Genomic DNA, 121,896 nt, shown 5'->3' on the forward strand with positions numbered 1-121,896 from the left:
TTTTATGCAGTTTTTTATGCAGTTTCAACCACATTCGCTCGGGACATGTCGCTCGGGACATTTTTTCCGACTGTTTTGTAAAGCGAATTTCTTTACCTCTATCTCTCAATTGCTGGATGTTTTGCTTTTAACTTAATAGTTTAGCATGTGAATGAAGCATTCAGTACAGAAAAATGTCACATATTAGCATTCCTATAGGATAAATTAACAACAGAAGACAGGTCCAAAAAATAACAAAAAAATAGCCAAAAACTGATTTTTGCGTATATTGGTGGGGTTTGTCATAAAAATAATCAAACTATACTCCAAATTTGTAGTTAAGCTCAGTATCCAACTAATTAGAAACTAATATCGGGGCAAAATCATGTGGAAATATGTTTTATTCAAGTTTCAAGGTTTTTGGCTTGGTGGACTTTTTTTGTGGAAGTGCCCATATGCTTTTTTGGCATTTGTTTGGATAAGATGGCATGGGCACTTCGAATTTAAACGTTAAATTTCAACTTTTTAATTTTTTATAATTTCCAGCAGTAATTTTAAAAAGGCCATTTCTATACCATTAATGTCTTAATTTTGAAGTGTGAGCGTTATTTTTAGTTCGCAACGGAGTAATAAGGCCGATGAAATAATAACACTGTGCAGCATTTTTACTGTTTTTTAAATTTACCTCGACGGATGCTATATTTTTGCATTCGTTACGAATTCCCAAATTAAACTGCGTTTTCCAAAAAGTTCCCCGACGCAAGGATTCTTAGCAAAAGGACCTCAAATTTAAAAAAATGCTGAAATTGGCCAACTTTGCGGAGCTCTCAGAGGCAAATGGATGCATGGTTTGATTCGATGTTAAAGTTTTTTAAAAGATACACCCTTTATCTTTTAAACCCCATACTTAAAATAATTTTAGGATTTTTTTTATGGCAGAAATAAATTCCAGAAAGCACAGTCAAAAACATAAAAACATACAACTGCGGTCAAAATAGTAGTAGTGTTGCCGCCTTGTGTTTTTAAAAGTTTGATGTAACTTTTTTTTATCCAATTAGTCTAATAGTAAAATTATAATTAATTCAATATTACCAGGAAGAGATCAATTACAACAACAAACTTTTAAATACACAGGGCGGCCACACTACTACTATTTTGACCGCAGCTGTTTACTTTAATGTTTTTTGACTATGTTTTCTAGAATTTGTTTCTGCCTTAAAAAAAAATCCCAAAATTATTCTAGGTATGGGGTTTGAAAGATAAAGAGTGTATCCTTTAAAAAACTTTAACATCGATTCAAACCATGCATCCATTTGCCTCTAAGAGCTTCGCAAAGTTTGCCAATTTCAGCAATTTTCGAACTTTAAGGTCCTTTTGCTAAGAATCCTTGCGTCGGGGAACTTTTTGGAAAACGCAGTTTAACTTGGGAATTCGTAACGAATTTAAAAATATAGCATCCATCGAGGTAAATTTTAAAGATACAAATCTACAATTTTTGTTATATACTTTTAAAGCTAAGATGTAATTTCCGTTTTTGTTGCTTTTTGAATCGGACCACATCTTCATCCTACGCCCACGCCGCATATATACATTTGAAGGCAAGGATTTAAAGAAAATGTTATTTGTGTTGGTAACTGTAATACAATTTCTGTTTTTGTTAAATTTTGAATTGGACCAAGTCTCCATCAACCGCCCACGCCGCATATTTACTTTTAAAGGCAAGGATCTAAAAAAATGTATTTGTTAATAAATATTTCATATTTAACGCCTTTCGCAACAAAACTGCAGTATCATCTTGTTTCATATTTTTTGCCAAATAGAAGCACCATGCAAAAGCAATGGCATCGAATTTTCTTTTTCTTTCGTTAATTGAGATGCATCCTTACGCTTAAATCGTGGTCCTTCCTCATTATAAGTTACCAGGTTTGTCGCTTGGCAAGCCCTTTTCCAAAAATGAAATTTTCATGTTCGACGAAAGCCACAGGGAATGTTTTTCCTTGAATCGGTCTATTATTCTATGACATTTTGGCAAATTACGATCAAGAAAGGCAAAAATCTGCTTCATTTTCTTTTTGACTATTGTATGCTGACTATCGCTTTATTCGATTCCGTTCATAGTTTGCAATACAAATTCCATCACAGCGGATTGTTGCCGGTTGTTTTCGATCCAAACATAAAGCAATGTGTAGTAATAGAACTCGAATGCAACTACAACATGGAGGTTTTACGTAAAACGTGCAAAAAGTATTGATAGGGTTCGATTAACAATTGTTTTTTTTATAACTTCCAATTTTTAACTTGCCTATACTCTCCTATACTCACAACTTATACTTCACAGAAAGCAAAAATACATTTCTTATTTGTCATCTAAAAACTAAGCGACAACACACTGAACAAATGGACACAAAAACACATATGTATAATAAACATTCAGTGTTTATAAATTATTTAACAATCCTTTACTCTTTGTATCCATATTTAAACTTTTTTGGTTGGCTTACAATAGCCAAAGAAATCGAGGTGCGAAAACTACAAAGTTTTTCGTCCCTTTTTGTAAACGTGTGACCCTATTTCAAACTTTTGAATTTCTTAAGGAAAAAAAATGACGAAAAACGCCAAACAAAATTTTTTGAAAATGGATTTTGGGTTCCTTTAAGTATTGTAAATAACCACAGAAGGTCATTTATGTAATACTGAAGAACAAAAAAATGTAAAAATGCCTCACTTTCGAATTTTTTGCCCATAGTGCATTGCTCATCAGTCAGGTAGTACCGTATTGAGGCATTTTAAAATAACAAAAAAATAACCAAAAGATTGAAGGTATTACATTTTTCAAAAAGTATAGTATTAAAATCTATGTATTCCAAACAAATGAAGTGGCTTAGAAAAACGTAGTCGGAAAGGTCTTTGTTTGTTGTTGAACAGTTGAACATATTCATCAAATGTACCCGACAACGTATGTTGTATAAGACCATTTATTCAAATAAAAATTTTCGGGTTTGAAGAAGATAGAGGAGATATTTATGTTTTGAAAACGAGGTTTTTGAATATAAGAAGATAGAGGAGATATTTATGTTTTGAAAACGAGGTATTTGAATATAAAAGCTTTTATAATAAGTCAGTTGATTCAATAAAATTAGGTATCAGCACAGTAAATACAATTACAGATCTAAACGAATCTCCCATTGGAGGACAGTAAAAACCAATTTTGGATCGCTAATTGAATTATTCAGTATATATAATGAATAAATATAAATAATATAATATTAAATAGACTCAAAAACAAAAAAGGAAGCTAGCTTCGGCCAGCCGAAGCTTGCAGATCATTCCTATCAACTTACAAATCGCAAAAATTTTAAATTTCGTATTATTTTGACCTTATTTTTTCTAACCTTCCCTATGCACACTGGTTGGGCTTGTATGGAACCGCGGCCATAAATATTTCCCGTTGAGATATCGTTATGAATCTTTCCTCAAAAATCTAAAAAAATATTGAGAATATGGAGTACAAAAATTGGCTACATCGGAAGACTCTATCCTATAGCTCACATAGCACCTTAATATGGCTTATATGGCGATAGTGCACAAAGATACTTCCAGTGAAGTTACAGTGCTAAAATTTCATTATTAGCATCCAAGATATGTATATTTAAATATGTATATAAAATTAATTCAGTATAAATTTGTGAAAGTGTAACTCTTCTCCCCCTCTCTACAAGCTTTTCGAAATGTAAAAAAATTGGGTTCTCTAGTTCTTTCAATGTATTTAAATCATAAAAAAACAAAAACAAAATCATTCAGATTTTAATTTCAGTACAAAAAACAAAAATTTACAAATATCTTCTAATAAATGAAATGTAGAAAAAACAAACAAAGATGTACATACATGTGTGAAACTTCGCAGTTACAAGAAGCGCCTATAGAAAATGATAACATAAAAATGAGCGAAAAAAATAATATCCAAAATTGTCTACAAACACAACTAACGAACACAAAAGAAACATCACAAAAGCACGGGAAGAGCAGCAGACTGCGTCGCAAATTTGACCCTGAAAACAGTAAGACAGCATAAGTTTATTAATGAATACACACAAATTAGCAAATATTAGCATCTACACTTAACGTGTTTATTACCTTCAAGCATTGACAAATACACTGATAACACTCCTAAAGGGGGGATCGGGGCGTAACATATCTAAAAGTCTATTTAAAAATGAAAATGACGTTCACATAATACATAAATAAAGGATTAATAAACAAAAATACACAGCAAGTAACAAATCAAGCAGATTAATTTCACAAAAAATACTTATTAAAATAAAGACCTGAAACTTTAAGGTTCATTTTAAATAAACTAATTTGGCCCTCTCTTGTGAAAGTTTGACCAATGCAATTTTGTTTTGACGAAATGCTAACGTAACGCCGCTGCGCTGCAAAATTGAACACTTTGTGTTCTGTTTTTAGAAAGTCCCGTTAGATTTCCAGAAAATTCCGGTTTGCCATTAAGAAGCTTGGTTATTTTTGAGACAATTTGTTCACTTATCAATAATTTTTTGAACTGGCGATTTTTTGAATTTTGGCCTATGGGCGCAACCACTGTGCTAATTTAATTCCAAATTCGGAAATATTAAAAGAAATCATATCCTAGACTAGAAGAGAATACAATTAAAACCAACGAATTTGTTTCAAATTAATTTCCCATTAATTTTTCGATCTTTTCTATGGAATTTTGATAAAATTGAAATTCGCAAATATCTAAAAACAGTCATACAATAAAAGCCAAAGAAGCTAAAGTTTATTTCCTATTACTTTCCCATTAATTTTCCGATCGTTCCTATGGCAGCTATATGATCGGTGGAAATGGTAAATGCATACAACCTCTTAAATAAATAACCACCATTAAACAATTTTTGTTCTATTCTTATTGGGGCAGGAAAAACATGAATGTGAGAACTGCAAGACATTGGAAGGTAAATTAGACGAATTGAATGGTGAACTTGATATATAATATAATTCGAATACAAGAATTATTTAACACAATTTTAAATTTTAAATTGAGAGCTAAGCCCTTTTGAAAAATAATAATAATTATATATATAACATATAACATATTTCCAGCGAAATATAATGAAGGCTCTGGCCGAGTTAAAAGTAGTCAGCTCGAAATTAATTCACCAAGGCGACACTATAACCGCTTTAGAAACATCATTCCCGATAGATTCAGAGGAGTCTTTGTTTAAAGCAGAGTCGTTAATTTCGGATCTCAATATGAAGCTTTAGGTATTGTAGTGGCGCTTGTCACTTCAGGTTTCCAAAGCCTAGAGTAAGAAACTATATAGAGTAGAGGTGGAGAAACATCGATGCTCGCAAACATCGATGTTTTCAATAAGAACATCGAGTGAAACATCGATGTTTTACAAAAATTATTATTATTTTGTTTTTAAATAAATCAGTAGAATAATATAGCCCAACTGTAGTTCATTTATAAACAAAGGCTTTATTCGGCAAAAAAAATTTAAAAAAACTGATCAACAATATTTAATTGATCAGCATATTTCCATTATAGTATTACCGGATAGTATTATAAAAAGCTTAATCCACCGCCGCTTCCATCCTACACCACCAGTTGAATATCTAAAATCATGTCAATACAGTAAACTTAAATTAAAAACACATTTTCCGCCTTTTTCTTTAAAATTGATAATGTTACAAAAACATCGATTGTCGCCAAAAAACATCGATGTTTCTAAAAAATTTTAAAACATCGATGCATCGATGTTTCCATCCATGTTTCTCCACCTCTAATATAGAGGCACCATTTGCTCTGCCCGAAACTCTGCCCAAGCTCTGCTGAGAGCCAATTCAAGGCCAAGTTCGAAGCGAACATTGATTTCTCACCGCATCCAACATGTGCGAAGCAACAGCAATAGTGGTGAGAGTCCACATACAAAAACGAAACAGTGAGTGAGAGCGGTGTAGATATATAAAATCAAATAAAAAAACCTCTTAACGAGGTAAAAAACTAGTGACGATCGCACCTTCAACATACAAAACTTCTGATATCAACATTTTTGACGAAAAATTATTACACTCGTCATTAAATAGACTTTCTAATATTTTCTCATTCGGCCCGCCCTATCAAACTATTCCAGCCTTTTTCCCTTCACAGGCATTTTCTATTGCAGCGTGCCGAATGAGAAAATATTAGAAAGTCTATTTAATGACGAGTGTAATAATTTTTCGTCACAAATGTTGATATCAGAAGTTTTGTATGTTGAATGCGCGATCTTCACTAGTTTTTTACCTCGTTAAGAGGTTTTTTTATTTGATATCAGAAGTTTTTGCTTGTATACATTTGCTCTCATAGGAGCTAATATATACTTTTAAATTTAAATTGGTCAATCATAATTTGTTATCCATTGTATTTAAACAAATTAAGTTAAAAAGGCGTTTAAGTATTTCAAAATACCTTTTAAACGAGGTATAGTACATGTCTGTAGCTTCAGTAGTGTAGAACTTACAAATTAACGAATTTTAGCTATTTCTAGCTTTTTTCCGCTAAAGCAGCGGGTTTTTCCAAAAGTCGTAAAACAAAAGTTTCCTATTTGTAACTCCTTAAAACAATTAAAATGATTCTATGAGCCTAAAATACAGTTTGGATACCCACGCACAAAATTAAACACTCAGGAAGCGTTAGTTGTTCTGAGCTGGCAAAAGTGGCTATTTTCGTTTTTAAACGCGATTTTTTACATAAACATGATATATACCAAAATTTAAGGAATCTCAAGGGCTATACAGTTTAAAGTTGTAAGGAAAATCGTTAGAGCCGTTTTTGAGAAAATTAAAAAAAAAGCTAAAAAAAAAGTTTAAACAAATTTTCTTTTGTTCATATCTTTTTAACTATTACATTTACACAAATTGCATATAGAAGGCGTTTATAGCATTTAAAAATACCTTTCAAACGAGATGCAGCACAAGTCTGTAGCTTTAGTAGTATAGAAGTTACGGCTTTCCGAATTTTAGCTATTTATAGCTGTTTTCCCGCTAAACTAGCGAGTTTTTCCAAAAGTGGTAGAACAAAAGTTTTTTATATCGATGTGATGAACGTTATATCAAATTTTCAGAACTTAAAAAACATATTAGTGATCCCATAAAACTTACCATGGGCCCAAAAGGCATGTTTGAATCGAACATATGAAAAATTAGGGAAATTTTCGTTTTTCGCCTAGGTGGCATCATTGGCGAACCTGGTGAAAAAACATCATGATGTCTACACCAAAATCTTTGGTAATTTCAAGCCAAAGCACCATGTTATACATAGTTAGGCCACTCAAACATTTGTGTTGTATAAGATTTGAGGCCAAACATAATGAATCGAAAGTTTATTTTCACAACATAACTTCAAGAATCAATCCACCATATACACTAGCGATTAAATGCAGTTTAAAATTCGCGAAATTTTTAATCAACCATGCGAAATCGGTTGAGCCAATACTAATGCTTACATCAAAAGATTAATTACCCATAAACCGTTCTATTACTTTGAAAATCAGTGCAATAAATTGTAAATTTTAAAACAGTTTAGAACATAAAAGTACAACTTAAAAAATAAATTATTATTTCGGATTAGATAAATATTAGAGCCCTGCATGGGTATACAAAATGGGTTATTTGGGTACCCAAACCAAATTTCAGGTCAAGTAGTTCGGTCTGTCATTGAAAACAGTTCAAGTAAGTCAGGCTTTTTTTTAAATATTACCTACCCAACCCGACCCCAAAATTTTCAGGTCATTTGGGTTTGGGTAAAATGTTACCCATTTACCCAAACCCAAACTACCCAGGTCAAATGGGTTTCAAGTGGGACAGTTGGGTTTCGGGTTTACCCAAACACTTTTTGCTGGGGCTAATAATTTCTATTAATTTTATAAAAAATATATTTAATAAATAAGTCGATATTATGTGAGCATTATTTTCTTAACTCATCGGCTAGTCCATTTTTTATATCCCATTTTTAATATTGTATGTAAATAATTAAAAATTCGAGAATTACTCAATTATTGGCTGCGACTTCTTGCGGCCCAAAAGGTCAATAACATTTAACACTTATAATTTTAAAATAAAGATTAACCTATCCTCGATGTTCAGAAGACGCAACATATTGGGAAATGTTAAGAAGGGAGGGACGTTCAATATCTTGCGCCCTCATTAAAATGTCTGTCCTTCCGATTTTCGAATCTTAGGAATGGCCTGTGGATTAGGGAGCCCAATCTTTAAGGACCTTTTTTCCATGTCAGCTGTTTCTAACAAACCAATGTAGATAACATTAGACAATAACACATAATTGGTCAATTTTATTGTAAATGTATTTAACAAATTATAGTCAGTCTTTTTTGTAATATTGTTATTAAAGGATAATAATTTAGCAAATTATAATCAGTCTTTTTTTGTAATGTTGTTATGTAAAAACATAATTTTCTTGACCATTCGATCGCTTTTTATCAATGCCGACCTTTTCTCTGTTATTAAATTGCTGACTTGGGAAAATGAACGCTCGGAAGATGCGCTGCTCGCCGTAGTTTCCAAAATTTGGCAGCTTGCTGCGAGGAAATCTCTCTTTATTTGCGCCCCACCATTTTAGAACGTTGAAATCATCTGTCAGCTTTACAACGGTATTATGATACTCCTTCACCTCACTCTCGACAATATTATGATTTGAATCGTCCCTTAATTGGCCAACCCAATCACTGAATAGCGCGTTGCTACTTAATGATCCGACAGCATTTTGAGGGGGGTTGGTGTCCGTTTCCTCACTGACATATTTGTTGATGTAAAGTTTACAGTCTTCCATAATGCTTTGCCTTTCGTCAGAATCAATTAATATTAGTTTGTTGGCAGGAGGAAACAAAAATACCGCTAATATGTGAAAATGTGTTATAAATGGATCTACAATACTGACTAGATGATGGGTAAGGGAACTTTTAAATTTTGATAGAAGGTCCGAATCCATTTCGCTAAAACTACACTTTTTTTTTAAATTTTGGAGATGTGGGATAACCAAATGTAAAGTGGGGTATGAATCTCCTTCCAACTCCTTAGACGACCGCTCAAATTCGGCCAGCAATTTTGTCACTTCCTTTAAATTCCTTAAGGGGTTATATACCTTTTTTAAAAAAAAAAAAAACGATTTTTTTTTTGCTGAATCCTAAAGTATATCCGCCTAAAATAAATAATTGTTATTTTGTAAACTTAAATAATGTTAATTTCATACCGGTTGATGGGTCAGCATCCATTGACTCTATTCCATGAACCCTGCTTATAAAGCTAGCATCACGAATATAATGCATTGTGACCGAAACGTACGATGCCTGCGTACAATTTTCTGTCCAAGCATCAGTGGTGACACTATAAGCCATATTATTGGTTCGAATAGATTGGATTTCGATTTTGACCCTAGAAAATTCTGCTTTATACAGGTCGGACACATTCCTCGATATTGTGGTTGGGTGAGGAAGAACGTGTTTCGCTTTCAACCCATTTCCATAATTTGCTCCTAAATGGATTAGGAAATCTGCAAATTTTTCCAAGCCTTCATCAGCTATTGTTTGGAATGGTCTACAATTTCTTATTGTCCACTCCGTTGCTATTTTGGTCAGTCGTTGCTTACTATCACGATTCAGATGAACAGTATTAGCATCTCGTTCTTTTTCCGATGCAGTGTAGCATTTATGACGCTTTAGGTTAGACGTACCGGGAGAGGCGGATTGGACTTTGTAGCACTTTTTGCAAGCTACTAAATTTTTAACGATTTCGTCCTTTTCATTTATAATACTTGCAAAAATATTCCACACATTACTTCGTCCGCGCTTCTTACTCATCGAGTACTGTCCGGATCTTATCTTATTACTTATTACTTATCGCCAGAAGAAGAACTTGAGTCCTACATTTATCCATAAAAGTTACCACACTTATGAATAAATACCGTGGAATACTTACACTTGTGGATTCCTCCATTTTTCTAAGTTGCTGCTCACTGAACGTACAAATATTTCGATTCAATATGAAAATGTAATAGAACTGAAGTAGAAAGGGTTACTTGAAACCCAACCCAAACCGACCTTACCTGTAATATTTTTTGACCTGACCTACTTGACCTGTTTTTGTTTTGGGAATTTGGGTTTGGGTAAAAATTGACCCGTTTACCCAAATACCCAACGACCCAGGTCAAATGGGTTTCAAGTAGGTCAGTTGGTTTTAAGGTTTGACAAACAAGTCAGGTTGCTTGTGCAGGGCTCTAATAAATATAAACATGAGTTTTTTTAAAATCAAGCAACTTATAATTGACGATAATGATTTAAATAAAGTGTACGTTTTTTCTGAAAACATAGAAATTGAGGAATATAATAACCATTTACGATCGTACATAATTAAAAATGCAAACGTACATTTTATTATAAATAAGCTTTCAGGATTTTGTACCGCACTCATACATTCAAACTTACCTAATAATGATAAGACCGCTGTTAGATTTAAATATGTTTAGTAAAACGTAATTTGTGATTATGTTATATCTATATAAATAGTAAAATATAAAGAAAGTGAATATAAAAATGTTTAATTTTTCTGAAAAATTCTTTTTGGGATCAAGAGTGAAATCAAGCACACTTTATAATAAAATCAAGAAGAATCGCTCTTGAAATTAAGGAGAGTTTCGTCTTGGTAGGGACTATATTACTAAAATCAAGAGCGCCTAATCTTGAATCCAAAAATTTTTCTTCTTGAAACCAAGAATACTTTTTTCTTGGTAAGAAAGACATTAATAAAACCGAGAACGATTTACTCTTGGAACCAAGAACGCCTATTCTTGGAACCGAAAACGCCTATGCTTGAATCCAAGAATTTTTCTTCTTGAAACTAAGAAGACTGAAATCAAGAATACTTATTTTTAAAATGTACTCTTATATCAAGAATACTCGTCTTGATTTTTGTAAAACTGTTCTTGGCTCACTTTTGAGCACGGAAATTATAAAATCCAGAACGTAAAGAACGGTTTTTTTTTATCGGTTTGATTAGTTCGGCCCAGGTAGTACCGTTTTAAGGTATTTTAAAATACTTATAAAAAAAAACCAGAAGTGCCTATCGGTTTGTACAATTTGGCTCATTAATTGCTCATTTCATCTGACCTACGTCAAATCGTATATGCTGAGAATGAATTGCTCTAATGAATAAACCGAACAATGTCGTATCATGTCAAATTTCCAAATTAAACTCAGTTCTCTTAAAAGTTTCCCATTGCAATGGGGAAAAATGCTAACAATGCAAACAAATTTTTGGTTGAATTTCACATATCTTCGAATATAATTGTTATACAAAGTCTATAATTAAGTACGGGATACAGTAACCTATTAGTCATGGCCTTGCCAATGGAAATCTTGATTTAAATATAGTAAAGCATTTTTTGCCACAAAGTATTTAATCAGTACTTTTGTATGTCAGGAGCTGTCCATAATGGTGCGATCGTCACAACCCTTTACCTCGGTAAGAGGTGTTTTATCTTTCCAAATCGTATTTTTAATGATCAGGGTAAAATCGTGTTTCGATCGCACGTCTACATCCTATAGCTACCATAGAAACAATTTGGTGGTTTCAAATTTAATTTTGTCCATCTATTAAATATTTTGTTGTTTATTATTTCAAGTTTTGTATTTATGCTATTCTACACACAAAAAAATTAGCTTGACCAATGAAGATAATTCAGTAACTATAAAAAGTAGTAGTAGTAATAGTAAAAATATTAGTATTAAATAGTTAAACTACTATTAAAATAGTTATGCTTACGGGATGTGTGTATTTTGTTTTTGAACCTTGAAACTATTTTAAATAGTTTGTTTGTTTTTGTTTTTTGTTTGTTTTTGTATCTGGAAACTATTTTAAATTGTTGTTTAACTATGATTAATAGTTACCCTAACTGAACTTCTTTAGTATAAAAGTATGCAACAGTAATTTTACAAATCTTCTGCGATGCCTTATTTATAATTCCCAACTGGGGCTAGCCCTTCATGAACCAAACCCAAGTCAGATTCTAAGTCATTAAGACTTATTTTCTGTTTTAAGTCTTTAATATACTTCCACACAAGCTGGAAGTCAAGTGCAACCCGCACCTTTAAAGGGTGTAGGATAAAATCAATTTTGGAAAAGGTAATTGGACAACTACCTTTTAAATCGAGTATTACTATAAAAGAGTAAATGTCGATTTGTGTCATGTTCCCCCAGCCCAAACCATAAGACCTAAAATTCTGGAAAAAATTGGGTCTGAATCGTGTGTTAGAGGAGGAGTGCGCTAAGAAAGGATTTTTTAAAATTCGGCTCCTGAGGACTCCCATGACTCTCGAAAAATACGAAATTGCGGGATTAAAGCATGAACCATTCCCACAGTTTTCAACCAAACAAGTTGATGTTTTTATTTTAAGCTTTATTTGTAAAATCTTTGAAAGCCCAGAAGATGAGCCCCAACTGACTTCCGGTCGGGGGCACTTAATTATTTTTTCCGCACCGATTATGCGATCGGATCCGTTTTTGGTTTAAAGTGTGGAGCTATGCCGTACGATTAGTAAGCTTTTTTATACCCTTGTAGAGGGTATTATAATTTCAGTCAGATGTTTGCAACGCAGTGAAGGAGACGTTTCCGACCACATAAAGTATATGTGATCAGCACCAATAGCCGAGTCTATCTAGCCATGTCCGTCAGTCCGTTTCTATGCGAACTAGTCTCTCAGTTTTAAAGCTATCGCGATGAAACTTTCCCGAAGGCCTTCTTTCTATTGCAGGTAGTACATATGTCGGAGCCAGCCGGATCGGACCACTATATCTTAAGGCTCCCAAACAAATATAAGAAAATTCATTGTAACTTTGTAGGAAGTAGGCGTTTTGATTCTTGACTACTTAAAAACAAAATTGAAATAAATCGAAACGCTGAATCTGGAATCCCTGGAACTGCACCGAGTGAGTATTCTTTTATCTACAAGGGTATATAAGCTTCGGCTGGCCGAAGGTAGCTTCCTTTCTCGTTTTTTTTGACCCACGGTTGATTTTATATGATTTTTTTGTAAGATTGCGGGGGTTGCTGGGGGCCTTTTTGGCAGCACGTTGTTTTTGTTTTTTGTATGCTTCGGCTGTTCGCAGCACTCACGAACGAATTCCGAACACATCTTTCACAAAAACAACCCAGCGGCGGAAATTGCCATTACAAAATGGATTACGAATGCATTACTTCTCCTCCAGTAATAGGGAAACAATGGATTACAACATGGATTACTTTGCCATAGGCCGCCTTGTAATGTGGTCGGGACACAATTTGCATTACTAGTAATGGGAAAAGTATGCTAGGGCCGAGACACCTTCGGGTCTCCATTACGAATTCACTATACTTTCCCAAAATTGTAATGCAAAATGTAGACAGACTAGAGAAAATTCAACATACATTTTGAAAAACGTCCCAGCGGCGAAAATTGCCATTACAAAATGGATTACGAATGCATTACTTCTCTATACTTTCACTATACTTTTCCAAAATTGTAATGCAAAATGTAGACAGACTAGAGAAAATTCAACATACATTTTGAAAAACGTATGCTGAGTTGTAATGCTGTTCATTTATGAAAACAAAAAATATTCTTTCCTCATGTAGGAATTGAACATGGGTATTATTGTATAATGGATGGAAAGGCTAACCGCTCGGCCATTGTCTGTGCTTTTTTTAGTTCGTTAAACTATACTTAGAATGCATCCTGTTATTATTCAAGTTCCGAAGCTCAAACGTGACGGAGGGGAAACGAAAAACGAACACATAGGCAATAATTTTTAGGTGTGTTTGTGATTTTGGACAAAAGGAAATCGTTAACGAACAAAAATACGAAGTCATAGAAGCTTTGATTACAACTTCACTGTCGAAAAACAGCGATCGTAATCGATTACAATGTCTACACTTGTAATGCATTTTTTCTCCAGACCCCATTCACATGTTCGCCGCTGGGAACGTGAGCAGAAGCAGAGCAAGCAAAAAAGGAGGCGGCCAATGTTTATACCCGTTACTCGTAGAGTAAAAGGGTATATTGTATTCGTGCAAAAGTATGTAACAGCTAGAAGGAAGCGTTTCCGACCCCATAAAGTATATATATTCTTGATCAGGGTCACTAGCCGAGTCGATCTAGCCATGTCCGTCTGTCCGTCTGTCCGTCTGTCTGTCCGTCTGTCCGTCTGTCCGTCTGTCTGTCTGTATGAACGCTGAGATCTCAGAAACTATAAAAGCTAGAAGGTTGAGATTTCCCACACATATTCTTTGGCTTCCTACGCAGCGGAACGATTTTAAAATGGGTCCTGCGCCCACATCTTTAAAGATTTTCGAGAAGTATAAATGAAATTTGGTTGTCTATATTTATACTTATCGAAATGTCGAAGACATTTTTCAAATCGGACCATTCATTAAAAAGTTATACGCATTCAAAATTTATATATCTATCTCCCTCGCACTCCCTTTAGCTGAGTGACGGGTATTAGATAGTCGGGACACCAACCCGACTATAGCGTTCTCTCTTGTTTTTTTTATGGTAATGGAAACACCTGATCAAAATTTTACTATTTGGATACCAGAACGAATAATTTAATAGATTCATTTCTGTGGCAAAGTGTGAAGCTAGCCCGTAAAATGCAAAAGGAGTTTTTGTTTTGATTAAAAAAAAATTTTTGATTGGTTTCACATTTGAATGTAAGAAACGCAATGACACACACACATCAAAAATTGGCATGTACATAAGTATGTGATGATTAAATTAGGATAAAAATGTGTATGTTTCCCGTAAAATATTCAGGAGTTTTAGTTTCTGAACTCTACTCTAAAACTGTAAGGAAATTAGAAAAACTATTGAGAACATATATTGGACTTATGCATTTATGTACTTTAAAAACATAAAATTAAATATGTACATATATGCGTGCACAAATAACATTCCAATTTAAGAAAAGGTCGTATTCGCACAACGTTGATAATCTAAAAATTGTACCAGCCAAAACGTACCTACAAAACTTTTTAAAAAATTGGTTTTAAATTGTGTTAAAGGCGAGGGGCGTACGAAGAAAATTGTTGTAGAATTTCTTTTCCAAAAGACTCAGAAAAGGCTCAAAAGAACTACACCCGCAGTTTTCACCCAAAAGGGTTGGAGCTTTAGTTTCGTTTTTTTTTTTTGTAAATTTTATTATTTCCGGAAATATTTAACAGCAGCTGTTGATCCCCAGCCGACTTTGGGGCACTTTTTTTTTTTTGTTTACCAACCGATCATGCGAGCGGATTCCATTTTCGCTAAACCATTTTGGCCTTACAAAGGTATTTGTGTGTTATTTTTAATATATTATTTTTTAAGTTTTTAAGGTTTTTGGGCTTTAGAAAAACGGTAAAAAAAATAGTAATAGTCGCTAAGCTAACCAAAATGATATATTTAGGCCACCAGAACGGTGGAGTTACAGTGGGAATGAGGTCAGGTTGGTACGGGGTTAAGTCGCGATTAAGGAGGTATTAGATAGATAAGGGAAAAGGTAATGTAAAGAAAGGGTGAAGGTAAGAAAGGTAAGGTTCGTTTGGGTCAAGGTGACAAACAAGTTTAAATAAGTAAAAGTAAAGTTAAAGTAATAAAGGATAGTAAGGAAACATTTTTTTTTCAGTTGGGACTAAAGTTAGGTTAGCTAAGAAGAGGAAAAACTGGTGTTAAGGTGGGTAAAGACACGGAAATAGTGAAAACAGCATTAAGGTGCTAAAAAAGTATGCAAAGGGTGAGAATAAAATAGGTGGGGTTAAGGTAAGGTATGTTATGGCTAGAAGAATATGGATAGAATGTTAGTGCGCTTTAGGTGGGTTTACTGTTTAGCTAAGGTTAGGGCTAGTATTCAACCCAACAAAAAGTCGTCCAAAAAAAAAACTTCATATGAAACCAAATTTTTTGACGTTGTTTTTCATATGAAGTTTTTTGTTTTGGACGACCTTTTGTTGGGTTGAGTACTAAGCCTTAGGCGGCATTTTACTCGGATATTAATTTAAATTTGGAAATATGAAAAAATCAGAAATAAATTCTTTGCTTATAGTAGCGGACAACGTCGCTTCGGGTATTGCTAGTTTACTATAAAACCACAATTTATGGTTCGGGCACATTCTACCCTTTTCTACAGTTGCATAACTATTTTTTATAGTAACCCTTACGTTTAGGAATTAGGTAAGAGTAACAATTTACTTAGTAGAATTGACAATTTGTATGGTTGGGGCCTGTTTGACATTTATTACAGTTGATTTTACCAAGTTTTTTTTGTGTGTAGTGAAATTATTATTTGTAAAACCTGCAAGGGTATTAAAACTTCGGCTTGCTGAAGCTAGCTTTCGTCCTCATTATACTCTTTACTCGTAGAGTAAAAGGGTATCAAATAAAACAAGAGAGAACGCTATAGTCGGGTTGTTGTCCCGACTATCTAATACCCGTCACTCAGCTAAAGGGAGTGCGAACGCTGTGTCGGGTTGGTGTCCCGACTAATAATCGTAACTCAGCTAAAGGGAGTGCGAGGGAGATAGATATATAATTTTTGATTGCGTATAACTTTTTAATGAATGGTCCGATTTGAAAAATGTCTTCTACATTTCGATAGGTATAAATATACACAACAAAATTGCATTTATACTTCTCGGAAATCTTTAAAGATGTGGGCGCAGGACCCATTTTAAAATCGTTAGTGGGCGATTGTGGGCGTTAGAGGGGGCGTGGCGCTCGGCTAAAATAAACTTGCGCTGCGTAGGAAGCCAAAGAATATGTGTGGGAAATCTCAACCTTCTAGCTTTTGTAGTTTCTGAGATCTCAGCGTTCATACAGACAGACAGACGGACAGACGGACATGGCTAGATCGACTCGGCTAGTGACCCTGATCAAGAATATATATACTTTATGGGGTCGGAAACGCTTCCTTCTAGCAGTTACATACTTTTGCACGAATCTAGTATACCCTTTTACTCTACGAGTAACGGGTATAAAAACCTCTTCACGAGATAAAAAAATAGTGACGATCGCACTTTCAACATACAAAGGTTCTTGTGGAAATATCACATTATTTGAGGCAAAATCAGTATACATATATCAAATATCGATAGGTTTTGGGCATTTCTGGATTATGCAGCCTTACTGTTCCTTTTATACTTTTCTTCCTCTTTCTACTTGGCTCCTTGTTCAATAAACACGTGGTGTCTGCTATCAGCTAAAATATCTGCAACTCCTTCTCGTTTTGGCAGCGGGCGCGGACGGACGTGCCTTAGATAGTGCTCTAATTAAGTGAAGATTTAAATCAGTGTGTTTAGTGAGAATACTACCATTGAGTAGGTAAAGTATTGTTTATTTGTGATTTTTTCTTTTTAAATCCCGATTACTCTTTATAAAGGAGATTTTTAAAAATTTTTTTCTGAATTAGGTGAGTTTTTGTAAATGGTATCAGGCGATGACGCCATCCACGTCGCTCAGTAGATCGGCGACCTCCGTGTTGGTGGCCGTGCTCATGACCTGCAGGATCACATCCTTCGAAGCTGAACCACCCATGGCAGCCATGGATTCAATGACTAGACGCGCAACATTATTATCAGAGAACGACATAATCCGTTGCCAAAGTTTGAATAGGAGCTGCAGTCTTTTTAGCTCCTTTTTTCCGGTCATTGGTGTTAACGTTTTCGAGAGCCGTATATGGTTGAGCACTATCCATTTTTTTCTAGCTCAAGAACTCTTTTGTTGAGTTCCTCAATTTTAGACTGCGAGTCATGGCCGACAACACAGTAATAACATTGCCAAATAATATTTGGCAAATTCGTAAGCAAATTAATCGCATCTGGCTGCAAATCAATACAGGCAATATGAAAAACACGGCGGCAAACAGACGAACAGCGAATGGCATCAAAGCAACGCAGCTGTGTAGCGGTAACCTCGGAATTGCATTCGGCACAAAGAGTCATAGCAGAATGAAGACTGAAGACTTTACGCAGACATCAAAACGAAGTACAACTACAACACACAAGCATCTATAAAAAAGTACAAAGCCACATCAAGCAGAATGACAAGGCTTTGGGGTAACGTTAAGTTTTTGTTAAAGTGTAGAAAATCCAAGATAGTACCCAAGTTTATCCAAAATTCAATCAGACCAAATATTATTTTTAAGAAAGAATATAATATTCCTTTAGGGTTGCAAAAAGAAATCAAAAAACATACTGATTTATATCATGCAATTACTCAACGTTCTAATAACATTAAATCACCATTGTATAAAGAAAGAAACTAAACAGTTAAATAATACAACAAAAAAACTATACAGACTGATGGACAAACAAGACGCGACAGCATTTTTTGAGAGTGAGAAAACCCTTACCGAAGTAACAGTCAAGAAGCTAAAACAACAACAGATAAACAAACATGACAAACTCAGAAGAGAACAGACACAGGCGATTGAAAGAAAGGACAACAACAAAGATTGGTTCGTGAACAAAACAACATCAGAGTTTCCGACAAACGTTAGACAGCTGCTAGCGAGAGGTCCAAAATTCGCTATCCCAACGCCAACAACAAACTTTCCGCTTTTCAACTGTATTGCGGATGGCGAGGAACTTGTACAAACAGTTAGGTGTAAGGAGAAGCAAGAGGCAGCAAGAACACAACTTTCTCTTATTTATTAAAGAGAGCATCTCAAAGAGACAAGAAAGTGCAATAGATCGGTACACAAACAAGACAGTGGAACAAACGAAGGAATTCTTAAACAAAAACAAGGATATACTTATTTTAAATTCTGACAAAGGAAATGTCACCGTGGCTGTTAGCAAAGGAGATTACAAAGAGAAAATGTTAAAAATACTTGACGAACCGAAAACATATAGAATAATAAGACAGGATCCACCACTGAGACTACAAACGAAGAACAACATTTTTGTGGAAAAACTACTTAAGTTAGGTATTATTACATAGAGGGAAAAATTTATGTTAACAATTAATACAGCCATAGCCCCTAGAATATACGGCCTTCCCAAAATTCACAAAGAAAACACACCATTACGTCCAATTTGCTCAATGATAAACTCACCGTCGTACAATTTATGTAGATATTTGTCCAACATTTTAAAAAACTTGACCAACAATTCAATGTTCAATGTAAAAATGGCAATAGATAATATTTTCGAAGATGAAAAACTTGTATCGTTTGATGTAGTGTCCCTGTTGCCAAGCGTCCCTACACAATTACAGCTAGAAATCATCCAGAAAAGATGGCCCGAGTTGGAAAAGCACACCACTATTCCGAAAAAACTCTTCATGGAAATGCTACGGTTTGTTACAACAGAAAACAGATACTTTACATACGAAAACAAGACTTTTATACAGCTAAAAGGACTTCCAATGGGATCCCCAGCATCTCCTATCATTGCTGACATCTTAATGGAAGAAATTTTAAAGACGATCAACAAAACGAGATTAATGACAAAGTATGTGGACGACTTATTTGCAATAGTAAAAGAAAAAGATGTCGACGGAGTCTTAAAAACATTAAACTCCTTCCAAAAGGACATAACATTCACTTATGAACTAGAAAGCGATCATAAGTTACCATTTTTAGATTCAATAGTACACCGGGTAGACGACAAGCTAAAGCTGAATTGGTACCAAAAACCTATGGCGTCAGGCAGACTAATAGGGTCTTCCCACAGAGCTCTATCCACCATCTACCATCCGTTGAACGGATGGTCCGTAAGGTTTTGCCGTTCCGAAAATTTCCCAGTTAGTCCGCCATCCAATTTTAACGGACTTTGATTTTTCGGTGCAGTTCTGAATTCTTCTTCTTGACAATGAGAATTGGAACATTCACAGCGAAAATGTAAACAAGAATGGCAGGGAACATTTGAAAAATGGATGGCGTTGAACAAACAAGTATTCACAATAAAAGCTATTTTAATTTATAATTATTCATTGTTATTCATTTTGAAGTTGAAATTACGCGAACCAACACCGGCAAGCTGAGGTGGACTGTGGAGATGGAGCTCCTGCTGATCGACGTTTGGCAGGAGAACGTCGAGCAGTTGCGAAGCAACCGCAAAAATGTCCATATTTATATGGAGATGGCCCAGTCTATGATGAAGGCTGGGTTCGACATAGATTACAAAGACGTACGGACAAAAATTGAGAACCTGACCAAGTAGTACAGGTAACTTTTATTTGCAACCGTCGTTAATATATTCTAAAATAATACCAATATGTTAATCCTTGCAGGCAGGAGAAAAATAAGTGGTGGCGCTCCTTCTTCGTGGCAGCACTACGAGTTGCTTCACTCGTTCCTGGGTGCATTCCGCATCCACAACACGGAGAAGTCCAACTTGGAGAACGAGAGTATGTCCCCAGACTTAATTTCTAGTTTATTATTAACTAACATTATGTATTTACTGCAGACTGGAATGAATACTTTGTGGAGACATTGGATGAGGACCCCGAGGACAATGTAGCCTCTATCTGCAGCGGAAGCCAACGCTCAGGAATCAATGGGCCCCCGCAAAGCGCGCCAAATTAGACCACAAGGCCGAGCGTGTAGAGACAGCCAGGGACAGGCTGGATGAGCAGCGAGCGCAGACTGAAGTAATGTCTAGAATGGCAGACAGCCAAGCTCAGTTCCAAACTGATTTGTTGGAGCTCTTGAGGCGTCAGAACAACTAGAAACAATAAGAAGTAGCTAATCAAATTAACATGAAGTTAGAATAAAACAAAATCAAACATATTTGTATTTAATAAACTTAATTTATTTATATTTTGGCAATATTGGGCGATAGCTAATCGCACTCTTTCAGCAGGCTAGCTGAAATCTGCAGACATATTAGTACGCAACGGTTGTTCGCGTAGGTCACTTGCACTCGGTTGCCAATTGTCATTAATTGTGCTGTTGTGCTCATTTAAAATATTATGCAAAATGCAGCAGGCAAGAATCACTCCATTATTGTTTTTATAATGGCTGTCTAAACCTTTTCCGATAAACCGGAATCTTGCCTTTAAATGGCCGAATGCATTCTCTACAACTCGCCTGGCTTTAGAGATATTGTAGTTAAAATTAGGGTTGTTAAAAAAATCGATAGCACTATCGATACTATCGATGGTTTTAATATTTAGGAAACATCGATGGTTTGAACCCACAATCGATACTATCGCTCCAAAAAAATAATTTTATTTTACATGCAACTTTTGGTATATTTTAAGGAAAAACAAGAAAGGAAGCTAGCTTCGGCCAGCCGAAGCTTATATCATTCCTATTAATTAACAAATCGCAAAAATGTTCAATTTTCTAATATTTCTCATTAATTTTCCGATCGTTCCTATGGCAGCTATATGATATAGTCGTCCGATTTTGATTAAATTAAAATTGAAATTTGGAAATATTTAAAAAAAGTCATATCCTAGAGTAGAAGATAATACAGTAAAAACCAAAGAAGCTAGAATTTATTTCCTATTACTTTTCCATTAATTTTCCGATCGTTCCTATGGCAGCTATAAGATATAGTAGTCCGATTTTTTATATAATTTATTCGAAATTCAGAAATATTTAAAAAATAACATCCCCAAAAGTAGAAGGTAATATTTCAAAAAACACCGAAGCTAGAATTTTTTAAAGTTATTTTTTTCCGATTGTTCCTATGGGAGCTATAAGATATAGTTGTCCGATCCGGTCGGCTCCGACATATATAGAAAGAAGACTTTTTCGAAAGTTGTGTCCCGATAGCTCAAAAACTGAGAGACTAGTTTGCGTAGAAACAGACAGACGGACAGACGGACGGACAGACGGACAGACGGACATGGCTAGATCGACTCGTCTTGTGATGCTGATCAAGAATATATATACTTTATGGGGTCGGAAACGTCTCCTTCACTGCGTTGCAAACTTCTGACTGAAATCATAATACCCTTTGCAAGGGTATAACAAGAGAGAACGCTATAGTCGGGTTCGTGGCCCTACTATCTAATACCCGTCACTCGGCTAAAGGAAGTGCGAGGGAGATGGATATATAACCTTTTTTTGATTGCGTATAACTTTTTTTAATGAATGGTCCGATTCTACATTTCGATAGGTATAAGTATGCACAACAAAATTGCATTTATACTTCTCGGAAATCTTTAAAGATGTGGGCGCAGGACACATTTTAAAATCGTTAGTGGGCGATTGTGGGCGTTAGAAGGGGCGTGGCGCTCGGTTGAAATAAACTTGCGCTGCGTAGGAGGCCCAAGAATATGTGTGGAAAATCTCAACCTTCTAGCTTTTGTAGTTTCCGAGATCTCAGCGTTCATACAGACGGACAGACGGACAGACGGACAGACGGACATGGCTAGATCGACTCGGCTAGTGCCCCTGATCAAGAATATATATACTTTATAGGGTCGGAAATGCTTCCTTCTCCCTGTTACATACTTTTGCACGAATACAATATACCCTTTTACTCTACGAGTAACGGGTATAAAAAGTATTTTAAAGTATATACTTAAGAACACGACGGTATTTTATTTGTTAAAGCCTAGTACTCAGTACGACGAAAACTGCTAGCTAAGCATAGGAGTAAGCGAGAGGCAAATAGGTAGCTAAAGCCTTTAGCCGGGGACTTTTTTCACCGCGGTACTCAGTAAGGAAATACCAAAAAATACTAGATTTAGCGGATGAATTCCGATGAACGCCTTTAGCCGCGGCCCAAAGAATAAAAAATTTGATCTTTGGCTGAGTTTGTGCAGAAGCGGTTTGCCAATAACAATGTATATATGGAAGGAAAACCACAAAAACCATTGGAAAACTGCCTGTAGGAGTTGCTGCAATACATATCGCCATTCCAACAGGGAATTTAAAGCTTGCGACCCAGGTCGGCTCAACGTTTTGTAATATTTTAAAATTGGCGCCAGTTGATTTGTTTGCTGAGAGTAAGACCATGCTACATGCATTGCGGATGAACTCCGAAAACTTCGGTCTCACTAAAAGATTAATATTTTTCGACTAGTAAAACTCTTAGCTGAACTGAGTACTAGGCTTAAGGCTCAAAGTTAGACCGTTTCTTTCCCAACCACACATTTTCCATAATTTGTTTTTCATAATTTTCCTTTATTTTAACATTTTGTTTTTTATTTTCTTTAATTGTTGATACTATCGATAGTATCGATAGTGACCACCATCGATAGCTAAAAACATCGATGGTGTCCACTATCGATTTTTTAACAACCCTAGTTAAAATTCCGCTGCTTTGCGGATGCAGTTGTAGAAATGGGATACGGTTTCATCAGTGTTCGCGAGAACTGAAAGGCCGAGTCCCCAATAAGCAGCACTGGAAATTCTACGCCGCAAATTTCTCTGATTTTCTCCTGAAGAAAAAGAGTAGAGACCATTTTTCTGGCCAGGCTAGACCTTTGGAAAATTGCAGAGTCGTGGCATCGTCCTGCAGATCCGATGTAAACGTAAGTGAATCTATATCTGTAGTACATATAAAATATAAGAAGACTGTTGAGCACTTAGAAAAAGGTAATTTACCTGTAATCCACGAGAGCGAATAGTACAATTGAGTACCAACCCTTGTAATTGTGATGGTCTATTGCTTCTGCTGCTGTCGGTTTAATTTCAATGTGGCACCCAACTAAAAAATGTATATTGTTATAGCCATGAACTAAATTGTTGAAGTGATGTCTTACCAATTGCTCCTAGACACTGTGGAATCCCAATTGCTTCGAACCCCTTGACACATTCGTCAACTTTTTCTGGAGTTAGGTAGTCGGGAGACATAAACTCACTTCCGAGCTCCAATATGAGAGCCGGCAAAATTCTTGGAGAATTTTGCACACCGTGTTTTGTGCCACTCCGAAAAGCCTTCCAACGGATCGATATTCCGAGGATGATCCCAAGGTATATAGGGCAATAGCAATCCGCTTTTCCAGAGGAATTGCAGCTCGCCAGTTTGTGTCCTTTTTAGCCAGAACTCCAAGCCGATCCACCAAGAACGAAAAGGTCTTCTTCTCCATCCGAAAGCTCTCTTTGAAAAATTCCTCGTTATTTTCGGGTTTATCCTTTTCTCAAAATGTCCCGTATCGCTTCTGTTTAACTTTGTTTTTAATAGAATTTGACAAAACTTACCACCATCCACACACGTCTTGGAATTTGATCCTTTCCTGAAAAAATGGCTTCATACAGCTCCAATTCGTCATCACTCCACTCCTCTGCATTGACTGCCTTAAAAAGCTGTAGCAAGTTAAGGTTTTGCTGTTGAACAACAGCCAAAATAGTTGAGAAATTGTTTATTTTAATTTTAATCTCGCTCTTCAACAACGTTTATGTTTTGATGAGCCACAGCTGTTCAGATCAGCTGTCATCGGATGGTAGATGGTGGATGGAGTTCTGTGGGAACACGAGTTTCACATTCGTCAAAAATCCTAACCGTTTCACACGGATGGACTGTATGGGAAGAGGCTATAATAAATTTTCACTCAAAACACCCCAAGAATATGATCACTAACACAGCCAAAAACTTCATCAGAAGAGTAGACGAGTGACGAAATGTTTCATAGGGGCAACAAACGCAAAATCTTTTGTCAAAGTTAGCTCTCACATTGGTGCTCGAGAAAGCCAAAATGACTTAGCAGGGACTTTATCTGTTCGAGAAATGTTAGTGCCACGCCCACTCTAACGCCCACAAACCCAATAAACGCTTAAACCTGGCCAGCGCCTCCTACATTTCCGCCTTTCATGACCAGTAGTACCAATATCTGGCGGTAGATGGCGCAATACAATATACACTAGCGCCATCTAGGAAATGGCATTGGAAAAAATCTGCCTTTTTTTCTGTGGTCACTCTAGTTCACATTATGTTAATGCAAATTTTAAATTATTTGAAATGGGGCGCGCATTTCGTCTCTTTTTGCTCGTATACGTTTTTCACAAGTGCATTCACCTGCGCTAGAGAGAGACGGAAGATGTGCTAGGCAGAATTGAAAGTTCTAGAAAGCCTCTTCTGGAAAGAGATCCCTGGGTAAAAATCGAGCGGCGAAAAACATATAAGAAGGCATATTTCTATTAAGTTGTTTAGCTGAGTAACGGGTATCTAATAGTCGAGGCACTCGACTATAGCATTCTCTCTTGTTTTTTTTTTATTTTATGATTTGAAATCAGAGCTCGTAAATAACTGTCGACACTTTCAATATGTTCGACAAATAACACTTATTTAGTGACACATTGGGAAAATTGTCAGAACGAAACAGTTTAATTTCTGTTTTCAGTTTTTTCTGTCTTTGCAAAACAGAAAACAGTTTGTTTTGTGTCAAATGTGTTTCTGTTTTCCAGAGACAGTTATTCTGGGACAGTTATTCATATGTGTCTCAGTGACAAACAGTAAAAGTTGAAAACAAAAATTTGGTGGCACAAGTAAATCATCTTCCTCTGAGATCGATTTCAATAAGCATCGTGAATTGCCGTCGACAAGTCACCCATGCGCTGCTGCGGAATTTACCTTTTCTCTGAATTTTTAGATGGTGTCCAGTCATTATGTAACGATTCGCTACGTTGACACTCACAAATCTAGGCGAGTTGTTGTCCCGAGCCATCGGCGCACGCGAAAAAATCTATCCGGCTCTGGCTCTCGGCTATGGGTGTGATGGTCTTGCCGATGACTCGTGATGCCTTTTACTAATAATAAGGAGATACTCGCGTGCATCACCGAACTAGAAACCGGGTTAAGAAAGACACACACATTAAAATACTACCGTAAGTTCCCTACTAATTCCACATTCGCCTGATTTCACCTTTTCACCTCCTTGGATGTCGTGGAGGTCATGGTTCGCCCGCCCTACCTTTGGTCGCTCGTCCCTTTCTTCCCTAGACAGCCTGAGCGACCCCTTTATAAAGTGCTACCCTACATCGCAAACAACGCTAGCCGCGGCCACTTTTTCTCCTTAGCAAATCATTATAAAATTTATTTACCGACTAAGAACATAAACCATTACTTAAACTAAGCAAAATAAAATGCAATAAATGAATAAATATAGGCAATAAATATATAAACAGGTTAAAATATGATAAATAATTGTAAGAGCAATTCAAGATTTAAACAAACTTTTTGTAGCTATAAAAATGGTTAGTTGAAGCATGGGCATTCTTATCGTTCGACTAGAAAAATTTGTATTTAATATTTAATTAATTTATTTTTTTCATCCAATTTAATTAAAACTTTTTACTTTTGAATATTTAATCATTTAAACGGGGCAATGCCACAAGCCACTCATACTCAACTTTAACTCAACTTAACTTTTCACTTTACTTTTTTTTTCTGAGTGTGGCAGTTTTATTTTCTTTAGTTCCTCATGTTCGTTCTTTTTTTCGAGATTAAATTATGGACTTTTGTTTTATTTCGAATATCGCCTATTAAAAGGGGTTTTAAATAAATGTTTTTAGACACTCACCACACTTTTTCCATCCTCCGACGAAAGCGCTTTGGTCGTAACGATGAAGGCTAAATAGGGAGGAATAAAAGAACACCAACACAGAAAAAAAATAGGATTTTACAGGCCAGGAGAATATGAGACTTTTGTGGGCATCTTTTGAATCGCAGCACTTAAATTGAGGTTCAAATCGAAGTGAATCCCCAAACGACACTACCACAGAACAAAAATAAAACTAACCTTTTTTTCCCTTCCGACGAACTAAAAATTATTACATAACCTTAAACCGACACTTAAAACTAATCTCTCCGCCTTTCCGTGGCGGCTGTTCCCGGACGACTCCCAGATCGGGATTTGGCCGGAACGACGAGTATTTACGGCCCAAATGAATATCTTTTTAAACTCCCGAAAATAACTTTTTAACCGCAGATCGTGGCGGCGACGTTGTGTAGGCCTTTAGCGTACGGCGAAACTGGCGACTGTGTTCGATCGAACCTGGGTTCTTCTTTCGCCTCAAATGATCGCTCGATGGTAGTTCGTCGCCTAACCTCTGCTCTAGATTCACTGGATGCAATTCTCTTTGGGCCGGGGCATGGGTTATAATGGGCAAAACTTATCTCTGATGAAAAAATAAGGCAATCATTTACGCCTTTCCTTGGGCGCTGCTGCTGCTCTTTGATGAAACGCTGGCGTTGAACTCAAACACTGGATACGCAGTCTGCGCATGCGCCCGGGCTTCTTAGCTAAATTCGCCCTCTCTCTTTTTGGTTGCCTTCGAACAAAAACGGTTGCCTATAAAAACCCAAACAAATGTACAATCTGCCTATCCAATAGCTTTTTCTTTTCCTTACCCTTTTAGTTGCGGCTAGCTGCCAATTAAAATGGAATATTTTCCGCTGGCACAGTATCTTAGCACTCGCGCGTACTTTACGAATTTCTAGCCACTGGTAAGATTTGGACTGTACTCTGCAGTTGCCGAAAACGGAAAGACCTGACCCCACGCCGGAAAAGTGGCGGTAACCCCAGATCGAATCAGGGTGAAAGCGGAGATAGTTGACACTTGCCACTGTTGCTCTCTCGCGCTATTCTATCTATACCTACCACTCTCATCCTAGCTCTAGTGGCAACGCAGTACCCACTTTCCGAACGACCAACAGATGGCGCTAGAAAAGTATCTTTTTTTCTTCGAGCAAGCGCTACAATTATCACAAACAAAGGAAGATGCTTCGCGTGAACCACTATCAAAAATGTATGCAGATGTGTAGAGTTTTGACATGACTTTCAGACGTTTACCATTGAACTCCAATATATTGCAGTTTTATGATGACCTGAAGATGCAATCGCCGTATTTAAGTGCTCTTGCCCGGGTAGTGCTGGCTACACCAGCCACACAGGTTACTGTGGAAAGGGCATTTTCCGCACTGCATCACTATGGACGGCAGTCCATGTAGTGACGAAGCGCACCAGGAGAGTGTGCGAAGGCGACTACTATATATACACGAAGAAATGAAAATCTACTGTGATGGTCCGATCATAATGAATGATACACCTATCGAAAGGTATAGCTAAAACTAACAGGATTGCATACCAAGACTTTAAAAAAATCAATTGGCTTGGGAGAGAGAGCGGTGAAAGTGAAAAAGTGAAAATTTCGAAATTTGGAGCTGTTGGGGCCGGTGGGGATAAATGCCCCCTCGCAATATTTTAGTTGTATTCCTTTTGAAAATACCCGTCGAATGAGGGGTCATTTGTCAAAATCCGACTCTCCGTTCAAAAGTTATAGCCAAAATAAGATTTTCTTCTTCTTCCCAAAATGAAAATTTAATTCTGTTTGTCCACTTGTCCAAAATATGTTTTTTAAGTTCTGAAAATTTGATATGACGTTCATCACATCGATATAAAAAACTTTTGTTCTACCACTTTTGGAAAAACTAGCTAGTTTAGCGGGAAAACAGCTATAAATAGCTAAAATTCGGAGAGCCGTAACTTCTATACTACTAAAGCTACAGACTTGTGCTGCATCTCGTTTGAAAGGTATTTTTAAATGCTATAAACGCCCTCTATATGCAATTTGTGTAAATGTAATAGTTAAAAAGATATGAACAAAAGAATTTTTTTTTAAACTTTCTTTTTAGCTTTTTTTTAATTTTCTCAAAAACGGCTCTAACGATTTTCCTTACAACTTTAAACTGTATAGCCCTTGAGATTCCTTAAATTTTGGTATACAACACATTACTGTAAAAAGTCACGTTTAAAAGTTATTTTTATACGAAAATAGCCACTTTTGCCAGCTCGAACAACTAACGCTCCCTGAGTATTGAATTTTGTGTGAGGGTATACGAACTGTATTTTAGGGTCATGGAATCAGTAAATTTGCACTTAAGAGTTCCATATAGGAATCTTTTGTTCTACGACTTTTGGAAAAAGCCGCTACTTTAGCGGGAAAAAAGCTAAAAATAGCTAAATTTCGTTAGTTTGTAAGTTCTAAACTACTACAGGTACAGACATGTGCTATAACTCGTTTAAAAGGTATTTTGATATACTTCATCGCACGCTGCAATAGAAAATGCCTGTAAAGGGAAAAAGGCTGGAATAGTTTGCTAGGGCGGGCCGAATGAGAAAATATTAGAAAGTCTATTTAATGACGAGTGTAATAATTTTTCGTCACAAATGTTGATATCAGAACTTTTGTATGTTGAAGGCGCGATCGTCACTAGTTTTTTTACCTCGTTAAGAGGTGTTTTTATTTGATTATGTATTAAATGAGAAACGAAGCTCTCTTAGTGCGCAAAACATAAATTCGCTTTTAGTTGTGAAGTTAAACGCCGAATAAAGTTTATTCGATAAATTGGTCAAACATCAAATTTTCATATACACTCAGGAACAAATTTTTACAAAATAAATTATTATTCGGCAATACGAAGTTTACATATATACGCTAAAACCATATCACGCATAAAAAGTGTATTTATATAACTACATATATGGAAAAGACTTAAAATTTTTAAGTTAGAAATAAGCACACAATCCAAAAAGACACTTATTCTGAGACAGTTATAGGTTTTGATCCAGTGCTGCCATTTTGTCCTCTTTCCGGACAGATCTGTCCCTTTTTTAACGACTTTGTCCGGAAAAAAATTCAAACATCCCCTATCCGGAAATCTGTCCTTTTTTCAAAGATAGATTTTGAGTGTTATTTTTGCTAGTCGAAAGTGTATAAACCTGCTTTTATATGCTAAAACGCCGTTTTAACCATTATTCTTATAGTTCGGCATTTTAAAAATAATTCTTTTTACAAATTATCAAAGAGATGTAATGCAGTCGATGGACTTTCTTTATAGTACGATTTTTTCTGTAGCAAAAATAGAGGACAACACTTTAAAAAGTTCTCAATTTTTACTCTCAGCCTTTTTGTCAGAAAAAAATTTCATATTTGAACGACTCTTATTCGGGTTTGACGCAGATATTGCATTTTTTTGTATTACCAATATAGTTACTTGAAATGCTTTTATTATTTTAATAATTTTAGATTATTACGTATACGCACAAAAATTGAGCATGGTAAAATGATCAAACGAAGAAGGTTGTGAGTCGGGCGCAATAGATCATTACATAATTGAATTTAATATAAAATCCATTTATATGTATTAAGTAAATATATCACCCTTTGGTAAAAACAGAAAAATGGTGGCGCATTTACTTTTGTCCTTTTTTTTGTCATTTTTAAAATTTTTTTTGTCCTCTTTTTCCCTGTTTTTTTTGGCTTTTCTGTCCGGTTTTTCAAGCTGAGTGATGGCAGCACTGTTTTGATCATTCAAAAACACTTATTCTGTGAGGTGAAAGCAAAAGTCTCCCTTTTTTTCTGTTATTGAGAGACAGAAATAAAGTTTGTTTCAGCCGAAATCAGTCAACAGAAAACACTTTAAAACAAAAAATAACTGTTTTCTGTCCGAGACTGACAGAAAAGGAGGAGGAGGTGTATGGAAATATCACATTATTTAAAGGCAATTCAATAAACACGTGTGTCTGCTATCAGCTAAAATATCTGCAACAAAGTGTGTCTTTATTTGTTCTTACTGGATATATACAAGACGAGAATACAAGACAAACCAAGGAGATACTAAGGAGTAATATCTACTAAAAGGCTCGGCGGATTAATCTGATTTTTACAGATTACTACAGTTCTGAAATCAACATTTTTGACCAAAAATGATTACACTCCTCATTAAATAAACTTTCTAAAATTTTCTTATTCGCCCCGCCCTAGAAACCGATTCCTTTTTCTTCTTCACTCTTCACAGGCATTTTCTATTGCAGCGTGCGTTCGTTAACAGGGCGTTTATAGTATTTTAAAATACCTTTAAAAAGAGGTATATTGCAAGTCTGTAGCTTTAGTAGTACAGAAGTTACAGCCTTTCAAAATTTCGCTATTTATAGCTTTTTTCCCGCTAAACTAGCGGGTTTTTCCCAAAGTGGTAGAACCAAAGTTCTACCAAATCATAACAGTTACAAATGTTGATATGAATCCGTAATATAATGAGGGTATTCCCTAAACTGTTAAATTGCTAAATTTTAGGTCAGCTGTTAACCTCTATGAGTAAAGCCCCAGACAAATTAATTTTTGGCCTTTTTTATGGGAAAAATCCGAGGTCCGAGGTAATCAAAATCTGTGGGTTTTTGATTTTGATGATTTTGATGAAACTTTCAGACAAGAAGCTTGAATTAACGTCTAATAACCTGGTTTATCGTGCATATTGGCACAACCTCTGTGAGGGGAGCAGTTAACCAAATGGTGTATACCCGATTTTTCGAATGCATTTTTAAAACACTTGTTGACCTCGGATTTGGCTCCAAACCTATACAGATCGATAGATATTTTAATCCTAAACAGTTTTGCATCAAACATTTTCTAATTCGGCTCCCAAATAGCGAGAAAATTTAAAAACGCTATTTTGACGTACATAAAATTTTGTTGAATTGCTGAAAAGCCAGAGTTGTTACCTTTTTTTATTAAAAGTCATGGCAACTCTGTAACATTTTAGTATCACCAGTACGCAGTATCATAAAAAATACAAGGAAAAATATTTTGAAAAATTTTTTTTTGCAGTTATTATTAATTTTGATTGGGGAACAACTTTGCATCAAAACATTTTTGTTTTAAGCCCCGGGGAAAAAGTTGAAAATTTGACTTTCGCAAAATTTGCTTTTTTTTCAAAGGGGTCTTAATGGGTTAAGAACATTTTTGTGTCATTTAAACGGAATTGAAGTGCTCTTTCTATAGGTGTCAAAAGCTTATATTATTAGTTCAAAATATAAGTACAGTTAACATTTACATTTGTGAAAATACTTTGGACCACACCTGTATATGGGCAATTCTCTGGGGATATCAACCAAGCCAAAAAGCTTAAAACTTAAAAAAAACATACATATTTCTATATGATTTTGCACTGATATTTGTTTCTAGTTAGATGGATCCTCAACTAAGCTAAGTAATTTAAGTATCCTTGGATAATTTTCCAGTACAATACCAGTTATATGGACAAAAAAGTTATTTTTTGGTATTTTGTTGGTATTTTTTAAAGTATCTCTTAAACGGTTTTTTCGACGTTAAAGCCTAGTACTCAGTTTGGCTAAGAGTTTTACCAGTCGAAAAATATTTATCTGTTAGTGAGACCGAAGTTTTCGGATTTCATCCGCGATGCATGTAGCATGGTCTTACTCTCAGCAAACAAATCAACTGGCGCCAATTTTAAAATATTACAAAACGTTGAGCCGACCTGGGTCGCAAGCTTTAAATTCGCTGTTGGAAAGGCGATATGTATTGCAGCAACTCCTACAGGCAGTTTTCCATTGGTTTTTGTGGTTTTCCTTGTTAAATTGTTATTTTCACACCGCTTCTGCACAAACACAGCCAAAGATCAAATTTTTTATTCTTTGGGCCGCGGCTAAAGTAGTTCATCGGAATTCATCCGCTAAATCTAGTATTTTTTCGGTATTTCCTTACTATTTCCTTAGCTCAACTGAGTACCGCGGTGGAAAAAAGTACCAGCTAAAGGCTTTAGCTACCTATTTGCCTCTCGCTTACTCCTATGCTTAGCTAGCAGTTTTCGTCGTACTGAGTACTAGGCTTATGGTTGCAGAAAAACCACCTAAGAAAATGTCGGAAAAAACTGTCGCGTGCGACATGTAGCGTGTGACAGTCACTTAGATGCCAATAAAAAATTAACCACGCAATATTTTGAATTCAAACCAAATACATTTTAAAGAAGAAAGATCAAGGAACACTATGAAATTGTAACGACCCTGTTTTGGGAGGCGGTATAGCTCGCCGTGGTCAGGGTTCGCGACAGATATTTATAGTTCCTCTATAGATCGATTTTACCTCCCTTTCTCCAATAATAACACAGAGGGATAGAGCTATAATTTAGGCGCGTATTTCGTAGTAATTGTAAAGTGAGGTTTTGTCGGGTGATGACGTATATGTGAGTTTACACTGCTTGCTTCGGTGGTTCGGTGCTACAGGAGGGCCGAAGGCTGGACTGCTTGCTGTTGATTTGGTGCTCCGGGAGGGCCGAGTGGTGAACTGCTTCCTGTCGGGATCCGATGCTACTGAAGCTGTGTGAAGAACTGCTTGCCGCCGTTGGTCCGATGCTACGTGTGAGCGTGTGTGATGAACTGCTTGCCGTCGTTGACCCGATGCTACGGGAGTGTGTGTGATGAACTGCTTGCCGTCGTTGACCCGATGCTACGGAAGCGTGTGTGATGAACTGCTTGCCGTCGTTGATCCGATGCTACGGGAGCGTGTGTGATGAACTGCTTGCCGTCGTTGATCCGATGCTGCGGAAGCGTGTGTGATGAACTGCTTCGTGGTGTGTACCATGAGGTTGCGTCGGCGCTGCGGGATGGGCCGAGTGACCGTGTTGACGTGGCAGATGGGCCGAGTGGTCGCGTTGGCGCTGCGGATGGCCGAGTGTGAACTGCTTCGTCGTGCGTACGTCGTGTACGTCGGGCTCGTAGTGTTCTGGGTCGTTGGGAACGATCTACTTGGATTTCCGGATATTTCTCCTTGTTGCTGATGTTTCCTCGAAGATCGTCGGAACGCAAGTCCCTGATCTGTGGCCTTGCCTCTGATTACACAGGTACACAGCCAAAAATTTCCAGGAACCATTTCAAGTTTTCCATGATATTTGGGTGCTCCTGAGTAAAAGTCCCATACAAAATTATTTTCCATCACCTACAGGTTCCGCGGTATACCTAAGAATACAAAGAACCGATGTTTTCCGACATTTTGAATTACCTGGCCAATATAAGTGGACTTACCTTTATTATTTTCGGTAGGACCTACTCTCAATACATCACGGCACTACTAAAAAATAGTCTCAATCGTGAAGCATTGCCCATGTCTTTGGAATTCGACGCCAAAGTTGAAACTCCCAAAATTTCCAAATTTCATCAAAAAGTAGTTTGAAAGCCTTGCTTTTGCATAAAACCAATTTACGTCCATCAATTCCAGTAGCGTATGGTCCCCATTTTAAAGAAACATACTCGGTTTTGGAAAGCATTCTCAACCACATTAAGTATAAAAGGTATAAATGGTCTATATGCGCAGATCTGAAAGTTATGGCATTGCTAACCGGCTTTTAATTGAAATAAATAATCCGCAAACATAGCAAAAATTGTTTGGAGATGACTTACACGAGTCTTTTGGGGCCACTTTTTCTTTTTGACTGAACTTAAATATGTAAGGATTATTATTATTATTCAAAATGTCGGAAAACATCGGTTTTTTGTATTCTTAGGTATACCGCGGAACCTGTAGGTGATGGAAAATAATTTTGTATGGGACTTTTACTCAGGAGCACCCAAATATCATGGAAAACATGAAATGGTTCGTGGAAATTTCACAAAGTTTAATTTTGTGTTCCTGTTCCTTATATAGCCGCTGTTTAGAGTGCGATTTCGATAATTAGTTATCGGGTCATGATTTTAGCGATGGCCTTCGTCTATCTATATCTCTGTTGTCAGTGTGACCAGTTGTCGCTTTGGGCTTTGGGCGCGCGTTTGAAAAGACGCGCGCGGGTTGCATTTAGTTGTGGCGATGGGTCGTCACAAAATTAACTGCATTAAAATATTCCTTCACGTTTCGTTATAGTGTTGTACAATTTTCGTCTGAGAAGAAAATAGTCTGCAGTAGCCACCGCCAGTTATTGATAAGATTGGAAGTCGTCGCTGCTAAATGTTCACCTACCTAAACAAATTTAGGACGATGCAGGCAGACGTCAGGCAGACGTCACACATGTGTGCACAGGCCATAAAGGAATCCCACGATCGGTCACGTCCTGACACCATCTGCACGCGTACTTCGCGGGAATTCGCTATCTTAAGTAGTTATCATGTCTGTAGCCACCTGGTATTGTTTTGATAGGATAAACCATGTATCTGATAAATGTAACCCAAAGTAGACCTAAGTAAATACCCTTTGACCCAAGAACATGTATATAAACCCCATGCAATATTCAATAAAATCACTACGACAAAAACTCCTTGCGTATTCACTTCTCCGCAGCCCAATTTGTATTGAACTTATTGCGGCGACTATTGCCACTGGTATTGTACTTGAGGCACGCAACAAAAACTACTTCAGCATTTTAAGATTTAATTTTGATCCATACATGTGTGTTTAGACTGGGCCGCATCATTGACATGCGACGAAAATGGAATGTTCAGTAAATTTTTCCATAGGAACCCTGTGGATAGAAGAAGAGACAAGTTTTTTGAATGTTCGACGAAGGTTCAGAAATGGCCAGTATATTTATAGTATTTTGTTAAAAAATTTAGTATTTTTGGCGAATTTCTTTAAGTAACTGATGATTTTAATGTCAATTTTCTGTAACGACGAAAATATTCAAGACAAGCGGGCAAAATGAATTCTCTTGCTAAGCAAAAAAAAAAGAAATGGTCAGACAGGGAGGAAAACATGTTACTTGAGTTGTGGTCAGACAAGATTGAGGAGCTACGTGGGCCAAGAAAAAATGCACATGTGTACATAGAGATGATGGAGGAGTTGGCATCGCAAGGCTTTCCCGTGACTCCTCAAGAAAAAAAAACAAAGCTTGAAAATTTCTTCTTCTTCTTCACAGCCAGCGTTTTACCTGGCAAAAATAGGACATTTTTTTACGACAGTGATGCCAACTTTTTGCAAAGGCGGCCTGTTTTTATTAATTTCTCAATAACTACAACTTCTTTTACCATAACATTTTTACCAGAAATAAGTTTAATTTTTAACTACAATACTATGTACCTTTGAATAAATAATTCGTTAACAAAACATTTCGATAACTAACTCCGAAATTTGGACAAATTTGGTATTTTAAAGTGCTAGCTAATTGGTAATACTGCTGATTTTTTTAGCTAATTTTTTCGAGTGGTTTTATAAAAAGCATATTTTTAAATATAAACCGAAGTAGGTATAAAAATCGTAGTATGCAGGTAGTTCATAAAATTCGGGTGAACTTCCGTTTAGCTCCTACCCCCAATTTTGTTCAAACTTTCCATATCGCCGTGTTTTTGGGTCCTGATTACGGGAAAATTAGTCAAAGTTTGCGCAAATAACGGGATCATGGAAAATAACGGTAAAAACAGTTTTGCGTAAATATCTTCGAATATATTAACTAAATCAACAAGTTAGCTAAAGAGAAATGAAAGATATTAAAAAAATGAAAAAACTAATAGTTTTCGTAAGAAACTCTAAATAAAAAACTCTAATAACATGTAAACGGCATTAAATTAATTAAATTTTTAAAAACACGAAATTAAAATAAAGCATAAATGAAAAGTATAAGCTAAATATAAAAGTTGGATCGACCATTTCAGTTGTCGTAGTTAAAAATAAAGGTAACAAAACAAAATAAAATTCAAAGTATAAAAAGGTAACAAAACAAAATAAAATTCAAATTATAAAAGGGAAATAATAATGATAAAAAAGGCGTTTCTAATATCGCAAGTAAAATTTTTTTTTTACAAAAATCGCTGCGATTTTTGTTAAAAAAATTTTTTCTGCGGCGTTTTACTTCTTTGGCTTTTTGTAAATTTGTCTTTTTTTTAATAAATTTTTTGTTAATTTTGTTTTTTTTTTTTTACTTTTTGTAAATTTGGTTTTTTTTTAACTTTTTGTAAATTTTGTTTTTTTTTGTCCTTTTTCTAAATTTTGTGTCTATTTTTGGATTTTATTCTTTTTTAATACAAATGAAGTTACATTCCGGGATATAATTTTTTTATGTCTTTTAGTAATAATAAAAAGGGGTCAATTTTTAGCTTTGTAGCCCGTCGTCGCCACAAAAATTCACAAAGGTGCTCGTCCAACTTTCCTTTGTGAACGCCCCCACGAGACAAATTCCGTCGCATCGACCGCCAGGAAGACTCAATATTTTGAGTATGAGCACCGGTTATGGAATCCACAAGTTCTTCTGAGTGGTTTACGGTCTTGTGGATGTATCCCTCGGCTTCTAACCCAATATACCCCTTCCAGCAATCTGTATGGATCTCGGTCCCTGGTTTAACATGTTTTTTTATTAAGGTTGACAATGTGTGTTTGTCCCTTTTATTGTCCGGACAGATTTCCAACCTATAATTTTTGGAACATCCTCGCTCTATGAGTCCCAAAATCCATGAACCTTCTACCACGCGACCTCTTTCAAACTTTCGCCTACCAATTTTACATTCGTCTATCTCTACGACTGTTTTTTCACCTCCAATAAATCCCTGATCCTCAAAATCTGCGTCCAAAGCTGCCATACAAACTTCACGGCAAAAAGAAAATCTGTCTGCCACAGTTTCTGAGGAAACAGTTTGGTCCTCTTTTACGCTACATTCCCGAATAGTTTGGGCAAACGTATACGAATTTGAAAAGCAATATATGATTATGATGCATGATGCTGGCGATACATGGCACCTTTCTAGCCAAGTGTTCTTCGCAACACTTTTGGAATGATCATGCTTTCCCTTTTTTATGCATCTAAACTCCCCACATATTGATTTATGCTCTAGCAAAATCATGCTCTGCTTATGCCTATTGTAATAGCGGTCTTTGGGTATTAACCCGACATCCCGCAGCCATTGCAAAGCACTCTCCCGGGTGCTCAGAATGGGGACCAATATGAAAAAATTTAGATTTTCCATTTTGAGGTCTTTTCAGTTCAAGCTCTGAATTCATTGTGATTGTATATTTCACTAAATGGGAAAAAGTAACATGAACACTAGGGTGGTTTTTTTTTGTATGAAAAATTCTAAGGTCCTACTCTCACCCCCTTATACTTTGCGCATTGGTGCATTTAAGGCATACCAAAAAGAAAAAGTATAAAAAAATGCGATTTAGTGCTTGCGCATTGACCTTTAAGTTTATCACTCATACGAACTGTTGCCCTTGATCAAATATTTTAATTTCATATAGATGGCGTAGACTTGTCATTACTTATTGAGTCTAAACATAAAGGTAACCTTGTCACCTTTACAAACGGCTAAACAAAAATAAAATCGCTATGGCAATATAAGTTCCAATATTTAAGGGAGTCGCACTACAAATCAAACATTTTTTTTATTTATCGCCCCCAAACTATATGCAGAATAGGTGGATAAAAAGCTATTTAGATATTTTTAAAAATCTTAATGTACGTATCGTGGCAAAAAAAACACTTGCTAGGGTTTTATAACAAGATCCCGAGTCGAAACCTAAATTTTTACTTTAGTTTGTTTTCGTAGTCTATTGAATTACGTGGACTATTATTCAACAAAATCGTCTAGATCTACATTTATTGAATCCTTCATACAAACAGACAAACAAAGCAATATAATTATACCGAAAATTCATAAATTTATTTATTTTGTTATATCCCTGCATTATAGGGCACAGGGTATTATAATTTCAGTCAAAAGTTTGCAACGCAATGAAGGAATGATATCCGACTATATATTCTTGATCAGCATCACCAGGAGAGTCGATCAAGCCATGTCCGTCTGTCTTTTCTTGTTAAGTCGCGTTATTCGTCAAAGGACGTACTCGAATTTCCTTGCTCTCCCATACGCTAACCAGCATTTTTGCAACAAGCTGAGCACTTTCAGATAAGAAACTTTGTTTCAGAGGAACTGTCCTGTAGAGCAAAGTACGGTCCTCTTTAACGGCAAAGTTTCTTCTTCATCAAAATTGAAATTTAGCTTTCCAACCAAAAAAAGGTGCTCTCCATTTTGTTAACGATTATGCACGAAATCAAATATTTGACAAGTGTAGATATGGGAAAAGATTTGCCTACCCAAAACTCATACTGGCTTACGTGCCGTATGAGTAACTTTGAGACCATTGCGCAAGCCCTTAGACTTAATTTAAAATTTTTTGGATTTTAGTTTAAGTTATTTTGCACAAATATCTTGTGTTTAAAAGGGTGAGATAAAAATTCCTTATAAAAAACCGTCCTAATGAACACGATACATCGTATAAAGCAGGGATCGCAAGTAAGAGTTACTTTTTTAAAAAAATTGACAAATAAGTTTTATTTTTCAATTTTTATTATAAAAGTTGACAAATAACTCTTATGCTTCAATTTTTATTATAAAAATCAACAAATAAGAGTTATTTGTCAACTTTTATAATAAAAATTGAAAATAAATATTGAATTGATATACCTCTTGAACTGTACGGTACATTGGTTTAAAATTTATATATATATAATCTACGCTTTAATACCTTTCTGTTGATATGCCATATGTCCCCAAAATATTTTTTATAATAATAATATTTGTTACATCATAAAAAATATTTTGGGGACATATGGCATATCAACAGAAAAGTATTAAAGCGTAGATTATATATATTTAAATTTTAAACCAATGTACCCCACAGTTTAAGAGTTATTTCAATTCAATCTTTATTTTATTATAAAAGTTGACAAATAACTCTTATTTGTTGATTTTTATAATAAAAATTGAAGCATAAGAGTTATTTGTCAACTTTTATAATAAAAATTGAAGCATAAGACTTATTTGTCAACTTTTATAATAGAAATTGAAAAATAAAACTTATTTGTCAATTTTTTTAAAAAAGTAACTCTTACTTGCGATCCCTGGTATAAAGAGTCAAAATAGGTCCATCGCTAGATTAGAAGGTAAAATGCTGTTATCGGCTAATCGAAAACTATCTGACGCCATTTTTATGGCGGGATATTGCAGTATTTTAAAATGTTCACACCCAATTTAAAATACTTTTTTTTAGTTTTTCCTCGAAAACCTTTATGTTTACGAAGAAAATGATTAATACACAAAAGATCCGTTTTATAAATATCTATTTAGCTGGGACTGCTGAAAATTTGAGAATCATTACATCTGCCGGGAGCACCAACATTAATATAGGTAAATCGATATCTGTGGTCTACCAAGGCCAATAGGATTATGGAATACCAGCCTTTGTAATTATAAAAATCCACTGCATCGGTTTTTGGAGGGCTTATTTCAATGTGGCAACCATCTAAAGAATAAAATTATATTATAATAAAATATTAAATGCCAAGCCAAGTATTTTAGACCTATTGCACCAAAACATTGAGGGAATCCGAACTGTTCAAACCCTGTTACACTTTCCTCCACATTAGTTTGAGTTAGAAAGTCAGAAGAAAAACAAAGGTGAAAGAACCTTCCAGACTTCAACGCAAAACTCTTGAAGGATACAGCAAACTGAGGAACTTGCGATACCGAATAGTGTGGCCACGGTACGGAACTCTGCGGATGATCCCAAAGTGAAGAGAGCAATTGCGACTCTTTTTTCAAGTGGAATACATGGCCTAAAGTTTGTATTCTTTTTAGCCAATGATGGAAGCATTTTTACAATATCGTGAAACGCTATAGCATACTTACAACAGTCCAAATAGATCTTTGGCGATGAACGGATTGCATTTGTAAAACTTGCATTTTAAAATGACCAGCCGTATTTGCAATTTGGTCGGAAAGGTTTGCGATTACTTCATTTTCGATTGCATCATCTTTCAAAAGCTTGATGACCATATGGCTGGTCGTGATGTAGCTGCTCAAAGCCCCATGTACCACATTTAAAATATTGTAAGACATGGTTTTTGATATAGAACCAAATGTGGGTTATTATTTTCGTAGTTAAAACTAACGGCCTACTACCGTTTTTAAAGATGCGGCAGTAGTGTAAGTGCTGGCATCATTTATTGAATATCACTATGGACGGCAGTCCATGTAGTGACGAAGCGCACCAGGAGAGTGTGCGAAGGCGACTACTATTATATAGCCGCAAAATTGAAAATCTGCTGTGATAGTCCGATCGTAATGAGTAATGCACCAATCAAAAGGTATTGCAAAAACTTAAAGGATTGCATACCAAGACTTTAAGAAAATCAATTGGCTTGGGAGAGAGAGCGGTGAAAGTGAAAAAGTGAAAATTTCGAAATTTGGAGCTGTTGGGGCCGGTGGGGATAAATGCCCCCTCGCAATGTTTTAGTTGTGTTCCTATTGAAAATACCCGTCGAATGAGGGGTCATATGATATAATCCGACGCTCCCTTCAAAAGTTATAGCCAAAATACGATTTTCTTCGTCTTCCAAAAATGAAAATTTGATTCTGTTTGTCAGTTTGTCAGTTTGTCCAAAACATGTTTTTGAAGTTTTGAAAATTTGATATGACGTTCATCACATCGATATAAAAAACTTTTGTTCTACCACTTTTGGAAAAACCCGCTAGTTTGGCGGGAAAACAGCTATAAATAGCTAAAATTCGAAAAGCCGTAACTTCTATACTACTAAAGCTACAGACTTGTGCTGCATCTCGTTTGAAAGGTATTTTTAAATACTATAAACGCCTTTTATATACAATAAATGTAAATGTAATAGTTAAAAAGATATGAACAAAAGACAATTTTTTAAAACTTTTTTTTTAGTTTTTTTTTATTTTTCTCAAAAACGGCTCTAACGATTTTCTTTAAAACTTTAAACTGTATAGCCCTTGAGATTTCTTAAATTTTGGTATATAACACATTACTGTAAAAAGTCACGTTTAAAAGTTATTTTTATACGAAAATAGCCACTTTTGCCAGCTCGAACAACTACCGCTCCCTGAGTATTTCATTTTGTGTGAGGGTATCCGAACTGTATTTTAGGGTCATGGAATCAGTAAATTTGCACTTAAGAGTTCCATATAGGAATCTTTTGTTCTACGACTTTTGGAAAAAGCCGCTCCTTTAGCGGGAAAAAGCTAACTATAGCTAAATTTCGTTAGTTTGTAAGTTCTACACTACTAAAGGTACAGACATGTGCTATACCTCGTTTAAAAGGTATTTTGAAATACTTTTTTATCTTAATTCATTAAAATGCAATAGTTTAAAAATTATGATTGACTAATTTAAATTTAAATGTTTATATTAGCATCTATGAGAGCAAATATAAACAAACAAAAACTTCTGATATCAAATAAAAACACCTCTTAACGAGGTAAAAAACTAGTGACGATCGCACCTTCAACGTACAAAAGTTCTGATATCAACTTTTGTGACGAAAAATGATTTCAGATGCGACTAAATAAGTACGCTACCTAAAATTTATTCATTCGGCACGCTACAACAGAAATCTTTCGTGTAGATATTAAATATTTGCTAAAGCGGGCCGAACGAGTAAATTTTAGGTAGCGTACTTATTTAGTCGCATCTAAAATCATTTTTCGTCACAAAAGTTGATATCAGAACTTTTGTACGTTGAAGGTGCGATCGTCACTAGTTTTTTACCTCGTTAAGAGGTGTTTTTATTTGATTCGACAATGATTCTTGTAGTCTAAATACACTATTACAATCGAAAGTTAAGCAGGAAGTCAAAAAAGTAACTTCTATTGGTGTCGCGTGCGAAAGTCTTTTTTTTTTTATATATCTTGAAAACGAAAAATGTCCCAAAGTCAGCCCTAGCACACATTTTAGTGCTAATCAAGACCTTTAATTTGAGCCTAGTGCCAAAAGAAAAGAAGTACTGGAAGATAGTTGTTATACCCGTTACTTGTAGAGTTAAAGGGTATATTGTATTCGTGCAAAAGTATGTAACAGGGAGAAGGAAGCGTTTCCGAACCTATAAAGTATATATATTCTTGATCAGCGTAACTAGCCGAGTCGATATAGACATGTCCGTCTGTCCGTCCGTCTGTCCGTCCGTATGAACGCTAAGATCTTGGAAACTACAAAAGCTAGAAGGTTGGGATTTTCCACACATATTCTTGGGCTTCCTACGCAGCGCAAGTTTATTGCAGCCGACCGCCACGCCCCCTCTAACGCCCACAATCGCCCACTAACAATTTTAAAACGCCCACACCTTTAAAGATTTCCGAGAAGTATAAATGCCATTTTATTGTTTATACTTATACCTATCGAAATGTAGAAGACATTTTTCAAATCTGACCATTCAATAAAAAGTTATACGCAATCGAAAAAATTGTATATATCCATCTTTCTTGCACTCCCTTTAGCCGAGTGACGGGTATTAGATAGTCGGGACAACAACCCGACTATAGCGTTCTCTCTTGTTTTCACCTGCAAAGCGTACGAACGTCGCGTGCGACAGCAGAGAATTGTCCATATATAAAAAATTGTGCGCTGTTTATTTTATTTTGCAAATGGTTAATATGTACATATTATTTAATTCAATTTACTTGATGTTTCTTTAATTGGTATTTGTTTGTTTTTTAGAAACTGGAATGCGATCTTTGGGGTCTGTAAAGACGCCATTGACCGAATAAGGCGGACCCCCGGAACCCCCTGTCAAATGTCTTGCCAGGATGCCAAACTGGGCTAGATGTGCGGCACCCGATTAGCTGCAGCTAGTCCCATGGGACTCATCTTTGGCGATAAGCAAAACGAGATACTTGTGAAGGGCGGATTCAGAGTGATCAGTGCCCTTTTATAGCTAAGTTTTCTTAAATTATTCCAAAATTTGTAATATAAGTCATTGATTTGAGTTTACTAAGGTTTTGGACTCCATTTAATTACAATAAGCTAAAAAAATAAAATCTAAACTATTATAAAGGTCGACCCCTAAAAAACGGACATTAATTACTAAAATAATTAGGAGCCGCGTAAGAGGTACTTTGTAGAACAAACAAGAGAGAACGCTATAGTCGGGTGCCCCGACTATCAGATATCCGTTACTCATCTAAAGGGAGTGCGAAGGAGATGTGGATAAAACTTTGATCCGCCGTAACTTTTTAACGAATGGTCCAATTTACATTTCGATAGGTATTGATAAACACAATAAAACTGTAATTTTTACTTTTCCGAAATATTGAAATTTTTAAAATCGTATATTAGCGATTGTGGGCGTTAGAGGGAGCGTGACACCCTTTCGAAACAAAATTGCGCTGCGTAGAAACTCCTAGAATCTGCATGCAAATGTTAATCTTCTAGCTTTTATAGTTTCCGAGATCTCAGCGTTCATACAGACAGACAGACGGACAGACGGACATGGCTAGATCGACTCGGCTAGTGATCCTGATCAATAATATATATACTTTATAGGGTCGGAAATGCTTCCTTCTAGCTGTTATATACTTTTGCACGAATACAATATACCCTTTTACTCTACGAGTAAATATTTATATTAAAGCTGTTGAGCTGTTGTCGAGGAACTCGACTACAGCGTTCTCTCTTGTTTATAGTAAATTAGGCCAAAAGTTTCTTCAAACGTGACCAAACATAACCATTTTTTTTTAAACAATTTTTGAGATATGCACCCAAGTCCCCACCAAGGGGTTCCGTACCCCGTTCTGCCCCAAGACAGTTATTTTAACTCAAAGCAGCTTGTAGTAAAAGCGACCAGAGCGATAGCGAAGGCGAAACTGAGATAAAATCGGATATATTCTTAGATTATTTAAATCATTTATTTTCTTTAAAAATTATGGATTTCATTAATAAATTTGAAGTTATAGATATAAACTTTTTTAATTAATAGCATATTGTTTTTGGCTTATAATTACAATAAAGTATGTGAAGGGTAGCTTTTGAGTGGTTTATTGTAGGATTATTTAATAGGATAAATTGAGGTGATAATACATAGCAAAGTTGACTTATATTCTTATGCACACGTTCCGTCTGAGTGCTTGGCTAATACTTTTTTATACTCTTCGGTGAAAATACCAAATGTAGGAATTATTCGGTATATACTAAATTAGGCGCTGTTCACAAGTACAACAATTCTTAGTACTCTTAAAATATAGGGGAAAGGTCTGTAGGTTGGTACACCTTTTGTTTTAAATCTACCATTTCGACATTCACTTATGAAACTTCACGCATTTGGTATTGATCGAAAGGTTAGTCTATTAGCTTTAAAAAAACAAAAAAAAAATTTTTTTGCCTTAGGGAAAACTAAAAAAAATTTTTTTTTTGAAAAGTGTCAAAAAACGACATTTTGAAAAATGTTGGGACACTTTTAAAAATCAATAATACTCACACCAAAAGTACTCCAAACTTTTAAAAACTATTTATTTATGTTAATTTAATCAATTTTAGTTCGTCTTAAATTATTTCCCATCCATTTTTTAAGAACTTAGACCAAATAACAATTAAAACCAAAAGGCTCATTAAACATTCACTTTTCCCCTAATATCAAAGAAATTTACTAGGCAGAAAGCGATCTCTGTCGAGCTAAGTCATTTTTATATGAAAAACGGGTGTCTCAACTTACACAAAATGGGATGTTTCGGGAAAAAATTAATAACTTTTTATCTGCCTGTCACATTAAGCTGATTTTTTTTTTAATTTGTTACAGTTAAATCACTAATGTTTTAATTCTCTTACCAAGTTTATTTAAGCACGTTATTAATTTTTAATGGGATTTTGAAAAAAGTGGACAAAAACTTTTTTGGTGAAAAATGGTACACGACTCTCACAGCTTTAATCTGGCTAGAGACTGGCTTATAATGTTTTCCCCAAAAGTTTTGTCACTAAAAAGGACTACAAAAAAAAATAAAAACAATTTTTGTAATGGAAAAGTTTTGAGAAAATTAAGTGTCTCAACTTTCAGACCGCCCCAACCTACTGACCTCTCCCCTATAGTCTAAATCAGCGGTCGGCAGCGCCCTATTAAGTGAGCATAGGGTTTTGTTCTGCCGCCGCGATGCTCGCACATGTATAACGTAGAACAGCGGTCTGCACACACACATCGATGAGCTGCCCAGTGCAATCCCAGCGGGAATGTGAGAAGTTCCCACCGGGAAAGTGAGAAGGTGGTTCTTTGTGTGCTGAAAATCCTGTTCCTTTTAGCAGAAAGTGTTGGAAATCCTGTATCTTTCAGCAGGCGACGGTGTAGGGAAAATGTAAATTCCCTAGGAAAACCACATAGAAACCTCATTTCCCCCTTACTTTTTGTGTCACCCCCGTGTATTTTGAAACCAGAGACGGAAGAAATGTAAGGGGTAAATGAGGTTTAGTCCCTTCCGCTTGTATGGAGAAACCTCATGAAAATATCATATTTTCCACAGGAATGTTCCCGCTGGGTTGGTTTTTGTGTTCTTGAAATCCTGTTCCTTTTTGCAGGCGGCGGTGTAGGGATAGATCATTTCTGAGCATTAAATGAGGGTGGGTTTCTGAGTAGCATCAATATCAGGCCATTTATGCGCTGTGTGATTTCTGTGGCACTACGATTATAATATTTTTTAACAAAAAAAATCACCAACTTATAATATTAAAAAATCCTATGATTTACACCAAAACCAAAAGACTTGTTCTCACATTTAGTTTTAATTTTTAGTAATTTTAAAAGTCGTAGAAAAAATATTAATAATTGTTAATCAAAAAAATTAAACTATATAACATTATTATCATAATGTCTATAATGATAATATTAATTTATTTTACTCAACATTTTTCAAATAATAATAAGGATGAATGTGGGATTCAACCAAATTATAGAGAAAAGCCACGGTAAGACGATTAAAATATTTGATCACATTTATCAAGGAATTACATTAAATTACAAAGAAAACTATTGTTGTTTTTTACATTTTTAAACATTTTCTGTGAAATAAAATAATTTGTTCGTCAGATCGTGGCCTAAGCCATTTTTAAGTGTTGTTAAAATATAAAAATTCGTGTTGGTGGTATTGATAACACGAAAAATGCCTAATATACCTATAATATACGTAACCTTTAATGATTACGGTCCCTGAAAAGTATTGTTTAAATATTTATTCGGCGCCAAAGTGTGACCCAACTTTACAACGAAATTTACCCCACATTTATCTGCATTTTGTATGGTATTATCAAGAATATAATGCAGGGTCATATCATTTTTAAATTTGTTGAAAAAAGTGAAAAAAAGTGAAAATAGTTAATTTTAATCTAAATAACAATAAAAAGGTGAGTGATAAAATGAATTTTGTCTTTTTATAACCTTTATTTCAGCGTTACAAAGGTTAGTATCACAGATATTTTCGCCATTAAATAAATATACGCCTCCGGATGCTATCTTCAACACAAATTCTGCATTTCAGTGACACTTGAAATGTTTTTAATCTTTACCAGTGGTAAATGGTGTGAGGTGTTCATTAAATGGTTGTATAAATAGTACTTCAGTACTAACTTAGTTGTTTAACTTAATCAAAATATTACATTTATTTCAGCCAGGCCGACTGAGACTTCTTGGGACCAGAAGTGTTGCGCCTGCGTTTGTCATATTTTATTTTTTCTTCTCATAGTTTTTGATATAGATACCCGACATAAAACAACTGAACAGAGGGTAAATGATCGGCCATGGCAAACCAGGCATAATTTCTGGAGAGATCCTTTAATTTTGTGCGGAGACCTAATAATGGTAATTACTCTTATTATTATTCCTGGTCTTACATTCATATCTAAATTATGTTTGATATTTTCAGAAGACAGACAAGAAATGGATATCTAAGTACTGCATTCGGCCAAGCAAAACCCGGGAATGCTTCATTAAAAATTTGTAGTTCCAATGCTTCGATAATAAATACACAAACAAATATTACAAAAAACATGATTTTTATTGTGGAAAATCAGATACTGCAAAGCAGTGCAAAACCAAAACTGCGAGGGTCTGGAAAAACCAAAACTGGGAGGGTGTAGAAAAACAGATATTGCAAGTGGAGGAAAACCATAACTGGGTACGTGTGGAAAATCTATAATGCGGGAAGTCGAAAAACCAGTGGATTTTGTCCTGCATTCTTCTGCCAGAGATCCAGATAGAAACCTCATTTCCCCCTTACTTTTTGTGTCACCCCCGTGTATTTTGAAACCAGAGATGGAAGAAATGTAAGGGGTGAATGAGGTTTAGTCCCTTCCGCTTCTATGGAGAAACCTCTTGAAAATATGTTATTTTCCAGAGGAATTTTCCCGGTGGGCGCTGGTCTTAATAAGTACATACAGGATTCGGATACAATTCCAGCGCTATTAATGACAAATTTCGACATTTTTGGTAAAAATACCCAAATTTTCGGAAAATATAATGAAGAAAAACAATTATTAAAAAAAATAATACTGTACGGAAAGTCCAAATGTTTTTTTTTTTACTTTTATTGATCAAATACAAAATACAAAATTATAACATGTTAAAATTTTTTGTCGGCTGATTTCATCGTCACTATTGGGGTCTCTCACCCCAGTGTGTGACGTCACGGCCTCCCCATATGCACTTTGTATGTATGTATGCTGCCTGCTGTCGCACTTTAAGTGTGACCGCGCAAGGGGAAAATGATAATACCACTGTCAACACATTTAAAATGAAAATACCAGTACTAATGCCCTCTGCTCATTATGGACGCGTCGCGTTTGCATCCATTTACCGTTTAACGCGCCTAAATCCCATACAAAACTTATAGGCGAGGGGTGAAGAGGGGAGGGTGGAAATTTGTCGCGTTACAGGGCTGGAAAGTGAAATTTGTGGTATATTTAAGCAGTATTAACCAGGCATGAACATTTTTCTGGACCCGAAACTGATAAGAGGCTGATAAGAAGCGGGAAATATTAAAACCATTTATTGTTGATATTTACATGAACTTTATTTCGTATAGATTGGTATTTGATATATGATATATGCCAAATGATCTGGCAATAGTTCAGAATTCCGAGGATGATCCAAGCGCATAATGAGCAGTAGCAGTTCGTTTATCCAATTTAATGGCTCGGCTAGAAAGGATCGGAAGCGAAATATTGGTCGTTGCAGCGCAGCCACATGGGCTTTCCCGTCTCCATGATCTTGACGTTTGCCTCGCGTGCGCCTTTCGTCCATTAAGGCGACCTCCTGATTAGACCGTAGATGGCCATTCCATATTCAAATGACACACGTTGACAGGCGACTGCTGGAAAAGGGCACATCTCCCTCTTTCTTGCGCACAATGTTCTTGTAGGACTTCTGCCCCGTATCAGATTCTGTTCAGTGACGTGCCGCCGCAGAAGCTACTGCTGTCGCGGGTCGTGTCAAAGAATTATTTAAATGACTGATCAGATCTATATATGGGACGTTCCATGTCAACCCGGCCACCCCACTTTTTTATTTTTTTTGTATGTGGACAGTACCACATTGATTGCAAAGCCACTTGCTTCCAATAGTTTACCTCATACCTATTTTGTCAATGTTACCACTCTTTCGCTGTATAATCGCGTTGAAAAGAAAACACAAAATCATTTTTATCCTGCGAACGGAAGAAACAATTGGCATGGTTCAAAAGCAGAAAAATCGGTCTTTCCATAGCCGATTACGAGAAAAAAAATAGATTTTATTGGACCGTAGATGACCAAGCGATAGCGTTTTTAAAGTCTAAAAGTAGGATTTCGTCCAAAGGGCCAGTCTGCAAAAATACCATTATATTTTTCTCAGAAAGCCCCATATTTAACGGATTTTATGCCACTGATTTCATAGTGGGATCTCTCTTGAGGAATTAGCTATGAATTCTTTTCTACGTTTTTTTAGTAGTTAACTGTCAGAAAAAGCTAATAAGTAATATAAAATAATCGAATATGCTTTGGAAAAAATTAACAAATCAATGAAAAGAAATCATAGCTAATTCCTCAAGAGAGATCCCACTTAAAAACCAGTGGCATAAAATCCGTTAAATATGGGGCTTTCTGAAAAAAATATAATGGTATTTTTGCAGACTGGCCCTTTGGACGAAATCCTACTTTTAGACTTTAAAAACGCTATCGCTTGGTCATCTACGGTCCAATAAAATCTATTTTTTTCTCGTAATCGGCTATGGAAAGACCGATTTTTCTGCTTTTGAACCATGCCAATTGTTTCTTCCGTTCGCAGGATAAAAATGATTTTGTGTTTTCTTTTCAACGCGATTATACAGCGAAAGAGTGGTAACATTGACAAAATAGGTATGAGGTAAACTATTGGAAGCAAATGGCTTTGCAATCAATGTGGTACTGTCCACATACAAAAAAAATAAAAAAGTGGGGTGGCCGGGTTGACCTGGAACGTCCCATATATGAACGCCTTCTGCAGCAGATCCTTTTGCTTTCTGCCGTAATAAATGATCAAGCAGCGTAACGTGGGATGTTGTTGCTTTCATCATTGCAGCAATGTTTCCACGTTCAAATGCTGTTCTGCGATTACAATTATCAATAACAAATTATATAAATCCATTGTTTACTTCAGCTCGCAAATGACAATAGCACAACAGCTGTTTTCAGACGCGTTTGCCAATGGAAACACCTCACGTCCGCCTATCGCGTTGCCAATCGAAAATACACAAAAATACCGAAAAAACCGCATAGTGGAAAAATGCCTTAACACGTTTAAAATGCGCGTTTAAAAAATCGATTATATCGCAAATCTTTTCTTTTGCGCCTTTTTCTTAAGGCATTTTTCCACTATGCGGTTTTTTCGGTATTTTTGTGTATTTTCGATTGGCAACGCGATAGGCGGACGTGAGGTGTTTCCATTGGCAAACGCGTCTGAAAACAGCTGTTGTGCTATTGTCATTTGCGAGCTGAAGTAAACAATGGATATAAATAATTTGTTATTGATAATTGTAATCGCAGAACAGCATTTGAACGTGGAAACATTGCTGCAATGATGAAAGCAACAACATCCCACGTTACGCTGCTTGAGCATTTATTACGGCAGAAAGCAAAAGGATCTGCTGCAGAAGGCGTTGTGTGCCCTTTTCCAGCAGTCGCCTGTCAACGTGTGTCATTTGAATATGGAATGGCCATCTACGGTCTAACCAGGAGGTCGCCTTAATGGAAGAATGGCGCACGCGAAGCAAACGTCAAGATCATGGAGACGGGAAAGCCCATGTGGCTGCGCTACAACGACCAATATTTCGCTTCCGATCCTTTCTAGCCGAGTCATTCCATTGGATAAACGAACTGCTACTGCTCTTTATGCGCTTGGATCATCCTCGGAATTCTGAACTATTGCCAGATCATTTGGCATATGTCATATATCAAATACCAATCTATACGAAATAAAGTTCATGTAAATATCAACAATAAATGGTTTTAATATTTCCCGCTTCTTATCAGCCTCTTATCAGTTTCGGGTCCAGAAAAATGTTCATGCCTGGTTAATACTGCTTAAATATACCACAAATTTCACTTTCCAGCCCTGTAACGCGACAAATTTCCACCCTCCCCACCTCACCCCTCGCCTACAAGTTTTGTATGGGATTTGGGCGCGTTAAACGGTAAATGGATGCAAACGCGACGCGTCCATAATGAGCAGAGGGCATTAAGTAAACGTTAAATTTTAAAATATCGGTAGACTTACAGAAATCCCATTAGGGGCTGTCCATATATTACGTAATCATAATTTCGACGATTTCCAAACAAACACTCGTTGCATCTTTGCCTAAAGAATCCAAAACATTTTAAGTCTTAAGCCTAGTACTCAGTACGACGAAAACTGCTAGCTAAGCATAGGAGTAAGCGAGAGGCAAATACGTAGCTAACGCCATTAGCTGGGACTTTTTTCCACCGCGGTACTCAGTTGAGCTAAGGAAATGGTAAGGAAATACCAAAACATACCAGATTTAGCGGATGAATACTGATGAACGCCTTTAGCCGCGGCCCAAAGAATAAAAATTTTAATCTTTGGCTGTGTTTGTGCAAAAGCGGTGTGCCAATAACAAATTATAAATGAAAGGAAAACCCCAAAAAGCAGTGGAAAACTGTCTGTAGGAGTTGCGGCAATACATTTCGTCATTCCAACAGCGAATTTAAAGCATGCGACCCAGGTCGGCTCAACATTTTGTAACATTTCAAAATTGGCGCCAGTTGATTTGTTTGCTGAGAGTAAGACCATGCTACATGCATTGCGGATGAACTCCGAAAACTTCGGTCACACTAAAAGATTAATATTTTTCGACTAGTAAAACTCTTAGCCGAACTGAGTACTTAGGCTTAAGCCTTATTATTACAAAATGATTAGCCGACCTAGGTCGCAAGCTTTAAATTTGCTGTTGGAATGAGGATATGTATTGCTGCAACTCCTACAGGCAGTTTTCCATTGGTTTTTGGGGTTTTCATTCTATTTATAATATGTTATTGGAAATAGTAAGAAAATACCAAATAAATACTAGATGTAGCGGATGAATTCCGATGAACGCCTTTAGCCGCCGACCAAAGAATAAAAAATTTGATCTTTGGCTGTGTTTGTGCAGAAGCGGTGTGCCAATAACAATTTATAAATGGAAGGAAAACCACAAAAACCAATGGTAAACGTTAAATTTTAAAATATCGGTAGACTTACAGAAATCCCATTAGGCTGAATTTTACAGACAAAATTTTCCTTAAAATTGCTTTTATTTTTATAATGCAAAAAACTGATCAGCTAACTATTTATTAGTTTTCAAACGTTGAGATATTGACAAATTGTTGATTTGTAAAAAACATTATTTCGCTCCGTTGCACACACACATGGACGAAATATATAAAAGCCACAAAATGAGTTTTTTGTAAACACCCCAGCGGGAATGTGAGAAGTTGGTTTTTGTGTTCTTGAAATCCTGTTCCTTTTTGCAGGCGGCGGTGTAGGGATAGATAATTTCTGAGCGTTAAATGAGGGTGGGTTTCTGAGTAGCATCAATATCAGGCCACTTATGCGCTGAGTGATTTCTGTGGCACTACGATTATAATATTTTTTAACAAAAAAATCACCAACTTATAATATTCAAAAATCCTATGATTTACACCAAAACCAAAAGACTTGTTCTCACATTTATTTTTAATTTTTAGTAATTTTAAAATTCGCAGAAAAAATATTAATAATTGTTAATTAAAAAAATTAAACTATATAACTATTATCATAATGTCTATAATGATAATATTAATTTATTTTACTCAACATTTTTCAAATAATAATAAGAATGAATGTGGGATTCAACCAAATTATAGAGAAAAGTCACGGTAATACGATTAAAATATTTGATCACATTTATCAAGGAATTACATTAAATTACAAAGAAAACTATTGTTGTTGTTTACATTTTGAAACATTTTCTGTGAAATAAAATAATTTGATCGTCAGATCGTGGCGTAAGCCATTTTTAAGTGTTGTTAAAATATAAAGATTTGTGTTGGTGGTATTGATAACACGAAAAATGCCTAATATACCTATAATATACGTAACCTTTAATGATTACGGTCCCTGAAAAGTATTTTTTAAACGAAATACTTATTTGGCGCCAAAGTGTGACCGGACTTTACAACGAAATTTATACCAAATCTGCATTTAGTATTATCAAGTATATGATGCAGGGTCACATCATTTTTAAATTTGTTGGAAAAAGTGAAAAAAAAGTGAAAATAGTTTATTTTTTATCTAAAAAACAATAAAAAGGTGAGTGATAAAATGAATTTTGTCTTTTTATAACCTTTATTTCAGCGTTACAAAAGTTAGTATCACAGATATTTTCGCCATTAATAAATATACGCCTCCGGATGCTATCTTCAACACAAATTCTGCATTTCAGTGACACTTGAAATGTTTTTAATCTTTACCAGTGGTAAATGGTGTGAGGTGTTCATTAAATGGTTGTATAAATAGTACTTCAGTACTAACTTAGTTGTTTAACTTAATCAAAATATTACATTTATTTCAGCCAGGCCGACTGAGACTTCTTGGGACCAGAAGTGTTGCGCCTGCGTTTGTCATATTTTATTTTTTCTTCTCATAGTTTTTGATATAGATACCCGACATAAAACAGCTGAACAGAGGGTAAATGATCGGCCATGGCAAACCATTATTATTACTCCTGGTCTTACATTCATATCTAAATTATGTTTGATATTTTCAGAAGACAGACAAGAAATGGATATCTAAGTACTGCATTCGGCCAAGCAAAACCCGGGAATGCTTCAGGCATTAAAAATTTGTAGTTCCAATGCTTCGATTGTAAATATTATTAATAAATACACAAACAAATATTACAAAAAACATGATTTTTATTGTGGAAAATCAGATACTGCAAGCAGTGCAAAACCAAAACTGCGAGGGTCTGGAAAAACCAAAACTGGGAGGGTGTAGAAAAACAGATATTGCAAGTGGAGGAAAACCATAACTGGGTACGTGTGGAAAATCTATAATGCGGGAAGTCGAAAAACCAGTGGATTTTGTCCTGCATTCTTCTGCCAGAGATCCAGATAGAAACCTCATTTCCCCCTTACTTTTTGTGTCACCCCCGTGTATTTTGAAACCAGAGATGGAAGAAATGTAAGGGGTGAACGAGTTTTATTCCCTTCCGCTTCTATGGAGAAACCTCTTGAAAATATGTTATTTTCCAGAGGAATTTTCCCGGTGGGACAATCCCTATTTATGTGCGTGTGTGTGCATTGCAGCTGACTAAGGAAGTTAGATTCGCTTAAATTCAAATTAATGATTGTTACGTGCCAGCCACGAAACTTTAAATACTTTAATAAAACACTTCTGTTTGCGATCGGCGACTATATATATATCAAATAAAAACACCTCTTAACGAGGTAAAAACTAGTGACGATCGCACCTTCAACATACAAAAGTTCTGATATCAACATTTGTGACGAAAAATTATTACACTCGTCATTAAATACACTTTCTAATATTTTCTCATTCGGCCCGCCCTAGCATACTATTTTAGCCTTTTTACCTTCATAGGCATTTTCTATTGCTGCGTGCCGAATGAGAAAATCTTAGAAAGTGTATTTAATGACGAGTGTCCCCACCGGCCCCAACAGCTCCAAAATTCGAAATTTTCACTTTTTCACTTTCACTACTCTCTCTCCCAAGCCAATTGATTTTCTTAACGTCTTGGTATGCAATCCTTTAAGTTTTTGCAATACCTTTCGATTGGTGTATTACTCATTACGATCGGACTATCACAGCAGATTTTCAATTTTGCGGCTATATAATAGTAGTCGCCTTTGCACACTCTCCTGGTGCGCTTCGTCACTACATGGACTGCCGTCCATAGTGATTACACTGTGCAGCATTTTTAGTGCTTTTTAAATTTACCTCGATGGATGCTATATTTTTGGTTTCGTTACGAATTCCCAAGTTAAACTGCGTTTTCCAAAAAGTTCCCCGACGCAAGAATTCTTAGCAAAAGGACCTCAAAGTTCGAAAAATGCTAAAATTGGCCAACTTTGCGGAGCTCTCAGAGGCAAATGGATGCATGGTTTGATTCGATGTTAAAGTTTTTTAAAAGATACACCCTTTATCTTTTAAACCCCATACTTAAAAAATTTTTAAGATTTTTTTTAAGGCAGAAACAAATTCTAGAAAACATAGTCAAAAAACATAAAAGTATACAACTGCGGTCAAAATGGTAGTAGTGTTGCCGCCCTGTGTATTTAAAAGTTTGTTGTTGTAATTGATCTTTTCCTGGTAATATTGTATTGATTATAATTTTACTTTTAGACTAATTGGATAAGAAAAAATTACAACATGAAACTTTTAAAAACACAAGGCGGCAACACTGCTACTATTTTGACCGCAGCTGTATGTTTTTCAGTTGTTTTTTGGAATTTATTTCTGCCTTAAAAAAAATCCTAAAATTATTTTATGTATGGGGTTTGAATGATAAAGGGTGTATCTTTTAAAAAACTTTAATTTCGAACCAAGCCATGCATCCATTTGCCTCTGAGAGCTCCGCAAAGTTGGTCAATTTCAGCATTTTTCGAACTTTGAGGTCCTTTTGCTAAGAATCTTGGGAATTCGTAACGAATCCAAAAATATAGCATTCATCGAGGTTAATTTTTGATGCTGCATAGTGTTATTACAGTTGATTTTACCAAGTTTTTTTTTGTGTGTACATTTCCCACAATTTTGCAAATATTCGACTGACAATTAATTGTTTGCAACATGCTAACAATTATGCGACTTATAGCTATAGCTTGAAAACGGCTAAAGTTATTGTACTAATTTTTGTTGGGGTCCTCGTGGTGCCTGCCCTGCATTTAAACGACCCGGAATTGACCGTCTAAGAACATTTTTAATTATACTTTTAAAGGAATTTCTTCAAAAAAAACTTTTGTATTTTTGACGCAGTTTTCTCCCGCTTTAAGCGGTAAAATCGGCAAAACGGGATGCTATTTTTGGCAATTTCCCTAAAGGAATGTCCAACGAAAAGTCCTGCATCATTGTTTTATTTTTAGTTTTTCTTATTTGTTAAAAGTGTTTTAGGATGAAAAATGAAAATGTTTTAATGCAATCCGAAAGATAATAGTGCAATAAACAACATTCCAAAAGAAAAAAAATAAAACAATCAGTTGTTTGCTTCTACATTTCCCATCTAAAATCGAATTTCTATGCCATTTTCCCTTTTGCAAAAATATTTCATGCCCATTAACAGATGGACGTAGCCTAGCCTGTGGAGCTTCTGTCTCCAAACAAAAAGGACTGAGTTCGCTCCCCGTCCCACCATGTTTTTATACCCTTGCAGAGGGTATTATGATTTCAGTCAGAAGTTTGCAACGCAGTGAAGGAGATGTTTCCGACCACATAAAGTATATATATTCTTTATCAGCACCACTAGACGAGTCGATCTAGCCATCGTTTGTCCGTCCGTCTGTCCGTCTGTCCGTTTCTACCCAAACTAGTCTCTCAGTTTTTAAGCTATCGGGATGAAACTTTCCCAAAAGTCTTCTTTCTATTGCAGGTAATATATAAGTCGGAACCGGCCGGATCGGACAACTATATCTTATAACTCCCATAGGAAAAATCAAAAAAAAACAAGAAAGGAAGCTAGCTTCGGCAAGCCGAAGCTTATATACCCTTGCAGATCATTCTATTAATTTACAAATCGCAAAAATGTTAAATTTCTTATTATTTAACAATAATTTTTCGATCGTTTCTATCACAGCTATATGATATAGTAGTTCGATCTTTCAAAAATTAAAATCGAAATTCGGAAATATTTCAAAATAGTCATATCCCAGAGTAGAAGGAAATGTATTAAAAAACCAACAAAGATATAATTTTTTTCCCATTAATTTCCATTTAATTTTTCGACCGTTCCTATGGCAGCTATATGATATACTGATGCGATTTAAAAAACAAAAAAACCGAAATTCAGAAATATATAAAAAACAAGAAAGGAAGCTACCTTCGGCCAGCCGAAGCTTATATACCCTTGTAGATAAAAGAATGCTCACTCGGTTCAGTTCCAGGGATTCCAGATTCAGCGTTTCTGTTTATTTAAATTTTGTTTTTAAGTAGTCAAGAATCAAAACGCCTACTTCCTACAAAGTTACAATGAATTTTCTTATATTTGTTTGAATATTCCTATGGGAGCCTTAAGATATAGTGGTCCGATCCGGCTCTCTCCGACAAATGTACTACCTGCAATAGAAAGAAGACTTTCGGGAAAGTTTCATCGCGATAGCTTTAAAACTGAGAGACTAGTTCGCATAGAAACGGACAGACGGACAGACGGACAGACAGACAGACGGACAGACGGACAGACGGACATGGCTAGATAGACTCGGCTATTGGTGCTGATCAAGAATATATATACTTTATGTGGTCGGAAACGTCGCCTTCACTGCGTTGCAAACATCTGAGTGAAATTATAATACCCTCTACAAGGGTATAAAAATATTCCCAAGAGTAGAAGGTAAAATTTCAAAAAACACCGGAGCTAGAATACATTTTTTTTTTTTGATCCTTCCTATGGGAGCTATAAGATATAGTTGTCCGATCCGCTTGGTTTTGACTTATATACTACTATAGAAAAAAGACATTCCCAAAAGTATCAAAAAAGTATCCCGATAGCTCAAAAACTGAGAGACTAGTTTGCGTAAAAACAGACAGACGGACATGGCTAGATCGACTCGTCTTGTGATGCTGATCAAGAATATACTTTATGGGGTCGGAAACGTCTCCTTCACTGCGTTCCAAACTTCTGACTGAAATCTTAATACCCTCTGCAAGGGTATAAAAAACGTAAAAAAAAATTCTAGCTTCGGTGTTTTTTTAAATTTTAATTTTGACCAAAGGTAAGTATAGAGTTAAAATGATAAATAATGACTTAATCTCGATTTATATGAACCAATATTGGAATAGAACCGAGATATTCCCCTTTGTAATTAGCGTTTATATGGCAGCAATAAGATATAGTTGACCGATTTAAATAATTTTTTTTTTCAAAAATCAAGTTAAATTAAAAGAAAATTTGGGAAACTTAGAACCCTATAGGTAATTTTTTTGTATTTCTTTTCTTAAAAAAAAGATTTTTTTTTTCTTAAAAATTTCCTACAACAAAGAAATTTTACTAAAAAAATGCACCTTATGATGTTTTTTATATACTAATTGCCTTTAACAATACCTCATCAAAAGATAACCGCTATAGGGCTCCGCTGATTTAAGGCAGACTTTTGGCTTTTTCGCCCCACTGATTAAAAACTGAGAGACTAGTTTGCTGTTCTACAGAGTCCGTGAGAGGCAGCGGATGAGCAGAGCAATTCCCTATGCTCACTTAATAGGAAGCTGCCGACCGCTGATATAGAAGTATACAAGCGTTTAACGGAAAAAGACGCCTCTAGATGCCTGTCAAATATTTTAGGGCACATATTTTCCTTTTATTTTTATACCCTTGCAGAGGGTATTATGATTTCAGTCAGAAGTTTGCAACGCAGTGAAGGAGACGTTTCCGACCCCATAAAGTATCTATGTTCTTGATCAGCATCACAAGACGAGTCGATCTAGCCATGTCCGTCTGTCCGTCTGTCCGTCCGTCTGTCCGTCTGTCTGTTTCTACGCAAACTAGTCTCTCAGTTTTTGAGCTATCGGGATGAAACTTTCCCAAAAGTCTTCTTTCTATTGCAGGTAGTATATATGTCGGAGCCGACCGGATCGGACAACTATATCTTATAGCTCCCATGGAAACAATCGGAAAAATTTTTTTTTTAAAAATTCTAGCTTCGGTGTTTTTTGAAATATTACCTTCTACTTTTGGGGATGTTATTTTTTAAATATATCTGAATTTCGAATTAATTATTTTAAAAATCGGACTACGATATCATATAGCTGCCATAGGAACGATCGGAAAATTAATGGAAAAGTAATAGGAAATAAATTCTAGCTTCTTTGGTTTTTATTGTATTATCTTCTACTCTAGGATATGACTCTTTTTAAATATTTCCGAATTTCAATTTTAATTTAATCAAAATCGGACGACTATATCATATAGCTGCCATAGGAACGATCGGAAAATTAATGGAAAAGTAATAGGAAATAAATTCTAGCTTCTTTGGTTTTTATTGTATTATCTTCTACTCTAGGATATGACTCTTTTTAAATATTTTCGAATTTCAATTTTAATTTGATCAAAATCGGACGACTATATATAGCTGCCATAGGAACGATCGGAATATTAATGAGAAATATTAGAAAATTGAACATTTTTGCGATTTGTTTATTAATAGGAATGATCTGCAAGGGTATATAAGCTTCGGCTGGCCGAAGCTAGCTTCCTTTCTTGTTATACCCGTTACTCGTAGAGTAAAAGGGTATACTAGATTCGTGCAAAAGTATGTAACAGCTAGAAGGAAGCGTTTCCGACCCCATAAAGTATATATATTCTTGATCAGCGTCACTAGCCGAGTCGATCTAGCCATGTCCATCTGTCCGTCTGTCCGTCTGTATGAACGCTGAGATCTCAGAAACTACAAAAGCTAGAAGGTTGAGATTTCCCACACATATTCTTTGGCTTCCTACGCAGCGCAAGTTTATTTTAGCCGAGCGCCACGCCCCCTCTAACGCCCACAATCGCCCACTAACGATTTTAAAATGGGTCCTGCGCCCACATCTTTAAAGATTTTCGAGAAATATAAATGCAATTTTGTTGTGTATATTTATACCTATCGAAATGTAGAAGACATTTTTCAAATCGGACAATTCATTAAAAAGTTATACGATTTATAAATTGTCAACATATATCTATCTCCCTCGCACTCCCTTTAGCTGAGTTACGATTATTAGTCGGGACACCAACCCGACACAGCGTTCGCACTCCCTTTAGCGGAGTGACGGGTATTAGATAGTCGGGACACCAACCCGACTATAGCGTTCTCTCTTGTTTTAAGTCTGTTCACCGCATCAAGTTGGTTGGGAATAGAGGTGAACAAATTACTTCAATGGCTCATAGGCTTTGATTAAATCAAATTACGATGGAACCTTAAATGCAATTGTTTGGCATAGGTTTTATTACAACTGAGCACAGACCCTCGAAGATATCTTAAATAAAAAAATTAAATGTTGTTTTTTTTTTTTAAACCGCGATTGCACAAATACCACCCATTAAACTCGAAAACTAAGTATGCAGATATGCTTATATCCGTCTATATTAACACATTTTAAAGCCCAAGAGCTGCACCAAAAACACTGTCGGCCTGTGTTATTCTTGATACATATTTATACAACTCCAAAATAATGATTAATTCTGAGCAATATCAATTAAAAATCAAAAAATCATGATGATTGCGGATTTGAAAAGGTTATATAAATAGTAACCAGTTGGTGTATTTCATTTGGTTTTCCGACTATTATAAGTGACTGATTTTTAGGTTTAAAAAATCAAAAATAATGATTATTTTCCGTCCCGGCTAAATTGTGTTTCCTAGTCAAAATCATATAGCTGCTATAGAACGCCCTGCAAGGGTATATCAGCTTCGCCCTGCCGAAGTTATCTTTCTTTCTTGTTTAGCTAATGATTCAACAGTCATAATTGTTTCGAGTTCTTTACAATCGGAGTATTAGTGGTGCTAAGTAAAACACGTATTGATAAGGGTATTAACCATCCGTGGACGTCTTTACAAAGTTACATGTAACTATGTAGATTTTTTTATGGCTGATCGAGGTAGGTTTATTTTATTGAAGTTCAACTGTAATGATTATGTTTTCCTTTCCGTTCATGACTCCCAATTTATAATTTTTATTCTGCAAATCTAGTCATACCTTATTAAGACGATACAATATTAATTTTCTAATGGAACTGCCAGATTTTACGTTAGACGGGTCGTTTTTTGTTCTTTGTAAAGACTTTCTCACAAAGGAAATTAAAATGCTTAAATGACTGGCACTAATGGTGGCAGCGCTAGTGTGGGTAATCTAACCCATGTTTGCTTATAGTGGCAGCTAGGCGGCAATATAAAGTTTGGAATGCGGCAGGTAGCATCCAGCTATCGCTTTGGGTAATCGGTACTTTGATAAAACTTATTAAGCAGAGCCCCAATCTTGATGTCTAATTGCAGTTATATACGGTATATGGTGGGCAGAGCTTTAAATGTCACGCTCAGAAGTATTTTAGCCATCGACACGGCTGGAAGTGTGTGTTTGCTGTCTGGCCTAACTGATTTTCGTAACTTGACGAGACGTGATTTGTGCTTAAGCTAAAACGAAAATATTCAATATATTATTTATATATGCGCTAAGAGAATCTGTGCGTTAACATTATGAGCGTCGACCAAAAAGGTGAATGATTTAATAATTAATGCTCAAGCGAATGCCATTATATATTTACATTGTACAATGTACATACAGTCATGTGAAAAATAATAGGGACGTTTCTAACCTAACCTAACCTAACCTAAGCAAGCCGATGCTTTTATACCCTTGCAGCCAAAACCATATGATGCATATGGGCATTTCCATTAAAATCAATCAAACCCCATAAATTAAAAGTTGACGGAAAATTTTCTTTTTTGGTTTAAAAATAGCATTGGTATCTATATTTTGTAAATCAATTACATATTCTTCCAAATTAATTTTTTACACGAAAATATGCATCTTTGAAACACGAGCAACACATAGGGGAGAGGTCTGTAGGTTGGGACGGTCTGTAAGTTGGGACACTCAATTTTCTCAAAACTTTTCCACTAAAAATTTTTTTATACGCTTGCAGAGGGTATTATAATTATACCCGTTACTCGTAGAGTAAAAGGGTATACTAGATTCGTGCAAAAGTATGTAACAGCCAGAAGGAAGCGTTTCCGACCCCATAAAGTATATATATTCTTGATCAGGGTCACTAGCCGAGTCGATCTAGCCATGTCCGTCTGTCCGTCTGTCCGTCTGTCCGTCTGTCCGTCTGTCTGTCTGTCCGTCTGTCCGTCTGTATGAACGCTGAGATCTCAGAAACTACAAAAGCTAGAAGGTTGAGATTTCCCACACATATTCTTTGGCTTCCTACGCAGCGCAAGTTTATTTTAGCCGAGCGCCACGCCCCCTCTAACGCCCACAATCGCCCACTAACGATTTTAAAATGGGTCCTGCGCCCACATCTTTAACGATTTCCGAGAAGTATAAATGCAATTTTGTTGTGTATATTTATACCTATCGAAATGTAGAAGACATTTTTCAAATCGGACCATTCATTAAAAAGTTATACGCAATCAAAAATTATATATCTATCTCCCTCGCACTCCCTTTAGCTGAGTTACGATTATTAGTCGGGACACCAACCCGACACAGCGTTCGCACTCCCTTTAGCTGAGTGACGGGTATTAGATAGTCGGGACAACAACCCGACTATAGCGTTCTCTCTTGTTTTGGTCAGAAGTTTGTAACGCAGTGAAGGAGACGTTTCCGACCACATCACTATGGACGGCAGTCCATGTAGTGACGAAGCGCACCAGGAGAGTGTGCGAAGGCGACTACTATTATATAGCCGCAAAATTGAAAATCTGCTGTGATAGTCCGATCGTAATGAGTAATACACCAATCGAAAGGTATTGCAAAAACTTAAAGGATTGCATACCAAGACTTTAAGAAAATCAATTGGCTTGGGGGAGAGAGCGGTGAAAGTGAAAAAGTGAAAATTTCGAAATTTGGAGCTGTTGGGGCCGGTGGGGATAAATGCCCCCTCGCAATGTTTTAGTTGTATTCCTTTTGAAAATACCCGTCGAATGAGGGGTCATTTTTCGAAATCCGACGCTCCGTTCAAAAGTTATAGCCAAAATAAGATTTTCTTCTTCTTCCCAAAATGAAAATTTAATTCTGTTTGTCCACTTGTCCAAAATATGTTTTTTAAGTTCTGAAAATTTGATATGACGTTCATCACATCGATATAAAAAACTTTTGTTCTACCACTTTTGGAAAAACCCGCTAGTTTAGCGGGAAAACAGCTAAAAGTAGCTAAAATTCGGAAAGCCGTAACTTCTATACTACTAAAGCTACAGGCTTGTGCTGCATCTCGTTTGAAAGGTATTTTTAAATGCTATAAACGCCTTGTAAATGCAATTTGTGTAAATGAATTAGTTAAAAAGATATGAACAAAAGAAAATTTGTTTAAACTTTTTTTTTAGCTTTTTTTTAATTTTCTCAAAAACGGCTCTAACGATTTTTCTTACAACTTTAAACTGTATAGCCCTTGAGATTCCTTAAATTTTGGTATATAACACATTACTGTAAAAAGTCACGTTTAAAAGTTATTTTTATACGAAAATAGACACTTTTGCCAGCTCGAACAATTAACGCTCCCTGAGTATTGAATTTTGTGGGAGGGTATCCGAACTGTATTTTAGGGTCATGGAATCAGTAAATTTGCACTTAAGAGTTCCATATAGGAATCTTTTGTTCTACGACTTTTGGAAAAAGCCGCTACTTTAGCGGGAAAAAAGCTAAAAATGGCTAAATTTCGTTAGTTTTTAAGTTCTACACTATTAAAGGTACAGACATGTGCTATACCTCGTTTAAAAGGTATTTTAAAATACTTCAACGCCTTTTTAACTTAATTCGTTAAAATACAATTGTTTAAAAATTATGATTGACCAATTTAAATTTAAATGTTTACATTAGCACCTATGAGAGCAAAAGTAAACAAACAAAAACTTCTGATATCAAATAAAAACACCTCTAAACGAGGTAAAAAACTAGTGACGATCGCACCTTCAACGTACAAAAGTTCTGATATCAACTTTTGTGACGAAAAATGATTTTAGATGCGACTAAATAAGTACGTTACCTAAAATTTATTCATTCGGCACGCTACAACAAAAAACTTTCGTGTAGATATTAAATATTTGCTAAAGCGGGCCGAATGAATACATTTTAGGTCACGTACTTATTTAGTCGCATCTAAAATCATTTTTCGTCACAAAAGTTGATATCAGAACTTTTGTACGTTGAAGGTGCGATCGTCACTAGTTTTTTACCTCGTTTAGAGGTGTTTTTATTTGATAAAGTATATATATTCTTGATCAGGATCAATAGGGCAGTCGATATAGCCATGTCCGTCTGTATGTCTGTTTCAATACCGTTCGCGAGCTCAGTTTAAAAGCTAGCGCCTTGAAACTTTCACAGTCGTCCTAAAACATGTGTACGCAGATCAAATTTGAAAGCTAGAGTCCTGCATGAGTACACTTGAATTGACAAACAAGTCAATTTTTTGAAAATAGAGTGAGTGAGTTCAAGTGAGTTAACTTGGATCACTTGTTTCACTTGATCACTCGTAAAAAAAAACATGTGATACAAGCACAAAATAAAAGTGAGTGGGAGTGATAAAATTACTAAGCCAATTATTTAGGTGATTCAAAATTATTTTATATCTATTTATTTTATATTAAATCACTTGTTTTTCCTTATGAAAAAATAAAATGAAAAAAGTGATCCAAGTTAACTGATTTTAAAAATTGACTTCCAAGTACACTCATGCAGGACTCTATTGAAAGCCGACCCGATCGGACGTCTATATCCTATAGCTCCCATAGGAACAATAGGTTGAAAAATTTTAAAATTTTATTTTTTCAATTATAAAATATTTTGTTGTTTATTAATTCATGTTGCTAGTCTAGTCAAGTTTTAATTCGTAAAATCTGCAAGGGTATTAAAACTTCGGCTTGCCGAAGTTAACTTCCGTCCTCGTTTTTACAAATTTTTAATGTCGCGTCGGTAATCCCAAAAATCTATTTTTCCTTTCACTCGTGCAATTCGCGTAACATATAATCCTTCTTTTATGCCTAAAGCAAGCTTGGTAGGAAAAAATTATCTAAAATTTTTTCACGAAAAAAATTGGGTCATTATCATTTTTAAATAAATTTGGGTGAACTTCCGTTTAGCTCCAACCCCCGATTTCGTCCAGATTATTGGAAAAATAGTCAAAGTTGGCGCAAATATCGGGATCATGGAAAATAACGGTAAAAACTGTTTTTCGTAAATATTTTCGAATATAATAACTTAATCAATTAAAGATCAGTTTTATAAATATCTTCTGTTTTTCTCTAAAACATTTTTTTCCTTATATTTTCCGAAAAAACTGCAAAAAACCGAAGATTTTACGATTTTTACCGTTGTTTTTTAAGATCCCGTTACTTGCGCCAACTTTGGCTATTTTTCCCGTAATCAGGACCCCAAAACACGTCAATATGGAAAGGTTGAAAAAAATTGGGGGTAGGAGCTAAACGGAAGTTTATCCCTTATATACCTCAGGGTAGTCATTTGGGCCCTTTGCTGTTTACTTTGTTTATTAACGATCTTCCCTCTATCGTAGCACATTCTCGTGTACTAATGTATGCTGATGATGTTAGGCTTTGTTTGACATTTAATAATATAGAGTCTGGTTTTGGCTTACAATCAGACATTGATAATTTTCAAGTATGGTGTGAGTATAACCTCTTAAATTTGAACTGCCTAAATGCAACTTGACCGTATATATTCAGTAAATGATTTAGGCGTTCTTCTGGACCCGAAGCTTAAATTTGACTGCCACATAATGTCGACAGTCAATAAAGCTATGAGTGTTCTTGGGTTTATAAAGCGTTGGTCAAAAGAATTTGATGACCCTTATATAACCAAATTATTATTTACCCTTCTTGTCCGTCCTATATTGGAATATTGTTCTTCGGTTTGGACCCCACAATACCAAGTCCACATTGACCGTATAAAGTCGATACAAAAAAAATTTCTCCTTTTTGCCCTTCGTAGTTTGAACTGGGATCAAAACGTAAGGCTACCTTCCTACCAAAGTAGATTATTATTGCTTAATTTACCGACACTTTCAAATCGTAGAAAAATGCTTGGTACCATTTTTATGCATAATCTTATAAGAGGTGATATTGATTCTGTAGAACTTGTTAGCCGCCTAACTTTTAATGTTCCCGTTAGACTGACACGTAATTATCATCCTCTTAATTTACCTCGATGTACATCAAATTTTGGTCTGCACGAGCCCTTTCGCGTTCTATGTAATAACTATAACGTTCTTTATCATTTAATTTGTACATCAACTTCTATCCCGGTATTAAAAACTATTATTTTAACTCATTTGCTTCACTCCTAACTGCATGTTTTTTTCATTATTTGTCCCGTCTTTATTGGTTTTATGTATTCTTCCTCGCGAACTCGCATTTTTGCCCAAATTTACAAAAGGGCCCCGCGCGTAACAAGCACGTGCTTGGTGTCGTTGGGCCACTTGTTTGTACTTCTCGTAGTGCATCAACGTCCATCATATATACCCTTGCAGATAAAAGAATGCTCACTCGGTGCAGTTCCAGGGATTCCAGACTCAGCGATTCTATTTATTTAAATTTTGTTTTTAAGTAGTCAAGAATCAAAACGCCTACTTCCTACAAACTTACAATGAATTTTCTGATATTTGTTTGAATATTCCTATGGGAGCCTTAAGATATAGTGGTCCGATCCGGCTCGCTCCGACATATGTACTACCTGCAATAGAAAAAAGACTTTCGGGAAAGTTTCATCGCGATAGCTTTAAAACTGAGAGACTAGTTCGCATAGAAACGGACAGACGGACAGACGGACATGGCTAGATTGACTCGGCTATTGGTGCTAATCAAGAATATATATACTTTATGTGGTCGGAAACATCTCCTTCACTGCGTTGCAAACATCTGACTGAAATTATAATACCCTCAATTTTTTTCTGTCAAATCCTGATACACGTGTTTACTTATTTTACGAGTAGTACGTGTAAAACAAGAAAGGAAGCTAGCTTCGGCCAGCCGAAGCTTATATACCCTTGCAGATCATTCCTATTAATAAACAAATCGCAAAAATGTTCAATTTTCTAATATTTCTCATTAATTTTCCGATCGTTCCTATGGCAGCTATATGATATAGTCGTCCGATTTTGATCAAATTAAAATTGAAATTCGAAAATATTTAAAAAGAGTCATATCCTAGAGTAGAAGATAATACAATAAAAACCAAAGAAGCTAGAATTTATTTCCTATTACTTTTCCATTAATTTTCCGATCGTTCCTATGGCAGCTATATGATATAGTCGTCCGATTTTGGTTAAATTAAAATTGAAATTCGGAAATATTTAAAAAGAGTCATATCCTAGAGTAGAAGATAATACAATAAAAACCAAAGAAGCTAGAATTTATTTCCTATTACTTTTCCATTAATTTTCCGATCGTTCCTATGGCAGCTATATGATATAGTAGTCCGATTTTTTAAATAATTAATTCGAAATTCAGATATATTTAAAAAATAACATCCCCAAAAGTAGAAGGTAATATTTCAAAAAACACCGAAGCTAGAATTTTTTAAAGTTTTTTTTTTCCGATTGTTCCTATGGGAGCTATAAGATATAGTTGTCCGATCCGGTCGGCTCCGACATATATACTACCTGCAATAGAAAGAAGACTTTTGGGAAAGTTTCATCCCGATAGCTCAAAAACTGAGAGACTAGTTTGCGTAGAAACAGACAGACGGACAGACGGACAGACGGACGGACAGACGGACATGGCTAGATCGACTCGTCTTGTGATGCTGATCAAGAATATATATACTTTATGGGGTCGGAAACGTCTCCTTCACTGCGTTGCAAACTTCTGACTGAAATCATAATACCCTCTGCAAGGGTATAAAAAGTTTCAGGCAATTCAAAAATGTGAAATTTTTTTGCGGCCAAATCTGTTCGGTTTGTAAAAGAACGGCCCATATATACAATTTGTTTGATTGCGTATAACTTTTTAATGAATGGTCCGATTTGAAAAATGTCTTCTACATTTCGATAGGTTTAAGTATACACAACAAAATTGGATATACATTTCTCGGAAATCTTTAAAGGTGTGGGCGCCAGACACATTTTAAAATCGTAAGTGGGCGATCGATTGTAAGCGTTAGAGGGGGCGTGGCGCTCGGCTGAAGGTAGGAAGCCCAAGAATATGTGTGGGAAATCTCAGCCTTCTAGCTTTTGTAGTTTCCGTGATCTCAGCGTTGATACAGACAGACAGACAGACAGGTCCGTCTGTCTGTATGAACGCTGAGATCTCGGAAACTACATGGCTAGATCGACTCGGCTAGTGACCCTGGTCAAGAATACAGTGGCTCACAGCTTATTTCAACCAGTCTACACCAAAAACTTTAACAGCCCATAAAAACTAAACAAAACATGTTATCAAAATAATTTGAACGCAGAATACATCTATGAGGATACACATTAGTGTATAATAATTTTATGATTTTTTAAATATTTTACAAATATTTTTTATGAATTAATAACAAAAAAAGCCCAAAAAAAAAGGCCACAGCTTATTTCAACCAGTTAACAAAAAAATCGAATAAATTAACATAGTGGCCAAAACCTATTTTTTTTTAATTTGGCATGACTACCCTTTTGTTTACCAACAATTTAAAGTTAACTTTATATGGAAACAATGCCTTTTGTTGTTGTTGCCAAGTAAAAACTACTCCCGACCCTTGGGAAGGACTTTTGGCATAGTTTCATCTAAAAATATTGTATTTTCTAACATTTTTTCGTTAAGTGGACTTCCAATATTGTTTTGTGGTAATGTTAAGACACATTTAATTCATAATCATTAGCTTTCGACAGCTCTGGATGAGCTGAATCTGCGAAAAAATATGCACTTCCCATGGGTAAATTCTTTAGTTAAATCAAAAATTAATTTATATTTCAAAATCCTTTCAGTTTTTAACTCATTTATCCTTTTGAATGTGAAGATGAACTCAAATCTTAATCGCGGAGTAAAAAAAAAAAATTATGGAAGGACCTGTTTGACACTTATAGGCCCAAAACAATTAGCGTTCGCCGTTAGACTTTAAAATAGCAATTTGACTTCCCAATTTAGGCTCGTCATTGGGATTTTCTCCGCTTAGATATATTTTTCCGACTCAAATGTATCAAAATTCAAGTATTTCTTTCAAATACATTTTTTCAAACATACTAAGGACACTAATAAGTGAGTTTCTCGTGTGTATCCAAATGAGCCCTAAGCCTAGCGGCGAACGCTAATTGTTTTGGGCCTATAACACTAGTTTACAAAATAAAATCGACCTCACCCTAATCGAAGGCAACCTTAATTTTCCGGTAAAGTACATCTCCCTGATTAAGAAATGGGCACTTATAATTTTTTGTATGGTGTCAATTTTTTTTTAAGTGTAAAAAACGTTTTTGGCCCTTTTTTATTTTTTATCTCGAGTTCTGGTAAACCGACTGAGGTCATCGATGACTCATTTTACAGGTAATATACTGCTCTTTAACAGTTAAGTTAAGTTAAAAAATTTGAAAAAAATGCAAAAGTTTTGGCATAAATGGCTTCGTTAAAAAAAAAACACACAAAATACGCAAAAATACACGGTCAAAAAATCATGGTTGTCCCAAACTTAAAATATTCATATAAAATTCATTTTCTGGTGGATTCTAATGATCATTAGCTTGTTTTTTTTTGTCAAAGTACCATCTACCAGAATAATTTATAAAACTAATTTCGGTTTTTTTTGCGTGTATTTTTAACGAAGCCATTTATGCCAAAACTTTTGCATTTTTTTCAAATTTTTTAACTTTGACGAGGTGTGGCTTCTAAACTAATGACTGAAACTCAATGCTGTGTATAAGAAAGTTAAAGAGCAGTATATTACCTGTAAAATGAGTCATCGATGACCTCAGTCGGTTTACCAGAACTCAAGATAAAAAATAAAAAAGGGCCAAAAACGTTTTTTACACTTAAAAAAAAATTGACACCATACAAAAAATTATAAGTGCCCATTTCTTAATCAGGGAGATGTACTTTACCGGAAAATTAAGGTTGCCTTCGATTAGGGTGAGGTCGATTTTATTTTGTAAACTAGTGTAAGTGTCAAACAGGTCCTTCCATAATTTTTTTTTTTACTCCGCGATTAAGATTTGTGTTCATCTTCACATTCAAAAGGATAAATGAATTAAAAACTGAAAGGATTTTGAAATATAAATTAATTTTTGATTTAACTAAAGAAATTACCCATGGGAAGTGCATATTTTTTCGCAGATTCAGCTCATCCAGAGCTGTCGAAAGCTAATGATTATGAATTAAATGTGTCTTAACATTACCACAAAACAATATTGGAAGTCCACTTAACGAAAAAATGTTAGAAAACACAATATTTTTAGACGAAACTATGCCAAAAGTCCTTCCCAAGGGTCGGGAGTAGTTTTTACTTGGCAACAACAACAAAAGGCATTGTTTCCATATAAAGTTAACTTTAAATTGTTGGTAAACAAAAGGGTAGTCATGCCAAATTAAAAAAAAATAGGTTTTGGCCACTATGTTAATTTATTCGATTTTTTTCAGGGACCGTAATCATTATAAGTAATATTTTAGAAATTACTTTGTAATGATTACTTATCGATTTTTAATTTTTTAAATCAAAACTAATAATTATTTTTGAGCAAAAAAAATAAAAATCACAAATAATCATTATTTTTAAGCAAAAAAAATAAAAATCACAAACAATCATTATTTTTGAGCAAAAAAAAATAAAACTCAAAAATAATAATTATTCGTGATTTTTATTTTTTTCGCTCAAAATAAAACTCACCAAGCAACAACTTTTAATCCTTTAAGGATATTGCCAATATTGTCCTATGTACTTATAAAGGGACCCTAGAGCAACAATTGACAACAACAACAACAAAACGTATTTTACCTGTGTTTGTTGCAATTATTTAATATAAGGTCAACTGTTACATACAGAGCAGCAGCAGCAGATATACACAATGACTAAAACAATGATTATAACAGGGACCGAAAATAACTGTTATTGTAAATTTTTCATACCAAAAAAAGCATGCACTTAGAAGAGTCCTAAAATTTTTTTAAATACACCACTATTTTTGTTAGCCATTGTAGTTTACAAATCCGTAATGATTTTTATTTATTTGATTTTTATAATAAAACTCAAAAAATAACAGTTATTTGTTGATTTTTATGAATAACAGTTATTTCTGAAAAAATGAAATAACTTAAAAAAAACATGCTAACCGTGTTTTATAAACTTACTAAAAATCTTAAAAAAAGCCAACCGCGCATATTGTATAACTATATTTTTTTAAAATTTATTTTACCCACAAAATCGCCATAAATTAAGTTTGAGTTTTATTTTTGATCTGACGAATAACTGTTATTTGTCAACTTTTATTATAAAACTCAAAAAAATAACAGTTATTCTTTGAGTTTTACTTTACAAATCAAAAAATAACTGTTAAAATGTGATTTTTAAAATAAAACTCATAACAGTTACGGTCCCTGGATTATAATGATAATTTATATCAGCTTGCTAAGGTGGTGTTTGCGGTTCCAGCTACCCAAGTTAGCGTAGAGCGTGCCTTTTCTGCGCTTAAAATAATGCTAACCGACCAAAGGTGCAACTTGTCGAGCGAGTCGCTGTCAAAATTGTTATTCCTAAAATTAAATAAAAATTATATAAATACATAAATGCATAATAAATTTAAAATTAATGTACCTAATCTACTGGTTGATCATTATGATGATTATCATTATCATTATAATCATTGTTTTAGTAATTGTGTATATCTGCTGCTGCTGCTCTATATGTAACAGTTGACCTTATATTAAATAATTGCAACAAACACAGGTAAAATACGTTTTGTTGTTGTTGTTGTTGTTGTCAATTGTTGCTTTAGGGTCCCTTTATAAGTACATAGGACAATATTGGCAATATCCTTAAAGGATTAAAAGTTGTTGCTTGGTGAGTTTTATTTTGAGCGAAAAAAATAAAAATCACGAATAATCATTATTTTTGAGTTTTATTTTTTTTGCTCAAAAATAATGATTATTTGTGATTTTTATTTTTTTTGCTCAAAAATAATGTTTAACAATAGAAGAATAAATATAACAATTAAAAATTAAAAATCATCTAGGATATTCATAGTGTAGCCTTAAAGGATAAAAACGTGCTAGTCATGCTTGTTCTATGTTGATTGGAAGTGTGTGATTTATTCATTTAAAAATACCGAAAATAATCATTATTTACGGTCCCTGATTTTTTTGTTAACTGGTTGAAATAAGCTGTGGCCTTATTTTTTGGATATTAAAATTAAAAAAAAAATATTAAAAAAATCATAAAATTATTATACACTAATGTGTATCCTCATAGATGTATTCTGCGTTCAAATTATTTTGATAACATGTTTTGTTTAGTTTTTATGGGCTGTTAAAGTTTTTGGTGTAGACTGGTTGAAATAAGCTGTGAGCCACTGTATATATACTTTATAGGGTCGGAAGCGCTTCTTTTTAGCTGTTACATACTTTTGCACGAATACAATATACCCTTTTACTCTACGAGTAACGGGCATAATAAATCCCGGAAGAGATAATACCGACTGAAACTGAAGAAAATGATGGAGACGGACCCTGAGTTGCACTTAAACAAAAAGGAAAAGGATAAACTCCGACAAAGAAAACTTCGTGAGAAGAAAAATTGTATGGTAACAGACTTTCATACAGCGTACAGGAGTGCGCAGTCCTTGGGGAAGGCAGTAAAGAAAGTGGAAAAATCGTTGCCAAGCGACATGAAAAAGAAGAAGGCTGTTATAAAAGCGGTACGGAAAAAGTATTCAAGTTGCAACAAGAATGAAGATCAAGCTCAGACGTCTGCAGATTTTCAGAAATATTCAATGCTTTTAGACTTTTACCTAAAAGACGACATTAGTGTTCAAGCTGCGGGCAGAAAACACACCTTAAACATTAATGGGAAATTTGTCGCAAAACGTTTCATGATTTTGACCGTGTCGGAAGCTTACGAAATGTATAAAAAAGAATCGAAGTCCACAGATTTAGTGAGTAAATCAACATTTTTCCAGCACAGACCACAGGAAGTTCAACTAATATCAAAGCTGCCTCATAACATGTGCGTGTGTATGTATCATGCTAGCATTGAATTTTTGATGGAGGGATGTATTAACATTAACAATGACAACTGCTCCTTTTTCGGTTCTGTTGGATGAGTTTCAAGCGCTTTTATTAATATTGTCAAAATAATACGAAATTTAACATTTTTGCGATTTTAAATTAATTGGAATGATCTGCGAGGGTATATAAGCTTCGGCTTTCCTACCTGCAATAGTAAAAGGACTTTTGGGAAAGTTTCATCGCTATAGCTTTAAAACTGAGAGACTAGTTCGCATAGAAACGGACAGACGGACATGGGCTAGATGGACCCGGCTATAATCAAGAAAAAAGTGATAAACCGTACAGGGGGAATGTAATCTTTAAAGGATTCTAAGCCATATTGGCGAACATACTTATGGTATTCATTCTAAGCGAATGAAAAATACAGCTTTTTTTGAGGAAAATATCATGTTTGTGAATCGTCACTGTGAAGGAAGTAAGAAAAACAATTTAAAAAATTCCAAAACAATACACAAAAACCTGATGAGTGTCCTAAAAATTAGGGACATAAGGTGTCTTTGGATCAAAAATGCATTGTAGAAAAAAATATTTTTATTTAATTTTTAAACGCTGTTCACAAATAAAGATTTTTAAACTTTGCTGTGACTTTAAAATTTTGAATGCGCCCACCTCCTCATGTGTTGAGGAGTTGAATTTTCCAAAACGACCGTATAAAAGAGACATGTAACTATTTATTTCCGAAAAGATTACCAAAATTAGTTGACCACTCCTGAAGATATATCCCAAAAGACGAAAAAAATTTGTGATTTTCTTAATTTAAAGATACCGCAAATACCAGAGCTGATGGACTATAGGTGTAGTCGCAACTTATGCTTAGAAAAGCCTCATTTATCGAAATAAAATGGTGGCAGGCCTGGACACCGACCCATGTCACATTTTGTCGGCCTGTGTAATTAAATAGACTAACTTATTTATTTTTCCACCACAAGGTAGTTTAGATCAATAGACATTAACAAAAATATTAATTTAAATTAAAAGATTGTCAGAAATGTAGCTACTTTTTATGGTAAGAGTGTATATAACCGCAAACTAAAAAAAAAAATTTTTTTAAGTAAATCCAATTTATTCTAATTTAAACTACACACAAAATTGATAAAATTGACCAGTGAAGATAGTTTTGTAAATATAAAAAAAAGTACTAAAGCAATAAAAATAGTCGTCCGTGTATTTGTTTTTGCTTTGAGTACTATTTTAAATAGTTTTCTAACTATGAACAATAACTACCCTAACGTAACTTCTTTAATTTAAAAGTATGCAACAGTAATTTTACAAATCTTCTGCGATGCCTTATATATAATTCCCAACTGCACACAAAAAAAAATCAAATAAACTAAAATCAACTGTAATAATTGTCAAACAGGCCCCAACCAGCAAAATTGTCAATTCTACTAAGTAAATAGTTATTCCACAACAACAAAATACACACAATTAGCAAAGACACACACCCAAAGCAAAAACAAAATACACGTAACTATTTTAATAGTTACGTAACTATCTTTGTTGGTAATTTTACCAAAAAATTTTTTCGGCCAAATCCTGATACACGTGTTTTTTTATTTTCCGAATAGTACACATAAAAAAGTTTCAGGCAAATCAAAAATGTGACCCAAGAAAGGGTGTTCGGTTTGTAAAAGAACCGTCCATATACCAAATTACCATACCAGCGGAACAATTTTGTTTCGATCTGGCACTTTTAGGTTTCAGACTTTCAACACTTTTAAAATTGCAAAAAAAAAAATGCATTAAAAAAAAATTAATTCGTCTTTGTCAAGTTTAAAATATTTTTTATCGTTATTAGCAAAAAAGAGCCAAATTCAGTAAAAATGGGCCAAAAAACCAACCCGAAAAAAACGAGCCAGATTTGGCTCAAAAGAGGCATTTTTCGTGTTATTAATACTAACAACACGAATTTTTATTTTTTAACAACACTTAAAAATGGCTTAGGCCACGATCTAACGATCAAATTATTTTATTTCACAGAAAATGTTTAAAAATGTAAAAAACAATAATAGTTTTCTTTGTTATTTAATGGCAATGCTTGATAAATGTGATCAAATATTATAATCGTCTTACCGTGGCTTTTCTTTATATTTTTTTTTTTTTTGAGTCCTACATTTATTCTTATTATTATTTGTAAACATTTTGAGTAAAATAAATTAAAATCATCAATAAATATAATGATTATAGACATTATGATTATAATTATTTAGTTTAATTTATTTGATTTTAAATGAATAACATTTTTTCTCAGTCACCGTCTACCACACACAAAAAAAAACTTGGTAAAATCAACTGTAATAATTGTCAAACAGGCCCCAACCAGCAAAATTGTCAATTCTACTAAGAAAATAGTCATTTCACAATAACAAAATACACACAATTAGCAAAGACACAAACCAAAAGCAAAAACAAAGTACACGTAACTATTTTAATAGTTACGTAACTATCTTTGTTGGTCAATTTTACCAAGCAAATTTTTTTGTGTGCACAAAAAAAAAACTTGGTAAAATCAACTGTAATAATTGTCGAACAGGCCTCAACCAGCAAAATTGTCAATTATACTAAGTAAATAGTTATTCCACAACAACAAAATACACACAATTAGCAAAGACACACACCCAAAGCAAAAACAAAATACACGTAACTATTTTAAAAGTTACATAACTATTACTATGATTATACGATAGGAATCACGATTTCTTGAAAGCGCGATATAGAAATAGCCCCTGTTTATACGACAGCCGAGAATTCATGCTTTTATTCACTCTCAGCTGATAGGGATAGGCCTTTAATTTCTAGCGATCTGGCAACGTCGATCATTTTTTACAGAGTTACCAGATCTGCTTATCACCAAATCACGCTTTTTGGCTGAAATCATTGGCTGCGTTCAGCAGAACAACATGATCACTGATCACTGAAGGATTTCTTACGATAGTTCTGCTGAACGCACATGATCACTGATCATGATGCAAGAATTTTGCATCAGTGATCAGTGATCATGTTGTTCTGCTGAACGCAGCCATTGTGAACTTTTGTGGGTTGCCGAATTCACGAAATGGCGTTTATACAGACACGAATCAGCCGAAAGCGTGAAATGATAGCGTGAATTCGGCATCGTATAAACACAGTATATCTTTGTTGGTCAATTATACCAAGCAAATTTTTTTGTGTGCATAAGTCTTAATATAAAAAATGTCTCAAAATATTCCAACCAAACCTATTCCTACAAAATGGTTCGCGCGTTCTTTCGAAATATTTTGAATAAAACCAAAAATTGTTTTGAAGATATTCTTAGATAGTTAAGAATTGATTTAAAGCTACATAAACAAAATTTAAAACTGCTAAAGGATTTTTAACCTGTTAAAAAGCTCTAATTTTTCCTGCAGCTAAAGAGATTTGCTTCTTATTACGTGGATTTGATTATTAATTACTGCATAAGAAAGATATGCCAAAAGTAGAGTTCTGGAATCGTAAATTATTTAAAATATGTAGAATATTGGAATTTAATGGTAAATGGGCTAATATTTATCCCTATTTAAATTTTGTTTTTAAGTTGTCAAAAATCAAAACGACTACTTCCTACAAAGTTACAATAAATTTTCTTATATTTGTTTGAATATTCCTTTGGGAGCCTTAAGATATAGTGGTCCGATCCGGCTCGCTCCGACATATGTACTACCTGCAATAGAAAGAAGACTTTCGGGAAAGTTTCATCGCGATTGCTTTAAAACTGAGAGACTAGTTCGCATAGAAACGGACAGACGGACATGGCTAGATCGACTCGTCTAGTGATGCTGATCAAGAATATATATACTTTATGTGGTCGGAAACGTCTCATTCACTGAGTTGCAAACATCTGACTGAAATTATAATACCCTCTGCAAGGGTATAAAAATTCATTGTAACTTTGTAGGAAGTAGGCGTTTTGATTTTTGACAACTTAAAAACGCTGAATCTGGAATCCCTGGAACTGGACCGAGTGAGCATTAAACTATAGGTATTTATTTTGCTGCAAGGGTATATAAGCTTCGGCTGACCGAAGCTAGCTTCCTTTCTTGTTTTTTTGTAGAATGGACTGCTAAACCCTTCGCCTACCACTAGAAATGCGTTTCAGCACAATCCTATCATCCCGATAAAAACAAAACGTAAATGCAATTTTATAGTGTTTATGAATACCTGTAGAAATTTAGGAGACATTTTTTTAATTTTGTAAATTATTAATGAGTAATTTTCTCTACTGGCACCTCTAGGTCCCGTTATTGGCGTACGCCACCTGCAAGCCCTTCTGCTTTTCCTGGCCATCGTCGTGAACTACACAGCCAGACTCAGCGTAAGCGTGGCCATAGTGGCAATGACGGATGCTGCCACCACCAATCTGAACTTTCCGGTAAGTCCGATTTAATAGCCACCTCCGTCGCTCAGTAATCGCCGAAATTCAATCTGCAGGAGTACGATTGGACCGGACAGCAGCAGTCGTACGTCCTGTCCAGCTTTTATTGGGGTTACATCATCACCCAATTTCCGGCCGGTTTTCTGGTTCGGCGCTTTGGCGCTAAGGCGGTGCTGCTCATCCCTACGCTGGGCACGGCCGTCCTGAGCGGGCTAACGCCCTACTGCGTGACCTGGGGCGGTTGGCAGGCCTTTTGCACCATACGCATCGTGGAGGGTCTCTTCCAGGGACTTATATTTCCATGCATACACGAGCACCTGGCCAAGTGGTCTCCGCCCGAGGATCGCAACCGATTGGGTGCTTTTGCCTACTCGGGGGCCGACTGCGGGTCAGTTTTGGCCATGGCCAGCAGTGGTCTGATTGCAAACGGCTCCATGGGGTGGCCGGGAATCTTCTACGTGTCGGCGGGCACCTGTGGACTCTGGTGTGTGCTCTGGGTGACTCTCGGCGCGAATAACGCGCCCAGCTCCCGGTTGATCGGAGCCCGGGAAAGGGAGCACATCGAAAGCTCAATGAAGCGGCCTGATGGCTTCCACGCCCAAAAGATTCCCATTCCATGGCGAGCCATCTGGACTTCCGCACCCTTCTATGCACTACTGATCGTGCGAGGCGCTCAGGGCTGGGCCAACTCCACAATGCAGCTGCAGACACCATCCTACATGCACGGCGTCCTGGAAATGGACATCAAGAGCAACGCCCTTTACTCGGCCCTACCCTTTCTGGCCATGTGGGGTATGTCCTATGTATACCTAATCTTCGCGGACGTGGCCATGTCTCGGCAGTGGATGTCCTTGACGACGCTGCGCAAGTCAATAAACACCGTTTCCTACTGGGGCCCGGCGGCGGCTCTCATCGGAATCGGGTTTCTGGACAAAAGCCAGAGCAGTCTGGCAATCGCCCTGATGACAATCAATGCAGGCTTAAACGCTGGCTCTGGAATTGGCAGCATCCTAACCATCATCGACATGTCGCCCAACCACTCAGGCATGCTGATGGCCATTGTAAACGGCATTGGAAATATATTTCCGCTTTTAACTCCGCTATTAGTGGGTGTTATTGTGACCGAGCCGGTAAGTACTGACTAAACAAATAAATAAGCAAAATCAAAAAAAAAAAGAATTAAACAATTTCATTTGGTATGTGACAGAGGACGGTGAAAATGTAAAAGTGAAAATTTAGAAGATTGGAGCTGTTGGAGCCGGTGGGGATAAATGGCCCCTTGTATAAGCCTAGTTGTATTCTTATTAAAAATAATAACTTTCAATAAGATCAAATAAAAACACCTCTTAACGAGGTAAAAAACTAGTGACGATCGCACCTTCAACATACAAAAGTTCTGATATCAACATTTGTGACGAAAAGTTATTACACTCGTCATTAAATAGACTTTCTAATATTTTTTTATTCGGCACGCTGCAATAGAAAATGCCTGTGAAGGGAAAAAGGCTGGAATAGTCTGCTAGGGCGGGCCGAATGAGAAAAGATTAGAAAGTCTATTTAATGACGAGTGTAATAATTTTTCGTCACAAATGTTGATATCAGAACTTAAGAGGTTAAGAGGTGTTTTTATTTGATATCAGAAGTTTTTGTTTGTTTACATTTGCTCTCATAGGAGCTAATATATACATTTAAATTTAAATTGGTCAATCATAATTTGTAAGCCATTGTATTTAAACAAATTAAGTTAAAAAGTATTTCAAAATACCTTTTAAACGAGGTATGGCACATGTCTGTACCTTTAGTAGTGTAGAACTTACAAACTAACGAAATTTAGCCATTTTTAGCTTTTTTCCCGCTAAAGTAGCGGCTTTTTCCAAAAGTCGTAGAACAAAAGATTCCTATATGGAACTCTTAAGTGCAAATTTACTGATTCCATGACCCTAAAATACAGTTCGGATACCCTCACACAAAATTCAATACTCAGGAAACTTTAGTTGTTCGAGCTGGCAAAAGTGGCTATTTTCGTATAAAAATAACTTTTAAACGTGACTTTTTACAGTAATGTGTTATATACCAAAATTTAAGGAATCTTAAGGGCTATACAGTTTAAAGTTTTCAAGAAAATCGTTAGAGCCGTTTTTGAAAAAAATAAAAAAAAGCTAAAAAAAAGTTTTAAAAATTTGTCTTTTGTTCATATCTTTTTAATTATTACATTTACACAAATTGCATATAGAAGGCGTTTATAGCTTTTAAAAATACCTTTCAAACAAGATGCAGCACAAGTCTGTAGCTTTAGTAGTATAGAAGTTACGGTTTTCCGAATTTCAGCTATTTATAGCTGTTTTCCCGCTAAACAAGCGAGTTTTTCCAAAAGTGGTAGAACAAAAGTTTTTTATATCGATGGGATGAACGTCATATTAAATTTTCAAAACTTAAGAAACATGTTTTGGACAAACTGACAAACTGACAAACTGACAAACAGAATTAAATTTTCATTTTGGGAAGAAGAAGGAAATCTTATTTTGGCTATAACTTTTGAACAGAGCGTCGGATTTTGACAAATGACCCCTCATTCGACGGGTTTTTTCAAAAGGAATACAACTAAAACATTGCGAGGGGGCATTTATCCCCACCGGCCCCAACAGCACCAAATTTCGAAATTTTCATTTTTTCACTTTCACCGCTCTCTCTCCCAAGCCAATTGATTTTCTTAAAGTCTTGGTATGCAATCCTTTAAGTTATTGCAATACCTTTCGATCGGACTATCACAGCAGATTTTCAATTTTGCGGCTATATAATAGTAGTCGCCTTCGCACACTCTCCTGGTGCGCTTCGTCACTACATGGACAGCCGTCCATATAATCAAATCCGAAACTCCGCTCAAAAGTTATTCCAAACTCAAGATTTTGGGTCTCTTTTCTACATGAAAATTTTTATACCCGTTACTCGTAGAGTAAAACGGTATATTGTATTCGTGCAAAAGCTAGAAGGTTGAGGTTTCCCACACATATTCTTGTGCTTCCTACGCAGCGCAAGTTTATTTAAGCCAAGCGCCACGCCTCCTCTAACGCCCACAATCGCCCATTAACGATTTTAAAATGTGTCTGGCGCCCACATTTTTAAAGATTTCCGAGAAGTATAAATGCAATTTTGTTGTGTATATTTATACACCCAGAAAAAAATCCGTTCGAAACGTTCAAAAACCAAGCCCAAACGGGGTCAAAAAGAGCGTAAGCCCGTTTGTTGTCAGTTCATGAACGCTTATTCATAAAATTTGACCGAAATACTGGCATGCTTTGAACGAATGGGGTCACTTTTAGAACATATTGGTGATGAATTAGGAGGACTTGAGAACATCGTTCAAAATGTGAGAACAAAAATAGGAGAGCGGATTGTTCGGAAATCATGAAAAATGTTCTTGATTTTTTTCGTTCTTTTTTTTCTGGGTGTACCTATCGAAATGTAGAAGACATTTTTAAAATCGGAACAATCATTATAAATTTATACGCAATCAAAAAAAGTTGACCGAAATACTGGCATGCTTTGAACGAATGGGGTCACTTTTAGAACATATTGGTGTTGAATTAGGAGGACTTGAGAACATCGTTCAAAATGTGAGAACAAAAATAGGAGAACGGATTGTTCGGAAATCTTTTTTTTCTGGGTGTACCTATCGAAATGTAGAAGACATTTTTAAAATCGGAACATTCATTATAAATTTATATGCAATCAAAAAAAGTTTATATGTCTATCTATCTCCCTTGCACTTCCTTTAGCCGAGGGACGGGTATTAGATAGCCGGGACACCAACCCGACTATAGCGTTCTCTCTTGTTGTCCCTGTGTTTGTTTGTTTGTATACATCCAATCTTTTTCCTACACCCAAAAAAAAAACCGAAAGTTTACATTTAATGAGCGTTGTATTAAAAGTATACTACAGCTAGTATCAAACTGTCAGTATTAATTCAAAACTAAATAATGTAAGGAGCAGACTCAATAGTGTTAAGTTAAGACTAAATAGTGTTAAGTTTATGCCCTGAGTTTAATTTCTATAACGAAGTTTCGATTTTCGTTCCTGGTGTGAAACCAGGATGCTCTGGTTTGGAACCTGGACATTTCGAACAGAAAAAGTGTTACCACTTTTTAATGTTATTCGACGCGTTAGTATTTTAATGGTTTGATACATGGTGTAGCTTCTTTTCAAAAAGTCGTAAAACAAACAAAAAAAAATGGTCATAGAAACTAAACTATTTCTACATTAAAAGTAAACTATTGAGTGTCAAAAATTTCTTGATACTCTGAGTATTAAGCTAATGGACTTCGAAAGTATAAAAATGCAACTTTCGAAGTTGTCAAGTTTAAACTAACGAGTATACAGTTTATACTCACTCAGTGTACTGAAATTTAGGCTGCTAGTTTATTTTGTATACTATTTAGTATAATGCCAGTATAAATATTATACCCCGTATTAAAGAGAAACAAGAAAGGAAGCTACCTTCGGCCAGCCGAAGCTTATATACCCTTGTAGATAAAAGAATACTCACTCGGTGCAGTTCCAGGGATTCCAGATTCAGCGTTTCGATTTATTTCAATTTTGTTTTTAAGTAGTCAAGAATCAAAACGCCTACTTCCTACAAAGTTACAATGAATTTTCTTATATTTGTTTGGGAGCCTTAAGATATAGTGGTCCGATCCGGCTGGCTCCGACATATGTACTACCTGCAATAGAAAGTAGGCTTTCGGGAAAGTTTCATCGCGATAGCTTTAAAACTGAGAGACTAGTTCGCATAGAAACGGACAGACGGACAGACGGACATGGCTAGATAGACTCGGCTATTGGTGCTGATCAAGAATATATATACTTTATGTGGTCGGAAACGTCTCCTTCACTGCGTTGCAAACATCTGACTGAAATTATAATACCCTCTACAAGGGTATAAAAATTCAAAAAATGTTGTTTTGTACTTTTCATATATTATTAAAAATATTTTTTACATTTTTATAAATTACTGAAGGTAATTTTTAATTTAACAAATAAACATAAATACAATACATGTACAAAATATGTACGTGTGTATGCATATTTGGGCAAATGCAGTTTTACCGCTTATGTCGCTGATCATCTCCAGAGTGGTCGCCGTCCAGATGAACACCGGAGTTTGGTCGGGGACGCTGATATTGAAGTAAACATTGCGCTGGCCGCGGTCAGAAAAATTGCAAGCCAATTGCAAGATCCTTAGTTTCCCGGCATCTGGAGCGCAATTCAACTTGGTGTCAGAAAAAAGAAAAGAATTTACTCATTAGTTATGCACTAAGACACAATTTAAATGTACTTACATTTCAAATAAGCCCAAAATAAGAAAATATTAAAATTTTCACAAGAAATTTTCACAAACAAACCTTAAACAGACCGCAGCGTCGTTTACAAAATACACTAATGTCAAACCATTAAAGTACTAACGCGTCGAATAAGATTAAAAGGCGGTAACACTTTTTCTGTTCGAAATGTCCAGGTTCCAAACCAGAGCATCCTGGCTTCACACCAGGAACGAAAATCGAAACTTCGGTATAGAAATTAAACTCAGGACATAAACTTAACACTATTTAGTCTTAACTTAACACTATTGAGCCTGCTCCTTACATTATTTAGTTTTGAATTAATACTGACAGTTTGATACTAGCTGTAGTATACTTTTAATACAACGCTCATTAAATGTAAACTTTCGGTTTTTTTTTTGGGTGTATCGCAAAAACTAACAGGATTGCATACCAAGACTTTAAGAAAATCAATTTTCTTGGAAGAGAGAGCGAAGAAAGTAAAACAGTGAAAGTTTCGAATTTTGGAGCTATTGGGGCCGGTGGGGATAAATGCCTCCCCGCAATGTTTTAGTTTTTTTCATATTGAAAATACCCGTCGAAAAAGGGGTCTTATAATAAAATCCGAACGTTCAAAAGTTATAGCCAAAAGAAAATGCCTGCGAAGGGAAAAAGGCTGGAAAAGTGGTCGATTTGGCTTATCTAGCTTAAGAAATGTAATTTCATAAAAAATAACGATAATTTTACAAAGTTTGAGATTTTTATGGAATGTCAACTGTTGAGGCACCGATGTTAATAATAGGCAGTTTAATAAACAGTTTAAGGTTGACAAATTTATGTAGCGGTCTTTATTTAAATCAAATTTTAAATTATAATAGAGAGCTTTAAAAAACTTTGTGTTGCTGCTTCGCTGGTTTTTGCTCAAGTGGCTTCTTTTACGTAGAGCTGCCATTCTGGTGTTGCCACATTAGCATAAGTGGCAATTCGATTTGGCGACAGGCTTAACAATTTAAATTACGGCGGTAACATTCCACCACCCCCCCCCCCACCCCCTTCCCCCCGTGAAAGTCCTTCGGATGTCCACTTTCCTGAAATCCGACGTCCAAGACTGCTATTTTGGCGACTAGACGGATCATAGTTCCTTTTGGTGTCCAAATGGTAGTTCTGCGAACTTGACCAACCTTCGCTGTTATACGCCCATTTGGCTACAGGTTCCTCGGTAGTTGATCATCAATTACGACGACTACATCACCAACGGCGATGGGGGGGCGTTTAGTGAACCATTTGCTGCGCCTAGTTAGTGTTGGTGTATATTCCTTCACCCATCGTTTCCAAAACTTGTCAGCAATTGCTTGGGTTTGATGCCATCGCAGCCTTAGATCGGTGTTGTGATCTGCTATTGGTTTGTAGCCGCTCGATGAGCCTAATAGCAAGTGATTTGGTGTAAGGGCGTCATCTCGGCGTCATCGGCTGAATCTAGGGACACAAAGGTTAATCATTGAAATTATTCGCCGGGCAGATTGATTTTAGTACTGTTTTTACTGATCGGACTAGTCGCTCCCACGCTCCTCCCATGTGGGGTGCAGCTGGTGGGCTAAAACGCCACTTTATAGCTTCATACTGTATGGTTTTATCATTAAAGTCAATCTTCCTGAAGTCCTCCTGTACCACCTTCTCTGTGGCTTTGAAGTTGGTTCCGTTGTCGGAGAAAATTTCTTTCGGAGTTCCGCGGAGCGCCATAAAGCTTTTGAGACACATTATACATGCGCTTACGTCGAGCTTATATGCTACTTCTATGTGTACAGCTCTAGGGGTTAGGCAAGTGAATAGAACTCCCCAGAGCTTTTCCTTATGCCTGCCAACATGTACCAATATGGGGCCAAAATAGTCCACCCCAGTATAGGTGAAGGGTCTTTCAAAGCATGCGAGTCTGGCTGCTGGTATCGGTGCCATTTGGGGCACTTGTGGCGACGAATTGGAGTTTTTGCACTTCTGACATGCCTTTCGAACATTTTTGTACAAGATTCGCAGACGTGCTATGTAGAATTGGCTTCGAATTAAGTTCTCGTGGAACATATGGAGCAAAAATGGTGGGCCATTGATCCATCTATATGCATCAGGAGTCTTAAAGAACTTCGTAGCTAAGTCAGCAACGTTCTCCTTTGTCGGAACCCAGCGCCACTGGTTGCGGTTGGTGCTGTCTACGATCTCGCCAACTCGATGCCTTACGAATGACTGAAACTTCCGGGGTCCATAGTTAGCCATTGAAGAACGGTTTTAGAATCGGACCAGTATGTTGTTGTATCAATCTTTAGTTCTCGGGTGTTCATTATCCTTTTTGCTAATCCTACTCCCATTACCGCTGCCAAGAGTTCCATGCGTGGAATGGAGAGGGGTTTTAAAGGCGCAACTTTACATTTGGCGGCTACCAATAGAGTTTTGATGTCGTCTCCTTGCTTTATACGGAGGTAAGAAACTGCCGCGTAGGCGTCTTCACTTGCATCTACGAATGTATGCAAGTCAGTCCGATCTGCATTCGGCAACAGTGTAGAATAGTATCGAGGAAACTCCAGTTCTCCTGCGTGCAGTAGTACTGTCTTCCATTGGCTCCAAAGGGCGAGTAGTGAATTCGGAAGTTCTTCGTCCCAAGTTATTCCAGTACGCCACGCCTTTTGGAGTAGCATTTTCAGACCGATGGTGTAGCAAGATAAAAGGCCAAGGGGATCGAACGGACATCAGTACTTGAAGAGCCTCGCGTTTGGTTGGCGGTGTATCACCATTTAAGACGTCTCGTTTCAATCTCGCAAATCTTAAAATGTACCTAAAGACGTCACTGGTGGGATCCCAATACATACCAAGCACCTTCTCAGGACCCAGGTCTTTGGAATTTTGGCTGTCGATTTGACGCTCTCCGAAATGCTGAAGAACTGCGGTAGAGTTGGAAATCCAATTTCTAATAATGAATCCGCCTTTGGAGTGAATATCTTTGACTTCAGACGCAACTTTAATGGCTTTATCATCGTCATTAATGAGATCCTCCACGTATTGAGCCTGTGTTATGGATTCATAAGCGCGCGGATTTGAGCTCTTGTATGCATATGCATTTTTGTCTCGTACATGGTGAGCAGAATTTTTGGTGAGCCATAGAAATCGTTGTACATGTTTGTCGCTTTCTTGAATGGTTATCTGATGAAACATTTCGGCGATGTGTGCACATGCGGCGATACGACCGACTCTAAATGACATTAGAATATCAGTCAATTGGTGCAGATAATCGGGTCCATTCAGCATAAAATAATTAAGCGATTTTCCGTGGCTTTTTGAAGCGGCATCCCATACTAGTCTTATTTTATTTGGCTTGTTAGGATTAAGGGCAATGCAGCTACATCTTCGGTTGGAGCTCGACTGCGTAGCCTTTTGCTATGAGATTGTCGATTTGTCCTTGTATTTGATCGAAGAGGTCTGGGTCCTTATTGGTTTTGGCTCGTAGGCAATTGAGGCGCTTTAAAGCCGTAGAATAGCTTTCTGGCAAAGTTACTTCCTTATCGCCCCAAAGCAAGCCAACTTCATAATGGCCGTTGATTTTTTTACAAGTATCTTCAAGAAGATACACAGATAACAGTTCTGTCGATTTCTGCCCAGTTACAATCAGAGTGATGCAAGGAGATGTGACGGTTTGAATTACTTGATCCTTGAATGCTCCATCCCAGTGAACACTTTGAGGCGATAGGGGCGTTGTGTCTTCCTTCACGAATCTTCCGAGGTACTGCCAAGGTCCAGTTGTTGGCGCCAATTAACAGCATCGGTTGTGCGTTGAAGTATGACTGCACTGCACCCAGAAAAAAAAATGACCTAAAATGTCAAAAAATGGCCTAGAATTTAGGTTAAAGTGGCCTAAAACTGGAGCTAAGTCCTTGAATGGCATAAAATTTAGGATTGTATGACCTAAAATTTTAGGCCATTAATGGCCTAAAATGGGGTAATTTTTGGTCTAGATATTAGGTAATTGGCTGCCTTAAAATATGAGAAAACCCCTATCCAAAATTTTAGGCTTTCTTTGGCCTAAAAATTTGTACTGAAAAATGTTTCATATTATAAAGTAAATACAGAGAAATTTATAGCTAACTCGAGGTCAATGTCGGCTTAGTCTTCAAGAAGTCGTCATTATGCCAACACACAAAAACGAGCGAAGAGGCTTCACTGTTCAGCAGTGAAATCGCTGTTTTATTCAACGATCGAAGTGGGTTACTATGCAAGCCGCGCTATAACTGGTTGGGAATTATAGCGTCGCTAGAACGGTATCAGAGTTCCGTGCAAATTTATTTAGGTAAAATGCATTAATTTTAAGGCCCACGATGACCTAAAATATTAGGCCATACGGGACCTAAATAGTAGGGCAAATATACCAAAAATTTAAATTTTTAGGCAGTACATGACCTAAAAAGGAACTTTTAGTCCATTTAAAATGTTTTAGGCTATGCATGACCTAAAATGTTGTCCATCATTTTTCTGGGTGTGGCAGTCCTTGCAAGTGTGAGTATTGGTTGCAAAGTTTGTTGACATCAGGGACCGTAAAGATTATAAGTTTTATCCAAAAACTCAATCTTTAATGATTATTTTTTGAGTTTATTTATTAATCCAAAAATAATCGTTATTTTTTGAGTTTTTTGTAAAACTCTAAAAGTAATGATTATTTTTTGAGTTTTATTTCAACTCTAGTAATAATGATTATTTTTTGAGTATTATTTTCCGCTTGACAAATAACGCTTACTTTTTGATTTTTATTTTCTGATTGAAAAATAAAACTTATTCCTTGAGTTTTATTTTTTGATTGAGTTTTATTTTTTGATCAGAAAATAAAACTCGAAGTCCAATTTCTTTGAATTTAAGAGGTTTGGCTTTAAAAGCGGTTAGCAAATGTACTAAGTAGAGATTTAGTTTATGTAACACACACAAAAATGACTAAGTAAGAGTAAAAACCCACGAGCGACCAAGATGTTTTTCTCAAGTTAGTAAGTTATTTGATTTTTATATTCATAATTTGTTAATTATACAATAAATTTAGTTATTATTTCAGATAAAATCTGTAACTAAAAGTAGTTTGAAAAACAGGAACTTATGCAACAGGGATAATTCCCGATTCCCCAATTTTTATTTTCTTTTTCTTAATAAATTTTTATCTGATATCGAGAGCGCAAAATTCAAATGTTATTTTAAAAATTAATCTTTCTTAAGATTGAATTGGTATTTAAAAATATCAACTTGATATTCTAGAAAATATGTTCGAAATATCAATGTTGCATTAATTAATATCGGCCCCAATTTGATATGAAATAATGTTAACTTGAGTGCAATTTCATATCAATTTTTTTTCTGTGCAGGTTGCAGGCCTCCATAGTTGCGCATGCATTGCGTACTGCCATGGCGAAATCAATGAGAGATTCCAATCTGTCCTTGTGTACGTTGATCTTCCTGATTTTGTCGATCAAACGGTCAAGGATATGTTCTGGGCGTCCAAAAAAGGTTTTCAGGGTGTTGATAACTTCTGGAACCAGTGCAGGAAGTAGCAGTTTATCCCGCACCAATTCATAGGCTTTACCTTTTGAGGCACTTCTGTAGTCGAAGCATGTTCTCAGCGTTTGAGAAGCCGGCTATTGCACAGCTATTTTACATGCTGATGAAGATTGGCCAGTCCTCTGGGTTGCCATTGAAGGTAGGCAGATTTAGATCTTTTTGAAAATACCACAAACTTTAGCAGGGGCACGTACACTCATAGAAATTTTCCGGTAAAATCGCCCTAAAAACAGGGAAAATCGCCCTAAAACGGGGGTCAATGGCGACTAGGCAACAAAATTAGGGCAAATTGCCCTAAAAATACGGGTGATTTTGTCATACATTTAGGGCGATTTTTCGTAGATCTAGGGCGATTTTTCTATTTTCAAAGGTAATTGCCCTAAAAATAAGAAATGAGACCCTTAAACTAAAGGCAGTTTCCTTTAAATCCAGGGCGATTTTTCTGGACTTATAGGCGAATTGCCCTGGAAATCGGAAAAAATACCTTTAAACTAAAGGCAGTTTTTTATAAATCTAGGGTGATTTTCTGGATTTTAGGGCGAATTGCCCTAGAAATAAGGAAAAATATCCTAAAACTAAAGGCAGATTTTCATAAATCTAGGGCGTTTTCTCTGGATTTATAGGCGAATTGCCCTAAAACATGCAAAATGCTCCCCAAAATTTTACGGCCATTTTTCATAAATAAAAATACGATTTCATTATATTTTTTTTGTTTGTTTTTTATATTTTTGTTTGTCGTTATTTACACAATTTCTAATTATATACATTTACATACTTTTCTACTTATTCTTATTGCTAAAAGAATTACATCGATCTTAATTTTTTGGCTTAATGTATTTTTTGGTCTTTATGTTGTGTGCTTCCGCCGGAGGGAATTTTAGGTCTTACTGATTATCAAATTTTACTTCTAATTGAATGCATAGAAATAATAGTTTTTATTGGAATGAACAGATTGTTTCTTTAAAATAGTTACAGTTTTAAGGTTTTATAATCCTTCAAGAGTTCGGATAAAGCTTTACCTTTCTTATCAGACTCTAAATGAATTTCATAAAACATTTTTTGGATAAATGTCGTGGTTTAAAACAAAAAATATTTTGAAGCACACATCAATACTTTTCAATAAGGTTGGCATTCTATAAATAAACCTCTGATAGGTAAACTGGAAATTCACCAAGGTCAAAAAGGGCTTGTTCCCACGTTGCAGCTGAATGGTTGCAGTTTCGGCTTTCCGGATTAGCAATTTTCCGTCAATGCCCTTAGATGTGTTTGCAGTTCCCCAACAGTAGCCTTCCAAACCAAGAAACGGCTTCGCGGGTCCGCAATGGTGTGCTTCGCGTTCTTGCTCCCGCCGTCCTTTTTTGTCATTGCTGTCGCACCAACACTGAATGGATCGCAAGCCAAATTAAAGTTGATTGTATCTCTATTAAATAAAAACAGTCTATTTATTGAATGAGAAAAGAAAAAGAGAAAAAGCACATACCTTCAGCGTGGCTTTCCAAAGTGGTTTGCGGAAGCTGGATCTCAAAGACGTTCTCAATCTAAAACAAGAAATAAAATTGTTAGAAATTAAAATAAAAATGCACTACTAACAGTCAGAATTTGCGTTTGCTGCTACTTCTGGAAAAAAAGAAGCAACAAAAGCAAATTTCGGTTACTGACGAAATGACGCAATAGAAATTTGGGGGTTATTTTGGCATATGCACTTGTGAATGCGGTTTGTCCGGTGCATAAATACAGATTTCTGGTAAATATATACATCTGTATACATGTGTATATTCTGTTGCATCATTTTTTTACCTCAAGCATTATTTACATATACACATACATATATGTATACTCTTATTAATGTTCTTACTTTGTTCTGCCACACTTCCAAAACTCTACATCTGGACCGCTGCTTCCAGTCAAATCTTTTTAAGTTTCAGCTGCATTTTCCTCTGTTACAGATACATATGTAAGTTCAATTAGTTATTAATATCCAAATTGCACAATTATATATGTATGTACTCACCAGAAAACAGAGAAAGAATCGCCTCCCAAGTCCTTTAATAGCGTTTACATTTTTCACTTTTTCACAAACAAAAGGTTTCACAAACACGTCTTTCGCTGCCAAGCGCCGAAAAATTATGACAAAGTCTAGACAATGCAACTCTTTCTACCCCCACCCTTGCCACTGCAACGGACGAAAAGTAGCGAAGAAGAAGAAAAAGGGTGGACTTCTCTAAAGTCAAATGCGCTCAGCATCAAAATTCATAGAAAAAGGTCCGCCCTAATATACACACACATTCACTTGTTTTGACCTCCCAGCGGGAATGTGAGAAGTTGGTTTTTGTGTTCTTGAAATCCTGTTCCTTTTTGCAGGCGGCGGTGTAGGGATAGATAATTTCTGAGCGCTAAATGAGGGTGGGTTTCTGAGAAGCATCAATATCAGGCCACTTATGCGCTGTGTGATTTCTGTGGCACCACGATTATAATATTTTTTAACAAAAAAAAGACCAACTTATAATATTCAAAAATCCTATGACTTACACCAAAACCAAAAGACTTGTTCTCACATTTAGTTTTAATTTTTAGTAATTTTAAAAGTCGTAGAAAAAATATTAATAATTGTTAATCAAAAAAATTAAACTATATAACATTATTATCATAATGTCTATAATGATAATATTAATTTATTTTACTCAACATTTTTCAAATAATAATAAGGATGAATGTGGGATTCAACCAAATTATAGAGAAAAGCCACGGTAAGACGATTAAAATATTTGATCACATTTATCAAGGAATTACATTAAATTACAAAGAAAACTATTGTTGTTTTTTACATTTTTAAACATTTTCTGTGAAATAAAATAATTTGATCGTCAGATCGTGGCCTAAGCCATTTTTAAGTGTTGTTAAAATATAAAAATTCGTGTTGGTGGTATTGATAACACGAAAAATGCCTAATACACCTATAATATACGTAACCTTAAATGATTACGGTCCCTGAAAAGTATTTTTTAAACGAAATACTTATTCGGCGCCAAAGTGTGACCGGACTTTACAACGAAATTTATATCAAATCTGCATTTTAGTATTATCAAGTATATGATGCAGGGTCACATCATTTTTAAATTTGTTGGAAAAAGTGAAAAAAAAGTGAAAATAGTTAATTTTAATCTAAAAAACAATAAAAAGGTGAGTGATAAAATGAATTTTGTTTTTTTATAACCTTTATTTCAGCGTTACAAAGGTTAGTATCACAGATATTTTCGCCATTAATAAATATACGCCTCCGGATGCTATCTTCAACACAAATTCTGTGACACTTGAAATGTTTTTAATCTTTACCAGTGGTAAATGGTGTGAGGTGTTCATTAAATGTTCATTAAAATGGTGACACTTGAAATGTTTTTAATCTTTACCAGTGGTAAATGGTGTGAGGTGTTCATTAAATGGTTGTATAAATAGTACTTCAGTACTAACTTAGTTGTTTAACTTAATCAAAATATTACATTTATTTCAGCCAGGCCGACTGAGACTTCTTGGGACCAGAAGTGTTGCGCCTGCGCTTGTCATATTTTACTTTTTCTTCTCATTTCAGTGACACTTGAAATGTTTTTAATCTTTACCAGTGGTAAATGGTGTGAGGTGTTCATTAAATGGTTGTATAAATAGTACTTCAGTACTAACTTAGTTGTTTAACTTAATCAAAATATTACATTTATTTCAGCCAGGCCGACTGAGACTTCTTGGGACCAGAAGTGTTGCGCCTGCGCTTGTCATATTTTATTTTTTCTTCTCATAGTTTTTGATATAGATACCCGACATAAAACAACTGAACAGAGGGTAAATGATCGGCCATGGCAAACCAGGCATAATTTCTGGAGAGATCCTTTAATTTTGTGCGGAGACCTAATAATGGTAATTACTCTTATTATTATTCCTGGTCTTACATTCATATCTAAATTATGTTTGATATTTTCAGAAGACAGACAAGAAATGGATATCTAAGTACTGCATTCGGCCAAGCAAAACACGGGAATGCTTCAGGCATTAAAAATTTGTAGTTCCAATGCTTCGATTGTAAATATTATTAATAAATACACAAACAAATATTACAAAAAACATGATTTTTATTGTGGAAAATCAGATACTGCAAAGCAGTGCAAAACCAAAACTGCGAGGGTCTGGAAAAACCAAAACTGGGAGGGTGTAGAAAAGCAGATATTGCAAGTGGAGGAAAACCATAACTGGGTACGTGTGGAAAATCTATAATGCGGGAAGTCGAAAAACCAGTGGATTTTGTCCTGCATTCTTCTGCCAGAGATCCAGATAGAAACCTCATTTCCCCCTTACTTTTTGTGTCACCCCCGTGTATTTTGAAACCAGAGATGGAAGAAATGTAAGGGGTGAATGAGGTTTAGTCCCTTCCGCTTCTATGGAGAAACCTCTTGAAAATATGTTATTTTCCATAGGAATTTTCCCGGTGGGTATGTATCCATTAATTGCGTCTTAGAATTTCGTTTGACTCTTCCTTGTTTTTAGGGCAATTTCAGAACATATTTTTGGCTATTTTGTTCTGCGTTTTAGGGCGATTTCGCCCTAAAAAGAAGGAATTACTTTTGGAGTCGACTCATAAAAATTCGCTCTAAAAAACAGGGCAAATTTGGCGTTTTGGAAAAACTAACCCTAAAAAAAATTTTCCATGGCGATTTTTCGTATATTTAGGGCTAGCCACCCGTATAATAAGAAAATTTTTCGTAGTTTTAGGGCGACTTTTCTAGTATTTAGGTAAAAATTTCTATGAGTGTAAGGGCAGCTGATCTTAAATAATTTACTCACTGGACGAACCATACTTTACCACAGATATTGACTTTTTGCGGGCCGGAACGGGCTTCACAAAGTTTTAGTCTACAGAAGCTGAAGTTTTCTTTTTTTTAAAAAAGAGGGCTACAAGCATTAATGGATTTAAACTAAAACTACGAATACAACAACGAATATACAGGGCACAAAACATTCATTTTATTTTACTACATACCTTAAACTTTAGAAAAATGGGGAACTTGTTTCAAAAATAGGTGCATGAATCAAGCTATACGCTTTGAGAAGTATAGTGCTAGCATATGTTACCTTTGAGGGTTAACAGCTCATCTAGTTTAACGAATTTTTCATTGTTAATATGTTTTTTTTTCGATAAATGACTATTTTACTATCGGTAAAAAACAAAACTTTTATTATATTTAAGAGTCCAAAATTTGCTTAATCTTAAACTAAAACAGCCAAATCGGCCACTGTGGGGCGGGCCGAATCAAAAAGTCCTAGAAAGTGTATTTAATGACGAGTATAATAAATTTTCGTCACAAATGTTGATATCAGAACTTTTGTATGTTGAAGGTACGATCGTCACTAGTTTTTTAAGAGGTTAAGAGGTGTTTTTATTTGATTTAGATTTACATGCGTATATATCACAACAATCGAAATTTTAGCTGCTCTCGTATTATTTTGGCAATTATTTTTTGACCCTTCCTATGCTAGCTATTTATACACTCAAAAAAAAACGGCGTGCTAAATTCAAATTTTTTATTCTTGATTTTAATTTATTCCGAGATCAAAAATTTCAATCCCGTTTCGGATAAAAAAAGGCTTAATTTAATATTTTTGGGATGACACTAAGCCCGAGAAATTTATGTTATCCTAAGAAGATTGTATTAAAACTTTTTTATCCGAATCAGGATTGAAATTTTTACTTTAAGTCTGAAAAGGTAAATGTCATCCTGAAAAGATTAAATTATGGCTTCTTTATCCGAAACGGGATTAAGTTCCGGGCTGTTCGATCGGACTAGTTGTTTGAAAAAGATTTTTTTAAGACCCCAGCAGGATTTCAATCCTGTTTATTTTTATAAACAATTTTTTTATAATAAAGGAAATGCTCTGAAAATTTTTTTAGTCTAAAGGAGTAACGTTGTTTTTTTTCCAACAGATGGCACTGCACTCATAAAAATTAATTTCTAAATTTTGGAAATCTCGCCATTGAATCGGCCTACCTTTGAAAATAGAAAAAAAATTTCTTGTTATTAGAAAATTGTCCTTTGAATACAGAAAACCTTTCTTGATGGAAAAAATTCAAGAAAGAATTTTTCTTAAAAATAGAAAAATGAAAATCTCATATGTTTGTTTTGCCGTCGCAGCCAAAACATTTTTGTACGTATTTAAGGACAAAATCACCTTTGAATATATGAATGAAATGACCCTAGAATATAGGAAAGTAGCCATTGACTTCCTTCGGCTGCCGAATGTTAACGACAAGAAAAACGAAGTGGGACGAAGGGCCTACTCGGCCCGACTACTACCCGGCTACCGACTTCTCTGATCCCCCGAGCGTCAGTTGTGAAAAAAATTCGTGAGTGATGGACGTGATTTTCAAGCGGATAAGAGGTGAAGCCTTTTTCCGAATATTCAAAGGTATGTAAATATGTATATAATTTTTTGTATAGCGGGCGTACAATTGTATGTATGTAATTAGAGGATACATTTCAAATCTCTTTACCAAGCGTATACCAATTTAGGTGAATTGTTTTTTAGCTAAGAGCTACCTACATACATACATTTGTACATAAATTTGTGGGTGTACAGTTCTATAATAACTTTATCTTATTACTCGCATTTTATTTATTTTTCAGAGTGAAAATACCTGCAGTTGCATCAGCCAAATAATTTGTTTGTCGAAGCTGTAATTTTGTTTTAAAACCTTCTAAGGTAAGAAAAATATGTTGTATTTGTTTGACATACTTATGTATGTATGTAAATATCTATGCATGTACGCGGTTCACCCGATCTGAAACCCGATTTTCAACCCTTTCATATTCTGCTTCTCTCTCTCGCTCGCTTGACCTACGCGTCGCGACGTTTCTCTCTTCACCTTCTTAAAACTGACACGATCTGCCCTGCTTACATTCGGTCTCCCTTCGCGCAAAGGACTGTATGTAAATATATGTATGTATGTACGTGTCTCTCCCGTGTCTCTGTCTCTATGAAATTCGATTTTCAACCCTTCATTTTCTACCTGTCTTGCTCCTCTCTCTCGGTCGTCTGTCCAACGTGTTTGTATTTTGGCTATTATTAACATTATATTATTTCAAAAAAGTTGTTTATCTAAAAACAAATCATTGATATCACAATAACTCTTTTTTTATAGATGAGGAAAGGCGAAGAAAATGGATCACCTTAGGTCATATGAAGTTCAACAGACCTTGGGTAATAATAATGTTTTCTTGAGTCAAAAATGTGTTATTTAAAAATGTTTAAATGTTAAGTGTTAAATGTTTTAAATGTAAATAAATATAATATGCAAAAGAAAAAACCAAGTTACATTTTATTTTTAGGGTTTCAGTGTTAATATAAAACTTCCTTTCAAGAAATATTATTTCTTAAATCAAGAAATAAAATTTCTTGAAAGGAAATTTAAACAAGAAAGAGTTTTTCTTGTTTAAAAGGTGCCTTTCTAAAAAACCCTTTCTTGTTTTAAGAAATTTAATTTCTTGAAACAAGAAACAAACCACCTTTGAAACAAGAATCGCCTTTCTTGTTTTAAGAAATATTTTTTCTTGTTTTTATGGTGGCTTTCTAAAAAACCCTTTCTTGTTTTAAGAAATTTAATTTCTTAAAACAAGAAATATTTTTTCTTGTTTTAATGGTGCCTTTCAAAAAAACCATTTCTTGAAACAAAGGTAAGGTCGCCTTTGGCAAAAATTCAAGAAAGAATTTTCTAGATTTTAAGGAAATTCTTCGATTTTTTTTTATGAGTGTGCATCGTACAGTAATAAAAACTAACTAATAAGGTAGCGCCATCTAAATGTGAAAATGTGTAAATTGGAAAACCTTAGCCAAAACTTTAATTTTCCGATAATTAAAGACCCCCAACTCATACCAACACTAATCGAACCAAACTGGTCATACCTCGTATAGACTGCTCTGCCTTTTCCGTCAATAATTCTAAGCGTTTAATAAATTGGTGACTTTTGAATTTAGTGTGTCGAGAGTTAGTTCACTGTAACAAAAGTGCTCCGGAAAATCGTTTTGGAATGAGTGAAGACGAGCTAAGTTTTGATGATCTGGAAGACGAGGACGATCAAAAAATAAAAACTTTGTTAGAACAGCTGGATCTTCAAGAAGCATTGGAGTATTTAAGAGGTAAGTACACCCTCCATGTAAAAATATAAAGGACAGGTCCAGATTCTTAAATCCAAAGTAACGCCTGTGTGGTTGCAGCTGCAGAAGTCAAGTATGAAAGCTTACGCTATATTACGTCTGAAGAAATTAAGGAGGCCATTCCCCCTTTGGGGCTTAGAATCATGTTTCGCGAGAAACTCTTTTCCTGAAGAAGCGAAAAAGTTATTAAAAAAAAGTGACAAGCAAGGGTAGAAATACTAAATAATTAATCTTTATTCAGTTTGGTGGCCAGAAGACGATTGATAGACCTGCGGCTCTGACAACTGATGATGCCATTTCAACTTTTCCTGGTAGAAGTGTTTTAAGTTCGGTATGCTTGTAATTTTAATTACTTTTAAATGGAAATTTACAATATTTTTATTTCTAAGAGCTTGTTGTCGATCTTCAAAAACTGTCCAAAAGGGAGGTATTTATTACAGTTTAAAGAAACTAATAAGGCATTCTCTTCACAGGAAAGGGATGACATTATAAATATAATCGTTGAGGATGTCATATTTAATGAAAAAACCCTTAAACAATCCGATTTTCTTATGCTTTTAAAGGAGATAACGCATTTATTTCCAAAAGAAGCTGATGTTGAGGTAATTGACACATTACAGTCGAATTGAAGATTTAAAAGAATATTTTGAAACTTATCGGAGCCTTTTTTTATTATTCTTAATTTGTTTATTGTATATTTTGTTTTGTCTCAGGACTATTATTATATTCAAAGACAAAAGAACGGCTCGGCTGGAGGGAAGCTATTTTGCAAATCACTATGGACGGCAGTCCATGTAGTGACGAAGCGCACCAGGAGAGTGTGCGAAGGCGACTACTATATATACACGAAGAAATGAAAATCTACTGTGATGGTCCGATCATAATGAATAATACACCTATCGAAAGGTATTGCGAAAACTAACAGGATTGCATACCAAGACTTTAAGAAAATCAATTGGCTTTGGAGAGAGAGCGGTGAAAGTGAAAAAGTGAAAATTTCGAAATTTGGAGCTGTTGGGGCCGGTGGGGATAAATGCCCCCTCGCAATATTTTAGTTGTATTGCTTTTGAAAATACCCGTCGAATGAGGGGTCATTTGTCAAAATCCGACTCTCCGTTCAAAAGTTATAGCCAAAATAAGATTTTCTTCTTCTTCCCAAAATGAAAATTTAATTCTGTTTGTCAGTTTGTCCACTTGTCCACTTGTCCACTTGTCCACTTGTCCACTTGTCCACTTGTCCACTTGTCCACTTGTCCAAAATATGTTTTTTAAGTTCTGAAAATTTGATATGACGTTCATCACATCGATATTAAAAACTGTTGTTCTACCACTTTTGGAAAAACCCGCTAGTTTAGCGGGAAAACAGCTATAAATAGCTAAAATTCGGAAAGCTTAACTTCTATACTACTAAAGCTACAGACTTGTGCTGCATCTCGTTTGAAAGGTATTTTTAAATGTTATAAACGCCTTTTATATGCAATTTGTGTAAATGTAATAGTTAAAAAGATATGAACAAAAGAAAATTTGTTAAAACTTTTTTTTTAGCTTTTTTTTAATTTTCTCAAAAACGGCTCTAACGATTTTCCTTACAACTTTAAACTGTATAGCCCTTGAGATTCCTTAAATTTTGGTATATATCATGTTTATGTAAAAAATCGCGTTTAAAAGTTATTCAGAAACGAAAATAGCCACTTTTGCCAGCTCAAAACAACTAACGCTCCCTGAGTATTGAATTTTGTGGGAGGGTATCCGAACTGTATTTTAGGGTCATGGAATCAGTAAATTTGCACTTAAGAGTTCCATATAGGAATCTTTTGTTCTACGACTTTAGGAAAAATCCGCTACTTTAGCGGGAAAAAGCTAAAAATAGCTAAATTTCGTTAGTTTGTAAGTTCTACACTACTAAAGGTACAGACATGTGCTATACCTCGATTAAAAGGTATTTTGAAATACTTCAACGCCCTTTTAACTTAATTTGTTAAAATACAATAGTTTAAAAATTATGATTGACCAATTTAAATTTAAATGTATATATTAGCTCCTATGAGAGCAAATGTAAACAAACAAAAACTTCTGATATCAAATAAAAACACCTCTTAACGAGGTAAAAAACTAGTGACGACCGCACCTTCAACATACAAAAGTTCTGATATCAACATTTGTGACGAAAAATTATTACACTCGTCATTAAATAGACTTTCTAATATTTTCTCATTCGGCACGCTGCAATAGTAAATGCCTGTAAAGGGAAAAAGGCTGGAATAGTTTGCTAGGGCGGGCCGAATGAGAAAAGATTAGAAAGTCTATTTAATGACGAGTGTAATAATTTTTCGTCACAAATGTTGATATCAGAACTTTTGTATGTTGAAGGTGCGGTCGTCACTAGTTTTTTACTTCGTTAAGAGGTGTTTTTATTTGATACAAGAATACTAGAGCTAAGCGCCGAAAGCAGGAAAAGCTTGACAGACCCCCTGACAACGTTAGAAATTTGGTTCCTCCCACTCCTGTTGTTGGCTTGACTGAACCCGACGATTCTAATTTATTGAATTGCCCGAAATTTGCGATAATTGGAAAAAAACATGCGCTCTTCGACGTCGGGAGCTCGATCAAAACAATATTGACGACTTCTTTCAGGGGTGGTCAACATTTTCTCATGCCAAAGCTATAGACCTGGTACGTAGTACAACAATCTTAAATTCCACAAGAAATTGTAAAAATTTCTTTTCTTAACAAGGAATTAAAAAAAAGTTGGCACCCGTCCGAAAAATATGTTTATATTGAGTTTTTATATTTTTTCCCCTTTCCCTTTTTAGTTTGAAATTGATTTCGAGTTCCTGTATCCAGGCAAAGCAGCATCGTTATTGTCGAAGTGGGATACATTTAAGCCGAAAATTATAAAATTTTACGATTCAAGCCTAACGAACGGATTTAGCCAGAACCAGCTTGCAAGGGCTAAGCTGACCACGTGCAAAGGTTTTTTTTTATAAATTGAAAACTGTTTATTTTGAAAAATTAATTGTTTATTACTAACTAGATTCTCAAGATTTCCTTTTGGCAATACTGCTAAATTCTGCATTACCATCGTCAGCGCGATTCAAATCGAGTGAAAACGGCAAAAGGACCAAAAAAGTGACCCTTGCTGACGCACAAGAAAGTTTGGTACTTCAACTGACAACTATATCAAACTATAAAGAGCGCATAAACGAGATAATTTCAAAGTCGACCATTCAACCTTTCGTGATAGTCGAGGGTTATGAATATAGTTTTAAAAATTTCTACGTGTACTATGACCAAAACTTAGTTAAAGTTAATTCTTTTATTGAAAGTTTCGACACATGTTTCAAAATTTTTCAAGTTTTAGCATTAGAATATCCGAAGGCTTGTGAGCCAACTTGGCTATTTATACAACACTATTTTTTTGGAATTAACACAAAATTTGATACTAAATCTTCCAACGTAGCTTCATTAATAGACGCGTTAAATAATATTTTATAAAATCAAAATGTATATCTGTTTTCGCTGTAGGAAATCATTTGCTAGTCCACATTTATTGATTTTACACATGAAATCTACACACTTACTTTCGAAAAAAAACTTAAAAATTACTTGTGTCCAATCAAAATGTAATCAAATATTTACAAATTATGTAAACTTCAGGCAACACTTAGAAAAAGTACATAAAATTCATTATTCCAGCGAGCCATTTCACGAATCAACCCATAAATTATGTAGTAGCGATGATCCATGTTCTTCCAATAGATCTACCATAGCGTCAGAGCCAATGGAGGAGTCAAGCCTTTTTAATGAAAATCAAGAAGAAGATATTTTCAATATCAGAGACTTAAAAAAGCAGGCTCTTAAACTGTCTTTGTCTTTGTACAGCCAAAACTTTATTCCTAGAAATCTAGTTGTAAGTTTGCAGAATATGGTTTCTTCGCTTACAAAATCTATAGGGAATTCCATTAAAATTATTCTAGATGAAAATCATTTTAATAGTAACTTAAAATCCATTTTAAATTTTTGCGAAAGTCCCTTTGATAAAATTTGTACAGAGCACACTGGGCCAGCCGATCAGATTTTTGGCCAAAAATACGTTTTTCTTTTTTAAGAAAATGACCAAATTGAGTTTGGGATCCTTTTTATAATACATTAAACTAATTTATGCCAAAGTTTCAAAGAATTCGGGCAAGTAGTTTTCTTTTACCATATTTTCAAAGTGAAAAATTCATAAAATATTGATGGAAATGAAAAAAAATTTAGAAGTCAAAGATGCTGATGTTGCTGTTCGACTTCTTTCCGAAACTTGCAGAAGGGATTATTTTCAACAAGTAAAAAATATAATATAGCTCGTATGTCTTACTTGTTTGCTAAAATAAATGTAATTGTTCATTTTTACGCTTTTTTTCAGCAAATGAGTACTTTGCTTTTCGAGTGCCTTCGAGTGCCATCCCCAAATTAGTTCATTCCTTCAAAAAAAAATTCGTTGATCAATTTACTAAAAGCGTAGCCCACCGACTCGATGCGGTTTTGCCTAAGTTTTCGGTAATTTAAGTTTTAATTGAAGGCTTAACTCGAAGTCGAGCTATTTTGAAGAGCTTAGCTAAGAGAGCCCAAGAGTATGCCATACTTTATTTCTTCAGGTTTTGGTGAACATTATGCGCTCAAAAATTTGATTTTAGTGTGACTAACATCTAAAATCTACTTTTTACGTACACTAATCGATTATGGTATTTTCCAAACCTATATCTATCTATTTAATCAGGACTATGCAAATAAAAATGTAGCATACTTTTGTGATGACTTCAGAATATGTCAAATTAACATTAAACAAATCAAAAAACAATATTTTTAAACAATTTTTTTTACATAATTAGATTATATAAAACTTAAAAGGTAACAAGAACAAAAAAATAGAAATTTTTATACCCGTTACTCGTAGAGTAAAAGGGTATACTAGATTCGTGCAAAAGTATGTAACAGCTAGAAGGAAGCGTTTCCGACCCCATAAAGTATATATATTCTTGATCAAGGTCACTAGCCGAGTCGATCTAGCCATGTCCGTCTGTCCGTCTGTCCGTCTGTCTGTCTGTCTGTCTGTCTGTCTGTCTGTCTGTCCGTCTGTATGAACGCTGAGATCTCAGAAACTACAAAAGCTAGAAGGTTGAGATTTCCCACACATATTCTTTGGCTTCCTACGCAGCGCAAGTTTATTTTAGCCGAGCGCCACGCCCCCTCTAACGCCCACAATCGCCCACTAACGATTTTAAAATGGGTCCTGCGCCCACATCTTTAAAGATTTCCGAGAAGTATAAATGCAATTTTGTTGTGTATATTTATACCTATCGAAATGTAGAAGACATTTTTCAAATCGGACCATTCATTAAAAAGTTATACGCAATCAAAAATTATATATCTATCTCCCTCGCACTCCCTTTAGCTGAGTTACGATTAGTAGTCGGGACACCAACCCGACACAGCGTTCGCACTCCCTTTAGCTGAGTGACGGGTATTAGATAGTCGGGACAACAACCCGACTATAGCGTTCTCTCTTGTTTTTAAATCGATTGTTTGATAAACGTTGATGTGGGAGTCTCCGAAAGTTGCAGTTTTTAACGGTTCATAAATCTTAAACGACATAATATTTTTTAGTGATGTTAATTTTTTTTAGTTTGTTTTATCTCATACTTTATTGTTTTCGAAAATGAAAGAAGTGCGTCTTCTAGTTATTTTTTTAAAAATAAAAAACCGAAAAGTACGTAAAATTTTCCGACTTTGGTCTGGATTATCTATATCATATAAAATTCCAAGAAATTTTACTTTTAGTTCGTTGGAAAGTTCAATCCTTTAAGAAAAAAACGCAAAAAACTGCATCCTTCTAACTGTCCTAGGAAAGAAATTACAGATTTTTGGCCAAAAAATTAACTTTCTGGCCCAGTGTGCAGAGTATAAAATGATAAAAACGTTAAAAGAATATAATTTGTACGAAGATCCTAAGGTGATTCAAATTGATGAAAGAATTTCAGAAGTGATTCATAGGGGAAATCCTACTTTGGGACCGAAATCAAATAATATTTATGTAATGCCTCTTTCTTTTATGTTTAAATACATTTTCGAAATTCCAAAAATTTTAGATTTAACCCTTAAAAATATTAAAAGAAGTTTGAATGATAATAAGATATTAAACATAGCCAGTGGAAATATTTTTCGAAATATAAATTTATCATTTAAATCTAGCCTTGTAATTCCTTATATTTTATATCAAATAAAAACACCTCTTAACGAGGTAAAAAACTAGTGACGACCGCACCTTCAACATACAAAAGTTCTGATATCAACATTTGTGACGAAAAATTATTACACTCGTCATTAAATAGACTTTCTAATCTTTTCTCATTCGGCCCGCCCCACTATGGGCAAAAAATTCGAAAGTGAGGCATTTTTACATTTTTTTGTTCTTCAGTATTACATAAATGACCTTCTGTGGTTATTTACAATACTTAAAGGAACCTAAAATCCATTTTCAAAGAATTTTATTTGGCGTTTTTCGCTATTTTTTCCCTTAAGAAATTCGAAAGTTTGAAATAGGGTCACACGTTTACAAAAAGGGACGAAAAACTTTGTAGTTTTCACACCTCGATTTCTTTGGTTATTGTAAGCCAACCAAAAAAGTTTAAATATGGATACAAATAACAATCCTTCACTGTTAAATAAATTATAAACACTGAATGTTTATTATATGTGCTTTTTGTCCATTTGTTTAATGAGTTGTCGCTTAGTTTTTAGATGACAAATAAGAAATGTATTTTTGCTTTCTGTGGAGTGTAAGATGTGAGTATAGGAGAGTATAGGCAAGGTAAAAATAGGAAGTTATAAACAAAACAATTGCTAATCGAACCATATCAATACTTTTTGCACGTTTTTGCACGTTATACGTAAAACCTCCATGTTGTAGTTGCATTCGAGTTCTGTCACTACACATTGCTTAATGTTTGTATCGGCAACAACCGGCAACAAACCGCTGTGATGGAATTTGTTTTGCAAACTATGAACGGAATCGAATTAAGCGATAGTCAGCACACAATAGTCAAAAAAAAATTAGGCAGATTGTTGCCTTTTTTAGTCGTAATTTGCCAAAATGTCATAGAATAATAGACCGATTCAAGGAAGAACATTTCCTGCGGCTTTCGTCGAACATGAAAATTTCATTTTTGGAAAAGGGCTTGCCAAGCGACAAACCTGGTCGCAAATGCCTAACTTCTAATGAGGCAGGACCACGATTAAAGCGTAAGGTGGCATCTCAATTGGCGAAAGAAAAAGAAAATTCGATGCCATTAATTTGGCATGGTGCTTCTTTTTGGCAAAAAATATCAAACAAGAAGATACTTCAGTTTTGTTGCGAAAGGCGTTAAATATGAAATATTTATTAACAAATTCATTTTTTTTATATCCTTGCCTTTAAAAGTAAATATGCGGCGTTGGCGGTTGATGGAGACTTGGTCCAATTCAAAATTTAACAAAAACAGAAATTGTATTACAGTTACCAACACAAACAACATTTTCTTTAAATCCTTGCCTTCAAATGTATATCTGCGGCGTGGGCGTAGGATGAATATGTGGTCCGATTCAAAAAGCAACAAAAACCGAAATTACATCTTAGCCTTAAAAGTATATAACAAAAATTTTAGATTTGTATCTTTAAAACTGGAGTTTATGCCTCAAGGACTGAATATTTGCCCATAGTGCGCCCTAGCAAACTATTCCAGCCTTTTTCCCTTTACAGGCATTTACTATTGCAGCGTGCCGAATGAGAAAATATTAGAAAGTCTATTTAATGACGAGTGTAATAATTTTTCGTCACAAATGTTGATATCAGAACTTTTGTATGTTGAAGGTGCGGTCGTCACTAGTTTTTTACCTCGCACTATGGTCCAAAAGTCGATTTTTTTGGCATAAACTCTAAAAATTGAGTCACAGACTTCAAACTTTACACATTCTGTTTTTTTACAAAGAATAGTATGCAAACAAATTTTTGAGTCTGTGCGACCACGCCCTCTTTTGCCTCCCATACAAGCAAATTCATAATACTACACTGTGTTATAAAATTTAACCTTTTTTTAAATACCTCGATGAAATCTTAAAAGTCCTATTTGCTTTAAATAATCAGCGCTCTAAATGTGCTCTTAAAAAAATTTTCACACCCAAGGATTCTAAAAAAAAGGACACTAAAGTTGGAAAAATTCTGTTTTTGGCAAACTTTGAACCTATTTTGCAGACGAACGGATTCTTCGTATGTAATGTAACTCAAAACATTTAAAAAGTGCAACTCTGTATCTTTCAAACCCCACACTCACAATAATTTTTGTAATTTTTTTAACGGAATTATAAGCAAAGGAAGACATTTCCTTTTCTTTCTCTTACGAATGCTTAACAAGGAAGGATTCAAAATAACTAATTTTTTTAATTTATTTTTGATGTTTTATCATCTTTTAAGTGGTAATTGATAATTTTTACAGAAATGCAATCCGAAAAAAATTAAATTTTCGATTGTTGCTGCGCCAAATATCCTAGATATCGCTACGAAGAAACTTTAAGGTCCCTGAATAGTGTGGAATTGCGTGAAAAGGGGGACGAACGGGGAAAAGGTGTTAATTAGCGCTGAAAAACGACATGTATATGTACAAACTGGCGTACTTAGTTTTTGTGGGCAGACGTCGGATCGTTAGTTTTATCCCACTAAATACAGGGAACAAATATTAATTTTCTATAAAAACACACATAAATTGGAAATTAAACACAGGCCGAACACTAAGATTACACATAAATGTACCATACACACTAAATATTACATAGCTTGATCTTTCATTTCCATAATTTACTTAATTTAGTCGGGACAAAGAAGTTTTATTTTTTTGCACAAACGTAAATAAATTATTATGGCGCCAATTTCTTAGTCCTAAGCAGCTGATCGATTGTGTACTTTTGAAAGCTCATAAAAAGCGTTAGTGTAGCTTTTAAAGCTTTTTTTTTTAAGTTTGTATATGTATGATCTATTAACTTTAAGAAATTAAAATAAAAAATACAAAACATTACCATAAAAATTTCGACTTTATGCCAAAAAATCGGCCGCTCGGACCATAGTGCCTCGTTAAGAGGTGTTTTTATTTGATATCAGAAGTTTTTGTTTGTTTACATTTGCTCTCATAGGAGCTAATATATACATTTAAATTTAAATTGGTCAATCATAATTTTTAAACTATTGTATTTTAACAAATTAAGTTAAAAGGGCGTTGAAGTATTTCAAAATACCTTTTAATCGAGGTATAGCACATGTCTGTACCTTTAGTAGTGTAGAACTTACAAACTAACGAAATTTAGCTATTTTTAGCTTTTTCCCGCTAAAGTAGCGGATTTTTCCTAAAGTCGTAGAACAAAAGATTCCTATATGGAACTCTTAAGTGCAAATTTACTGATTCCATGACCCTAAAATACAGTTCGGATACCCTCCCACAAAATTCAATACTCAGGGAGCGTTAGTTGTTTTGAGCTGGCAAAAGTGGCTATTTTCGTTTCTGAATAACTTTTAAACGCGATTTTTTACATAAACATGATATATACCAAAATTTAAGGAATCTCAAGGGCTATACAGTTTAAAGTTGTAAGGAAAATCGTTAGAGCCGTTTTTGAGAAAATTAAAAAAAAGCTAAAAAAAAAGTTTTAACAAATTTTCTTTTGTTCATATCTTTTTAACTATTACATTTACACAAATTGCATATAAAAGGCGTTTATAGCATTTAAAAATACCTTTCAAACGAGATGCAGCACAAGTCTGTAGCTTTAGTAGTATAGAAGTTACGGCTTTCCGAATTTTAGCTATTTATAGCTGTTTTCCCGCTAAACTAGCGGGTTTTTCCAAAAGTGGTAGAACAACAGTTTTTAATATCGATGTGATGAACGTCATATCAAATTTTCAGAACTTAAAAAACATATTTTGGACAAGTGGACAAGTGGACAAGTGGACAAGTGGACAAACTGACAAACAGAATTAAATTTTCATTTTGGGAAGAAGAAGAAAATCTTATTTTGGCTATAACTTTTGAACGGAGAGTCGGATTTTGACAAATGACCCCTCATTCGACGGGTATTTTCAAAAGCAATACAACTAAAATATTGCGAGGGGGCATTTATCCCCACCGGCCCCAACAGCTCCAAATTTCGAAATTTTCACTTTTTCACTTTCACCGCTCTCTCTCCAAAGCCAATTGATTTTCTTAAAGTCTTGGTATGCAATCCTGTTAGTTTTCGCAATACCTTTCGATAGGTGTATTATTCATTATGATCGGACCATCACAGTAGATTTTCATTTCTTCGTGTATATATAGTAGTCGCCTTCGCACACTCTCCTGGTGCGCTTCGTCACTACATGGACTGCCGTCCATAGTGATTTCGACGATTTTCAAATTAACAATCCTCTCGGTAGTCACGTTTTCTCAGTTTGTGGCGGGTACATCAGTTTTCCATTAATGCCAAATTTTTTATTGTCAAAACTTGACTTTATTTTCCCATCTGCATATACACTCAAAATAAAGTTAACCCTAAAGTCAAGGAAATCGCCCTACTTTTGTCTTCAAGACAAGCTCGCCCTAAATTTTAGGGTCACATTTTTCTATATTTTTGATTTTTTTTGACGTCATATTTCTAAATTTTAGGGTAATTTTACTAAATTTAAGGGCAAAAATTTCTAAAAAGTAGGAAATTTTCCTAAAAAATAGAAATTAAAAACAAAACAAAAAAACATGTTCAATCATGATTTTTTTTTGAATATACGTTTATATTATGTACTCCTCCCTATATACATATGCAGGCGTTGTGAGTCTTGTATATTGTGAATGTTAAAGGTTATGTATTTATTATTATGTATTTGCGCTTGGATTTCTTATCTAACCAAAGCCAAATGTTGTTGTAAATGTGGACTACGGGACTGCGGAAGATTGGGAATGTAGAAATTATGATTAGTTAATATTTTATCTTCATGAAAAAAACTTACATTTTACTTGTCCGTCGGTGAGAATCGAACCCGGGTCACCCGCGCGAGGAGCGAAGGGCCTACATACTGGGCCATTGTAGCACTTAAATTTGCTGTGGCAAATCGAGCATTGTATGTAAAGGGTCAAGCGGAGAATACATTTGAATACTAATTGCATATTTTTAACCATTCGCGTTTTACTTATTTACATACATATATACTTATGTATATATTTATGCTATCGCAATTTATATTATGTGTAGTACATAGTAAATAGCTAAATATAAACCAAATTATTTTCGGTTTACCGCTTGCCATCAATAAAAAAAAGGAATAAAAAAAAGAGTAAAAAAACAAATTTTAAAAAAAAACTTAAAAAAAAAGGTAAAAAATAGTTTGCTCTGGGACTCGAACCAGGGTCGATTCGATTTCTAACCAAGCGCTTTAACCGTCTGCGCTACGAGTACAGCCGCCCGGCATCTGACAAGTTCTGGTATTGAACATTTTGGTGTGCCAGAGCATGTGAAAACAACTATTTCTATTTTTTAGATAAACTTTCTACTTTTTAGAAAATTTTTCTATTATTTAGGGTTAGCTTAATTTTAGGGTTAGGGCACTCATTTTTAGAAAAAGTGTTGCCAAAATATTTTATTATTTTCGTTTGCCTTTCTATTTTTCAGAAAATTATTTCTAATTTTAAGGGCATTTTTTCTAGATTTTAGGGTGATTTTAGTTCATGGTAACCATTTTCTACATTTAAGAAAAACTTCCTAGATTTGAGAAAAACTTTCTTGACTTAAGAAAAATTTCCTTAGATTTAGAAATAACTTTCTTGTATTTAGAAAAAATAAATATTTAGGGCGATTTTCTAAAATTTAGGGTTAAATTTATTTTGAGTGTATATCTTTCTCTAGTTTAAAGCAAACTGGTAATGAACGCTCATTTTTTCATCTTATTGAAGATCTCAAAAAATTAGAAGAAGGCATATATATTAATTCCGATAATAATATTCAAAAAGTTCATTTTGTTTTGGTTTTAGTAGTGGGTGACAATTTGGCAGTGAATAGCATTTTAGGATTTGTTCAATCATTCAATGCCAATCGATATTGCCGCGCTTGCAGACGAAAAAAAGAGGAAATGAGATTTGATGTAAAAGAAATTTCTGAAAGTTTAAGAAATAAAGTGAATTATGCTGCAGATTTGCGTTTAGATGATTTCAGAACCTCTGGCATAAGGAACGAATGTATTTTCAATGAGTTACGCCATTTTAATGTCATGGAAACCATTTCGTTCGACATAATGCATGATATATTTGAAGGCGTATGTTCTTATGACGTTTGCAACATATTGATTTCATTAATTAATGAAAAGACAATTTCTTTAGACACAATCAACAATAGAAAAGAAATGTTTTCTTATGGAGATTTAGAGTTTGGCAACATTTCTGTTTCATTGAATTTAGTACGACTAAAATCTTTCAATTTAAAAATGACTGCCAGTGAAACTATTTCTTTTGTATATTTTTTGCCATTATTGATTGGTGATTTAATCCCATTGGACAATAAATACTGGCAACTTTTTTTAATATTGTTGGATATAGTCGATTTCCTCCTAAAATCTTCATATTTAGAAAGGGATCTGGAAAGCCTAAATTTACTAGTTAAAAGTCATCATACAATGTATATAGAACTATTCGGCGCATTGAAACCAAAACACCATTTCCTCGTTCACTATGCTAGTGCGATAAAAAAATGTGGTCCATTGAAATACATTTGGAGCATGAGATTTGAGGGAAAGCATAGGGAGGCCAAAGCATACATGAATATAATAACATCTCGTAGAAATCCGCCTTTTTCTCTAACTATAAAAAATGGATTCAAATTTGCAAAATTTTTAATGGAACGTGAAATAGCGATAAAAGAATTTTATTGTAATGATAATATGGACATACGACATTTTTATGAAGACCTGAATAGTTTAAGTGATATTGATTTGGAAAACTGTAAAATTAGTAATGATTTAATATTTAAGGGCACACGGTACAAAGCAAATTATTACCTAGCAACAGATATACCATCTTTTGAATTTTATAAAATAAAACATTTAATAATAACTAAAAATAATAATGTATTTGTAGTTAGTAATCAAATTGAAATTATTTCTTATAATAGACATATTCGAGCATTTCAAGCTGGACAAATAACACAGGCCGACAAAATGTGACATGGGTCGGTGTCCAGGCCTGCCACCATTTTATTTCGGTAAATGAGGCTTTTCTAAGCATAAGTTGCCACTACGCCTATAGTCCATCAGCTCTGGTATTTGCGGTATCTTTAATTTAAGAAAATCACAAATTTTTTTCGTCTTTTGGGATATATCTTCAAGAGTGGTCAACCAATTTTGGTAATCTTTTCGGAATCAAATAGTTACTTGTCTCTTTTATACGGTCGTTTTGGAAAATTCAATCTCACTCAACCACAAGAGGAGGTGGGCGCATTCAAAATTTTAAAGTCACAGCAAAGTTTAAAAATCTTCATTTGTGAACAGCGTTTAAAAATTAAATAAAAATATTTTCTTCTACAATGCATTTTTGATCCAAAGATACCTTATGTCCTTAATTTTTAGGACACTCATCAGGTTTTTGTGAATTGTTTTGGAATTTTTAAAATTGTTTTTCTTCCTTCCTTTACAGTGACGACTCACAAACAGTGCCCAAACCTGTCACAATTTTAAATATCATAATTCTAAACGATCTAAGTAGTTTTGCTTTGAGTATAAGCACATGAGCGTAGCCTACTAATCTTTGGGGGCTGAAATGCTTGAAGTGTAATCGCTAGACATCGGATTTTAGGTTTTTTTTTGTTTGTGGTCTAAAAAATTTGAAATTTTTAAAATAGACTTATAAAAATACAGGCTTTCAGTAAATGGTGGCATATCAAAAATATGCCTTTTTTTAGGTCAAAGAAGGTTAAGGAATATGCTAAGACTATTTTAACCTATTTGAATAGGTCAAAAAAGGTCAAAAAAGGTTCGGTTTTATTTTTCGCTCATAGAATTGAAAAGATGGCTTCTTTTATTAATGACGAGTCAGTGGTTTATTTAAAAAAATTTTAAACGGAAACAAAGTATTACAAAAATTTTTATTGGCCCAAGGAGGTAAATTTTGTGTTTTTACATATAATTTTGGTTGTTTTTGTTTTGTTATTTGGGTAGAATTTAGATTTTATAAACTGTAAAGAGAAAGTTAGTTATAATTTTGTTTACAGTATATAATTATAAGTTTTTCCATGTTACTCGGAGTAAGTTTCTGCCTTTTTTCCGAATGTATTAATTTGTATGCTGAAAAACTCCGCTCTACGTCACATGATGTCAATGGTGAATTGGTATATTTAACGACATTTTCTTTTGTAATGTTGGGAACTGAGAATGTACAATTATTTATCGAAGTGTTAATGGATTCAATTAGGGTGAAATCTGGATTTCGATGTAACACTTTTCGAAATTTTTCTTGAATGTCCTTTCCAATTCTTCCTGGAACTTTTTGAAACAACATTTTAGCTTTTTCCACTATTTCCATCCCCTGTTTTAATGTCATCCCTGATTCCTCTAGAGCACTTATGTAATTTGGAAGTTTTTCAAAGTATTTCCTAATAAACATTAAATTTGATTGAAGGTCCGAATTTGTAAGCAACTCCCTGGTTACTTTTATCGAGTCCGCATCGTTTGGATCGAAAGACTCTAGAACCTGGGCCAAAATAAATTGTTAGGTATTTACATTGACTTGCTTTTGGAATGCTTACCGATTTTATTCCTGTAAAGTGGTTTGCGTGAAATATAACAGCTTCAATCCATGTTCCCCATCTCGTAACAACTGGCTCAGGTGGTAGCATTATATCCAGACTCTCACTGTACTTTTTCGATCGGGATGGTGATTTTAGAAATACTTTCTTAACACTCGACACAAACTTGTTCACATCTGGGAATTCCAATCGAACAGTTTCCGCGATTCGATGTAAAGCGTGGGCCAAACAAGTAATATGAATTATGTTTGGATAAAATATTTTAAGGTGCTGACCTGCCTTAATCATATATGCTGCAGCATCTGTCAATAACAGCATTACTTTGTTCTCCATTTCATTTGGCCAAAAACTGTTCAATGTACTATTTACAAATCTTGATATCGCCGAACTATCTACTTTTTGAATTTCCTTGCAAGCTTTTAGGTAAGGCGTAGTTCTTTCGTTTTCAGTTAGTGTTCCCACTATAAGATTTGCAATAAATCTTCCGGCTTTATCGGTTGTTTCATCTATAGAGATCCATATTTTATTGCTTCCTATGTGCTCTTTGATTTCATCCATTTTATGTTGGTAACACCTGTCCAAATAATTTTTTCTTATTGTGCTTTCGCTCGGAATGTTTTCTTTAGTGTATTTTTCTAAAAAGTTGTTAAATGTTGTGTTGCTAAGTGCATTAAATGGTATGTTAGCGGCTACCATTGCTTGGCACAGTTCAAACTGAAAATTGTCTTCCCCTTCGTGGTTGTCAAGTTTTTCAGTTTTCTTCTTATTATGAATATGTAAAATGGTTTGAATGTGTTGTTGTAATTGTGATTTCTTCACTACAGTAATCTTCGGGAGTGGAAAACATTTATATAAAAGCAAACAAGTAAAGAGAACTAAATACAAACACTTACATTTTTTTTACATGTTTCGCAATATATTTTTTCTTCCAATAGTACCAGCTTTTCCGTTGGAAATTCCTCCAACCATTTCAGGCGATTATCCTTTCTATTGGGATTCGGCATTTTTCGTTTAAATTATCAATCACAAGGCACACGACTATGAAATTATTTTGACTTTAACAGTATCAATTTCAGTTCGCCTACTTAAAGGCATATATTCAAAGCAAAAAAAGGTCAAAAAAGGTTGACATATTCCGAAATATGCTTTTAGGTGGAAGATATGTAAAAAGGTCAAATTTGCAAAAATATGCCGCCTTCAAAATGATCTACGTTACATGAAACAAATTTGTATGCAATCCAAAAAAATTTTGGACTGCTCGTTCAAAATATGTTTTTACCTAAAATCCGATGTCTAGTAATCGCCCTCCAGCTTTTAGCTTACGCCCATGTATAAATATTTTTAAAGCAAGGGTCACTTGTGCTCAAAAATAGTTATGAGTTACGTAAAATAGTGACAGGTTTGGGCACTGTTTGTGAATCGTCACTGTGAAGGAAGTAAGAAAAACAATTTTAAAAATTCCAAAACAATACACAAAAACCTGATGAGTGTCCTAAAAATTAGGGACATAAGGTGTCTTTGGATCAAAAATGCATTGTAGAAAAAAATATTTTTATTTAATTTTTAAACGCTGTTCACAAATAAAGATTTTTAAACTTTGCTGTGACTTTAAAATTTTAAATGCGCCCACCTTCTCTTGTGGTTCAGTTAGATTGAATTTTCCAAAACGACCGTATAAAAGAGACGTGCAACTATTTAATTCCGAAAAGATTACCAAAATTGGTTGACCACTCTTGAAGATATATCCCAAAAGACGAAGAAAATTTGTGATTTTCTTAAATTAAAGATACCGCAAATACCAGAGCTGATGGACTATAGGCGTAGTGGCAACTTATGCTTAGAAAAGCCTCATTTACCGAAATAAAATGATGGCAGGCCTGGACACCGACCCATGTTACATTTTGTCGGCCTGTGTAATTGATATATTAAATTTAAAACCACTAATCGATTTTGTAACACCACCCATACAATTATATCCACACAATAATAACATGTATTTTAGACTTAAGTATATATAATATCTAAATAAAAAATATAATAAAAAATATATGTTTTCAACAATTTTTATTGGGTTGGATTTTCCTTGGACGTGAATAAATAATATTAAAGCCTGGGTATTGGAATTTAAATAATCTCGGCCGGACTCAATTCAAGTACGTTTGGGATAAACATGATCTCGTTTTTCGGGATTGAAACTATCCCGGACGGGATTAAATGTAGTGCGTTTGGGATAAAAATTATCCCGTTTTTCGGGATTGAAACTATCCCGTTCGGGATTAAACTTAGTACGTTTGGGATAGAATCGAGCACGATTTTCGGGGTTGAATTAATCCCGGCCTACTCAATAACGATAAATTCAATCTATTTTGGCTTGCAAAACTACAGGATTACTTCAATCTTTTTTGGATCAATTTAAGCATATTCGGGCTTACCCTGTTTTCAATCCCGTTTCGCATTGATTCAATCCCGTTTGACTTGAATTTTTTTTTCAGTGTATACTATAGGTTTCCGAGTTTTGTTAAATTTAATCCGAAATAGGGCAAGGGCATACCAATCTAGATTTAGAAGGCTTTTAGTTTCTAAACGACTAAAGCTACTGACTGGTGTTATCCGCGTTAAAAAGATAATTTAATATGCAATTAAATTATTAGTATAACTATAATTAGTATAAACTAAATTAAAAAGGGACATTAACGTTTGGGTTTCCTCTTTTTCTAGAGAAACATGGTTGGGTGGGTTAAGATAACATATGGTGGCTAGCATTGACGCCACCCCCTTTCAATTCTTTGAAGATCGTACATATTAAATAACAACAGTTTACAAAGTAAAATCGACTTCTGCCTCCTCGAAGGCAACCATGGTTTTCGGTAAAGTACACCCCCCTGATTAATAAATGGGCACTTATAATACTATGCAACATCTAAAACTTACCTAGATGGATGCTATATTTTTGAATTCGTTACGAATTCGTTTTTCAAAAAGTTCCCCGACGCAAGGATTCTTAGCACAAGGACCTCAAAGTTCGAAAAAACGCCCTGTATTTCAAAAGCTTGTTGTTCTAGTTTATCTTCTTATGGTAATATTTAGGGTATTCACAAGACCTGGCAGGTGTGGCAAATGACAGATGTGGCAAGGTCTGCCAAACGGTTACATGAACTTCGCCACGATTGATATTAAAACAAGAGAGAACGCTATAGTCGGGTTGGTGTCCCGACTATCTAATACCCGTCACTCAGCTAAAGGAAGTGCGAACGCGGGTTGGTGTCCCGACTAATAATCGTAACTCAGCTAAAGGGAGTGCGAGGGAGATAGATATATGTAGATATTTTGATTGCGTATAACTTTTTAATGAATGGTCCGATTTGAAAAATGTCTTCTACATTTCGATAGGTATAAATATACACAACAAAATTGCATTTATACTTCTCGGAAATCTTTAAAGATGTGGGCGCAGGACCCATTTTAAAATCGTTAGTGGGCGATTGTGGGCGTTAGAGGGGGCGTGGCGCTCGGCTAAAATAAACTTGCGCTGCGTAGGAAGCCAAAGAATATGTGTGGAAAATCTCAACCTTCTAGCTTTTGTAGTTTCTGAGATCTCAGCGTTCATACAGACGGACAGACGGACAGACAGACAGACAGACAGACAGACAGACAGACAGACAGACAGACAGACAGACAGACAGACAGACAGACAGACAGACGGACAGACGGACATGGCTAGATCGACTCGGCTAGTGCCCCTGATCAAGAATATATATACTTTATGGGGTCGGAAACGCTTCCTTCTAGCTGTTACATACTTTTGCACGAATCTAATATACCCTTTTACTCTACGAGTAACGGGTATAAATATAAGCATAGGTCGACCTACGGCAGGTCTAGAATTTTTTATTTCATGTATTTTGGTGTTGGATATGCAAAATTTCCACTTGCCACATCTGCCATATGCCACACCTACCAGGATTGGTGAATACCCCAATTGTATTGATTAGAATTGTACTATTATAGCCTCTTCTTTGAAACGTTTGGGATTTTTGACGAATGTGAAACTCGTGTTCCCACAGAACTCCATCCACCATCTACCATTCAATAACAGCTGACTGAAGAGCAGTTGCCCAGCTCAACATTAACGAAGGGGGATTTCAACTCGGAAAAACCGTCGTAAAATTGCGTTCTCCTAATTATACCCGTTACTCGTAGAGTAAAAGGGTATACTAGATTCGTGCAAAAGTATGTAACAGCTAGAAGGAAGCGTTTCCGACCCCATAAAGTATATATATTCTTGATCAGGGTCACTAGCCGAGTCGATCTAGCCATGTCCGTCTGTCCGTCTGTCCGTCTGTCCGTCTGTCTGTCTGTCCGTCTGTATGAACGCTGAGATCTCAGAAACTACAAAAGCTAGAAGGTTGAGATTTCCCACACATATTCTTTGGCTTCCTACGCAGCGCAAGTTTATTTTAGCCGAGCGCCACGCCCCCTCTAACGCCCACAATCGCCCACTAACGATTTTAAAATGGGTCCTGCGCCCACGTCTTTAAAGATTTCCGAGAAGTATAAATGCAATTTTGTTGTGTATATTTATACCTATCGAAATGTTGAAGACATTGTTTTCAAATCGGACCATTCATTAAAAAGTTATACGCAATCAAAAATTATATATCTATCTCCCTCGCACTCCCTTTAGCTGAGTTACGATTATTAGTCGGGACACCAACCCGACACAGCGTTCGCACTCCCTTTAGCTGAGTGACGGGTATTAGATAGTCGGGACAACAACCCGACTATAGCGTTCTCTCTTGTTTTTTTTTTATTATAGGGAAAAAAAAATTTGAAAATCAAAAGTTGCACTGCTAACTTTATGCACATTGCTGAATGGGAAGCTGAAGTATCTAAATCAGCGGTCGGCAGCGTCCTATTAAGTGAGCATAGGGTTTTGTTCTGCCCAGCCGCTGCTCGCTCACGTACACTGTAGAACAACGGTCGGCACACACACATCGATGAGCTGCCCAGTGCAAATTACTCACACAAATATAAAACAAAATGTCAACGTATGTGTGTGCCGACCGCTGATCTAAATCCAAAAACTCTCTCGCTTTTATAGTTTCCGATACCTCAGCGTTACACGGACAGACAGATGGACAAACGGTAGTTTCAATCTAGCTTTAAAACTGTAGTCGCCACAAAGGCGCTTTGTTGAAAAAACGGTGCTTAGGGACCCCTAGAATGTGTAGGGTGAGTCCCAATTCTCTAGCTTTAAAATATTTTCAAGATCTCAATGTTCATAGTGATGCCGACCAAGAATATATATACTTTATAGGGTCGGAAACGCATCCTTTACCTGTTACATACAATAAACCATTTTGGGGCTGTCCATATATTACGTAATCACCTAGGGTGGGAGGGGGTCATTGATATGATTATGTTTGATTACATGGGGAGGGGGGGGGGTGTCTTGCGCAATGGTTACGTAATCATTTTATATGTATTTTTATACCCTTGCAGAGGGTATTATGATTTCAGTCAGAAGTTTGCAACGCAGTGAAGGAGACGTTTCCGACCCCATAAAGTATATATATTCTTGATCAGCATCACAAGACGAGTCGATCTAGCCATGTCCGTCTGTCCGTCCGTCTGTCCGTCCGTTTCTACGCAAACTAGTCTCTCAGTTTTTGAGCTATCGGGACGAAACTTTCGCAAAAGTCTTCTTTCTATTGCAGGTAGTATATATGTCGGAGCCGACCGGATCGGACAACTATATCTTATAGCTCCCATAGGAAGGATCGGAAGAAAAAAACTTTAAAAAATTCTAGCTTCGGTGTTTTTTGAAATATTACCTTCTACTTTTGGGGATGTTATTTTTTAAATATTTCTGAATTTCGAATTAATTATTAAAAAAATCGGACTACTATAACATATAGCTGCCATAGGAACGATCGGAAAATTAATGGAAAAGTAATAGGAAATAAATTCTAGCTTCTTTGGTTTTTATTGTATTATCTTCTACTCTAGGATATACCTATTTTTAAATATTTCAATTTTAATTTGATCAAAATCGGACGACTATATCATATAGCTGCCATAGGAACGATCGGAAAATTAATGAGAAATATTAGAAAATTGAACATTTTTGCGATTTGTTAATTAATAGGAATGATCTGCAAGGGTATATAAGCTTCGACTGGCCGAAGCTAGCTTCCTTTCTTGTTTTATTTAAAAACTTGTTTCCTTTAATTATATCTACAAACTTAGATAGTGGCTGGGCGGCGAAAAAAGAGAATGTTTAGTGGTTCAATCACACGAAGGATGCGAAGACCTGGAATGGCTAGACGAAGAGTATGTTGGAGATAATTTCAGCGTAGACGAACCGAATGTGTCATACCAAACTCCATTTATAAGCAATATTAAAGATTAGATTGCATCTCCGTTTGAATCCACAGATTAAAGCAAAAAAAAATTGTATTCATGGGATTACGTAATCATTTGGGGGTGTTGTTTATTGAAAGATTACTTTTGATCACCAGAAGGGGAGGGGGTCAAAAATCACCAAAAACGTGATTACGTAATAAGGTGCACGAAATAAGTAAGTAGGACAGCTTTGTTTGTAAGAAAACATAATAACATTTTATTGCAGCACCAATGGCTATTTTGGTAAGAGAATAAAAATATCACAACTCAAATAAAACTTATAAAAATATTTTTTAAAAAATAAAGAAAATTTTTTCAAACGAAATAACTAAATAGGACAAATCCAAAAAGTCCAAGCTAACGCTTATTAAACTGAATTTCTACATTTAGAACGTTAAATTTATTTTAAATGGAACATCCTTTATTGTTCAACACCTTTAGGATTCGTCCTGGCATGGAGTTAGTAAGGTTCTGTAGCATTTGGTCGTCTAATTTGTCCCACTCTTTTACAATGGCTTCTTTAAGCTCTTTCAGAGTTCCAAATTGTCTTCCATTGGCATAAACTCGTTGGAAAAGTATGCCCCAAAGGTTTTCTATAGGATTTAGGTCCGGACTCTTTGCTGGCCATTCCAAAAGTGGTATACCCGACGCGGCGAAAAAGGACTTTGTGAGCTTCGCACAGTGTATAGGGGCATTGTCTTGTTGAAAAGTCCACATATCTCCAAAATAGTCCTCTCCAAATGTTACCAAAACTGCACTCATAAAAATAATTTTCTACATTTTAGAAAATCGCCCTAAAAAATTTTTCGCATTTGAACTGAGAAAAATTTTCTATTTTTACGACAAATTTGCCATAAATTTAAGGCAGGTAACCATAAAAAAATATTTTTAGGGTTAATTTTTCTATTTTTCTAATATTTAGGGCGATTTTTTTCGGTTTGCTTCGTTTTGACCTTTTCTAAATCCAACGGCGAATTGCCCTAATTTTTTTTCTAAAATTTTTCTAAATACAAGGGCGGTTTGCCTTAAAAATCACTCCAAAAGTGATTCCAATTCGGTAGCCCAGCGGTCTAATCACTTGCGCTTTCAACTTTGCTATATGAGGACTAAGGTCGTGGGGTTGTGGGTTCGAACCCTGTGTGATTCAACTTGATTTTTATGTTTTTTTTTTTTTTGTAAACATTATAATACTGAGGACATTTTTTCGCCCGAATTTTAAATTAAAGTAGTCTTTAAACCTTAAAAACGTATGGGAGTTCTGAGTTAAAAGCATACTTTGTGTTTGCGGGCAAGAAAACGGGACTAATTGTCACAGTCGTCAGGAAAAAAATATACGGTTTAGTTGCCTTTAGTCATATTATAACGTAGACCTCAAGAAAATAAGATGTGTGCAGAGTTTGTTCGTCGTCTTGCGCGAGGGGTCTGTGGTGCAGCGGTAGGACGTTAGACTCTGAACCGAGAGGTCGTGGGTTCGATTCTCGCAATGACCAAAAAAAGTAAGTTGTTTTTTCTCCTCATATTTATTTCCCTAATTTATTTACAAACATGATTTTTCAGTTCTAACGGCTGTGCTGTATAGATCGGGCCCCCCTCTTAACGCGACTCCCATATAAGCTACACACCAATACAATAATATGAAACGGTGTCCTCCGCCGGTGTTGTTTAATTAAAGCAGTCCCAGTTCCCAGAATATAGACGATTAAAAAAAAAACATGCTTCCCAAATTCAGTTAAGCATGCTCAAACACGAATTTTTTTAATTTGTCTAATTTTTTAGGGCATTCGCCTATAAAAACAGAAAATTCGCCCTTAATTTTAGAAAAATACACCTTAAAATTAGGGCAAATCACCCTAAAAACAGGAAAATATTTCTTATTTCAAGAAAAATCACCCTAAATTAAACCAAATTTCCATCGGGATTTTTTAGAAAATTTTTCTAAATACACGGGCGAATCGCCAGCGGATACGATTTATGGGCGATTTTCTAAATCCACGGGCGAAAAGTCAGTTTTTTAGGGCGATTTAGGGTAAAAATTTCTATGAGTGTGTTTCCAATAACTCTACATAGGTTGCTGCATTCATTTTGTGTGTTACAAAACATATTGGAGACTTCCCATATTATCCAAACGCTGCCCAAATCATAAGAGAGCCTCCATGGAAGTTTCTTGCTAAGTGGACCTTTTTTGGACTCCGCTTATCGCGATAATAATATCGGTAACCATCAGGGCCATCTAAATTGAACTTTTTTTCATCACTAAAAATAATATTTTTCCACTCCGAGTCCAAAAATTTGTATTTATTGGCAAAGTTCAACCGTGCAGATTTGTGACTTGGCAGTAGCTCAGGTTTAAGCAGTTTTTTTTCATATGAAACGTTTTCAGAAGCTTTTAAAATTTGTTGAACTCGTCGCGTTGATATCGGGAGAGTCAACTGACTTCTGATTTGGGATGCACTGATATTTTCGTTGACAATTAGAAATGTAATTCTTCTTTTGTCTCGGTCATTAACTAAAGGGGGGCGACCAGTCCGTGGTTTTTTTCCATGGTTTTCAGGATCCTTAAGTAGTTTTTCCACCGTACACTTATTTCTTCCAACGTTTTCAGCAATTTTACGTATTGACATTCCGGTTTCTCGCAGTGCCAATATTTTTCCACGTTCTATATCGCTTAAATGGGTAACTCCCGGCATATCCTATTTTAAAAATGTATTAAACCTTATCCAATGTACTGATTTCTGATTTAACTCACTCTTTGGTGTATATTAAGTAAATTTAAATTTATTCAATCACATTTAACGTCGTCACCTTCAAGCAAAGCAAAGAAAAGTGATCTGTCCTACTTACTTATTTCGTTCGTAGAAGCGAACCTTGTGACTATAAATAAATCTAACGGGAAATCCTTGCGGTACTTTTTCAAAGTTCTTTGCTCGTAGTTCGCGCTTTTTGCTAGCGAAATATTAACGAAAAGAAAAAAGTGATTCATTAAATAATGTAAGTAATGTTATCAGACATATATTTGTCCTAATTACTTATTTCGCACACCTTATATGGACAGCCCCTTTACTGTCCGGTGGGACTAGCGCATTAAATTATAAGTATTACACTTGTAGCGGTAGGAAGAAGAACTAAATAAATAACGGGCACAAAAATCATGAAAACGCGAATTTATCCTCAATATTTAAGGTTTGCAGTGTTTAACATGAATGTAATGACTCATTATTTTTCCTTTTTTCAGGGTTCAAGAAGCCAGTGGCAGATCGTGTTTGCCATGACAGCCGTTGTTTTCTTCTTCGGCAACCTGGTGTACCTTATTTGGGGCACCACTGACCAGCAGGTCTGGGATGCCGAAGACTATCTGATGCACCGAGACCAAGAGAGCATACCAAATGGTCACCAAATGTATCTCAGGCCCAAGGCGGATACCGTGGTTAAAGAAGAAATAAAGACATTAGCGGCAGAAAACTCAACGACTGGCCACGAGACGTATGCGCAATGAGTGTGGAATGAAAGCTGATCTGTCCAGCACTGATTAAAGGCGTATTGGGCCGAGCGTTTGCCATTTTAATTAAAAATTCTTAAAACGTTTCGTCGCGTTCTTGTTTTTTAATTTCTTGTTTGTACGCATTTCTTTCACTGGCCGCGGAAATTTAATAGAAAATCCTTAGTATTTCTTTGAATGAATTCATTTTCTATTTCTGCCCGCATTTGCATGCGAACAGTACTGTAGCCGAATAGCGGAGAAGGACAAACCTACACTCAAAATTGTCCTAAACTAAGGATTTTTCAAAAATAATTTTAATATTTTTTCATTTTATTTTTAAGTTTAGATTTTTTTATTAAACAAATGCTACTACTGTAAATGTTTTATTACTATATACTAGAACATTTTTCCGACCTTAATTATTTTAATATTATTTTATTTTATTTTAATAAATAAATCGGGCCTTAGCCCGACAGAGGTCGCTTTCTGCCAAGTACATTTCTTTGATATTAGGGGAAAAGTTAATGTTCAATGAGCCTTTTGGTTTTAATTGTTATTTGGTCTAATTTCTTTAAAAATTTATGGGAAATAATTTAAGACGAACT

General features: G+C 35.3%; 2 protein-coding genes and 6 long non-coding RNA genes across 15 annotated transcripts; 5 read left to right on the top strand and 3 right to left on the bottom strand.

Moving 5' to 3' along the window:
• Positions 1-39,796: 39,796 nt before the first annotated feature.
• On the bottom strand, positions 39,797-40,614 carry LOC138912693 (uncharacterized). Of its 2 annotated transcripts, none has more exons than XR_011418249.1 (3): positions 40,362-40,614; positions 40,034-40,288; positions 39,797-39,975 (listed from the first exon to the last, which is right to left on the bottom strand). It is a non-coding gene; the product is annotated as an uncharacterized lncRNA (long non-coding RNA). The 2 variants fall into 2 exon arrangements; XR_011418250.1 differs by having other exon boundaries at positions 40,034-40,302.
• A 6,163-nt stretch (positions 40,615-46,777) lies between these two features.
• Positions 46,778-47,477, top strand: LOC138912550 (uncharacterized). Of its 2 annotated transcripts, none has more exons than XR_011418093.1 (3): positions 46,778-46,851; positions 47,115-47,305; positions 47,370-47,477. It is a non-coding gene; the product is annotated as an uncharacterized lncRNA (long non-coding RNA). The 2 variants fall into 2 exon arrangements; XR_011418094.1 differs by lacking the exon at positions 46,778-46,851 and adding an exon at positions 46,884-47,046.
• A 2,850-nt stretch (positions 47,478-50,327) lies between these two features.
• On the top strand, positions 50,328-50,959 carry LOC138912540 (uncharacterized). The gene is made up of 2 exons (XR_011418087.1): positions 50,328-50,455; positions 50,508-50,959. It is a non-coding gene; the product is annotated as an uncharacterized lncRNA (long non-coding RNA).
• Positions 50,960-61,250: 10,291 nt separating this feature from the next.
• On the top strand, positions 61,251-121,696 carry LOC108068516 (putative inorganic phosphate cotransporter). 6 transcript variants are annotated; one of them, XR_011418137.1, is made up of 8 exons: positions 61,251-61,411; positions 77,364-77,500; positions 77,560-78,633; positions 96,406-96,567; positions 96,646-96,767; positions 96,827-96,916; positions 96,975-97,187; positions 97,299-98,680. XR_011418137.1 is itself a non-coding variant. In XM_070213676.1 (5 exons), exons 1-5 carry the CDS (start codon positions 61,393-61,395, stop codon positions 100,078-100,080), a joined length of 1,851 nt encoding a protein of 616 aa, XP_070069777.1. In that variant the 5' UTR covers positions 61,251-61,392; the 3' UTR covers positions 100,081-100,490. The 6 variants fall into 6 exon arrangements, 3 of the variants coding, with proteins under 3 accessions (XP_070069777.1, XP_044248736.1, XP_070069778.1); XR_006412128.2 differs by lacking the exon at positions 96,646-96,767 and having other exon boundaries at positions 97,299-98,681; XR_011418138.1 differs by lacking the exons at positions 96,646-96,767; positions 96,827-96,916; positions 96,975-97,187; positions 97,299-98,680 and adding an exon at positions 121,046-121,064.
• LOC138912673 (uncharacterized) lies at positions 83,895-85,951 on the bottom strand. The gene is made up of 2 exons (XM_070213889.1): positions 84,352-85,951; positions 83,895-84,294 (listed from the first exon to the last, which is right to left on the bottom strand). Exons 1-2 carry the CDS (start codon positions 85,081-85,083, stop codon positions 84,271-84,273), a joined length of 756 nt encoding a protein of 251 aa, XP_070069990.1. The 5' UTR covers positions 85,084-85,951; the 3' UTR covers positions 83,895-84,270.
• On the bottom strand, positions 89,228-90,549 carry LOC123002507 (uncharacterized). Its single transcript, XR_006412130.2, has 4 exons — positions 90,404-90,549; positions 90,248-90,329; positions 89,873-89,930; positions 89,228-89,812 (listed from the first exon to the last, which is right to left on the bottom strand). It is a non-coding gene; the product is annotated as an uncharacterized lncRNA (long non-coding RNA).
• Positions 91,516-92,497, top strand: LOC138912607 (uncharacterized). Its single transcript, XR_011418168.1, has 3 exons — positions 91,516-91,572; positions 92,108-92,298; positions 92,363-92,497. It is a non-coding gene; the product is annotated as an uncharacterized lncRNA (long non-coding RNA).
• LOC138912614 (uncharacterized) lies at positions 94,435-95,799 on the top strand. Its single transcript, XR_011418174.1, has 3 exons — positions 94,435-94,839; positions 95,058-95,133; positions 95,573-95,799. It is a non-coding gene; the product is annotated as an uncharacterized lncRNA (long non-coding RNA).
• Positions 121,697-121,896: the final 200 nt, after the last annotated feature.

Source organism: Drosophila takahashii, chromosome 2R, assembly GCF_030179915.1.
Source record: "Drosophila takahashii strain IR98-3 E-12201 chromosome 2R, DtakHiC1v2, whole genome shotgun sequence".
Taxonomy (NCBI): Eukaryota; Metazoa; Arthropoda; class Insecta; order Diptera; family Drosophilidae; genus Drosophila; species Drosophila takahashii.

Coding starts and splice junctions, on each gene's coding strand:
- LOC108068516 (XM_070213676.1), top strand. Junction 77,501..77,559: donor CCACCAATCTGAACTTTCCG/GTAAGTCCGATT, acceptor TTCAATCTGCAG/GAGTACGATTGGACCGGACA. Junction 99,559..99,619: donor TAAGCTGACCACGTGCAAAG/GTTTTTTTTTAT, acceptor ATTACTAACTAG/ATTCTCAAGATTTCCTTTTG.
- LOC138912673 (XM_070213889.1), bottom strand. CDS start 85,083: ATGGCTAACTATGGACCCCGGAAGTTTCAGTCATTCGTAAGGCATCGA. Junction 84,295..84,351: donor TAGTCCGATCAGTAAAAACA/GTACTAAAATCA, acceptor TTGTGTCCCTAG/ATTCAGCCGATGACGCCGAG.